The sequence below is a fragment of the Manis javanica genome, chromosome 11 (genome assembly GCF_040802235.1).
Source record: "Manis javanica isolate MJ-LG chromosome 11, MJ_LKY, whole genome shotgun sequence".
In the NCBI taxonomy this organism is placed as follows: domain Eukaryota; kingdom Metazoa; phylum Chordata; class Mammalia; order Pholidota; family Manidae; genus Manis; species Manis javanica.
Window position 1 is genome coordinate 111,212,269 of NC_133166.1, and position 105,738 is coordinate 111,318,006.

The following is a 105,738-nucleotide window of genomic DNA, read 5'->3' on the forward strand; positions in this document are numbered from 1 at the left end:
GAGGGAGACGGCTTCCTGCAGAAAAGCTGACAAACCACTGTTCAGAGTCTAGACCTGTGCTGTCCACTGCCGCAGCCCCCAGCCACACCGGGCTCTTTAAACTGACACCTAAATGCATTCAAACTCAGTTCCTCGGTTCCACTAAGCGGCATTCCAAGTGCCTGGCAGCCCTGAGTGGCCAGTGGCTCCCACGCTGGGCTGCATAGCTTATCGGAGCTCCTTCATTTCAGAAAGGTCAGTTAAGTGGTGCAGTCCTAGACATTTTTTAAGCTGCAAGAGGCCCAAAGTGAAAATGTAAAAATCCCAAATCTGAATGGGCTGAGATTCTTTTCACAAAATAGGGCCTCAAATAGAAACCAAGGCAATTAGGGTCAGTTGTTGCAAGGCAGAGTTACGGTTCTGTGGGCCAGAGGGTGTGGGCCTGGAGGAACACTGGTGTCCATTAGGAAGCGGGGAGGGCGAGGGCGTGGCTCGGGCACCCAGGCAGGGCCTCTCTGGAGTCCACCTCCCGCCCCTAGTAGATCAAGGCAGACTGGAACGTGGGCCCCAGCCCAGCCCTGCGTGCAGCCAGGGCAGGAGACCCAGGCCCCGCTCTCCCTGGTAAAAGCCATCCTCCACGGGCCCCCCCGTGGTCCTTCTGCCCTCAGCAAGTGACTGAGTGAGGACCCCCTTTTCCTCCAGTGGCTGTCCCCTGCCCCTCTGACACTGAGCCTCCCATGATCCCCAGGTGCAGCATATGCCCCTTCCTCTTTGGGCAGCAGTACAGGGTGTGAGCTGCAGAGCCCGGCTCCGCCGGCCGGGCCCAGGGCACTCCTGCCCCCAGGCACTCAGGAGAACGAGGACTGGGTGGAGCCTGCTGGTGGGGCCTGGGCTGCGCACACACACGCGGGCGCCTGGGAACAACACCCCAGCCCCAGCCAGGAGCTGCGTCTGAGGGACTGCGCCAACACCTGCCAGACTCCTCTGGGCGGGCCAGCCCGGGGGCCCTCAGCCCAGGGCGAGGCTGTGGCCATTTCCAGCCAGGCTCTCTCTCCAGCTTCCAGGTATGATTTGCAGAGACTCAGAGAATGTCCAGTGTCCGTGCCTGGCCAGCCCCTGTCCTGCCCTCCAGGGTCCCTGGGACAGTCCCTCTCAGCCTGTGGCACCAACAGGCACCTTGTCCCCAGCAGCCCAGTGGGGCTGCCCCTGGCTCTGGCTAATGACCACTGTCTATGGGCCCTACCCCACATCTACGAGCCAAGCCTTCAGTGGCTCAGGTGCCCCAGCCCAGCCCTGGCGACAGGACCCATGTGTGGGGAAGGGCAGGGGTTACCGTGCCCACACTGGGCATCTCTGGGGCTTTGCCACTTGTCCCTGCAGGCCTGCCCAGATGCATTTACTTACTTTCAAGCTGTTGCTCACCACTTATGTCTTTTTCATTGTTGCGCTGATATGCTTTTTGAGGTGTAATTATATTCTGTAAAGGTCACCCCTTCGGGGTTTGGTATGAGTTTGACTCATGTATACAGTTGTGTACCACCTCCAAGTTGAAATAAGACACAGTTCTAACACCTCCAGGATCTCCTGGGGTCTCCTTGTTGTCTGCCCCTGACCCTGGCCCCTTTTTCCTACCCCTCCACTTTAGCTTTTTCCAGAACATCCTATAACTCACATAGTTTGTGTCTGGCTCCTTCTACCAAGTATTTGAGATTCTCCCACATTGTCCAGTGTATCTGTAGTTTGTTCCTTTGATTAATGCATAGTTTTCCACTCACTGGCTGAACCATTTTGCATCCCTGCCTCCAGCCATCTGAGAGGGTTCTGTGGCTGCACCAGCTCTGGCATTTACTGGGGGTCGTCGTGCCTGCACTGGTGGTCATTGGCCATCCCAGTGGGTACGTCACTGTGGTTTCCCTCTGCCACATCCTAATGACCGGTGATGTCGGGCATCTATCCATGGGCTCATTTGCCACAGCCATATCTTCTTTGGTCAAATGATTGCTCAGATCTTTTGCCCATTTCTTATACAGTTGTTTTATTTCTTATTATTGAGTTTTGAGAATTCTTTATGTATTCTGGACACCAGTCCTATATCAGACATGTGTTTTGCCAACATGTTCTCCCAATCTGCAGCTTACCTTTTATTCTCTTAACAGCATCTTTGAAAGAGAAGTGTTAAATTTTGATGAAGTCCAATTTATCATTTTTTTTTCTGGAATGAACTATGCTTTCTGTATTATATCCAGGACACCACTGCCTAACCCAAAGTCAGAAAGATTTTTCTCCTGTTTTTTCTAGAAGTTTTATAGTTTTCACATTTTCCATCGAGGTCTATGATCCACTTTGAGTTCATTTTTGTTTAGGGTACAAGGTATGGTCAAGACTTAGATGTTTATTTATGTGTGTGTAGGTCTGTTTTTTTGCACGTAGACACCCAATTGTTCCAACACCGTTTGTGGAAAAGATTTGCCCTTGCACCTGTGTCAAAGATAATCGGCCACAAAGGTGTGGGTCTATTTCCGTACTCTGTTCTGTCCCACTGGTCACTGTGTCTGTTCTCCTGCCAATGCCACACGATCTTGAGTTCTGAAACTTTAATGTAAATCTGAAAATCAAGTAGTATGAATCTTCTGATTTTATTCTTTTTCAAAATCGCTTTTGCTGTTCTAGTTACTTTGTCTTTCCATATAAATTTTAGAATCAGCTTATCAATTTTTATACCAAAGAAATCCTGCTAGGATTTTGATTGAGATTGCACTGAACCTATTAATCAGTTTGGGGCAAATTAACATCTTAACAATATTGAATGCTCCCATTATGAGCCAATTCAAATGGTGTGTTTCTTCACTTATTTTGGTCTTATTTATTTCATTGGTGTTTTATATTTTCAGCAAACAGGCTTTTTGCATATTTTTTATATTAAATTTGAGTATGCTATGTATTTTGCTGTTATTTTAATAGCATAATAGTCCTGGGTTTTTATTTATTTTATTTCCAAGTGTTCATTGCTAATACATAGAAATATAATTCATCTTTGTATGTTGACCTGGTAACTTCATACCTTTTTCAAGTCACTTGCTAGTAGCTTTTTTATCTGTTCTTTGACATTTTCTACACATGAATGTGTCTTTTGAAAAAAAAAATTATTTCTTCCTCCCCAGGCTGTATACCTTTCATTTCCTTTTGTTATCTTCTTGAACTGGCTGGGATCAGAAAGTTGTTGAAAAGGAGTGGAGAGAGTGACACATTTTTGCCTTGTTCCCAATCTGAGGAAGGAAACATCTAGTTTTACAAGTGGATTAAGTATGATGGTAGCTGTGGGTTTTTCATAGGTGCCCTTTAATACTAACTTTGCAAGAGCTGTTACCATGAATGCACATTAGATTGTGTCAGCTACTTTTCCTGCATCCATCGAGATGGCTTTTCTTATCTGGTCTGTCACTATGGCAAATTACACTGATGGATTAGCAAATGTGGAACCAGCCTTGCGTGCATTCCTGTGATAAACCCCACTTGGTCATGATATATCATCCTGTTGATCTGTATCTGGGTTTGACTGGCTAATAGTTTGTCGAGGATCGTCACATCTACGTGCGTGAGAGCTCACAGTCTTGTTCACCTCTGAAGCACCTACCCTGATCAAGGCACCAGGAGACCTGCCTGAGGGCAGGTGGACTCTGACCTCAAGGAGCTCACGTCTGACCTCAAAGGTCACAAGTATTGTCTCACCACATTGAAGAAGATAAGTTGGTTCAAACAGGAAAGTGTGTTCCCCATCTACTACCTCACCGGAGTCTCGGTACTCCTACAAGATGTGATGTGGCCAGGCACTGGGCCAGCACATTGTGACTCACCTGCCCCAGATGGGTGTCATATCAGCGCCTGCTCCACGTGAGTTGAAGGATTAAGATAACATTGACAGGCACCCAGCCCAGTCCCTGGGGCTTGCTGGCTGTGTAGTAATAGACACAATTTCCACTAGTGATATTTCCAACTAACAAATAGGGACTAAGCAGAGTGAGCGACTTACCAAGGCCAGAGAGAAGAGGATGGAGCCGAGCAGGCTGGTGTTCAGGCAGCTCTGCCAGGTGGCTTTTAACGTTAGAAGCCTGAGTCTCCTCACCTGTACATATGGGTAATAATACCCCGCAGGGTCCTATGGCGATTGGAGAAGACAACTGTAAAGCACCTCGCACAGTGCCTGGTACACGGTCTGTGCTCAGCCAAGAGAGATGGTGCTGGCGGTGAGACTGGTGGAGCTGGCGGCAGTGATTGCAATGGGGGTGGGGTGGGGGCAGAGGAGGGGGTGAGGTCAGCAAAGCCTAGATTCGCACCCTTGCCTAATTCCAAAGCCCAGGTTCTTTCCAGAACACCGCACTGGAGTCTTTTTGCTCCACATCCAGCATTCTTCAAACCTCTTCGTCTCAGGAGCTTCTCTATTTAAAACAAAGAACCTTATTGGGGGCCACAAAGAATATTTATTTCTGTAGATTAACTTATCAGTATTTAAGTTTTTAAAAAGTATTTAATTATGCATTAAAAAATAACAGTGCAAAACCATTACATTGTTAACACAAATAACACATTATTGAAGAAAATCACTGTATTTTCCAAAATGAAAGTACTTAGTGAAAAAGAGTGGCATTGTTTTACATTTTTCAGAGTCTTTTTAATGCCTGGCTTAACAGAAGCCAGCTGAATTCTCACATTTGCTTCAACATTTAATCTATTGCAATATCACACGTATTTCCCCAAAAAACTCCACTGAAAATTGTAAGGGAATAAAGGTGAAAGAGGCTAACAGCATCCCAGGATTAGGAGAACAATAGCTTTCACAGCTTGGACCCCTGAAATAGTCTCAGGGCCCCCAGGAGGGTTTCAGGTTTATGCTCGGACAGCCCCTGCTCTGGTTGCTTCAAAGTGAGCATAGACATCCTAGCTGTGGGGTGCCCTGGTGTTCCTGCAGAGTGACAGAAGTGCCCCACAGTCCACACACGCTCCAGTGCCAACCTGCTGTGACCCACGTGACCTTCCCTCCCCAAGTTCTCCACTCCCTTTGCGGGATTGCTGGGCTTCCCTGTCACCTGTCGGGCGCGAGGTACACCTGCTAACCAAACCCAGGCCCACCGCGTCAGCCTCCTGGAGAGCCCCCCGGGGGTCTTGCTCTATAAACAGCACCTTGCCCTCTAAACAGTCCCCCCAGGTAAAATAAGTACTGTTACCAGATAGGTGGGAAATTGCACGTCCTTATTATCACCTGGCATTTGCCTGAACCAGGGGGTTAGATGTGTCTTTCTGGAGGATGTGGGAGTGCGCGCGCGTGTGTGTGGTATTAGCAAGACAGATAGCGGGGCACAGAAAGAGGGGGGCCATCCAGGCAGCAGGACCGACCAGCATGGTGGGAGGGTCACCCAGGATTCCCAAGGAGGTTCTACAGCTGAATTTCAGTTTCCGCTGAGAGAGAACAGCCAGCCACTGCTCGGACCCCACACCTGGCTGTGCAATTCAGTCCACAGGGATGTCACCACACAGCATCTCCCTGGGGAGAGAAGGAGGGCCGTGTCTGGGGACATGGTGCTGCCCTGCCTCCCTCACCCCCACCTCCCGCACCACAGTGGGAGCCGAGGCCTCAGGGCTGAGCTGGAGGACAGGCTCTTTCCATCATGCCCAGTCCCAGGGGGCACGGGGGGGGGCGGTTCAGCCCCGGCCGGCCAGGTGGGCAGGCCTGCGGCCTGGTCCTGCCTCGACCGCTCCCCAGCCGCCCAGCCTGGAGCTGGTCACTTGCCCTCACTGCTCTGAGCAGAACGTTGACCCCGCCTCTGGATGGAGGAGGGGATGCAGTCGGGTCACACGTAGGAAGTGGGGGATACGGTGCCGGGCACATGGCCAGCAGTTGTTTCAGGACTGGCTCTTGTGTTCTGGAGACCATGTCAAGGCTTCAGACGTCACCGACCCCGCGTGGGTTATCTCAGCCCCACTGCACGGGCAGGGAAACTGAGTGGGGGGCCAAGGGTCTCGCAGTGAAGACGGTTCTGACTTGCCCCTGAGTGGCGAATTCTTCAGGCCGCCCCCTGGGATGGATCTGCCTTGGGGCAGAGGGGAGGGGCCAAACCGCTGGGTCAGACCACTGCGGCCCAGGGAGCAGGACCGCCGCCCAGCGAGGGGTTGGGGGTCAGCCGCACCCTGACAGCCTCCTCACTTGGGAAGTGGGGAGAAACAGCTACTGCTGGCTTGGCAAGGCCTGACATAATAGGTATGTGAGCATGTGGCACCCTGCCCGATGATGCTGGCCCTGCCCCTGCGGCGGCCAGAGCCCCTGGCGGCCCGTCCCTGGCAGTACCCTCTCTCAAATGGGCCCAGGCAGCTTCCAAAGTGTCCTGGCCTCCCCGGCCCTTTACAGGGAGGCAGCCTGGTGTAGCGAAAGGTCCAGGGCTTGGGAGGGCTCCTGGCAGTCTGTGGTTCTTCATGAGCAAGGCTCGGGGCCCAGCTCCAGAGCAGACAGCAGGGCGGTGAGTCTCTGCTCCCTGTGAGAGTTTGGCGACTTTCTCCCCTGCTCTGTACCTTGGTTTCCATCTGTGAAATGGAGCCAGACATGACAGTACCTACCTCACAGGGTTGCTGGGAAGATTGACTGCATCCATGTGTCTGGAGCCCTCAGCAGAGGACCGGGGACAGGGTGCGGCTCTGTCAACAGCAGGCCTTGGGCGCTGCGGCAATCCCCGCGGACAAACCGCCCAGCATTGAGAGATTCCAACAGTTATAAGTGTATTCCCTGTGGAGCAGGGCTTCTCAGCCTCGGCACTATTGACCTTTGGGCCACTTGTGACAAGTGACAACACAGGATGTCTCCAGACACCTCCCGGGAGGCGAGATGGCCCCCAGCTGAGAACCGCCGCTCTGAGACATGGACAGAGGCTTCCTCTTAAACTGCTCTGCTGGCTTGAGGGGGAAGCCCTCCACATCTGCAAAGTGCTTTAAAAAATCTTCCTGCTCACAGGCAGATCCACCCGCATTAGCATAAATCCAGAAAAGTAATTTGCTGTGGCTGCTTCCAGCGCCGAGGGGAGCCGTTTCCTGCCCTGGGCTCACCTGGGAAGCCCTGGCTCACCGGCCTCAACAGCAGCCTCGGGCAGCACCACGTTCCCCACACCGCCGCCCACAGGCACACACCTGTCTCCCTTTGACAGGTGGGTAAGCTGAGGCCCAGAGGCACGAGTCACAAGCCTGGGTGGGAACTAAGTGCTTTCTGGCAGCAGTGTCTCTCCATCAAGGGGGTGGGGGGCTTTCTGGAAGAATCCAGTGCTGGCCGGGCAGCGGGACGGGGCACCTGACAGCCAGGCTGTGTCCAGCAGGCGGTGTGTTACTCGCTTCCCAAGTGGCTGTCTGGTGACCCACCGTGTGAGCAGACCAATCCTTGTCCATACCCCACATCCCATCTCCCACCCTCTGCCGCCCTTTGGGTCCTGCCCACCACATCCCTAGACTCCGGCCAGGTGTCCCTTTGACCTCTTCCCGCAGCAGGTCATGCTTCAGAAAGCCGGCATCACCAGTGACTGGGACTTTCCCTAGTCTGGCCCCTGAGACCTCCGCCCCAGGGGACGGAGGCTTTGTTTTCTTCCCTGCCTCCTGGGATGGGCCCCAGCAACCAGCAGGTAGCCAGGCTCCTGGCAGCCACACCCCAGCTTTGGGCAGAAGCTTCAAAGATGTCTCATCTGGTCTCAACCCCCCTGCACAGCACAGCCCCTCTCCTGAAGAGGCGGCAGCCACCTGCCCTGGGCCTCGCAACGCAGCGTCCCACCACTGCCCTGAGGATCTTGTCTGAGCAGCTCTGCACCCAAAGACCTCACAAGGTGACTATGGCTCAGGCTGCTCTGAGGCAGCACACCCCTCCTCTGACTGACAGGAGGGCCCCCAGGGGAAGCCGGCACCTGGCCCAACAGGTGGACGTGATGCTGAAGGTGGCAGGGAAGGGCACTGGTTTGAGGCCACCCGCTGGACAGTTGAGCACACGCCACTCCCTTGAACACCTGCTCCAACTCAGGGCTGGAAGGGGTCCACTGGGCAGCCAGATATCCCAGGCTTGCCCCCACTGCCCAGCGTAGTAGCCCCGCTGCCTCCCCCTGCTGAGAGGTGCTGGAGGCTCTCTCCACCCAACATAAGGTGAAAATGGGGAAATGTGGGGGCATAGGCCACCAGCTTGGGTCTTGGGAAGGAGGCCCCCCTCTGTTGTGGGTCAGTCCCATCCCATGGAAGGGAGCCACTCAGATCCATTTGGAAAAGGCTCCGTGACCCTGCCCTCGGTGTTCTACCTGGACTGGGGGTGCTGGGAGATGGGCCCAGCCCCAGCTGGTCTGGCCTCTGGGGGACGGAGCCAGTGGAAGGCCCTGGCAGGGTCTGAAGACCAAGGTCACGGAGCACCTCAGGCCGGGGACTGGGGGCTGGGGGCTGGGGGCTAGCGAGGCCTGGGGCCCGTGAGAGCTTACCCCACGTTAGGGCCTATAGGTGAGAGGCCGGGCGGGGCCCCTCAGCGCCTACCTGGGATAGCTTAGAAGAGTTAGTGTCTTTTCTCTATGAGAGGGCATCGGGGTCTAAAAAGGTCTCTGAGGGCAGAAGAGAAGGGGGCTCTTATGAAGAAATCCACAGGGGGTGGGCTCCAGCAACAGACTCCTGAGAAAGAGGTGCTGTTAGAGCTGTGGGGTGCACGCAGGGGTCCTTTTTAACACACGAGGACAAAGGAACCTAGACACCTGGGGTTCCTCGGGTGTTCCCGGGGCTTCTGAGATTGCAGGAAATGGTGACAGTTCCTTGGCTCAGAAAGAGAGAGGAGGGACCCCTCACTCCGGCCAGGGTGGGCTGGAGGCGCACCGTCTGGGACCGCGGCATCTCCCCCACCCCTAAATTCAGAAACCCTTCCAGCCTGACCCCACTTGCCCCCACCCGTCCCAGCCTCCGGCCCACGTGGGGAGGAGCGGCCCGCCCCTGGCCGCCCACTCCTGTCTGGGGCAGGGAGCCAGGGTCCGCCGGTGGGGGGTGGGCGTGCGCGGCCAGGCAGGGGCCGGGGTCCTCGAGGCCCCACTCCCGCGCGCGGATCCCGCCCGGGTTTTGCGGCCGCCGCGCCGCCCCTCCCTCCCCTCCCCTCCCCCCTCCCGCCGCTCCCTCCTGCCCTCGCCGCGCGGTTGGATCAGTCTTCTGGCATTTCCTGCAGCCTAGCCGGGCCGCCCGCGGAGCCCCCGCGCGCCCGGCCCCGGCGCACCCGGCCCGTCGTACGGTAAGGGCGCGGCGGGCGGGGAGGCCGGGGGAGCCGGGAGGGACCCGCCGGGAGGCCGGGGAGGACCCGGGGAGGGGTCCCGACGGACCGCGGCGGGAGGCCCGGGAGCGTCCTGCAGGCCACCGCGGCCGGTGCGGGGGTGGGGGAGCCCCGCGCCGCCGCCCCCCATCCCCGGGCACGGGCGCGGCCCGCGGCCCCCGACAGCGGCGGACGCTGGGGAGCGGCTCCCCGCCTGTCGCAGCGGGAGCCCGGGTGGCGCGGGGCCGGCCCCGCGCGGGTGGGGCCTGGGCGTGGGGAGCCGCCCGCGCAGCCGGGCGCCCCACTGGACGCGGCTTGAAGGAGCGGGGACGGGAGGCACGGCGTCTGGGTGCGTCCGCCCGCGGAGCCGGGTTCGGGCAGCCAGCGCAGCCCGGCCCGGGGGTCCGAGACGAGAGGGGCGGGTGTGCGCGGCGCGGGTGCCGGGTCTGGCCTCCGAGCTCTGGCCTTGGCTCCGAGGGTCCCTGCCTGTGCCCACAGAGTGGGGGGCTGCCTGGCCGAGAGGAGGGTGGGACGTTCGTGGGGGGGGGGGTGTCAGCAGCCCCTGGGGACCCTTCCGCCCACCTGGGCTCCAGGCCCCGCCCCACCCCGCCCCTTCAGCTGGGCTGTCTGCTGTCAGAAGCCAGCTGGAGTTAGGGTTTGGAGTGGCTCCTGGGGGCGGGGACAGGTCCCTCCCAGGGCGAGGTGGGCTTCTCAGACCCCACCCATTCTTGGGCTGAGGCAGGCCTGGCCTCGCTGGAGCATCTGGCTGGATTTCTGCTCATTTGCCATCTTGGGGTCTTACTAACTCACTGCTCTGTCTGCACAAGAAATGATTGATATGTGTGATTGCCTGTCTGCCTGAGCCTGTTCAAGGTGCCTTTTACCGGCGACCTCTGTGATCTTCTCCCTGGGTACAGCCCCCAGGCCAGGGGCGGTGACAGTCACAGCTGGGACACGGGCACAGCCCTTGGGTCAGATGGGTACAGCCTTGTGTCTGTGCCCCAGGTGGATTCCGGTCCCAGACGGCAAATACCCTGCCCCCAACCATAGTGGGCTGAGGGATCTGTCCACTGCGCTTTTAGCCACTTCCTTGACTGTGTGGGGCCTTGTGGCTCCTTGAACTTGGCAGGCTTTGCAGGCAGCAGGCAGTCCAGGGGCTGCTGACGTTTCCTCTTCAGGCTTCAAGCTCCAGATCTGCGGTTCCTATTGTCTGCTGCACGTGTGTGCGGCAGGGCACAGGGTGCCAGGGAGGCAGGCCCTGAGTGTTGGCCTCGTCTGCCGTGCCAGGCTGTGTTTAGCAAGGGTGACAAAGTAGATGGGCCAGGCCTGGGCCTGGGACCCCGGTCCAGGTGTGTAGGTGTGGAACCTGGCTGTGCCTCCTGGATGCCACGTGGCAGCTCCTCCCTCCTGGGCAGGGCACCGGCCAGCCCGAGCTGGCCATGAATTCAGAGGTCTCCTTACGGAATGCCTAATGCGGTCCCACCCCCTGAGGATTGTATTTTCTATGCTTTGAATGTCTGAGACCAGTTCCTCTCCTGAGATCTCTCTTCCTGGAAGCGCCCGAGCTGGGATAGTTATCTGACATGCTGGGCTTGAGAGAAGAAAAAAAAACTCCATGACAAGCCAGCGGCTTGGAGACTGTTGGTGTGTCTGGCAGCTGTGTTTTTGGGACGTGGGCTTTCTGCTGATGCTGAGGTTAAGCCGGTTTGGGCTCGCAGGCACACTTACAGACGGAGGGGAGCTCACCCGAGGCTGTGACACGCTTGTTGCAGGCCCCTTCCGCGTTCATGCAACAGGTGTGCAGCCGCCCTGAACTGTCCAGACCCAGCTCACCGTTATGCTGGGATATATGGGGCCTGAACCCAGGACGCGAGACTCAGGGGGGCCAAGCACTGGGGTGCACGGGGCATGGCAAGAGGATCCCAGTCATTCTGATATAAAGGGAGCTGTCAGATGCAGTTCCCACCCTGTGGCCCACAGATCACGTGGGGCAACTGCCGGGCTGCTGGCAGGAGTGGCAGGGACCCAGGTGACACTGGCCTATGTTGGGTGGTGAGGCACAGTGCTGTGACCTAACAGCTGCCAGGCGTGCAGCCTGGGAGGTGCAAAGGAGCAGGTATTTTTTTTGCTGCCAGATCCACCCCAGACCTACCAAACCTGCAGGTTGAGGAAACAGGACTTAGAACCAGAGGCTGAGCTCTCTGAGGACGTGCAGCTGGCCCTAGCTGGCTGGGCAACCTTCGCCCCACTGCCTGCTCATTCGGGGAGAAATGTGAGCAGGTAGTGGAACCTCCCCAGGGCTTGGTGGTGGCAGCTGAGTAGAAATTTGGATTTTGGATGACATTTTCTCTTAGTGTTACTGTGGTTCCAAGCCAGGGCCCCGGGGAGCGTGTGCACGCACGTGTCAAGTTGGCTCATGCTGGCATCTGTGCTTAGGAGAGTGGGCACCAGCTGGGTGGGCAGGACCTGCCCCAGTGAAAGCCAGGGCTTGTTGTGTGGCTCGGGACTGGGACACAATGACTCCAGCTCAGAGTTCTTTGTCCAGCAAGGTAGCGGGAATAAGCCATCCAAGGTAAGGAATGTCACAGGACTGAGGGGTGGGGCAGCCTGGGAATGCTTCAGGAATCCCCAAGTTGGGGATCACAGATCCCTGGGATGTGGGGACAAGGTGCTCAGTGACCACTGGGAGGGGCCTGGGAACCACCTGGCCAGGCCCCTGCTGGAGGAACAGGGTCATCAGAGAATTGCCCAGCTTACCTAGGTCATGGAGCCTGTGACAGATGAGCCCGTGAGCAGCGGCCTGGTAGGCCAGCTCTGAGGGCCTGGGAGACCCACAGGGCTTTCGTTGCAAATGTCAGGCCAGGGCTCCCCTGAGCCTCCCAAGCGGGCCTTGTATCCCCTCTTCTGTCCAGGCCTTGCCCCTGTGTACCTCCAGCCCCCGGCTCCGGCCTGGGGACCACTCTAGCATCCAGTAGGATGCCATAATTGCCTCACCTAGCCCTTCTGCCACAGTGATAGCCAGTGTGATATTTAAGATATAAAATCACGTAACTTGCCCTCTTTGAGTCCTTAGTGATTCAGGCTGATCTCAGAGTAGTTCCAGATTCCTTTCTGTGCCCCTCTGGCCCTGCCTGCCCTTGTCAGCTGCCCCACCCCCACCTTCCTGCTCCCCGGGCCTGAGCCCCAGGCTGGCCTTTGTTACTCCTGGGCTATGCCCTTGACATCCCCTCTGCCGGGGTTAACACTTAACACCCCAACTCAGATGTCCCCCATTCCTGACCAAAGTGTCTGTCCTAAGGCAGCTGTGTCCTGTTTTTCTAGCAATATTGACCCCTATCTGAAATTATCTATGTTTTATATTTGTTTAATTGAATCGGGGAAAGCAGCTGAACCAGAGCCAGACACACCGCGGGCGCTGTCAGCACATGTGGGCTCTCATTGCCTGAGCGGGTGCTTACGGCTCTATTCCCAGAGCCTGGCACACAGTAGGTGCTCTGTGCTCGCGTGAAGCCGTAAATTGATTTTGCCCAAGAAAGCCAGTGGATTGAGACCAGGTGCCCCAGCCTGCATCCCACCCCAGTGCCTGGCTTCACCCGCACTGGCAGGTGGGACGCCCCTCCAGCTCATTCTCTGCTGTCCCAGGATGGTGAGGACTCAGCTGACCGCTCTTCCCAGGAGCCCTGTCATTCCTGACGTAGAAGCAGTGTGCACAGTACCTTATTTTATTTGGGGTAATGAAGTGGACTAGACTGCCCCGCCCCTCTGACCCTAGTCGAAACGAAGGACGGAAGGGGAAGTTGAGGCCCCATATCTGAACAGTGTCCAGACCAATGATACAGATTTTTACAAGGTTTAATGAGAACAGGAGGGCATCGGGGTTACCCACTCCACAGGCCGCTGGTCAGGCTGCTCCTTGTGAGCATGGGCGGCGGGGGGCACGCTCCCTTGTCCCAGCGCAGGGGAGTTCGGAAACCTGGGGTAGGGCACGCCTCCACTGCGGCAGGCCCCAGGAAGGAGGGGGGCGCCGGAAGGGAGCAAAGCCCGCGGGTGCGCGCGGCCAGAGGCAGGGGCGCGCCTCTGTCCCTTCCCTGCAGCCTGCCGCAGCCACCAGCGTCCTCGGCCGCTTCCCCGCGAGAAGGGCGGTCCTGCGGCGGGGTGCGGCATCGGTGTGCCCGCCTATCGGGGTGAATACGGCGCGGGAGGTCGCTTTACGGGCCCGGGCAGCTCGGCAGCAGCGGGGTGGGGCGGCGCGGCGGCACTGCCCGCCTATTGGGGTGCGTGCGGCAGAGTCCATCAGAGGGCCGGAGGCTGCGCGTCCCATCCCGGCCGCGTTGTGCCCGCCTATTGGGGTAAATGCGGTGCCGTCACTTACGGGGCCGGCGCAGAGGGGAGAGCCCCTTCCCGGCAGGCCCGAGGGAGGGGCGCCCCGCCCGCAGGACGGAGCCCGCCCACCCCACCGCGGCCCCCCAGAGCCTGAGGTGGTGGGCGCCGGCCGGCGGGTGCATGCCAGGTTAGCGAGCCCCGGAGGAGCCGCACGCCCTGGTTCCTTGCGCGTTTTTGTACCTTTTCTGCGTTGCGAGAAGCACCGGGTGCTATGATCTCAGTGGACAGCGGCGGTCAGCTTCTCATGCTCATCTCGTTTGCTGCCAGTTCTCAGCCACCCCGATGTGGGGAGGCCGTTACACGCCCAGGGGACCATTGGGGGTGGGCCTCTGGGGTGCGGGTCAGGAGATAACGCGGCCGGGGATGACTCAGGGGGCCAGTTCCCACAACTCTGCCACGGGCCCTTGAGCTAAGCTCTCAGGTCTCGGGGCCGGACTCGGCAGGTCCCTCCCGCCAAGCCCTGCTCGCAGAGGGGAGCCTTGGGTCCCGCCAGCCTCCTCTGCAGGGCCCGGGCTGCGCCCTGCGGTCAGGCGGTGGCTCAGCCTGGGCTTGGAGCCACGCACACGCCCGGCTGGCCCAAGCCCCAGCGCCCTGGTACAAACCCCAGGGCTTCCAGACTAGGAGAGGCTGGGTGGAGGTCTGAAGGCTTGATGGGGTCAGGTATCACGATGGACTGGGGGTCCTGGCAGAGGAGGACGGCTCAGGGGTTCCCCACCCCAGCGCTGGGGCCATTGGTTACGTCACCGCCTAAAACTCCATTTCCCCATCTAAATCCGAGCCCACGGCAGTCCAGTGAGGGGTCAGGAGATGGCCTTATACCTGCGCATCGGATACACACAGGCCGCCTGTGGGTGACTGGCATAGCTCCTGGTGGGTAGGAACAAGACCTCCTTGTCAGCCCAAGGCAAGGCGCACAGTAGGGCCTTAGGCATGCTGGGAGTGAGCTGGGGGTAGCTGGGACTTCTCATTAGAGCCCTAAATGAGCCAGAAGTCTAGTGAGAGTCACTGCCACACCCCGGACTGCACCCCCCCAGCCCCCAGCTGGCCTTAGATGGCGCCCATCTCCTGGGTGAAAGCTCACCCAGAGGAGGGAAGGGCCAGTAGGGCCTTGCTTGGGGTTCATTCTCTGGGTTCAGAGTCTGTCCCCCAAGCCCTCCCCACACTCAGGCTGAGGGTGGTCAGCCCAGGGCTTCACAGGGACTGCCCAGCTCCCACTGGAGAGGGGAGGGGACTGGGGCCCCAGCAAGGTGGGGTCATTGTGCTGCATCCCTGGGCCTTTTCCCACCTGTAGGCTCCCCCTGAGGCTCCCGGACCCCTGACGTCCTGGGGTCCACACGCCCACTCCCAGTGGTTGGGCCGGGGCTCCCGTGCACCGGGGCTGCTGGGCCAGGAGCTAAGAAACACTCTGCCTGAGGCCAGAGGTCAGCAGAGGGCTCGGGTCCAGCCCATCCAGCTGGTTTATATCCTCAAGTTCGTCGAGCTTTATACAGAGTAAAGTTTCCACTAACTGTTCAGAGACAGAATGGTTGGGGGTCTCTCTCCCCCTTACCCCCCAACTCAGGCACCCACGTGCGGCCCTGAGAACCTTCCTACGTGTCATTGGGTCCAGCCTGCTGCTGGAGGGAATGGCCATTTCCTTCTCTCCCCCCACTGCCTTCCTGGAGGAGGACAGGCAGATGGCTCTCCGACCCGAAAGCAGGCTGTTGACGTGGACAGTCCAACAAAACCCTCTGTGCCATACAGAACCACATGCCACCCTGTGGCCTCCTGGAGCAGAGCCAGAAAGCAGCCCGCTCTGGAGGGGGCCCTTGTCCCTCTGGCCCACCCACACTGGACAGCTCTGAGGCCTCAGTGCTGGCTCTGAACCGCAGCCACCCACCAGAAGGGCAGGTCCCTGCAGGGCAGGCCAGGGCTGCCTGGAAGAGAGCTGGCACTTGGTCCCACAGGGCTGGGAGGGTTTGGGATATATGAGAAGATGCCACCTTGCCCCAGAAATATAAACGTTTAGCCCGAACAAGCAATCCCGAGAGTGAGACTGCCGGGCTGCAGGGCCTGTGGCTGGTCCATCCAAGTGGCCATCGGGTCATCATTGCTGGCCCGGCTGGCTAGCTCACGGAGGCTCCCAGGAGAGGGAACAGAGGTGGTCTCCTCTGAGGGGCAGTTTCAGTGTGCAACCTGGGTGTGTGGTGGAAAGGAGCTGCTAGGAGCATGTGCTCTAGGCTTGAGGCTGTGCACCCCAGGTCCCACCCCACCACCGTGCCCTGTGTGCCAATGTGCTGCCCTCTTTCCAGTGCACAGCCTCCCTGCTGATGGGAGGGGAGTGAGTTTCTCAAGCCTGGGCAAGGCCGCCTCTGCTCTGCTCTGTCAGGCGCTGTCCGGTGGTGGAAAGGAGGGGAGGCTGCCTGCACCTCTCTGCCTCAGCACCTCCCTGCCTCAGTGCATGTTGTTCCCTTGCCTGGAAAGCCCTTCCTTGGGCTCCATCCGGTGCGCTGACTCAGCACCCAGGCCAGCCAATACCAGATGCTGGGCAGCCCCGCTGCTGCCCGGCCGCTTCTCTGTGGAGCCTGGGGTCTCCGGGTGACCCTGCATGAGCTCGCGTCAGCCCTGTCTGGCCTTGCTCTTTGTCACATGGGGCGGGTCTCCCTGTGCTGGCTCTGGCTTCTCCAGCCCCAAGCCCCGGCTCCTCTCCCCTCACTGTGGAGACATCACTTGTGGGGGGGGGCCAGTGAGCAGCTGCTTCTGTTTGCTTGGTTTCAGTGTTTTGTTCTGCACAGAGGCAGCCGGTCGGTTGCAGGAGCTCAGTAAGCTGTATACCCTGGTCTGTAAACATTGCCCCTGTGAAAGCTGCTCCTGGCTTCGGGTGGTGGGGGGAGTCTGTGGCATGGTGGTTAGAATGTGGGTCTGCAGACTGAGTTCGAATCCCCCGCACACCCTGACACTTCACTAGCCGAAGGGCCTGGGTAAGTCCCTCAATTTTCTCCTCTGTGTGATGGACCCTCACAGCTGGGCCTCCCAGGCCAGAGGACAGGTTTGAAGGGCGATCTTCCCGCAGCGAGGGCTGGGTCCCCCCAGTCTGTTGCTTTAGGCTCTGCCAAGCCACTCAGCTCTGGGAGAGAGGGGGACCATCTCCTTATCAGATGAAACTTTGATTAATGATTAATGATTGTGAAACATTTAAACACAGGAACCACACAAAGGAATAAAACCTGTCCCCACGTTAGCAAGCTCGGAACATCTGAAGCTCTGTTTGCCTCAGGTTTAAGAGCTGACGGACCCAGTACAGCGCGGGGTCCTGGTCACCCTCCCTGCGCCCCCACATCCAGCCTGGAGGGCCTCCAGGCTGACATCCCGGCGCTGTTTTTATGCTCTCACTCTGAATGGTTGACTCCACAAACAGATGCAAGCTCCTCTGGCTTTATGGCAAAAGTTATATGCCTGCTAATGTACCCTCTGTGGCCTTCCCTTATTATAATTTTAGATTTACAGAGAAATTGCAAAAATACAGAGACGCAGCCTTTTGCAACTTCTTTGAGCTGTACAGTTACGAGTGACCGCCCCTTGTCCATTTTCCTTGCTTTCTATAAATAAGTCACAGTTTATTTCCATCCTCTGGTCAGGGGACATTCGGGTTGTTTCCATTTTATCCCTGGAGTGATTTTGTGTTTGCGTCTCTTGGCCTCATAGGCTGGAGCTCCTCGGGGGTGGGCCTGGTCAGGGCTGCCCTTGACGCCCCAGCGATGCAGGGGTTGGGGGAGTCGGCCTTTCTGCTTGAGCAGATGGAGCGAAGGACACATGGCTGCACTGTGGGTTACTGAGCTTAAGTCACAGAGCTCGTACACTGAGCACCCTCCCAGGACCCGGGCCAGGGTGGTGGGCAGGGGCTGTGTCTCCTGGCAGGTTGAGGTCCAGCCACACTGTCTGGGGTCCAGACAACTTTCTTAGCAGGTCTGTTGACTGTCCTGGCCTTGGGGGCCCCAGCCATCTCCCTCCGACCGGAAGGATCTCAGGCTCTCATGTCCCACTGCAGGGGAGGTCTTGCCCCCGCCCTGCCATCAGCCCGGAGCTGCAGGCCAAGCCCCGGCTCCCAAGGGCACACAGTGCAGAGATGTACACGGGCTTCTCAGTGACCAGCATGTCCTATCAGTTGCAAACAAGAAACGTAAATAACATGGTGACTATAGAGGATCACAAACACTGTGTCGTATAATTGAAATATGCTGAGAGTGACATAAGTGTTCTTACCAAGATAAAAGATAAATGTGTGAGGTGATGGCCGCGTCAACTACAAAGGGCGGGAAGGGGACCTCCCATACCGTGTAGGTGCATCAAACCGTCCTGACGTGTACACTTTAATGTCTTACCATTTCATTTGCCAAATACACCTCAGCAAAGCTGGAAAGTAAAGTGGGCTGGAACTGGCCTGGCAGGGAGGGCGGGCCCTGCTGAGGGGCCTGCAGGCTCTGCTCAGAGCCAGTTACAGCACAGAGGGCCCCGGGTGAAAACGCACTGCTGCCGGGCCAGAGATGGGGCATGGGGGTGGGGGGAGAGGGGGGCGGGCGATGGCCCAGGCCCTGACTGCGGTGTGCCACATGGCTGTGCCTGGAAGCAGAACTCCAGGCAGGAGGGGCCACCCCGGCATGGGTCTGTGGGGCACAGATACAGAGCACCATGGAGGACGCTGGCACACCAGCTGTCTGCATGCCAGGGACAGCCTGGGAGCGTCCACAGTTGCCAGCTAGGCACTGGCCCAGGCAGGATTTGGGCCCCTGTGCCAGGCATCCGTCCTGGGAGAGAAGCTCCATCTCCCCCACCCCCAAGATGTGGCCAGGAAGATGCCCCTTCTCCCACAGGTGCTTGGTGCTGACCGGCCATCGCAGGGACCCCTGGCTGCATGGGTGTGTGGTCAGCTGGGGCTGCTAGTCCTGGGGACAGGGGCTCACACTGCAGTAATGTACCGGCTCTCGGGCCTGGGGCTGGAGGCCCAGACCCGGGGTGGGCAGGGCCGGCTCCCCGGAGCCTCTCCTGGGCGTGCGGACGCCGTCCCCTCCCTGGGTCCTCACGTGGCCGTCCCTCTGCACGTGTCTGTGTCCTGACCACCTCTTCTTCTTTTTCTTTTCTTTCTTTTATTTTATTAAGGTGTCATTGATACACACTCTTATGAAGGTTTCACATGAAAAACACTGTGGTTACTACATGCACCCATATTATCGCGCCCCCTGCATACCCCACTGCAGTCACTGCCCATCAGTGCAGTGAGATGCCAGAGTCCCTGCTTGTCTTCTCTGAGCTGCACTGTCTTCCCCGTGACCCCACACACACCATGTGCACCAATCATGACACCCCTGCATCCCCTTCTCCCTCCCTCCCCACCCACCCTCCCCACCCCTCCCCTTTGGTAACCGCTAGTCCCTTCTTGGAGTCTGTGATTCTGCTGCTGTTTGGTTCCTTCAGTTTTGCTTCATTGTTATGCTCCACAGATGAGGGAAATCATTTGGTACTTGTCTCTCTCCGCCTGGCTTATTTCACTGAGCATAATGCCCTCCAGCTCCACCCATGTTGTCCTGATCTCCTCTTCTTATAAGGACCCCAGTCCTATGGGATCAGGGCCACCCTGTGACCTCATTCACCTTAATCACCTTTGTAAAGAGCCCACCAGCCCACCTCCAAGTGCACTCACACTCTAAAGTGCTGGGGGTCAGGACTCCAGCAGAGGAACTTGGGGAACACAGGTCAGCCATCACAGAGGCTAGTGGGAGGCCCTAGCCCCCAGCGTGGCGGGAAGGCCCATCTGGGGAGCCCCAGGCTGCCATTCTGCGTTGTTCCCGTTGCACGCCTGCAGGAGCAGAATTCCGGGGTGGTCAGAACCCTTCCTGCTCGTCAATGTGTGGAAATGTTTTCCGCTTCCCTCTCTTGAGTCTTAGCTGTTTTATATCTGCCCGGGTGCCCTGGCCCAGCCAGCATTTCTGCGCCCTCACCTGGGCTGGAGCTGGAGGCCTGCACCCTGCACGGGCGTCAGCCACACAGCAGCCGTCACTTCCCTGGGTCTGAGCTCCTGCTGTGGGTGGGAGGTGCCACCAGGCAAGCTGCCCAGTGCTTGTGGGGCCAGCACAGCCCTGCCATTGGGCCCTGCCGCCCCGCTGGCCCTCCTCTCTGGGTGCTGGCACCCCAGGCCCAGACCCGCCTCCCGGTCTCTACTGCACAGGGGTCTGCTCAAGCAAACAACCCCCACAGTGGCCCTTTGAAAGCCAAATGTGGGCTTTCCTTCAGGCTGGGTGGAGAAGGGGTCTGTTGCCCTTTCTGTGCTGGCAACGAGTGCCAAGCCTTCAGAACCTGCCAGGGTCTGCCCTGCCCTGCCCTCTACAGTGTTGGCTGGGGGTCCTCCCCAGAATCCGCAGCCCCGCCAGAGGCTGTTAAAGCAGCCTGCAGTGTGTGGGAGGAAGAGGAGGGGACCCCAGGGAGGGCTGGCCTCCTGTGGCCTCCAGGTCTGGAGCCTCCGCTCTCCGAGCGCTGCCCTGCCGAGAACTCCAAGCACAGTGAAAAGGGAAAGGAACTCTTTTTGTCTGTCTGTCACTCTTGGAGCCACTGGGGGCCACCACTGGCCCTACTGGGGGGACTCCGCCAGCTCCTGCCCCCTCTGTCCACCAGGGCAGCAGCCTGGCTGGCAGTCGGTTTTTAAACCGTGGTTTTACAAATGGGAAGGGGAAGACACATTGGCAAATGGCTGTCTTCCTGCCCTGCTCATTATTTTTAAACTGGTCTGCTTTTCAGTTTATTTTTAAATCTCGAAAGCACAAGGGACATGCTGTTTATCTCCAGCTCCCTGTTCCCCCTACATGGCCATTCACCTCCCAGGCCCAGGCCTGGAGTGTCATGCCTCTGGCTGCAGTAGAAATAGCCTCGGGGAATGCTTGGCCTCCGGGACCCACTCCTTCAGGCCACAGGGGTCTTTCCCTGAGGGGGGGCGGCTTACCTTGCTAAGCACCAGACCTCTAAAAACATTACATATCCGGTGGAAATCTTTCCAGTATGCATTTAACATACCATGCTTTACAATCTTAAGTTATAAATAAGAAACAATTTAACCCTTTTCATGGCAACTTGGGTCATAACAATGATGAACTTTAATAACGATTAGCATTTTGTTGAAGGCTTTTAAAATGACATCTTTAAGCCTTAAGACAACTACGTAGAAAGGTCTGCTATACCCATTTTACAGATGGGGACACTGAGGCTCAGAGAGGGGAAGACACCTGCCCATAGTCACCCACCAGTCTGAGACAGGCCTAGGGTTGGAACCAGCTCACGACAGGGTCTCCTGCCCGAGATGTTGGCGTGACACCTGCTGCCCTGGAGCCACAGTGCCCTCCCCAGGCTGATTTGTCCCTGTACTAAATGGCCCCCGACTCCTTTCCTTAAACTTGTTGGAGGGGTCTCAATTATTTCCTTTTTTAAAAAACTTGTTTCTGCTTCTAGTCCATTCATCTAGGAAACCAGATGCGTAGGGTTGTTAGAAATGCGTGCAATGCGACAGTAAGTCAGCGCTGAAGGAGGGCCTGAAATGTGTCAGCGAGTCCTGAGCAGGCTGGCAAATGGAGACATTGTCTGATGCTGAACCTGGATGCTTGGAGGCTTTTTTCTTTCTGTGTGCTTGACTGTGTTCTGCATTCAAGTTCAAAATCCCAGGGGGACGCTCATGGTTATAAGCAACTGCCAACAGGTTGCACCCACCGGAACCTAGACCCTCAGCATGCGATACAGACATCTGTTCTGTTCAAGTCAGGACAAGCTGCCAGCCACCGGGCAGCACTGTCTCCGGGCGTGGAAGCGGGCTCCGAGACGGTCCACGCCTTGCTGCCCAGCCAGTGGCACAGCCCCAGCTAGTCCAGAAGCCCCTCGTGGGGCAGACACTGGTGTTTCAGATGCACGGGAAGGGAGAGCGGGGAGGGAACGCAGGTCAGGGACTTACAGGTAGATGTGTGCAAGTGGGCAACACACTCAGGTCGGACCCCAGGTGAAATCATGAAGAAGGAATTAGGATCAGGCTCATGTGGGCGGGCTGCGGGGCAGTGACCAGGGCTCCCCCCGGACAGGCTTCTGGGTGGCCGGGCCACTCGGGTGTTGGACCTGGGCGCTGTCATAGAGTGTTTGTCTAGAAAAGCTCAAAGCCAAGCATCTCTGTGGTTTTGTGTATTTACATTGTATTTTATAGTCAAAAGAGGTTTTTGAAAAAAGCTGCTCTGGGTGGGATCCTGGGATGAGGAGCCCATGACAGCCAAGGCCGGGTCCCAGTCCGCTCTTAGCTGAAGGGAGCCCAGGGCCTGCTGGCCAGGATGGGGCCCCACACTGGCAGCTTCCACCTTTTCCAGACCGCCTTTGCTGTGTGGCTGTGCCCTTTGCCGCCAATACTATTATTTTAACACGTGGCTTTTTAAATCCACTGATTTATTTTTACTTAAGTAAATTTCTACCTAGAAGAAACTTTAAGTCATTGCTGCAGTGAGAAAATCGTACCACTTGTAATACCCAGCAGGAGCTGTAAGAAGGGGGGATGAGCACACATGGGTTTCATTTACTACTTCGTAGCTCTCGGGCGCTCTGCCTGAGGAGTTCATTTTGTCCCCGGCCGCTTTGCTGGGAGGCAGCCCTACCCTGGGAACAGAGAGATTAGGGGTGACGGAACTGCGCTGAAGACCCGGACTCTCCCCCCTTGACGTAGGCAGGAGGCTAAAAGAGGATGTAAACGAGAGAGGCTGTCTCCCGGAGGCCGGTGATGACTGACACCACGCTGAACCTCTGCGTTTCAGGAAACACAGGTGATGCACACAGTCCGAGTCTGCTCCGGAGGCCGCCCCGGGGGGCTGGAGAGCCAGGCCCCCGCTAGGGTGGGGAATGGGATAGGGGGCCTGCTGCTGGGACCCTGGAGACCCCTCCCGGGGGCCAGGCTGGCAGGTGCTGAGTCCTGGTGGTTCTGGAGGAGGGGCTGCAGTGCCCGTCTGGGGCTTCTCCTCAGCCCCACTTCTCGTGGGGAGCAGGGCAGAGGGCTGGTCTGTGTGCGCCTGGGTGGGGAACGGGCGGGACGGTCCACGTGTTTGCGAGGGCCAGCCAGGTCAGCCTCATGCGGGGCCACCATCCCTGTCCTCCCAGGCACAGGCCGAGGCAGAGGGTCCTCAGCCCCATCCTTGGGGGCAGAGGGAGGGAGCAGCCACTCACCTTTGTTCAGCCCAGTCTGCTCTCAGCTTTGAGACCGGGGTGGGTGTCCTAGGGTGGCTGTGACCAAGGAACACACACAGGGCAGCTTAAAATGGAAACTGATCCTGTCCCAGTTCTGTGGGCCAGAGTCCAAAATGAGGGGTGGGCAGGGCCGGCCTGCAGGCTCCAGGGGAGGGTCCTTCCTGCCTGTCAGCCTCTGGGCTCTCCGGTGTCTTGGGCTTGTGGCTGTGCCCTCCAGCCTCTGCCTCCATTGTCACCGGGCGTCTCCTGTGTCTCTGTGTGTCCTGCTCTCTTCCTATAAGGACATGTCATCAGCCCTTCTCCAGTGTGGCCTCATCTTCACTCGGTTACATCAACAGAGGCCCTATTTCCAAAGAAGGTCACATCCACAAGTCCCGGGGCTTTGGATGTAGACATAAATTTGGGGGGCCCCCCTCCATCCAGTGCACCCGGGGAGGGGGCCACAGAGGGCAATGGCTGGGAGCTGGATGCTACTTCCAAAAAGGACACCGTTAAGAGCTGGGTGATGGGAGGGGATGCAGTTCTGGGAACATGGGGTGACATCACAGACCAGTCACATCCTCTTTCCAGCAGTCTTGGGTGTGGGGTGGGGGGCTGCCTTATTTTGCAGACAAGGTTGTTGAGGCTTCCAGACAGACAAGGTGCCCAGGCAGTCGGGGCTGAGATGGTAGCGAATGCTGGGTGCAACCACTGGGGAAGCCCACTCCACAGGGGAGGGGGGTGTCCTGCTCCGCCCAGCACCAGTGATTGTCCAGTGAGCTTTCACAGTGCCGCACCTGCTGGGCACACACCACTGGCCCTGGTGTCCAGGAGTCCAGAGACGGCAATCTTGGCCTCCTAGCCCCTGACCTGTCCCTGAGACAAGAGCCCCTCCTGGCCCATGCACCCTCCTAAGGCTTTAGCCACACCTGGGCATTGGGCATGCCCACTCTGGGCTGATCATCACAGTGCCTCTGAGGACCTCTGGTTCTTCCCCAGCTGGGGCTGCAGGGCTCTCAGCTCATCCCTGGCCCTGCAGAGGGAACCTGGGGAGGGAGCAGCTTTGATTGCATCATGTGTGTTTACCTAGAAACCAAAAACATTCCTTAAAAAGAGCTGTCTTTAAAAAGCACAGGGGAAATGGCCCCGTATCCTTCCCAAGGGCCGTGGGATTCTGGTTCCCGAGGGCAAGGCCTTGCTGCCCTCTCAGGGGGGCTGCCTGGGCACACTGTTCCGTAGCAATGGAGCCCCTTCTGCCCAGATCCCAGGGCACTGACGCCCGGCCAGCAGGGCCCTCAGAGGACCCTGGGGCAATGCTACTGGGAAATGGCAGCTGATTGGGTTCAGATGCCGGGATCACCCCTAATTTGCTGTGTGTGCACATATGTGTCTGCGTGTGTGTGTGTGTGTGTGTGTGTGTACGCATCTGTGTGTGCTGAGGAAGGAGGGATGAATACTCAGGGTGGAAAGGGATGTGCAAAGACCTAAAGCTGTGTGTGCCAGCACCTGGCACTTAGCTCACTGGGCGATGACCAGGCTGGCTTGTGCCCCCAGCTGCCTGGCACCTGGCCAGGGCAGCAACCACCTCTTGACAGGTCAGCGAGGAGTGGGTCGTTTTGAGGATCAAAGAGGAACAAAGGGAGTGGGAGGCTGCCCTCACCTTGGGGGGCTACTGACATGGGGGCTGGAGCCGAGCCAGGGGCTCTGGTGACCCTAGGTGGACAGCTCTGGGCAGCACCCCGCCTCTCCTCCTGTTGGTGGGGTCACAGAGGATGTAAAACGGAGTCTGGGTGAGGCTGCCATGTGCACCTGGCAAATGTGCGTAAGAGCACCGCCCCCCACGGCCTGCAGGGCTCTGAGCCGGGACGCCAGGCTGCAGCTCAGTGGGCGGGCGAGGGCCGAGGGGCAGAGTTCTGGCAGTAGTGATGGTGGGGAGCATAGGGAGAGGCTGTGTTACCCAGGCCCTGCCGTCACTGAGCCTGGCGTCACTGAGCCCGCCATCACGCCTCCTCCAGGCTGCCCGGCGGGGCAGGACGCTTGGAAGAGGAGGTCTTGGAGAGGGTGACCGCCCCCGGCCCACACCTGTGGGAACTGGGCACAGCACCCTGGGCTGGCACTGTTGACCTGCAGGGGCTGCTGTGAGCCGCACAGCCTGCTCGGCTGGGAGGGCCAGCTCACCATGCCGGAGCAGCTGACGCAGGCCAGGAGAGTCCCCAGGCGGCTCTGCCGTGTGCAGGGCGCCAGGCTGGGCTGAGCCAGGGTCCACACCTTGTGGAGGCTGCAGCCCACTCTGGGGCGGGCCTGGCCCCTGGCTGCTCTGCCTGCTTGCCCCCAGCTGGCTGAGTCTTAGGCACCTCCTGCCCTTGACCTTCCCTACCTCAGGGAGGGGTGAGGGTCCTTTGGCTTCTGCCCTGGGGGAGCCTCGGATCCCTCCAGTTGCCACCCTGTCCATCTCCTCAGGGGCGCCTGGCTTGTTCTCAGCCTTAAACTCTGAGCCTTATTTGGGGGGCCGGATCTCTAATGTCGTTCTCATTTCTTCTCTCATTTTAAGGCTTTTACGAAATCTTCCCTTTAATCCCGCCAAAGCTTTGAGCCTCTCCTTTTCACCCTGTGTGATGGCAATGTCACCTCACAACAGCAGAGAGGACCCTGTAGGTGAGGCCCCTTGGGCAGACGCAGCTGCCTCTCACCTACCTGAATGCGGATCCAAAATAGACCCTCGGGGCCCCACTCCCCTCCACCCCATTTCTTCCTTTGTCACCTGCCTTTATAACTGCCGGGGAGACACCCACACAGCAGAGCTGTGTCACCGGCAGGTCAGGGCTCCCCCTGAGCCCTCCAGGTCTGTGCAGGGTTCCCAGGACTGGCCCCGTGGTCTTCCACATGCAGGGCCCCACTGCCAGCCTTGGACAGCAGCAGGCAATGGGGAGGGTTCTGGAGGTGACGCCTGGGACACCCATCGTGACCTTGAGGAGCTCCTGGTGGGGTGGAGCCCACCCTTCCAAAAGACCCTGGGGGGAATCCGGGCACTGTTTCCTCCCTGCCTGGCAGTGTCCCCGTGGGCCTGTGGGCCACAGACTCCCCCACTCCGCTCTTGGCCCAGGGAACAACTCTGAAGGTGAAAGTCCACTAGTTGGTCAGCCCGGTCCCGTCCCATCACTGAGCGCCTGATGAATGCACACCTAGCCAGTCGGACTTCCCAGGAAGCATCACTGGCACTCACCAGGGGCTGGCAGAACTGGGGCCCGGGGAAGGCAGGACCCCCTGCCTCCCCCCACTCCATGCCCTCGGGCCACCTACCCCTTGCAAGGCCCAGCAGGGCCTCCTTTCAGTCCCCTGGGGCTCAGCATCTCCGACTTCTTATGTTCAGCCTGGTGACGGCTCTGCTGGCTCATAGCAATGCCGACTCACAGTGGAGGCCCAGATGATCCCTGGGGCAGAGCTGGGGCCCAAACCCTTCCCGGCCACCGGCCTCCCCCAGCCTCAGCCAGGCACCCTATCCCCTCTCCAGGGAGTGCCCAGTGTTGGGGATGGGGGCACTGTAAGCACCAAGGCTCCTCCACCCTCACAAAACCAGCCAGGTGTGGCAGGACTGGGCGTGGGGGCACAGGAGTAAGGAGAGACGGCAGGTCCCCCAGGGAAGGGGGCTCCACGCCACCTGATGCCCAGTCTGTGCCCCGTGCTAGAACAGGCTCTACAGGCCAGTAGCGCTCTCCCAAGCCCTGGAGGTGCCCCCAGGGCACCCCCCTCCCAGAGAGAAGCCTCCCCGTCACCCAGGGCACACGCCGGGGCATGCTGGCAGCTCAGCAATGCTGCAGCAGAAACCCAGTGCCAGGCAGGGCAGCCAGAACCAACCCAGGTGCCGGGCCCGCGGCCATGCCTGTGGGGGCGTCCCAGCCTCCTCTCAGGCTGGACCTCCAATAGCATTCTCTCTTACCCTCACTTCTCAAGGATCCCCCAGATCCTTAGAGGGACCCACTGAAAAGACCCCTTTCCACCCTCCGGAGAGAGCACACCTGCTCATCCCACTGACCCATGAGCTCTGGGTGACCATCAGGGGTTTCCCTCCATGGAGGCAGCAGAGAGACCAGAGGGTTGGCCCTCTGCCCTGGGGTAGAGGCTGCTGGGGCTGGCGTGGCACACATGGAAGGCGCGTGGCCCCGATTCACAGGAAGGGCTGCCCCTGGGGACTGGGCCCCAGGTATCCCCCAGCCCACCTGCCCCATGGGGGGAGTGGTGTGACCGTCCTCCAATGACAAAGTGTGTGATGGTCGGCAGTTCCAGCAGGTTGGCGGGCCCTGGGACTCTGCCCGGCCTGGCCTCAGGCTCTGCAAAGGGTGCACGTGCTGTAAGCAGCACTCCGCCCCTGCTGGTTCCAGGCCTGAGGGCTCCAGTCTGTGATGTCTCCTCCATACCCCCAGCGCAGCGCCCTGGGACGGTGGATGTCCTGGGCCGTGGCCGGGTGGGCTTCCTGTGGACAGAGGGGAGGTCTATGAACCTTCCTGTGGATGGCAGCAATGTGGCAGCCCGCACCCCCGCCTCAAGGTCCCTGTTGGGCTGGGCGCTCCAGAACCCTGCAGTGAGTTGAATGGCAGCCCCCAAAGAGGTGTGCCTGAGGCCTAGCCCCAGAACGCGTGCGTGTGGCCTTCCTGGGAATTAGGGCTTTGACATGCCTGCAGTGGAGGTCTTGGTCTGGTCAACCCTAGACTCAGGGACTGTACGGGGAAGGAGAGGGAGGTCTGAGACGCGGACACAGGAGGAGCCATGCAAAGATGAGGCTGAGGCTGGCCACGGCCCAGGAGCGCTGGCAGCCCCAAGCCCTGGGGGCAGGAAGGACCCTGCCGGAGCCTCCGGAGGGAGCCAGCAGTGCCCACGCCTTGATTCTGCTCTTCTGGCCTCCAGGCTGAAAAAATACATGTCTATTTCAATAGCCACCGTGCGGTTGCCCAGGCCCCTCATACGCCCCCTCTTGGGGGAAACGTGTTAGCTCTCTTCAAGGGGCCTCAGGACCTCAGGACCCCGTGAAGCCCCTACCCCACTGCTGCCTCTGCTGGTGATGTGGGGCCCCGAGGTTCCTGCGTCACTTCTCGCCTCTGGGGGAGGAAGCAGCCGAGCCTTCTGCCCTCCCCGGGGCCAGGGGAAGCCCGCCAGCCTTCAGTCCCCTCTGACTGACCTCTGTCGGCTCTTAGGGGTGGGGTGTCAGACCTCCTGTCCCAGCCTGAGAGGACAGCCTGGAGTGGGTGGCTGTGTGGGCTCAGGACTGCGCCCCTCGCACGGGCAGGCTGATACAGGGTCTGACCCCACGAGGGGCTGGGAAGCCACTGGGGTGGGCTGTCCCTTGAAACCAAAGGGAGGCTTTTGGGGACCATTAAGGAAGTGGGGGCGAGGGAGCCCTGACTGGCAAGCTGGGTCCTCTGATACATTCCCGAGGGCAGGGGTAGGGGAAGGGGCGGGGGGCTGTCAGGACCTGACCTGGAGGGCATCAAGCCCATGCCAAGCACAGGGACCTGTGACCCAGGACAGCCCCAAGCAGTCGCTCCATCCCCCGTCACTCTCGGCCTCGTTTCCAGCTGTCACCTGCTGCTCACGAGGTGCCGGGTAGTGCTTCGTGCCTTGGAACTTGTCATTTCGCAGTGTGACTGTGTGTCAGGGAACAGACCAAATTTAGGTCTCAGAACTTCCAGGACAAGCCCTGTCTTCTCACCTCTTCCTGGGGGTAGTTTCTTAGCTCTGGTGTCTCGGGGACACCTGGCCTTGGGGGCCCAGAGCCACTGGGGGTCTCTGCACCCCTCCCCACTTTTCAGTGACTCCACTGGGCAATCCGCATGTGGCAGGATTTGGGTCTGAGCAGCCCCTGCTTTGGGATCTGTAAAACGGGGTCCAGAGAGCTGACCATGTTCCTAGTGAGAGCGTCCAGGGTCAGTGCCACAGACCTCGGGACTAGCCAGGGTCTGCTGGGGGCACTGGCCCCCGTAAAGGTGATCTATGGAAATTTGATGACATGAAAATTTGAGCTTTTCTAAAGAAAGTGTCCATTACCCAAAGTCACCACTGCTGGCACTTCATTCCTGGTGATGGCACATTCCAATGCTTCATTCCTTTTATTGGCTGCATAGTATTCCGTGGTGCGGATGGATGCCAATCTGCCTATCTGCTCACCAGCTGGTGGGTGTCTGGGCTGCTTCTCTCCTTGTCACGCACATGCAACCAAGTATGTGGACGTGTTTTTGTTTCTCCCTCCTTTGTCCTTTGATCTCTTTGGGGGCCCTCAGTGGGGTCCCCCGTGTCTCAGGGGCCGGGCCGATGTCACACTGATGCTTCCTCACCAGGAGTTTGCTCGGGGCCAGGATGGTGGGCTTGAAGGTACAGTGAGCAAAGAGGGCTGGTGGCAGGGCCTGGGGGCCTGCAGGCTGGGTCACCACATCCACATCCACGAGGTGTCTGGCCACCGTCCTGGACTGTCCCCACCGTGGCAGGACGCAGCGGGTGCTCAGCCCTGTGCCAGCCTGTTCCCGCCTGACTGGCAAGATCACTTTCCCTGCCAGACACATGACTTCTGACACAACCAGTTTCCCCATAAACCACCGGGGCGGGGCAGGTGGAGGCCGTGACTTGGGGTTACCAGGGTCGTCCCAGAAGGGAGCAGAAGGCTAGGCTCCCCCACCCCAGCAGCTGCCCTCAGTGGGTCAGAGGGTAAGTAAGATGGAGGCTGAAGGGAGGGGCCCAGAGCCAGGCAAGAGTCTGGTGGCTTCGGCCGGGAAAAATGCAGGCAGCCCCTTGCCCACGTCGGAAAACCTGTGGGGTCAGGCTGCAGAACAGCACAGAGTAGGTGCTCAATGATCAGGTCACAGGAGTCAGCCACAGCTGGTTCTTGCAGCCCATGCTGGCCCACTGTGTGCAGGACCTGGGGGTGGGGACAAGAGGGCAGCGCGTCAGACTGAGGGGGACCTGGGCTCCTGAAGGCAGCAGGCCCAGGAAGGGGGGTCTGGCAAGGAGGTGGAGGGTTTCCCAGCTCTGAGAACAGAAGGTGTGGGCAGCCCCCTCAGCCTCCAGATGAAGCCCACTCACCAGCCGCATGGCCCTGGACAGTAACCGAGGCTCTAGGGGCCTCGGCTGCTGCATCTGTGGAATGGACAGAAGGCAGGGAACAGAGCATTTGAACTCCTGGGGTCTGTTTTGCTTCCAAGACTTAAGATCTCCCAGCCCCCGAACAGGGCAGGAGGCAGGCCAGGGGTGGGGGGTGCTCTTCAGGGAGAGCGGCTTCTAAGTGAGAATGAGGAGCTGGCCAGCAGGCGGGGGGTCTGCGGTTTATCGGAGGATCCACCTTCCACGCGGGTGAAGCCAGGCCCTCTGTGCAACTCCAATTGTGGCGGAAGCCCCAGAGCCCGTCTCCTGGGAGCCTGGTGAGCCTTCCGCCTCCCTGCCGTGTAGGAGCCAGCCCAGCCCTCTGGAAGCCCCACGCTGGGGGACCGAGAGGGCCCGTGCGGCCAGACCCGCATGCAGTCTGCCTTCTCCCTCCTCCGGGGTGCCTGTTCCCCTCTTCATGAGTCCTCAGCGGCTTCTGGTAGTGGGGCCCCCCAGATCTGGGCGCTGGGGAGGAAGCCGGGACTGCTCACCGACGCTGGGCACGCAGAACGGGGTTAAGGCTGCGGGAGCCGGGAGGGCCCTGAGAGGCGCTGCCTGGCCAGGAGCGGAGGGCGGCTCCGGGGCCCACGCCCCAAGTCCGGGAGCCTCACTCCCTGCAGGAGAGACTCCAGCGGGGTTAGGAACGGCGGCTTCACCCTGCCCCCCGGGACAGGCCGGGAGCAGGTTGTGGGGTCCAAAGCCCGTTGGGTATTAAGGAGGAGCAGTAGAATTGTACATTGTATGGTGGCCCTTGGACCGTGCCTTCCAGATTTTGTATTTGAGAGAGCTGGTTCTTGGCTGAAGTTCAGTTATTTTGACCCAGACTTGTGATCACACTTCTCTCTAGCTGAGCCCAAATGAAAGGCACGCCCAGGAAGAGGCAGTGGGCGCTGGGCAGTGGGCACTGGGCAGTGGGCGCTGGGGAGGGGAGTCTTTCTGCAAGTCCCGGGGGGACATCCGGCCGGGCCTGTGCCCGAGGCCGGTTCTGGGATGGTGCCGCAGGGCTTCCGCCAGCCCAGAGCCCCCTGGGGCCACGCAGCAAACAAGCTGAGCCTCCGCGCCCTCCGTGCTGCGGGTGGGTGACAGCACCCCCTGCTGAGGAGCGTGATGACCGGAGTGCAGGTGGAGGCGGAGGGCCTGAAACGGCCGGACGGAGACGCCAGTGGTGGGCGCTGCGGTCCCCACGTTCACGTCAGAGATCCCCATCTGCAGGCCTCTCTGCACAGGCATTGGGCTGAACCCCCAAGTCGATGCCCCAGCCTCCCAGTGCCAGTCAGCGTCTTCCGCCACACTTTGTGACCCCTGGCCCTTGGCAGGTGGAGCTGGGGAGGGTGGCTCTGGGGCGTTTGTCTCCAGTGGCCTCCTGCCCCTGGGGCCCTCTGGCAGGGACCGCGTTCTGTAGCCCCCACACGCCATGCGCCAGCCTAGAGGGGATGGGCAAAAGTTGGGCCAGCCTGGCTTTGCTGCCTCAGCCTCTGGACAGGAGGACCTGCCTGGGGCACCCCCAGACTCCAGGGAAGGGCAGGGTCGGGAAGTGTGGGCAGCAGGCACCTGGTTGTGATCTCCTTGGTCCTGGGCTGGTGGGTGCCATGCAAAAACCGTGCTCCAGTTGGGCCCAGCATTGGCTTCAGGGGCAGTCCAGGTGGAACATGCCTGGTGGGACCCCTGGGAAAGCTGGGTGCTGGATTTCCGCAGACCTCACATGCCCAGGGGTAAGCACGGGGTTGGGTTGTTGAAAGTGGGTCCAGCGGGATCAGGGCCTCGTCTCCCCCATGCATGTCAGGTGTGCCCCTCCCCAGCACCAAGCAACCAGAGCCACACTGGCTGGCATATAAGATGATGCATGCCAGCAAGTCACATGGAGGTGACACATGTGTGAGCGTGCCTTTTCTTGGAGGGAGGACTGGTTTGCCAGCAGACGGGGCTGGGGTGCGCGGAGGACCCCCGGACTGTCCCTCCTAGTCGGCCTGAGACTCTGGTTGTTCATGGGGCTCCTAAGCAGATTTTGCAGCCCCCCTCCCACACCTACATCAGTGCCCTCGGTCAGCAAGTGGGGCAGGACCCACCTCCCTGCAGGGTCCACAGTGACACCAGCTCAGGTGTGGCCTCGGTGCCAGGTTCCTGGTCCTGGCCATGTTTGACCCATTTCCAGCTCATCTGGGGCTTTGGCCCAGGGGCCCTGCAGGGCTGGGGCATGGGTAGGGGGCATGCAGACAGGAAAACGGGGAGCCCTTTGTGGCAACCACACCCCTGGACCCCACAACTGTGACCTCTATGAGAGACCTAAGCCTTTGGGGGCCCCGGGTCGTGGGAGCACCACATTGCCCAGTCTCCTTGGTGGGCACGCCCTCCCCCTCAGCCCTGCCAGCTAAGCCAATGGTCCACAGAAGGGCTTGCTGCCCCCTCCTGGCTGCGGGCGCCACACCTCCACTTCCCCAGATGGTGGCTATCTCAGGCCCTGCCGTGAGCCCTGCCGCCCCGTGCTCACGCCATCCATCACCTGAAGGACGTGGGACAGCTCAGCTGTTGGCCCTTCCGCGGGTACCCGTCCCCCATGGCGCCGTCCTGGCTTTCCCCAGAGAGAGCTGCTGTAGGCCGCCCATTTATGCTTAGAGCAGAACCCAGCGGTCTGACCAGGGAGCGTTCACTGGAACCATCCCCTCCCTCCTTCTAGGGGCTCAACCTCCGTTAATATAGTCTAAGATGGTGCCTGCTATGCAGGGAGCCTGGGCCAGATTCTCCTTTGCAGGGAGGCCCTCAGCAGAGATGCTATGAGGTGTGTTCTGTCTACACCCGCTCCCGCACTGCATGGCTGAGAGCCGATGTCCCCAGGGCCCCCAGCAGGCTTTGACCCCAGCCCCCTGGCTCCACCCGCCTGGCAGCGGCCCTCCTGGACTTGGTTCCTTCTGTTTGCTGGCCGACTGCTCCTCCAGGGCAGGTGCACTTACCTGCCTGGTTTTTGGGCCCACTCAGCATCAGCCTTGGGTCAACCACCCAAGCCCACCCAGAGTCCCCTGAGCAGCTGCCGAAGGTCCCATGGAGGTGCCATGGTGGTGGGCAGTGGGAGAGACTGAGACTCAAGGGACTTGGAGGAGTGGGCAGCTTTGCTGGAGTCCTGAGGCCCCCTCGGGGTCAGCAGTGACCTGCCAGCCCCTGACCCCCACTGCAGGGGCCCCGCCTCCTGGAGCCGCAGGGTCCCACCCCTGCTGGGAGGGGCCGAGGCCAACGTCAGCTGCGGCCCACAGCTGGGCTCCAGATGGGTGGTGTGCCCCGCTTTGGCTGAGTGCCTCCCTGCATCAGGTGCCCGACTGCCCATCTGTCAGCCCCAAATCGGAGCAGGCGACCTGCGGGGCCATCCCTGGCAGTGGCACACTGAGCAGGAGTCATGTGAGGGGGTGGCCTGTAACATCAGCACCCCTGGGAGCATGAGGACTTTAAGGCAGGCCAGCCGTGCAGCATGGGTGTGAGCATGCTGGAAGAGGGGGTGAGATCCCTCTGGGAGCCCAGACCCGCCTCCCTGTCTCTGATGTGGACACTGAGGTCCGGTGCTGATCTGAGAGTGGGCAGGGCCCCTGACCCCCCAGGGGGCCCATCTCCTGGCTGGGCTCCTGATGCCCCTCTTGCCGTAGTCCTCCCCTGCATCCCTGCCGGGTCACACAGCCCCCGAGAGTGCTGCCACCAGGCTGCAGTTATCCAAAAGCGAAAGTCTCCTTTGAGCTGGGCCGGAGTGGACAGGGTTTGGGTGGCACAGGTAGGGCAAGCCTGCAGCTGCAACCACATCTGACTGGCCACTGGCCACCATGGCTGGGGCTCCCTGGAACTGGGGGACTGGAGCTGCCGAGGAGGAACAAATGGGCGGTGGCTGGGCCAGCTGACCCTGGCGCTGAGCATGCAGGTGGCCCGCTGTTGGTCAGGAGGCCGGGTGGGCGGGTGCCAGGCACTGGCCCTTAACCCGCAGCCACATGACCCAGCTGAGTCAGCGGAGAACACCCAGGCATGGCTGACGCCTGAGCAGGGCAAGCACTTCCTGCCTCTGCCCAGGACTCAGGGCTCCCCCGCGGAGACATTTCCCAGATGTGGCCACTGGGATGTGTCTGTCTGAGGGAGGCCTGGTCCCCACACGCTCTCCCAGGAGCCTGGCCCCTCCCTTCCTTTCCGGCCCTGCTCTCAGCCATCTCCAAGTGCCAAGGGGACACAGGGCTTGGAGCTGTGCCTCCAGAGAGGGCCCAGCCTGGTCATTTCCCCTCAACCCAGGGGATTGTGGTCCCCCCCGCATCCCCGGCGGGCCAACTGGGGAAATGATGGTTTGGCCTGGGTCCATGGAGGAGGCCAGAGTGCCTTCCTGCCAGGTTCCAGGCCTACAAACCTCTCTGAGCCTCGGCCAGGGCTGGCAGGGCAAGGCCGGGCCACGTCCACGCACTGACCCCATCCTGTCCCTCCCCAGCCAATGCCCCTTCTCCTGCCTCCAGTGGGAGCCTTCCTCAGGGGCTGGGGTCTCTGGGCTGGGTGCCCCCTCTTGCAGACACATGTCACCTTTTGGACTACCACCTGAGGCTCTCGCATGCAGATGTCACCTCGACATTGTGCCAGGGACAGTCTCACGCTGTGGGGCACCCGGGGCCCCTTCTTCCAGCCCCAGAGCGTCCCTCGGACACGTGGGCCTTACAATAATCAGGACCAGGACAGCCACCCCTGCACGTGGGAGCGGCTCATTTAAGGAAGGGTTTGGGCTGCTGCAAACCAAGGGCTGTGTGCAGATGAGCATCATCCCAGTCCCTGGGGGCACCTGGGAAGCAGATGTGACTGGCACGGGGGCCACAGGCCAGTCCCATGGGGGTCAGGGAGGCCTGTGAAGGTAGGACACATGTTGGTGGCCAGGCAGGTGGAACCCAGGACCCTAAACTGGGCCCAGACAAGACGCATCCTGAGCCTTTGGGCGACCCCCCAACAACCTGGGCCCCCTCTCTGAGGATCCTCCTGGGACCGCAGATAAGGGGGAAGGACGCAGGCGGGGGCATTGCTCCACCACCTTGCTCACCCACGGGCCTTTGGGTACTGAGCTCCCGGGCAGGGCGACAGCAGAGCCCCTGCTGCCCGTCCCTGCCCACCTCCACAGGGGAGCCACGGTGGGAGGACAAATGCATCTCCTCCCCCAGAACTTGCATCCTGTGGGGGAAGAGTTAGCAAAGATGAAAGGAATGCAAAAGAGAGGCTCCAAGAACACGGATGTGCTGGGAATTCATGCTGTGTGAGCCAAGGAGCGACAACCCTAGGGAAGGCAACATTTAAGCAGCTGTGGGAAGGACCCAGGCCTGCCCAGATGTGGGTGAGAGTGCCCCAGGACATTCTGGGGGGAGCTCCAGAGCAGAGGCCCCACGTGAATGGGCTCAGCATTTTCCAGGAACAGAAAGGGACCCGTGTGGCCGGGCCAGAGTGGGTGGGGCCAGAGACTGGAAAACAGGGACGAGGACATGGTGTCTGCTTCTAAATGCGGTGCACAGCCTGTGGGGAGAGGTGATCGGGACTGACCTTCGCAGTGGACACAGCGGTGTCCCCCTGTCTTGATGCCAGCTGGTAGAACCTCTGGCTGGGCTGGGCATGGGAAGGCCAAGGGAGGTGTGTCCGCAGAAGGCCCCAAAGCCCTACTGCCCGGGCAGGTCAAAGGCAGATAAGAGGTTATATGGGAGAACAGGGGGCAGGTGGGAAGATGGATGGAAGGATGGACAGATGGGGGATGGCTGGCTGGCTGGGTGGCTGGATGGACGGACAGATGAAAGGGAGTGGGGGAGGAAGGTGCAGATGAGTGGGTGGTGGAGCCACACACCGAGTCCCAGGGCCTTGCGGTGCCAGAGAAGGCATGTGACGGGGTCTGGGAGGTCAGGCGGCCAGTGGCCTCCCTGCCCTTGCCCCCTGCCCTGGGGCAGCCAGGCTGGGCTGTGTGCAGCCTCCAGCTGTGCGGCCCCTCTGCCCCTCTACCTGCCCCCAGTCTGTAAGACAGCCCCAAGAAGAGTGAGGCTCCAGCTGAGGGGACATCCTGTGCTGTGGTCCCTCTGCACACTCCTGGGGACCCCTGGGCAGCGTCAGGTCCGACTCCCTTGGCTGCCAGCCTGGGTGCCCGGAAGTCCCGTCTGGGTGGCTGGGTAGGCTGGCCTCCTCCTGGAAGCTGGCTGCTGGGCCTGAGGCACGCTGAGGCAGACGTGTCCACGGAACTCCGATAAGCAGTGGCTGGCTGTCCAGGGGCCCCCACTCTGCCCCCAACAGTGGGTCTGTGGAAGTCAGGCTGAAACCAGAAAGGGCGGAGCCAGGAACCGGGTTTGAGAATCGGCCCAACTTGGCCCAAACACAGGCACTTATGAGGATTAGCTGTGTGACTGTGCCAAAACCCCAACTTCTCTGAAGCCAGTCTCCCCATCTGTGGAATGGCTCAGCCTGGTGACAAGATAGTGGGCAGGATGGCAGGAGCTTCGGGGGCAGGCCAGGCCCAGCCCAGAGGAAATTCTGGGGCCACTGGAGCCCTGGGCCACCCTGCCGGCTCCCGAGGCCCCGCCTGTCCCACCTTGCCCCACAGCAGGGAAGGCTCCATGAGTCCGCTGATCCCATACAGGAGGGAGGCATCATCCTGCGCTGGGTGGGGAGCCCCAGGGGCACCCAGGGAGGCAGCAGGTGGTGGCCACAGGCCTGGAGGAGAGTGGCCCATGGGCCTTTGTGGTGCACGCCCTCAGACTGCGCACAGAGCGCAGGATCAGGAGATGGAACCCGGCCCTGCCAGCCCTTCTCCGTCTGCAGCTGCGGGCAAGGCTCTTGGCTCTTGGAGCCGCGATTTTCTCACCTATAAAATGGGCTAACATCGGTGGGGACGTGCCATGGCTGCCGTTGCTTCCCCAGCCCTCCAGGCAGGACTGTGAGGCGGCAGGAGATGGGGAGCTGCTGCTTTACTCCATGTTGTGGGGGAGGCGCAGCCCCACCTGTGAACCGGAGCCAGGCCCCCTTGGCCAGGGTCCCCCGGAGGCCGCTGAGCGAGGGCCTGGGATGCAGGCCCTCAGAGAGCTGTGGGCCCACCTGCCCGGCCGGCGCTTCCCGAGGGCCGGTCCCGGCCCGGCTCCCCGCTGCAGACCCACTACAGACCCACTAGCGCCTCCTCGTCTGGCTCCCGAGTCGCACCGCGGTGGGGACCCCCGTGTAAGGCCGAGCGACCCTGCCTCTCGCCCCTGACTTTCTGCGGTGTCTCTCTTGCCTTTCGGGTGGGTGGGAAGCCGCCGGCCTCCGTGTGGACAGGAGGAGTGACCGCAGTCTCCCCCTCCCTTCCAGAAGCCCCCCAGCGCCCAGGCCATGAAGGAGGAGGCCTTTCTCCGGCGCCGCCTCTCACTGTGTCCGCCTTCCTCTACCCCTCAGAAAATCGAGCCCTGGAAACTCACTCGGAACCTGCTCTTCGGAGGAGACAATGAGCCCTGCCCGGTCAGCCCAGGTCAGTGCGGCAGGGGAGCCGGGCCCGCAGGGGGCACGGCCTTGGGCAAGGCTGTGTGCCCTCAGGTAGCTCGCCTCCCCTCTCTGTGCCATCTGGTTGTGAGGGCAACAGCCAGCCTTGCTCTGCTCACCTACCCCTGCTGCTGGTGCTGGGAAAATGGGCAAAAGGCTTGCAAGGCAGTAAAGCGCCATCACCTGTGAGCCAGGTGGAGGTCAGCAGAGGGCTCCCTACCCCTGGCTCCAGGGGCAGCCCATTGCCCTGGGAGAAGCGGTGTGGTGCTGGGATTCCAGACACCGCCTCTGAGGATGGGTCTCCTGGGTCCTGGCCCCAGCCCTCTGGCCCCTAGGCAGCTATGGGACTCAGTTCTCACCTGCAAAACGAGCTGCCGGCAGTACCTCCCGCTAGTGACCGAGGAGGCCTGTGTTGCAGAGGGCAGGGCCCCCAGTTCTGTGCAGACAGGGCGGAGCACCCAGAACACAGGTCACCACGCCCACAGCTGCTTCCATCACCCATTTCCGCACACGCCCCCCAGCCAAGGATGCTGGGCTGTTCACCGTGTCTAGCTGCTCCCCCAGATACCCTGGCCCTTCCTTCCCGGTGCTCCTGTGCAAGTGGGGGTGCCTCCACCCTGCTTTGGGAGTAAAGAGACACCCCAACTTTCCTGGCCAGTGTCCACCCTGTCCCTGGAGGAGGCCGGGAGAGCATCAGGCCGACTGTCCACTGTCTGGACTTGAGGGGCTTCTGGGGGCTGCCCATCCAAAGTCTCATCAAGCAGATGGGGACACTGAGGCCACATGGGGAGGGCCATGTGGAAGTCACAGAGCAGGCTCCTGGCACAGGTGGGCTGCCAGATGCCCGGGGCAGCAAACCAGACCTCTGTTCTCCACTGCCTCCGCTGCAGGGGAGGAGGGGTAGGGGAGCCAGACAGCTCTGGACAGGAGTGGGGGGTCTCAGAGGGATTTGGTCCTGGAGCAGCTGGCCCAGGCAGTGCAGGTCTGGGCGAGGTGAGGGGAGTGGGCAGGGCTGGGGGGCAAAGACAAGAGGGGGTGTGGACAGGTTGTGAGCAGAACCAGTGCCCAGCCCCCGACTTCCAGGGAGCCTGCACCCGACTCCCTTGGGTGCTGTGGGGCCCCAGTCCTCCAGGCACCAAAGACAGAACCTGCATGGGGGGCCACCTCTGACAGCTGCAGGCCCAGGTCCCCAAAACTGCACCGAAATGAGAGGGCCTTTGGTATTGGAAGCCTCCCACTCACCACCCAGCCCGGCCTTGGCTCAGGGGTGTGGGCACTTTGGGGACGGGAAGTAGAGGCAGCCAGGCCACCCTGGCCAAGGGCAGCTGTATGACCCTGAGCAGAGCGGTTGCGGGGCCTCTCCTGCCCCGGGGGAACCCGGGGTCCCAGCAGTCACCTCCCCAGGTCCCCTTGCCGGCTCGTCTGCCCAGCAGGGAGCTCGGGCCCCGCCCCCCAGCCCCCAGCCCCTTCCCAGTGCCCTGGAGAAGTGGGTCCGCAGAGCGCCCGGGGCTGCTGCACCCCCATGCCCCAGGACAGCCCTCTATCCCAGCAGTCACCCCTCCCCTGAGTCCTGGCCCAGGGACCCGGCAGTAAACATGTCAGGCCACAGGAAGTGGGCGGCACGGTCATGACCAGCTGGCCCGAGGCCCCAGAGAAGATGTCCCTCTTCCTCCTGCCCTTAGCCCCGAGCTTTAGAAATGGAAACCTGCTTCAGCTCAGAGGGGAAGGGCAGCCATGTCCCCAGGGCTGAATGTAGACACCTCCCGCTTCCCACATTCTAGGTTGTGCTGGAGAGGGGACAGGGTGCCGCCACCTCCTCGGAGAACCCAGCTCTCAGAGGGTTTGGGACATGGGAGCAGGCCGGGCATGGTCCCCGCGCGCTGAGCCCTCTGTGTGCCTGAGCCTGGACACCACATCCTTTGTCAGAATTCTGGGGGCCCTGGCCTTGCCACCCCCAAGGACATGCCACACCAGTGCCTGTGGCACCCAGGGTTCCCTCCAGCAGGTCGTGGAGGCAGGGGCTGGAGGTCCCGGGCCCTCCCAGCAGAGACACTCAGATGCTGGCTGATCAGACCTCCTGGGGCAGCGTCCATCTGGCCGCCGCAGCCTCAGGCTGGCTTCCTGCCCCACCCAGACGGCCTGTGCCCACCCCTTGCCTGCCACACGCAGGGCAGCCAGCCAGAGGAGCCGCCCGGCCCACCGTGCCCAGTACTCACTCCAGACACTCTCTTACAGGGAAGGATATGGAGCCCACCAGCCCGGCGCTGCCGAGGGATGAAGGGCCGCCGACCCCAGGCTCTGCCACGAAGGTGCCACCGGTAAGAGGACCTGGGGCAGGGAGCCTGCCAAGGGTCAGTGGGAAGTGGCTCAAGGAGGGGAGAGCAGGGGCACCGCCAAGCCTGCTATTCCCGTGCGTTTGTGTTGGGGGCAGCTAAATCCTGGACTGCAAACCCAGAGAGCGCAGGATGGCGCGCTGGGATGGGGTGGAGGCCCAGAGCCCCTGCGTTGTGGGTGAACCCCCGGGAGCGAGCCTTCGTCCTCCTGCCTCTGTCTGCGCTGTCCCCCACCCGGACGCCCTCTCCAGGGGGCGTGCACGCAGGCCCACCCTGGCATCCCCGAGCCTGCCCTGCCGGGCAGAGCCTTCCTGGGCTGCGGGTGAGGCCCCAGGCACCATACCAGGCCTGTTTAGGTTCACCCGGAGGGTCTCCGGCCAGGGGCCTCAGCCCCAGACACTGACCGAGGGTGGTGTCTCCGGGTTCTGCGGGCCCTGGGGAGCGGTGCACACGGACCCTGGGGTCTCCCCCTGCCCCCTGTCTGTGACCCTCTGTGACCCGGCTTCTCTGGGAGCCCGTGTCCTCGTCTGCCAAGTGAGGGTCAGTGGCGGCTCTGCAGGCCTGTCCCCAAGTCTGCCGCAGGTGAGGAAGGAGCCTAACCTTTGGTGGGGACCCCACCCAGGGCCTGCATTTCCCTCTCTGGGCCCCCAGGGCTGTCCGCTGCTGGAGGAGGTCAGAGCATATTTATTTATTTATTTTTAATTGCAGTAAATACACATAACCCAGACTTACCGCTCTGTTTCCAAGTGCACACTCAGCGGCATTAAATACATCCATACTGTTGTGCAAAATCCCTACCATCATCTCCAGAACTTTCCATCTCCCCAAACTGAAGTTCTGTCCCCATTAATCACTAACCTCCCACTTCCCCAGCCTGGGGGCCCTCCACCCACAGACCTGACAACTCCAGGCCCTCCTGAGAGGGGGTCACGCAGCGTCTGTCCCTCTGTGTCTGGCTCCTTTCACCCAGTGCAGTGTCCTCAGGACCACCACATTGAGCCTCGGCCAGGATTTCCTTCTTTAAGGCTCAGTAATATTCCATTGAGTGGATAGACTGCATTTTGTTGGTCCATTTGTCCTCCAATGGACACTTGAGTTGTGCATTTTTTTAAGATACAAGTTGATTGCATAAAAACATCAGAAACATAATTGTGTCCCTCTGCAACCCAATAAAACATACAAATGTTATCAGAGATGCTTGACTTGGTTCAAATTTCAGATTTCATTCATTCAGGCTGTGGGTGCTGGGGATGGAAGCATGGGTAAACCAAGTCCCGCTCTCCTGGCCCGTCTTCCAGCAGGGAAGACAGGGGCCAATCAGAGCAGGCAAACATATGGTCAGAGGCTGTGCTGGGGGTGGGGGGAACCACTGTACACCTCCCACCCACCGATTCTTAAGAGCAACATGGGCTGCTTTGCAGACACAGCGTGGGAAAAGATACAAGCTCTAATGTATATTTCTATGTATATTTTTTTAATGAAGTAGAATTCAAGTGACATAAAATTCACCCTTTTAAGTGCACAATTCAGTGGCATTTAGTGCATTCACAATATTGTGCAGCCACCGCCTCCATCTAGTTCCAGAACATTCTCATACCCATAAACCGAAACCCCATTGGAGACACTCCCCATTGCCACTTGGCCAGCCCTGGGCAGCCTTACCCCACCTCCTGTCTCCATGGATTTGCCCGTTCTGGACACTTCGTGTAAACAGGCACGTACGGTGCGTGGTGCTCATGGCGGGCTTCTGCACAGCGCCATGTTTTCGGGATTCACCTGTCATGTGGCCTCTCTCGGTGCCTCGTCCCTAGGGGCTGATATTTCCGTGCGTTGGGAAACACAGTTGGCCTGTCCATCCATCTGCTGATGGACGTGGGTCACTTTGCCCTCCTCACCCACCATGAGTAGCACCGCTGTGAACACACATATTCGTGTGCTCATTACTGTCCCTGCCGGCAGTCCTTTGGGGCACATACCTAAGAGGCAACTGCTGGGCCATGAGCTAATCCTGTGGTAATACAGAATTCTAGAACATGCTGTGTTTGCCTTCTTGAGGAACTGCCAACCCGCTCTCCACAGCGGCTGCACCACTTTACAGTCGCTCCGGTGATAAGCAGGGTCCGCATTTATCACATCCTCACCAGCTCCTGCATTTTCTGGCTTTTTATTAACCGCGACAGCAACCCCATAGGTGTGAAGTGGCATCTCCTTGTGATTTCGGTTTTCATTTTCCTAATTAATGGCCAGTGACGTGGAGCGTCTTTTCATGGGCTTGTTGTCCATTAGAATGTCTTCTTCGGAGAGGTGCCTAAGTCCTTTGCCCATCTCTGAATTAGATCTTCACCTTTTAGTTGTGGCATGGAAGCATTCTTTGTATTTTCTGAGCACCAGACACCTGTCAGATATATGATGGCAGACTTCCTCCAATTGTGCAGGTCATTCTAAATTACTTTTTTAAAGTAACTTATAGGGTGCACATTTGGGGTCAGGCTCTCAAGCCCATAGTTCTGAGCAGCATTTCTCATTTCTAAGGGGGCTTGGTTACTACACTGAGCCTTGCTATGAAGGGGCATGTGGAAGGGCCCTGGGGGCCCGGATGGGGTCTTCAGCAAGGCCCTAAGGAAAGCAGGGCCAGCGGGCACCGCCTGCAGCCCTGAGCAGGTTGACGAGCAGAGGGATGCAGGATGGGGATGCCCCCTCGTGCACCCCCAGCCAGGCCTAAAACCCAGATGGTGCCTTCCCTCTTCCTAAGAGAAACATGGCTCTGTCCAGGCACTTCAGTTGGTAGCTGAGCAGCGGGGAATTGGCAGGGGGTCCGTGCAGCCAGGCTTTCATCCACTGTGCTCACTGAGCTGCCAGTGCTGGGGTGTTGGGAGGCGAGCTTCCCCAGCAGGAGCGCTAGACAATAAGCAGAAATGTCTGTGTCACCCATAATTGCAAAAGGTGCTGGGCAGGCCAAGGGCAGGGCTGTGTCATCAAGGTCTGATGCCAGCAGGAGGTCAGAGGTGTCTTCCTCCTGGGGAAGTGGCTCAGTGGGTCTGCTGAAGGAGCAGGGGCTTCCTGGCAACAGGGAGAAGCATTCCAGGCTGAGGGAACAGCATGTGCTGAGGGAGTGGAGGGCACCAGGCATAAGAACCCCAGCTCCCCAGAAAGGCAACGGGGACCATCTTGTGGGTCAGCCCTGGCCTCTGAGGCCTGCCACCTGGGCAAGGCCAGGCATACACGTTGCCACTGGGCTGCCTCATCACTACGGCTTCAGCCTAAAGACGGGCTTCTAGAGAAAAGCCCTAGGTACCCCACCCTATGTCCCTGCCTCGTAGGATCTGGAATATTTTAACTCGGCTCAGAGAGTGCAGTCTGGGTTGAGACTCTGAGTTCAGTCCCAGCTCAGCCCTTCACGAGCTGTGTGACCTTGGGCAAGTTCCAAGCCTCTCTGGGCTGCAGCCTCCGCATCTCAGGGTGTGGATGATAACAGCAGTGCAGTGACCTGCGCTGTGGCAGTTCACGTGTGCACGCATGCTCGCCACCCCGGCCCTTACAGCCCCTGTCTCTAGTGGACGGCCTTGACTCCCTCTTCTACAGTGGGGACGACAACTGGGCCACCCCACGGGTGGCTGCGGGGATGAGGGGAGGGGATGCCGGCAGAGCACCCACAGCCCCCGGTACCTCCAGGCGACGACCGTGCGGGCCGGCACTGCTCTCAGCTGCGTCAGTCACCTGTCACCCTCAGCAGGCTGGCAGCCGGGACCACCAGGCTTTCCTCCCCAGCCAAGAGGCTTGGAGGCGCGGCGTTGGGCAGAACCCCCAGACGGGGCCAGGAGAGAGCGGGGTGGGTGGACAGCCTCCCCTGGGAAGCCCAAGTGAGTGCGCCTTGCAGGCCTCTGGCCCTGTCGCCAGGGCGGGACCCTAATGTTGGAGTGGACACAGCCATGTCATGGTTGTCATGCCTCACAAAATATTATTCTTTTATTTCTTTTTCCCCACCACTTAAAAACATAAAGCCGTTCTGAGCTTGCAGGCCTGAAACAGGTGGGGGCAGGATTCTGGCCATGGTTTGTTCTTTTTATATGTATTGTATAAATTATTGCAGCCTTTAGTATATTATATTATGGCCTTTAGTCCTGGTCCTTCCTTCTGACTGCCCTAACACGCCAGGGCCTCAGTTTCCCTGTCTGTTAAAGGACCACAGCCCCTTGCAGCTCCCAGATCCCCGGATGTGGCTCTGCCCACACAGCCCGTCCCGCGGCCCTGCAGGCTGTGCGTCCTCCATGGCTCCGGCCCTCCTGCCTTCCCACAGCCATCTGCAGTCCCGGGAGAGAGCCCAGGCTTGGTGCCCAGCACAGGGCCTCCCAGGGCACCCAAGATGGGAGTCCCCACTGCATGGGCACCCCCTACCACTCCCAGAACGCCGGGGAACTGAACAGAGGGTGCTGGGCAGCAGGGAGTGGGGGAGCGCCTTTCCCTGACACCCCTGCTTCATACTCCAGGCCCCGCCCTGCCCAGCCCCCTGCAGCACTGGGCCGCATGCAGTGCCCCTTCGCCCCCAACCTCAGTCTCTCTCCTGCAGGCAGAGTACAGGCTGTGCAATGGGTCCGACAAGGAATGTGTGTCCCCCACAGCCAAGGTCACCAAGAAGGAAACTCTCAAGGTGGGCATGGGCCTGCAGAGGGGTCACCAGTGTGTGGCTTGTTGGATGAATGGGCACAAGGGCCACCCCCAAGCCTGCCCCCTCCATGCCACGCTTCCTCTCCTATCCTCTCCCTGCCCCTGTCCTGGTGCCTGAGGCTGGACAGTGGAGACCCAGGGGTGGCCTGGGGGAAGGTGCCAGCCTGGGGTCTTCTCCCCTGATGCGCCCACTGGCTGCCTTGGGTGCAGGCACAGAAGCAGAACTACCGGCAGGCGAAGAAGCGCGCCACGAAGCAGCTGTTCAGCGCCCTGACAGACCCCAGCGCGGTCATCATGGCCGACAGCCTGAAGGTAGGCCGGCAGGCAGGCCTGTTGTCACAGCCTCAGCCACGGCTCCGCCAGGAGGCCTCCCCGAGGGACGGTGCAAAGTCTCCGGCCACTTGGGAGACAGGGGGCCCCTGGCGTGCTGGTGGAGCCTGGGCTGGGGTCTGACGCCTGTGTGCAGACCTCACGTCCCCCCAACGTGGTGGAGGTAAAGCCGCCAAATCCCAGGCTCCCCCTGAAGAGCAAGCAAGATGGACGTGCCAGGACGTGGTGGTCTGCAGGGCCCCGCGCCCAAGCGAGCTCCTTTTATATTCCCCACAAAATCATGAATGAAAACCTAGATACAAAAGTGAGTATTTATTTAGAAAGAGGGAAGAAATGGCAACAAGTTTCTCCCTCCCAGGACCTGGGAGGCCCTGAACGTCACCCGTTAGGCCGCGCCTGGCTGCAGAGTATTTCTTGGGAGGCACTGTAATTTGTGAGCTGCTTTTAAAAAGTACAAGAGAACTCTGCCCGCAGCCCGAGCCCCATCTCCTCCGCCCGCTGGGGCCCTTCCGAGGCCTTGACAGCGGCGCCCCTGCCCACAGATCCGGGGGACTCTGAAGAGCTGGACCAAACTGTGGTGTGTGCTGAAGCCAGGGGTGCTGCTCATCTACAAGACCCCCGCGGTGGGCCAGTGGGTGGGCACCGTCCTGCTGCACTGCTGTGAGCTCATCGAGCGGCCCTCCAAGAAGGACGGCTTCTGCTTCAAGCTCTTCCACCCTCTGGACCAGTCCGTGTGGGCCGTGAAGGTACTGCTGGGCGAGCCCCGGGGCCCGGGGGCCAGGCGGGCAGGGCCCCTGGGTGGCCCAGAGGGCTCCAGAAATGGGCGGCCAGGTCCAGATGCGCCCATCGCCACCCACTGCTGGGGGTCCTGGGTTCAGTCCCTCGATGGCAGGGGCTCAGATGTGGTCCCTGGCCCTCCAGGCGGAGCACACAGTGGGGCCCAGGGCCTGGCGACATGAAGGGATCATGATCCGCCGGGAGGCCGGGCGGAGGCTGAGGAATGGACCCATGTGGGCGGCTACCCCAGCCCTCACCCCTCCTGAGAAATGTCAAGTAGTTTTTAGTGTGACTGCTGTCCAAATATTGCATGGAATATACTGAGACTTTTAAAGAGGTGTTTATTACTTTTCTGAGATTCACGTTTACCCGGGCACCCTGGATTTGCATATGCTGGTTCTGGCCACCTTAAGTTGGGGAGCTCAGAGCTAGAAAGCTCAGGGCCAGCAGCAGGAAGGGGGGCAGAGAGGTTCCCCACCCCTTCTCCCCTCTTGCTGCTGCTGTGTCTGCACGGCTGGGGTCCTGGGGTCCTGGCAGCATCCGTGTGGGTCTGAGAGTGAGACTGCCTAGCTGTGGGGGACCTGTGTCCCCACCTGCGGGTGATGCTGGGCTTCTGCCTCCCCAGGGCCCCAAAGGCGAGAGCGTGGGCTCCATCACGCAGCCCCTCCCCAGCAGCTACCTGATTTTCAGGGCCGCATCCGAGTCAGACGGTGAGTCCCCGCCGGCAGCGGGCCCCCCCGGCAGGGTGCAGGCTAGGTACACAGGGCGCCTTCTGCCCCCCCCCACCAAGACGGCCGGATGTCCCAGGACAAGCATGGGCTCGGGCCAAGCAGGCCTGCCACTCACCGGTACTGCTCCGGGCCTCAGTGTCCCCATGTGCAAAATGTGAGCAGTGACATCTGTCTCCCTGGTCCCCGTGAGAATCCAGTGGCCTCATACAAAGCGACCAGGTCCCCATCACTGAGGGCCAACCGTGTGCCAGGCACCACTGAATCAATAGGTTCTACTGTTATTATTCACAGTTGACAGGTGGGACGGGAGGCACGCTCACACTGCCGGCCGGAATGTGCCGGAGCCTGGGCAGCAGCCCAGAGTGCCCCTCTGCCCAAACCCATTGCACGTGGTTGGAGTGCCCTCCAGTGGCCACTCTGAGTAAACGTGGCTGCCCTGTCCCCCAGTCCCTCTGGAGGCCACCTCCCAAGGGTGGAGGTGAAGGGCTCCCGTCTCACCAGTGGTCCAGACTGGGCAGGGCTTTGCCTACAGCTGCGGCCCTCCTGGCCTGGTGTGTGGAGGGCCCCATGCCGGTGCCACACACCCCCTCACCGTGGTCAGATGCTGCCTCCACACTCCCCACAGTGCTGTTCTGGGTCCCAAGAATTCCACCGTTTCCTGAGCCCCCCACTCTGCCGCCTCACATGGGCCCCGGAATGGACAGGGCAGCCCATGCTCTTGGGGGGCCTGCGCTCTTGGGGAGAACAGCTGTGGAACAGGAGTGACTGGGCTGAACACTAGCCAAGTCCCTGGTGGACTGATCCGGGCCCATGATCGGGGAGGAAGGGCGTCTACAGCCCCTGGGGGTATCAGGGTGGGCTTCCTGGAGGGGGAGGGGGAGAAGGAGGCCTTGGGACGGGTTTCAGAGGAGGCATGACATTCAGAGACATTCAGGATGTCTGGTCCTTTACAACTAGAAATGAACACATTCAGGGACCCTGGCCTGACTCAGGAGTTAGGGGTTTCCCAGGACCCCCCTGCAGGGGCTGCCACACTGCACCCACCCCCGCCACTTTGCCCCTCATGAATGTTCAGCCTGGGCTGGGTCTCTCGGGCTCCAACCAAGCCCACAGGGAAACCTGGCAGGACCCCAGGTGTCCTGAGAAGCAGGAGCAGGCTTCCCGCCAGCCCCTCCCGAGGCCTGGCCCCAGGGACCCTCCGCAGGAGCAGGTTCTGTGGTTTCCAGAGAGGGAAAGGAGCTCAGTGGTTCTGGCAGGTTCACACTTCAAAGGCTCAGGGAGGTGACGAGTCTCCCATCCGTAACTCAATGCCCCGCACGCACAGACCCCCGAGCCCCCTGAGCGACACTCAGCAGTGCGGCCCATCGTCTTCTAGGAGGGAAGGGCCTCTGTGAGCAGCCGCACGAGGTCATCGGGGCGCACCAGACTGGACTCGTGTCCCTAAGCTGTTAACACCCCCACACACTCTGGTGGCGCTAATCTGACCCACCGGCTGCCTCCACCAGGAAGGCAGCAGAGGACAGAGGGATAAGAGCTGGGGACTGGAGACGGCTGGCTCTGCCCATGGCCACGCTGCCACCCCACCTGCCCGCCCTCCTGCCCTCCCGGCCTCCACGGCCCATCCACCCCTTCTCCCCACCCGAAGCTGCTCCTCACTGAGGCCCGGCCAGCACCCCCTGGGGTGCCCCTTGGCCTCAACGGGCTGCCTGCCATGTTGCACAGCCCCCTCCCCAGCCTGCTGCCCACCCCCCTGCCCTGTGCTCCAGGCCATCAGGAGCCCCCTGCACCCTGGCAGGCAGCTCCCAGCAGGGGCTCTCTCCCCACCCTACATGCTGGGACCTGTTGCAGTGGGATCTGGGCTCTGAGTCTTGCTAGGGTGTGACCTTGAAGGGGTCACTGAACTGTCCTGGGCCTCAGCGCTGTGTCTGTAACATGGCACAGGATAAGAGCTGCGAGCACCCTTTAGGCCACTCTGAAGGGCCTCTCTCCCTCTTCAGGGCCTCTGGCTAAGCCCTTGTCCGTGGGACTCTTGGGGTTGGGGCTGCTCCTGGGGGCAGGGAAATGGGGTGGGCTCCCCTGTGGAGGTGGGGGGGATTCCTTGGTGAGGAAGTGGGGAGCAGGATGCCCTGCTTCCTGGCAGAGGGCGGGGGCGCCTGGCATTCACTGGGCACCTCCTGGCTCACCCACACCCGCCCACCCAGGCCGCTGCTGGCTGGATGCCCTGGAGCTGGCACTCTGCTGCTCCAGCCTCCTGCGACTCAGTGCGTGCAAGCAGGACCGTGCCGGGGAGCCCGGGTCCTCACCCGATGCATCGCCCCCGTCGCTCTGCGGGCTGCCCATCATGGCCACCAACCCCGACCAGGACCTGTGCCCGTGAGCAGGGTGTGGGGGGAGGGGCCGGGCCTCCCACCTGCTGGGGTCCCTGGCTGTCACACTACTAACACGCCAGGTCCTCTTGTGCCTGGGGAGGCTGGGGGCTGGGGGGCAAAGGCCGTAGAGGTCGGGCACCGGGCCTCAGCAGGAGGCGGGCCTCTTCACCGCAGTGCGCCAGGGGCCTCGGCTTCTTCATGTGTAAGCTGGGCAAGAGTGGCAAATGCCAGCTGCTGAGGCCATTAAACCCAGGGAGCATGAGGGGCGCCCGGGGCGGGGTCCCAGGTCTCCCCTGTTCCGGGGGCCCACCGCACCACCTGCCTCCAGACTGAATGGGTGCTCCCTGGAGAACGACGCTTTCTCTGACAAGTCGGAGAGAGAGAACGCCGACGAGTCTGATAGTGAGGCCCAGGACCTCGGCCAGAAGACCGCGGAGAGTGGGGGTGACCCGCCGGAGCCCCTGGGGCAGCCGGGGCACAGAGGGACCACATACGTGCAGCAGTGCCTGGAGGAGCTGGGGGAGGTGAGGGTCCCCGCCGCCTGGAGCCCCGGCTGTCGCCTGCCCCCACCCCTTCCCAGGGCAGAGGCGGCACCTCCTGGACATGGGCGGGCTGAGGGTGTTGGGGAAGCCATGGGGGATTGTGGGTTAGGATCAGGTGAGGCTTTGGGGCAGCCCAGGGGCAGAGGCAGAAGCCGGGACCCTCTAGGGAGGAGCCGCTGTCCGGAGGAAGCCAAAGGCACCTGGTACCCAAGTAGAGATAGACCAGGGAGAAGTGGGGGTTCAGGACGCTTCCAGAGGTGGGCAGGCTGGTTCCAGCCAGACCTCGGGGCCAGGACAAGATGGGCATGCTGGGAGAGGGGGCGGGCGGCTGGGAGTTTGCACATCCAGGGGAGACGCTGCTGCCCCAGAGCAGCTGGACCTTAGGGCAGGGGGCACGCAGCCCCGCCTTCAGAGGCCGCGCACAAACGCAGAGGAGCCCAGGGAGGCGAGGCAGGAGCAGGGAGCCCAGAGCGCAGAGGTGGTGGGGGCAGCTGCGCTGAGAGGTGCAGCGGGAGTGAGAGGGCGGCCTCTGCGTCAGGAGCGGGGACGGTGGTGACATCTGTGAAGGTGCTCGGTGGGGAGGAGGGGGCAGGGCTTCCGGCCATGGCAGCTGCCTGGGTGAGCCCTGAGGCTGCCTTGGAAATTGAGGCCCAGGGCTCTGCAGGCTGCTCACTGGCCAGGACCCTCACGGGAGCCAGGAGTGGCTCCTCCTCCAGGGATGCCAATCCCCTGGGTGCCCAGGAGTACTGTCCAGGAAGGTACCACTAGGCCTCAGGCCAGCTGTGCATGCACAGAGAGGCACACGGCTTGTCTAAGACAGCCCAGCAGGCTGGGCTGGCTGCTGGCACCCAATTCTGCTGTTTCCCTGGGGCATCTGCCATCCTGCACAAGAACATACACAGTCTTGAGTTCAGATCCTGCCCCACTTCACACCAGTGTGACCTTGGGCAAGGCCTTGTCCCCTCTGTAAATCAGGGCCACCACAGTGTGAGTGCCCTGGGCTGCTGCCAGGAGGTGGTCCAGGGAGAAGGAAGGGGCGCACCTGCAGCCTCAGGCCCTCCACCCAAGTGCAGCTTAGGGCTTCTGCAGGGGCTCAGAGGCAGGCATGTGGGGGGGATCCCCAGCCAAGTCCAGGTACACCCCAGGCCCAAAGCGCCCAGCAGTGATAGCAGGAAGATGGTGGGGTCCCCAGGGAGGGGAGGTGGGCTTGGCGTCCACCCAGGCTATGCAGTTTATGGGACTTCCCGCTAGACAGCCCTGTCCTGTGAGCACCCTGAGGAGCTGGCCACACCTCTGTGACCTTTTCTGAGGTCATTCTGCCTGCCTAAGGGTGTATTGGTCGGTGTACAGCAGGGCATGGGGCCTCCCCACCCCACTGCCCAGACCCAAAGAGGCAAAGCCCACAGTCCCGAGGCTCAGTCTGTCCGTGGCAGGTGTTTGGTGAGAGAAGACGTCTCAGGAGAGGCAGGAGGGGTGTCCAGGTCAGCCCCCAGCATGTGACCCTGGGCAAGTGAGGGCCGCTTGCTAAAGGAGGTGCAGCCCCAAATCCCTGGCACCCCTCCTGCTGTGTGGTGAAGATTGAATGGGCTGGGAGGGTCTCCCACTCTTGGGGTGCCTCCTGGCACAGCACAGTCATGCAGAGTCCACAGATGGGTTTCCGCATTCAGGCCAAGGGAGGCTGCGCCCTGGACTCCCGGAGTGGGGCTCTGCGCAGATGGAGGGGAGGGCCCAGGCTGGCCAGGAATGGAAGCATGTGTGAGCTGGCCTGGGCCAGTGGCTGCCCCTCGGGCTGGGGCAGGGCCATGTGCAGGGAAGGGCAGGGGTCAGATAGGGCCAAGACAGGCACTGCTGACCAGGTCAGGGAGGGGGCATGCAGCCAGAACCAGCTGCCCTGTCCTGCCCCCCGCGACCCCAGTTCCCCGGGGCAGCACGGAGCTGGGGTCTGTCTGACCACTGCCCTCTGCTGGCAGCTGGGCCAGGCATCCCAGGTGGAGACGGTGTCCGAGGAGAACAAGAGCCTGATGTGGGTGCTGCTGAAGCAGCTGCGGCCCGGCATGGACCTGTCCCGCGTGGTGCTGCCCACCTTCGTCCTGGAGCCCCGCTCCTTCCTCGACAAGCTCTCCGACTACTATTACCACGCCGACCTGCTCTCCAGGTGAGTGGGCTGGGGGAGCCCCACACACCTGCGTGCGCCCCTCCTCCCTCAGCCCCTGCACACCCCACCGCGATTTCCAGAGGGTCCACTGTCCCTGCAGCTCAGCCTCTCAGGCGTCCCAGTCTCCAAGGTCAGGGCTGGGGCCATGAAGGTCAAGGTTGAGCATGGGTCAGCCTAAAGCACCCTCTGTGGTCCGAGTCCTGTGCCCTGGCATTGTGCACTGAAGCTGACCGCAGCAGGCCAGGAAGGGGCCACGCGGAGGGAGAGGTGAGGGGCCTGTGGAGGCTGGGCACCACGCTAGCCTCCAGCCAGCAGTGTCGGGACCCCTGGGGTTCTCTGGCTAGGCGGAGGACCCCTTCCTGGGGGAAGCGGGGAACGCCCTCCACTTCAGGCCTGGGCAGCGTGGAGGAGCAGAGCGTTTCCACATGAGTGTGTGATGCTTGGGTGGGAAGGAGGGAGGGGCAGAGAGAGGGAGGGGGCGGCAGGGCCGGCCGGGAGTGAGGGCCGTCTCCCCGTCGCAGGGCAGTGCTGGAGGACGACGCCTACAGCCGCATGAAGCTCGTGCTGCGGTGGTACCTGTCCGGCTTCTATAAGAAGCCCAAGGTGAGATCCGCAGGGGCCACCCCCCAGGCCCAGGGCCATCCCCTACCCCACACGGCCTTGAAGGGCCCTGACCATCCCCACCGTGGCCCCCAGGTCCTCAGAGATGGGGCCTGGGGCTCTGACTTCCCACCCAGGGACCCCCTGGGCAGGCCTGAAGGGCCCGAGCTGGACCCCTCCACACCTCAGAGGAATAGTTGCTTCACACAATAGGGCCCGGAAAGGGGCTTTCAGCCCCAGACCTCAAGGAGCTTTTGGTACCCTTTTGAGAACTCAAAACCCGGGTTCAGATGAGCACAGGGCTGCTCTGGTTATAGTGACAGGAGAGCATGCCGCTCCCTGACCCCATCTTAGGGCCCTGGCATTTTGGTTCCACCTCTTGTGCAGGTGGGGAAACTGAGGCCCAGGAAGGGGAAGGGACAGCCTCAGGGTCCCACAGCAGGTTGGGAGTGAGTCAGGTCTCCTGAATTCACCTGGTTCCCCTGGCACTCTGGGAGGACTTCTCAGAGGAGGAGGCTCCACCCAGAAGGCCATCCAAGACAGCACAGTGGTGCACCACAGGGTCAGCTCAGACACGGGTCTGGGCAGCTTGGCAGAGGGGCTGACGGGGCTGCTGTCTCTGAAAGGCTGGGGCAGGCGCTGCACAAGGCCACTCCATGGGCACACATTGCCCAAGGAGCCCATAGCCTCCAGCGCAGGGCCGACACGCACAGACATCCAGATGTGACCCGGATCCGGGGGTGGCGTGAAGGGGGTGGCCCGGGGCTACTACAGACCAACTGGGGGTCTGCACTGGACCACATGGAGACCCAGAAGGAGGGCTCCCCAGATGGAGAGCTCACTCCCCCTGCACTAGGGACAAGTACGAGCTGTTTGGGGGAGCAGAAAGCTGGCAGGTGTGGCTGAAGCAGAGTGGGGCCGCTGGAAGCCGCTAGGGGGTTCAGCGGTTTGTGCATTGTCTGCATTCAGCATCCAAGGAGACTGTGACCTGGCTGGGGCCTGGGGCACCCCCAGAGCCTAGATGCAGACAAGACACCTCAGGCTGCCCCGCAGAATATATAGGCCACAGGCAAAGTATGGTCTTCCCAAAGCAGAAGTGGGGTGCCATTCCCCGACGCTGGCAGCACACCAGGCTGTCCCTTCTAGAGACCTCCTCCCGGCGGTGCCCAGGGCTGTGGGCAGCGGGCAGCCCCCCAAGCCGTCCTCGGTCCACATGCACCCTGCCCCGTCCCTCACCCAAGGCTCCCCATTCATTGCCTGCAGGGGATCAAGAAGCCGTACAACCCCATCTTGGGGGAGACCTTCCGCTGCTGCTGGGCCCACCCTCAGACCAACAGCCGCACCTTCTACATTGCAGAGCAGGCAAGGGCCCCCTGCCCCGCCCAGAACGGACCTGGGCTCTGCGGGCGGCAGGGGGCAGTGGGCAAGGGTGGGTCTGGCCGCAGGGCATGTTTCTCGGTGGCCCCTGGCCTCACTGCTGCCGGCTGGGATTCCCCCAGGATTCAGCCTTAGTGTTTCCTTAAGGATGGGGTCACGCATCCTGTTTTCCTGGGGGCACTCTGCGGTGACGCAGGGATCCCTGTCTGCCCCCAGGCCCCGTGACTCAGGCCTAGCCGCCTGAGCATGGGAGTGAGAGCCTGGAACGTCCCCACGGCCAGTCTTGGATTTGGAAGGACAGGCCGGGTTCTCTCTGGGAGGTCAGGTTCTTGACTCTGCGAGGCTGCTGGGAATGCTGGGGCCATTCTGGGAGCCGCCTCTTTGCCCGCAGGTGTCCCACCACCCGCCTGTGTCTGCCTTCCACGTCAGCAACCGGAAGGACGGCTTCTGCATCAGTGGCAGCGTCACTGCCAAGTCCCGGTTTTACGGTGAGAGGGACTCTCCTCTCCCCAGGGCCTGGGAGATGGGGGAGGACTGGGCTCCTGGATTCAGTGCTCCCCAGACCTTACCAGGTGGCCGTGTGTATGCCCCTCCCCACCTCTCCTGGTCAGGGGCCACGGGGTGGTAAAGGGCTCAGATCCGTCAGTCAGGCAGAGCCCCTCCCACGCCCGGCTTCCCCAGCGGTAGAGTGGGCACCGTCCGCGGGAGTGCAGCGAGGATCATGGGAAGGGAGCTGCATAAAAAGCTGTGTCCAGAGCTGAGCTGTCCAACTCTACCACTAGCCACATGGGGTGCTTTAAATTGATCAAAATAAAATAAAACTTAAAATGCAGCCCCTCGGTTGTACTAGCCACACCGCAACTGCTCAGTAGCCACATGTGGCTGGTGGCCACCGTGTCAACACAGGGCAGAACATTTCTGTTACCCAGGCAAGTTCTGCCGGGCAGCACCACTTAGCACCCAGCACGGTGGGTGCTCCCAAAGTGGGTTTCCATTTCTCCATCAGGTACAGCTTTTTTATCCTTTTCCTCGGCGGGCAGGGCCATGTGCCCACCCGTCTACAAAGGGCGTACAGGTTCGGCCCACCTTTCCCACCCCTAGGCACCCACCACTGGCTGTGGCTGGGACTCTCAGCCCGGGATGGGCTGTACCCTCCGCTACAGGGGTGTTTAAAATCAGAGCAGGGACTCAGGCGAGTCTGAGGAGGTTTGCAGCCTCCAGTTAAGTACCTCCTTGGCCAGTTTCCACCTGCTGGAAGGGGGCCCAGACCCTGTGACATAGCGGGTGGGCCCCTGGGTTCCAAGGGCCGTGTCCACTAACTGGTCTCACTGTCCCAACTCTGCAGGGAACTCACTGTCAGCTCTGCTGGACGGCAAGGCCACACTCACATTCCTGAACTGGGCAGAGGATTACACCCTCACCATGCCCTATGCCCACTGCAAAGGTGAGAGGTCATGCTACCCCCACCCCAAGGGCAGAGCCCAGGCTGGCTCCCCAATGGAAACCTCTGGTCCTTGTTTGTTCATTAATGACTTTTTAATGACTTTCTAACTGGGTGTGGAGTTCCAGGCAGGTTGTTATTCTTCTGTCCTCTTTGAAGACATTTTATCACCTTCTGGCTGGTGATTAATCATCTGTCAGCGCCTGTTTGTTACACAATCCACTTTTCTGTGTAGCTGCTTCCAAGATCTTGTTCTGCAATCTTACTATAGTATGTCAAGGTTTGGATTTTTTCTTTCTTTTTTTAATTTTTAAATTAATAGGCCTTATTTTTTACAGGGGTTTTAGGTTTACCCAAAAATTGAGCAGAAAGTACAGAGTTCCCATGCGCTTCCCTCTCCCCCAACATGCAAACACAGATCCCCCGACGCCGACGATCAACCTTTCACACTGGTGTCACCCATTTGTTACAATCAATGAGCCAATAGTGATGCATTATTATTAACTAAAGTCCAGAGTTTACATTAGGGTTCACTATTTGCGCTATATATTCTGTGGGTTTGGACAAATGCATAATGTTGTTTTTCTGCCATTACAGTTACATGCAGAGTAGTTTGGCCGCCCTGAAAGTCTCTTATGGTTAGATGTCAATGGATGAATTCACCCCTCTATCCCTTCCCCTCTTCCCAAGCCCTGGTAACCGCGGATCTTCACTGTCTCCATCATTTTGCCTTTTCCAGAATGTCCCAGTGTTGGGATCACACAGTATGTGGCCTGTTCCAACGGGCTTCTTTCACTTAGCAGTATGCATTTAAGATTCCTCCATACTTTTTTTATTTTTGCTGTTTGAGGGGTTTTGTTTGTTTGCACGTTTAAAATCTGAGCTTTCATGGCTTTGATCAAGTCTGAACACTTTTAAGCAATTATTTTGTTAATCCTGCTTCACCCTAATTTCTTCATTTTTTTCCCTAGAATCCCAACAAGATACAGGTTAAGCCATCACATTCTATTCATGTCATATCTGCATCTCTTTGCTTTCTAGATCATTTATTTCGACCTACTTTCAACTCTGATTAACTGATATTAACTCATCCACTGAGTTCTATTTCAGTGTTTCAGATTTTTTTTTTCCTGAGAGTTCTACTTAGGTCCATTTCATACCTGCCTGTTCTTTTATACTTGTACCTGTTCCCTGACCGTGTTTGCAATTCCTTCTTATAAATCTGTAATCACTGTATGCAAAATTGTTTCATATTCTCTGGTAATTCTAATGTTCTCACCAGTTTGCTGTATGTCTCCCTTGCCCAGAGCCTTAGCCGATGCCCAATAAATATTTGTTCAGTGGAGGACTGTATATATTAAGACTTTGGGATTCTAATTCCGCTGGGGGATTTCCTGCCACTCCTGTATAACAGATCGTTTCTGGGCCAACCAGGAAATGTCGATTTGAATTCCAGACTCCCCTTACAAATCCATGGGGAGGGGATTTTAATTTGTATCCCCTAGAGTCCTGCCTGATTCAAATGTCTCCTTGACCCTCCCTTTGCTGGGGGTGTAGCTCTGTGAATCCTGGCTTTGTGGGAATATCTCAGAACACACTTGCCTGTTGCTGTGGCCCCAGCCCCTCTCTCCTGCTCCCCACGGGAACCTTGGAGACCAGGGTCTCATGCCAACAAAAGCCCTGTCTGCTCAGCGGGGCAGCTGTGCCCCTTGTCCTTCCCCCTCCCCCTCATCCTTCCTCCTTCTTGTTTGGTCTTTCTCTAGGGGATTTATCTTATTTTCTTGCATAGTCATCTGTGCATCAATGCCTTAGAACAGCATTTGTTTCAAGGTTTTATTCTGGAAAACTCCAAACATATGAAAGCACGATGGGCCCCCTGCACCCACAGCACAGCACACCACCAGTCTTCTCCCTCTGAATGCTGCACACTCTGCCAGCTGATGGGTACCAGCGACTTTCAGCCATCATGTCGTCTGTGTGATTCATTGTTTATCACTAAAGATAAAGATTCCTCTTCTTAACCATAATCACGATACTATCAGACCAAAAAAAAAAAATCAAGGCTCTTTCCTTAACATCAGCAGATATGTCAGTTTTGAAAGTTCCCTGACCGTCACATGTGCATGTATGTTTTTCTGCCTACATACACACATGTGGTGCAACTCATCTGTTTGAGCAGGAGTCCAAATAAGGTTCATACTTTGGTTATTATACGTCTTAGATCTTCTTTACGTCTCTGCTACCTTTTCTTTTTTCCTGGCAATGAGTTTGTTGAAAAATCGAGGCCATTTCCTTGTAGCATTTCCCCCAGGCTGCATTTATCAGCTTGTTCTGTGGAGTAATTGGATGCATTCCTCTGTCCCGGGTGTTTCCTGTAAACTGGAAGCTGACCTCCTCTCTCTAGAGGTGTGACCACTTTCAGGCAGGGTTTCAACAAGACGCTTGAAGGGTGGCTTCATGTCTTTCTGTCACCGCGCACACAATGTTGGACTGTCTCTGTATTTATGATGTTAGTGGGCACCGCTTCTCAGTGCCTGGATCTGCTGATTGGTCCGGCATTGCGAGGTGGTGAAGCCCCTCTGCATTTAACCAGCAGAGAGCTTCTGTAAAGAAAACTTCCCCCCACTACATGGTCACCCAGTGGGTTCAGTACATATTGGATAAATGCCAGATTTTTTTTCTCTTTTCAAAATAGTGAGTTTTTCCCCTGGTGTCCTCCGAAGGTGATTCTTGGTGAGGCTGTGGCTGCTTTAAGTGCCACTTGATCAGAACACATACGATTGTCCCAGAACTTCTCAGTCGGTGCCCCACGGGCACTCGTGTCCTCGCTGGCCAGCGGAGCCATCCGATGGGCCCCAGGGTCCCTTCCACAGACCCCTAGTATCTGCTTCCTTCTGGGTTGACTCCACGGAACCTTGACATCTCCTGCCCTAGATCCCAAACTGGCCATTTTCCCAGGAAATCCCAGGTTCGTTTCAGTGGGAAGCGGTATTTAGTCCCCACAGTCTGCAGGCCAGTGTTTCTTACAAGTCGGTTCGGTCATTCTTTCTAGGGTTTCCGAGTAAGGTAAACCTAGATGTGTTTGTTTTTTTTAAGATTAAAATAGATCGACTTAATGCTGATGCTTCCAATCCAGATTCCAGATGGTGGGTTTGTGCTGAACCTACTGACCTGACATGTGAAAGGCCCTTCCCCCACGTGCCAAAAAGCCCCTTTTCCAGTGACTTAGGATGTTCGTGATGACTTTTGTCCTGCCCCACACGCGTCCTGCAGTCACACCTCTGGCCGACGCCACCAGCGGCCTGGTGGGGACGGAGGGCAGTGGCTTCGTGTTTGGCCATTGTTCCTTCGTGATCATACCTCCCTGGGATGCAAAAGTCGCGGGATAGTTCCCCTCTGAGACTAGGCCACTCCGAGGGTCCCCGTGCCATCTTCTGTTTCATTTTCTTGTTGATTTTAAGGAACTGCTTTTCTAATTTCATTTTCTGAGAACTGTGTAAAAGAAAGATTTACCCGATTCCAAGGCAAAACTATAAAACCTGGTGTCATCAGAGGCCTCGGGTCCCTCTCGGAGCCCCAAGCCTGGGGAGAGCGCCGGGGCCCCTGCCCACTCGCCCTGCGGCCGCTTTCCTCCCTTGATGAGGGGGGGAGCCCTGGGTGCCCCCAGAGCAGCCCCCACCCCCCACAGAGCTCTCCCGTCGGGTGTGCGGGAGGGATTTGGGGGTGTTCTCAGCCTTCTTGGTATTTCGATTGGCTCGTCTTTTTTTTTTCATTTACATTTTTGAAAGACATTTTATCTCACATTTCTAAGTGTTTTAGGGTGGGAATAGTTTTTCTCTTCAGTGAGCATAAGTCCGTATGGCTAGAAATGAAGACTCATTCATTCATTCATTCATTCATAAAAACATGTATGTGTTAATTTTTAAACATATGCTGGGCCTGTCCAGGGGAGACAGGAGTCGGGACAGCCAGTGACAGACCGTGATGAGTGTCAGGGGGCAGTGACTCCTGGACCCCGGAGCAGGGCAGTCCTGGAGGCGGTCACCCAGAGAAGACAGGGTATCTCCTGAGCAGAGCAGCCGGCAGGGGCCAAGGCCCAGGGGCAGAGAGTCGCTGAGAATCAGGCCGGCCAGGGATCCCCTCCCCGGACGAGCCCCTCTGCCCGGCCTCACACCTCCTTTCTCACTCCCCTCCGCGCTCTCCCAGGGCCTGACACAGGCCTCTTGGGGGCCGCTGTCGCTGGGTGCAGCAGGGGCCCGGCAGCCTGGCAGCCCCTGGGCCAACACTGCTGTGTTTCAGGAATCCTCTATGGCACCATGACCATGGAGCTGGGTGGCAGAGTGACCGTCGAGTGTGAGAAGAACAACTTACAGGCTGAGCTGGAATTCAAGCTCAAGGTAGTGCTGGCCGCAGCCCCCTCGGCCCACCTGAGGGCCCTGGAGGGACGGGGGGGAGCGGGCCTCGGGGGACCCTCCCACCCTCTTCACTCCCCAGGGATGGTTTCTTGGGCAGGTGCACATTGGGAGAGCAGCTCTTGGCAGTCTGTGGTACAGCCAGAGCCCAGAGAGGGGCAGGGGCCACACAGCAGAGTCAGGACAGGCCCAGGCCCCTTCCCCACCAGGGGGCACGGGGTGGGACTGGTGGGAACCCTGCATCCTTGGGCTCGGACTGAGACATCAGGTGGGCGTGGCCACTGGAAGCTTCGGGGACTGTCCTGCCAGCCTCCCGGGCACTGGGGACTGGGAGCTGCACCCCCACGAGGAAGGAGCCTCCTCCTCCTCCCTTGCTCACTAGGGGTGCCAGGGTCCATGGAGCAGCTGCCAGCCCTCACAGCAACCCTCTTGGGTGTGTCCCCACAGCCTTTCTTTGGGGGCACCATGAACATCAACCAGGTCTCGGGGAAGATTGCATCAGGAGAGGAGGTCCTGGCACGTCTCACTGGACACTGGGTGAGAGGCTGCCCTTGGAAGTGCAGGCTGTCCCCTGGTCGGGGGGTGGCCGTGGGCCTGGCACCTCTGACCCCGCCTGGGCCATCCGGGGCAGGACAGGGAGGTGTTTATCAAGGAGGAGGGCAGAGGAAGCACCGAGCTCTTCTGGAACCCGAGTGGGGAGGTCCGCGGGCAGAGGCTGAAGCGGCACACGGTGCTGTTCAAGGAGCAGACAGAGCTGGAGTCAGAGAGGTGAGCCCACCTGGCACCCACCAGACCCTCCTGAGCCACCTGGGTGTGGCCGGATGGGCAGCTGCTTCACAGGTTGGCACAGTTACGCTGCTCTGAGCATGTCCTCAGGGTGTCCCTGGCAGGGAGGGTGGATGCCTCTTGGTAGATGAGTCCTGCTGGGGCCTGGGGAGGAGCAGGCTCCGGGGCCTGTCACCACCAGCAGGTGACCGGCAGCTCCCTGCTGGCGGGCAGTGTGAGCTCAGCATGGGAAACCGTCTCATGGTGAACAAACAGCACCTCGAGGGGCAGTGAGCTCCCTGTCACTGGAAGCAATCAAGTGGAGGTTGCACCAAGCCTCCCCTCTAGTGCCAAGGGGGCAGGCTGCCCGGGTCCCCAGCTCAGAGCAGATGCCCTGCTCACAGGCTCTGGCAGCATGTCACCAGGGCCATCGCCGAGGGGGACCAGCACAAGGCCACGCAGGAGAAGTTCTCACTGGAGGATGCACAGAGGCAGCAGACCCGGGAGCGCCAGCAGAGCCTCACCCCCTGGAAGCCACGGCTGTTCCACCTGGACCCTGCCACCCAGGAGTGGCACTACCGATATGAGAAGTGAGCGCTGGTGGACATCGGCCCAGGCCTGTGGTGGACTGGACCAGCAGACTGCCCCAACCATCCGGGCCCAAGAAGAGAAAAGGGGCTCCTGTTCCCAGGAGAGAATGATGGGGTGGGAGGGTGATCTGGGGCTCCGCTACCAGCCTTTCCCATGGGCCCTACACCCGGGTGCGGGACACAGGCACTCCTGGGGGGCTCTGGCCACCGCCGGGAGGCCAAGGGCTGGGCAGGATGGGGCCCCCTCCCCCCAAAGGCCACTGCCCTGCTGACAGATGTCCTCTGGACCCTCCAGCCGCAGCCCCTGGGATCCCCTGAAGGACATCGTCCAGTTTGAGAAAGACGGGGTCCTGCACACCCTGCAGCGAGAGACCATGGCCCCCCAGACCTCCTTCCTGGGCAGCCCAGAGCCCAGACACCAGGTCAGCTCCCCAAGGCCCTACTGGAGTCATCCTCAGTGGCGGGAGGGAGCAGTCAGGATGCAGGTGTGACCAACACCCCACCCTCACTCCCGCCGCCTGGCCCCTCTTCTCTGCCCCCCGCCTTATTGCACTCTCGGCAGCCCTCAGCAGGAGGCCCTGCCCCCTCGTCTCCTGCCCTGCCCAGCATGAGACCCACAATGCCCGGATTTGCAGGAGCTCAGTTTGAGCAAGGGGCACCCCAATGTGCAGGGCGCTGTGCCTGGGTCTACTGGGTCCTAGTCTGCTGCTCCCCAAAGCTGCCCTCCGCAGTCTTAGTAGCACATTATTCCACTCTACATATGGGGAACCTGAGGCTCAGCACACCTGGGGGTGTGCTCAGGTAGAAGGGGCCAACATTACACAGAAACCAGCCTCAGCCCTCCCCAGAGGGCCAGAGGGAAGGCGTGAGGGGCGGTGGGGAAGGAGGCCTCCTGAGACAAATGCCAGGGTCTGGCTTGCAAGGGGAGCCTGGAGTGTCCCCTGGCACGGTGCCACATGGGCAGCAGCCAAGGGTGACACCCCACCCACGTGCTGCAGGTTCCACATGCTGACCAGCACCTGCCCCCTGTGCTCATGGCCGGAAGCACAGTGCTCAGGGACAGGGCAGGGCTGCCCAGCTGCAGGGACCGCAGTATCTGACCCCCACATGGGGCCCACCCCTCCCCTTCCCCATGTGCCACAGCCCTTGAGCCCTGACTCAGGCCTGATGGTCCCAGTCCCGTCCAGGTGCCCACCTGACGCCCCTCTGCACCGGGCCCCTCAGCTCTCGGCTCATGTCAGGAACTGTCCACAGCCCCATCCCGGGACAAATAGGCAGGAGCCCGCAGCAGCCACAAGGCAGGCCTCTGCATGGGCTTGCCCTGCCACAGAAGGGCCCAGCAGTCTGTCACCACTGCTGCAGTACATGCCAGGGCCAGGGGTCAAGCCTCCCCTGTGCACCCCAGAGGCCATCAGTTCCTCCCCTGGCATCAATGTGCCACCAGGTCCCCAAGGCCAGCAGAACCCCCGGCAGCTCCCTGTAGGCCAAGCTGGAGCACAAGGCCAGCTGAGGGGGCGGCGGGCATGGGTGGGCTCCGGGCCACTGAGGCCCCTTCCCTCTCCAGGGGCCTGGCCCAGATCGGCGGCTCCGCAAGGCCAGCGACCAGCCCTCCGGCCACAGCCAGACCACCGAGAGCAGTGGCTCCACGCCCGAGTCCTGTCCAGAGCTCTCAGATGAGGAGGAGGACAGGGATGGGGACTTCATTCCTGGTGAACCCTCCTGGGCCCGGCCCCAAGCAGGGTGGGGGGGCCAGAGGAGCAGGTGGCAGAGTCCCAGGAAGCTCCTGCACCTCTGGGCAGGAGGGGGGTCCCGGGCGGGCGTCCCTAGGCCCATGGAGCTCCCCGACCCTGCACTCTGAGGACAAGGGCCCCTCCTTTGGCTGGCAGGCCCTCAGGTTCTGCTTCTGTTTCTGCCCACTGCCCTCATGGGCATAGGTGCCCACAGGACTTTGTCCCCACCTTGCAGCACGGGAGCCCCACCTGGGCCATTGCCATCTCCCAGGGCTTATTAGAGGCCAGCCACCCCCGAGGGTTCCCTCCCGGCACTTCCCTTGGCACCTCTCATCGCTTCCTCCCTGCCCTCTGCGGGCTGTTCCAGGCATTGAGAGCCCTTGCCCTCGGTGTGGGAAGGAGGTGCAGTGGCTGCAGGCTGTGCACGAGGCGGTCCTGTCCATCCGGGAGGCCCAGCAGGAGCTCCACAGGTAGGCCAGGCCCTGGGCCCTGGCTAGGGGCTCATGTCGGAGAGCTCAGGAGAGCCAAGAGCCAGGTGGGAGGGAGCCCAGGAGGACCACGTCTCGAACGTCACTCGGAGCTAGAACCCTCGCGTCTTGGAAAGGGTCTAGCTGTACAGTGGACAGGAAAAGGCCTGCGTTCTGGCCTCTGTGAGGGGTGGGCCAGGCGGGAGTTCTGTTTGAGTGGGCAAGTTAGCGACACTTAGTGAACACTGAACTGGACCAGGTGTGGGCCTGTAAGAGCCCCCAGTGAGCCAGAGCAGCACACGACCCAGTGGTGACGGTGGCACGGAGCCAGGTGCGGTGGAGGGATGCTGCCAGCGGCATCCTGTGGGTGTCTCCAGGCACACGGCTGTGCCCCCAGCCCCATGCACCGTGGACCCTCAGGACGGGCTGGAGGCAAGCCAGTGACCAGGGAGAGCTGGGAGCCGTGCTCTGTGGCCCCCAGCAGGTGCAGGCCGCTAGGCCTCCTGGGCCCTTCCATCAGCAGACACGCCAGGGTGAGCAGAGCCCTTTCCAGCTCTGCTCCAAAGCCAGCTTCTGAGCTACAAGCCACAGCAGTGGGACTCTGGTTGTCCAGGCCTCAGTCTCCCCCTCTAAAATGGGGTGGCAACACCCCTGGACCAGGATAAAGATGGCACAGAGGGCTGAGCTCTGTGCCTGGCACCCAGAGAGCGTTTGGTACCTAGTGTGCCAGCAATGAGGCTGGTCTTCCGCTGGCCCCGGCCCTGCCCTGTGACTTGACACACAGATTTTTCACATTGTGTTAATAACCTGCTCCTGTGTGAGGTGGTGTGGGGCCGAGCAAAAGGGAGGCTGGCCCCTGGAAGACTGGGAAAAGAATACCTCCTGCATGGTCAGGGAGGGCTTCCTAGAGGAGGAGGTAGGTGGGCAGGGAGGGGAAAGCATAGATTGGTACTGAGAGCCATGGGTGCCGCAGGAGGGCTGCTGCTGGGAGAAGGGGCACTTTGAGATGAGGACGCCCAAGGTGGCAGCGGTGATGCCGGGGGCCCAGGGGCCAGGGGGGTGGGAGCAGCTGCCTGGCACCACGGTAAAGCCTGCTGTGGGGCAGGTGGCTGGGAGAGCACCCGAAGCTTCTGCAGCAGTCCAGACATGAATAATGTGAGAGTCCAGGGCAGGCAGGGGTGCTTCCTGGGGCTGCCAAACACAGGAAGGCCCCACAGAGCTGGGGGCTTAAACCACAGACATTTCCTCTCTCCCAGGCCTGGGGCTAGAGGCTGAGATCCAGGGGCGGGCAGGGCCGGCCCCCTGAGCCTCTCCTGGGCATGTGGACACCGTCCTCTCCGTGTCCTTACCTGGTCACCCCTCTGTGTGTCTGTGTCCTGACCTCCTCTTCTCATGAGGACAGTCACAGGATCAGGGCCACCCTGTGACCTCATTTTACCTTAATCATTTCTGCAAGGATCCCACCTCCGAAAAGTCACATTCTGAGGTGTGGGGGGTCGGGACTCCAACATATGACTGTGGGGATGGGGACGGGGGGACACAACTCAGGCCATCACGGCAGAGGTGGGAGGGTGGAGAGGCTCGCACAGCCCTAAAACCCCCTCCCTGAGAAGTGTCCCCAAGAAGCCTAATGTAGCTTCTGTGCCCTGGGCCCCCTTCAGTGAGCACCCCCGTTCGCACCCACGCCCCTGGAGGGCAGGATATGCCGTCCTGTCCAGGCTGGCCCCGGCTCAGCCACCCTGCTGCGTCTTTGCAGGCACCTCTCGGCCATGCGGAGCTCCGCGGCGCGAGCCAGGCGGGCACCTGCCCCAGGCCTCCTGCAGAGCCCCCGGTCCTGGTTCCTGCTCTGCGTGTTCCTGGCATCTCAGCTGCTCATTAACTATATCCTCAAATAGGAGCCCTTTGCAGGCAGCGTGGGCATCGCTTGCAGAAAGTGGCCAGCTGCAGCCCTCTCTCCCAGGCACCCAGCACTTTAAGCCAGCCCCAGGGAGGCAGGGAGACCCAGCGAGCATGACCACTGTGGACAGGGGGACCCACAGAGGCAGAACGGCAGGAGGGCCCCGGGAGCTGCACAGGCTCCTCTTGGGGAGGCGCTGGCCTTTCCTGCAGCCCTTGCCCAGTGCCAGCCTTAACGCTAAAGCCAAATGCAGCTCTTATCCTGGTCATCTTGCCCAACCCCCAGTACAACTTCCACTTGCCCCAAGGGGCTGACGGAGGCAGGGGTGGAGGCCCTGTGTGGCTTTGAAGGGTCACTCCCCAGCAGGCCCCCTTGGCCTGATGCACCGAACTTCCCTTCCTGAGTCCCTGCCCACGTGGCAGGGGCTGCCCTGGAGGGGCCTTGGGTGGACTCCGGGGAGACCTTGTGAGTTTTATTCTGCCCTTGTGCTATTTAGACAGGAGCCCAGTCCACACACCTGTGGGGCCCGCCAAGGAGGAGCAGGCCCACGTGAACGCGGGTACATGGGAGGGCAATGGTGCTGGGGGCAGGGGCTCAGCTTGCCCCAGCACCCCGGGCCAGGGTCCCAAGTTGCCACTTGTGCACGGTCTTCCCGTTTTACACTTTTTTAATAAATGTAACTGCAATATTTTAGGCAGGCTGTGAGTAGCGTCTGGCGTCTGGCCTCCATTCCTGTGTCAAGTATGCCATGTGAGCGTGTGAGTGTGAGCGAGCATTTGCACATAGAGGTACACACAGGGCCTTAAACTATGTTGAGGCAGTGCCATCTCATTTTCCAGTTTTTGTATCCATGTTTCTGTCCCCTCCTGTAATGTGGGGACAGGTCTGTGCTCCCACCTTCAAAATAAAAACAGACACACACGGTTTCCTGTTGTGTCTTTGGGGGACTTCCAGAAATGTGGGGGTGGGGAGGTCTTTCTAGAGAGAGACTCAGTGCCAGCAGGGGTCTGTCTGGGGCTATGAGAACGGAGAGGAGGGGTCCAAGGTAGGACAGGGCTGCAGTCTGCTGTGAGCTGTGGGAAGCGGGCACCCCCTGTGGAGCACGTGCCAGGAGGCAGGGGTCCCACCAACCATCCAATGAGCCAGCTGAGGACGTGGGCGGGACTGTCCCCTCTGGGGAGCTGCCGAGACTGGGGGTGGCTCCAAGGCCCATTTGGCCTGATACTCCCCCCACTGATGGTCCTCTGCCTGCGGCTCCAGATGGGCCCTTGCCTTGGTTCCCCTGAGTCCGTGGCTCTCAGGCCTTATGACCTCCAGGGCCGGAGTGGGTGGGTCTACTTTGCTGGGACAGCCCAGGATAACTTGAAGGGGAGGACAGCTGACCATGCACCCACACCACACAGCAAAGTGTAACATGGCCCACCCCTAGCAGGATGCGCATGAAGGATACAGGATGACAGAGGAAGGGATGGGTAGGTGGTGTCCCTAAAAGGGGGCTCAGGAGAGCACCCTGGGTCCCTGTCCTTGGGGATCCCTCTACCTCGACCCCCAAAGCCTCAGGACAGGATGGAGCTCGGGCCAGGGCCGAGGAAGGGGCAGGCAGGTGCCGCCATTCCAGCCCTCATGCCTGCCACAGGCAGCCTGGACTCCCAGCACTGGACTTACCCCAGAGGGCAGTGTCCCCAGAGTAGCTCTGGGCGCCCACAGAGAATGGGTGCCCTGGAGGTGATAGTTTCCTGCATCTCAATGCCAGGGTAGGCTGCTCTGGACAGGAAGCCCTGGGCCACCGAGTCTTGCACCCCACACCCTGGGTCCTTTCCCAGCAGGACTGGCCTTCCCCAGTACTGACTGACTCATCAGCTGTCACCCTCTCCTCTGCAGCCTCAGAGGTGCCTCCAAAATGTTCTTTATGTCCTTGGCATGCCAAGAACTATTCTAAATCAACAAGGAAAGGGAAGCTGGGTAGTACAATCCCATAGGCACAGGGGGCTTGTCCACATCTTGGAAGTAGCAAAAATCTGGACATGATTTCTGAGTATACAAACACCAGATGATGCGGAGTCCAGAGCTGTGCCCTCACCCCCAGCCCTGCCCAGTATTCCCATTCTGGCTCCCTTGACAGTGTGCCTATGTGGCTCTTGGGGCATCTGGGAGGGGAGGAGGTATGGCTGTCCTCAACTGAGCTGTGAGGATGCCAGCCCCAGAGACTGTGTGGCCATCTTGCCCCCACGGCAGCAGTTAGTCTGGCTTTCTAAGAGAAACTGCGTCACCTCCCCACCTCTGGTTACCAGAAACTTCCGGTAAAAATAAAGGCTGGGCAAGGGGGTGGCTGCGCTGTGGATCGACGGGAGGACAGCTTCCCGGGGCCAAAGGAAGCAGCAGCCTGGCCCCTCCTAGGGATGAGCGGGCTTCGGACGAGGTCCCAGAGACCGCTGGGGTGGAGCCCGCAGGAGCGGTGCCGGGGCTGCGTCCTGCCCAGCCCCGCGAAGGACGGGTCCCCTCCCCCTGGCTCCCTCCTCTGGCCGCCCAGCCCGCACCCCAACACTGCGCGCTGCTCTCCGGGCCCCGGCTGAACCGCAGCGTCCGTCGGGCAGCGTTGTCGCGGGGCAGAGGGTTGGGGGTCCGGCTGGTGGCAACGCTGGCCCTGGCGGTGCGGGGCGCGGGCCCGGCGGGAAGCTCACTTCGTGCGCGCGGGGCTGGGCTGGAGACCGACTCTCGGCCGCGCGCGAAGAGCGAAGGGGACGCGGGGCAGGTGACAGCTCGCAGCGCGCAGTGGTCGAGACGCGCCTACGTGACGGGGAGGGACGGGCCGCGGGCACAGGACCGAGCTGGGTGGGGCGAAGGCGGAACGCCCTCCCCGCGCTTGTTCTCGCCGGTTGCAGCGGCCTCCTCGCATCTTCTGCCCAGAAACGCTTCCGCTTTTGGGCCCCGCCGGCAGGCCGGTCACCATGGCTCGGAGGACGGTCACCACGACTCCAAGATCGGCTGGCGGGCAGGTCACCGCGGCCCCCGCGGCCCCGAGGACGGTCCCCACGGCCGTCTCTCTGCTGCTGGAGCCCGCGTTGGCACTGCTGTTGCAGGCGCAGGGGGGCGTGCGCGCGGGCCGGGGCGCGCGTCCCGAGCGGGGCTGGACGGGCCGGAGGGCCTGAGCCCTGGAATCGCGCCCGCTCGCCAGCGGGCCAGGGTGCGGGGTGGCCTAGAGGGCTCTCCGCCTGGCCGGCAGGGCGTCACCCGGCACTGCCGAGAAGAGGGCTCGGGGTGGGGGTGGGGCAGGTGGGGGCTGGGCTTGGAGGGGGAGTGGGGGGCCCGGGGGGTGGGGGGGGCGACCTTCTTCCTCCCAGTTTCCACGCTGCCCGGAAGCGGCAGCGTAGTAATGTTGGGGGCGCGTTGTGCACTTTCCTCGGTCCTTGTCCCCGCTGCAACAAAGAACCGAAGGGCAGAGGTGCAGTAGTAAAGCAGAGTAAAAGTCTTATTTAAAGTTACTTAAAGAGAGAAAAAGTTCAGCAGGCGACCTCAGGCAGGAGATGCGCCTTGAAAGGTCTAAGTTTTATTGAAAGAGAGAGAGTCTACCTGCCAAGTGCGGGCGACCTTAGAGAAACGCATCGAAAGGTTGGGGGTTCCCCCTTCTAAGGATTTTTCAGGAATGTGACTAAGGGCTGGGGGGTGCAGACTTGTTAAGTGTTCTCTGAATATTTAAAAGCAACTTAACGCAAGGAATTTACTGCTCTGATTTCTCCTGGGAAACCTGCGTCTTTGCCCTGGGAGCAGATCAAAAAAAGACTTCCTGCCCAGCCTGCAAGGGGGGCTGAGTGATTTATTGTCTGATTGCTGAGGAGTAAGTTAAGAATCTTCTTAAAACAAAGAAGAAAAAAAAAGAATCTTAACTTCCTGGGTATTAAAATGCAATCTTTAAGATGAAATCCTTTCTGCCTTTTATTATGTTGTTTACAGCTGGGCCTGCTTGTTAAATTAGTTGCCCAGGTTGCAAATTACTTGATTAGGGATGAAGGAAGGCAAAAAACACGATATAGGTAAAGTTAAAAAATAAGCTGTTCTTGCACGATTAATACAACAAAGACATGGGCTATGCCGAAGTAGCCTCCTTTATCTGGGGAATGTATGAACATTCTAGGCCAAGTTACTCCTGGCTTTTTGAGCTTTGATTAACTCATTAACTCTGGGTCTTTTTAGTGGGCTTTGCTGGCCTTACTCTCTTTCCACCCCACTCATATCTATTTTCCTGCCTAACAGTAAGGGACCGTTTCATTCATTTATTTTTTTAATATGGAGGATATTTTTTAACAGCTTTATTGCGGCATAATTGATATACAATCACTTGCACATGTTTAAAGTGTGCAGTTTGCTAGTTTGGTGTTCTGACGTATGTGTGCTCATGAAAACATTATCATCAGGAGAAAGGTCGCATCGTCACCACAAAGTGCCCCCCTTGTGATCCCTCCCTCACCCTCACACCCAGGCAGCCGTGAGCTGAGTCCCTTGAGATTGTTTGCGAAGCTTTGGAAAAGTTAAATGTGTTATGGAATAAGATACCCATTTGTTAGGAAAGAGTATAAAACCTAAATGTGATTTATTCCCACTAGGATGTTTAAACATTTTAATAGTAAGGTATTAAAGGGCCACGTGGTGGAAGCTGCTCGGGCTGAGAGTGGGGGTGGGGGAATTGATAAGGGCCTGGCGATGCCTGTTTGAGTTTTTTTAACCTACCAATAAAATTAAGACAATTGTAAAGGAAAGATATAACTGGCTTAGGCGACGTCCTGGGAAGAGAGTGAACCCTGTAGTGCTCAGCCAATGAGGAACCAGGGGAGGGACTCACGTACTAGGAGATAAATTACTGGCGCCAAACTCCCCACGTGTGCCTGCCCACCAGACACCCGATCGTACAGGACCGTCGTTAAAGCCTCGCTCTGCTGTACTCTTTCTCTCCGTGTCCACTTATTGAATTTGGACCAGTGAGTGTGTTTCTCACGCATTGATTCTTAAGTGTTCATCTGTACTAAGACTTTAAAACAGTTTTATTAAATCTGAACATTTGCCCAAAAGTGGTAATTACTTGCCTATAAATATGGTTTGGAAAGAAATCAATCTCCTTTAAACCTTTTTCAACATCGTTTTTCTTTGCTTTCGAATGATACTAATTTAACATTGAATTTGGACATAAAATATTTGGCCTCTAGCTACTTCACAATGAAATGACTTGTGAAAGGGTAATTTTGTGAAGCGCTGCAAAGAGAATTTACTAAAGCTGCTTCAACATGGCTTTTGATGTCATCAGAAATCCTGAAATAGAGAAAATATCTGGTACCTTTACAGTTTTATATTGAGCTGACCTTAAATTTCAATGCCATTTAAAAAAACCACAAAGTCAGGTAGAAAAGACCTCCGCAATAAGGCACCTTCTCCCCCAACCTGACGGTAGCACTGCTCTGCAGAGTAAGCGACTTCAAGCCGTTTCTGATCAGCAGTGGTTTCAGTTTCAGCAGGACCCCTAATAAAATCTTCCAGTTCTTTTTACTGCCGGACTTGTGGTTCTTGGAAAACTGCCCAAGTGCCTGCTGCGTGAGGTGTATGTACTTCGTAAGGAAGTCTGTTGCCAACCCGCGCACATTTTCTGTCTCAGTCTTTCTAATTACATCCATTTGTAGATGCATATGCTAGCATAGGGTTTTCCCAGCTAGAATACAGCAGTCACACTGTGTGTATACACAGATTGGGTAAATTAAAGCTATGGACTCCAGATAGTCTCCTTCACGGGAATGTTCAGACAGACATAAACGGTAATGCGTTGAATCCTTCAGAATTCCCATCAGCAAATCTTAGTTCTGTGCTTATGTTAGCCAAAATTACTGATAGAATCCGGACCTTTCGAATAAGCCCACCCACCATCTCAGAGAGAGCTAGGTTTCATCTTACCTAGGCTACAAGCATCCTCCAGAGGACACGTCAGCAAGCCCCAAGCCCCAAGCCCACCTTTCCCCTGATCCTCCCCTCAAAAAGCCTGCCAAAAACCCTGGCCATAAAAAGCCCCTTGACCTGTTAGAGGCCCCTTTCCTTTGTTCTGCTGGCCTGGACAGAGGGTGCCCTCTCAGGATCAGCAATAAACCTGCTTGGACTGTTGAGTTCACATCCCCTCTTATTTCTTTCATCTATCCTTTTTTTTTTCTTTCAATTACAATTTCACTTTTTGTATGTATTTACAATTGCACACAGTTTCTGCTGTCCGCTAGTCACTCTTTCCAAAGTCTGAAAAGCTTCTCCAGAGACAGGCAGTGCTGGTCCTTGTCGAGTTTGATGCTTAGGGTCCACCCTGCATGTCAGTATGCACCGCAGTCCTTTAATCTGTCATAAATCTTCAACTGCAGTTCACAGGGCAATCAGTGAGACGTCTTCCCCTACCATGCCAAATACTTCAGTGTTTATGTGGCCTCCTCCACGTGCCTTTTTCAGAGTTGGGCTTGTTGCCACATATGACATTTTTGACCAACATCTGAAGACCGTGCAGTGGGTATCCATTTGAATCTCTGGGCATTCTGGGAATCTAACCTGCATAATGTGTAGCATGATTGCTTGTCCTCCAACTGGGGTAAAACAAAAGAATCCTAATCCTTACCCCAGGAATCTGAAAGTTGACTACATGATCCAGTCACAAGTTTCTCACGTGTGTTAGGTGCTTCCAGAAATCTGTATTTACCATGTCTTGCTCTGGCAAAGGTACCTTTGGTATCAGAGTGCTGCTGGCCTCCCAAGATGAGTTAGGACTTCTTGCCTTTTCAGTATTTTGGGAAGAGTTTAAGAAGGATTGATACAAGTTCTTCTTTAAATGTTTGATACAATTTACCAGTAAAGCCATGTAAACCAGGGCTTCTCTTGGGAGATGTTTTGGTGACGGACTCAGTCTCCTTACAGGTAGTTAGAGGGGCATTTAGATGTTCTCTCTCTTCCTGATTCAGGCCTGGGAGGTTCTGGTTTCTAGGAATTTGTCCTTTCTAGGTTACCCAATCTGTTGACATGTAATTGTTCATGGTGCTCTCTTATGATCTTTCCCATTTCTGTAGAATCAGTAGTAATTCCCCCACTTTCCCCACTTTTTTGTAGCCTAATAGATGGCCTATCCTGGAGATATCCTATGTCCATTTGAGAAAAATATTTCTTCTGCTGCTGGGTGGAGTGTTCTGTCTGCGTCTGTTCAGTCTAGTTGGGCAATTGTGTTTATGTCCTTATTTCCTTATTTGTCATTGTGTGGTTGGTCTGTCCGTTATTGAAAGTGGAGTATTGAAGTCTTCAACTATTTCTATAGAATTCCCTTCAATTCTGTCAATTTTGCTTCCATGTTTTGAGGGTTATTAGAAGCATAAATGTTTATAATTGTTATATTTCCTATCTCAACCCTTTTATCAGTATATAATGTCTTTCTATGTCTCTTAAAGCAGTTTTTTGCTTAAACTCTATTTTGACTGATACTTGTAGAGCCATTCTAGCTGTCTTTGGTTACTATGTGCATCGCTATCTTTCCCCATCCTGTCATTTTCAACCTATTTATGTATTTGGATCTAACGTGAGTCTTGTAGACAGCATTTAGTTGGATCATTTAAAAAAAATCCATTCCTCACTCTCTTTTGATTAAAGAGTTTAATACATTCACATTTAAAGTAATTACTATGAAGGAGGGACTTCTGCCAGTTTGCTATTTGTTTTCTGTGTAATTTACAGCTTTTTTTAAATTTATTTATTTTGTTGTCATTAATCTACAATTACATGAAGAATATTATGTTTACTAGGGTCCCCCTTCACCAAATCCCCCCCACAAACCCCATTACAGTCACTGTCCATCAGCGTAGTAAGATGCTGTAGAATCACTACTTGTCTTCTCTGTGTTGCACAGCCCTCCCCGTGCCCCCCCACATTATACATGCTAATCGTTATGCCCCCTTTCTTTTTCCCCCCCTTATCCCTCCCTTCCCTCCCTTTCTCCCCAGTCCCTTTCCCTTTGGTAACTGGTAGTCCATTCTTAGGATCTATGATTCTGCTGCTGTTTTGTTCCTTCAGTCTTTCTTTGTTCCTATAGTCTTTGGGTTTGAGGTGAGTCTCTTGTAAGCAGCATAGAGATGGGTCTTGCTTTTTTATCCATTCTGTTACTCTGTGTCTTTTGATTGTTGCATTCAGTCCATTTACATTTAGGGTGACTATTGAAAGATATGTACTTATTGCCATTGCAGGCTTTAGATTCGTGGTTGCCAAAGGTTCAAGGTCAGCTTCTTTGGTGTCTTACTGTCTAACTTAACTCACTTATTGAGCTATTTTAGACACTGTCTGGTCATTCTTTATTTTTCTCCCTTCTTATTCCTCCTCCTCCGTTCTTTATATGTTGGTTGTTTTATTCTGTGCTCTTTTGTGCTTCCTTTAACTGCTTTTGTGGGTAGTTGATGTTATTTTTTGCCTTTAGTTAGTATTTGGTTGGTCTGCTTTCTTTGCTGTGATTTTATTTTCTCTGGTGACATCTGTTTAGCCTTAGGGGTGCTCCCTTCTAGAGCAGTCCCTCTAAAATACCCTGTGAGGTGGTTTGTGGGAGGCAAATTCCCTCAACTTTTGCTTGTTTGGGAATTGTTTAATCCCTTCTTCATATTTAAATGATAGTTGTGCTGGATACAGTATCCTTGGTTCAAGGCCCTTCTGTTTCATTGCATTAAATATATCCTGCCATTCTCTTCTGGCCTGTAAGGTTTCTGTTGAGAAGGCTGATGATAGCCTGATGGGTTTTCCTTTGTAGGTGACCTTTTTCCTCTCTCTCGCTGCCTTTAAAACTCTGTCCTTGTCCTTGACCTTTCCCATTTTAATTATTATGTGTCTTGGTGGTGTCCTCCTTGGGTCCTTTCTGTTGGGAGTTCTGTACACTTCCATGGTCTGATTGATTATTTCCTCCCCCAGCTTGGGGAAGTTTTCAGCAATTACTTCTTCAAAGACACTTTCTATCCCTTTCTCTCTCTCTTTTTCTTCTGGTACCCCTATAATGCGGATATTGTTCCTTTTGGATTGGTCACACAGTTCTCTTAATATTGTTTCACTCCTGGAGATCCTTTTATCTCTCTCTGCGTCAGCTTCTATGCGTTCCTGTTCTCTGGTTTCGATTCTATCAATGGCCTGTTGCATCTTATCCATTCTGTTTATAAATCCTTCCAGAGATTGTTTCACTTCTGTGATCTCCCTCCAGATGTCTGTAATCTCCCTCTGGACTTCATCCCGTAGCTCTTGCATATTTCTCTGCAGCTCCATCAGCATGCTTATGAGCTTTATTTTTAATTCTTTTTCAGGAAAACTGGTTAGGTCTATCTCCTTCTCAGGGTTTGCCTCTGTGATCTTGGTCTGTATCAATTTCTTCTGCCTTTTCATGGCGATAGATATATTTGTGGGGAGCTGGTGTGTGTGTTGGGTAAGAGAAAGTCCCTTCTTGCCAGTTTGTGGCCTTCCTCTCCTGGGAGAACAGCGGCCTCTAGTGGCTTGTGCTGGGCAGCTGCATGCAGACGCGGCTTCTGATCTTGCCCGGCCGCTATGGAGTTTAGTGCTGCAGTTGCTGTGGGCGTGACCTGCCTTGGGCTGCTTCTCCAATATGGTGGAGCCCCGTTGGAGGGGGAACGACCAGGAGGCTGTTTATCACGGTGAAGGGGGTTCAGACGCCCAGAGTTCCCTGGGATTCCCAGCTGCTGGGCTAAGTGTCCAGGGCACTTCTGTCCAGCTGTGGGGTCCCTGTCCCTTTAAGACTTTCAAAAAGCACTCGCTTTTCTTTGTCCCCGGGGCTCTGGCTGCAGGGGCCCACTCACAGGTCTTACTGCCCTGTTTCCCTAGTATCCAGGACCCCACGCACGCACTGTGTCTGTGCTCTGGTGCGGATGGCTGGGGCTGGGTGTTCAGCACTCCTGGGCTCCCTCTCCCGCCCCACTCCGACTCCTCTCCTCCCGCCAGGAGCTGGGGGGAGGGGCGCTCGGGTCCCGCTGGGCCGGGGCTTGTATCTTACCCCCTTCGTGAGGCGCTGGGTTCTCGCTGGTGTGGATGTAGCCTGGCTGTTGTCCTGTGTCTTCTGGTCTCTCTTTTAGGAATAGTTGTATTTGTTGTATTTTCAAAAATATATATGGTTTTGGGAGGAGATTTCCACTGCTCTACTCATGCTGCCATCTTGGTTCTCTCATTGGTATAATTCAATTTACAGCTTTTTTTTGGCCCTCATTTTCTGCTTTACTATCTTCTTTTGTATTTATTTTTTTGGTAGTGAAAGTTTTAAATCGCTTCTCATTTCTTTTCAGGTGTCATTATCTTAGAGATTACATCTAACATCCTAAAATTATAACATCTAATTAATGCCAATTCATACCGCCAATAGTGTACGAGAACTCTCCTAGGTAGCTCCATCCCCATCCCCTCTATTGTTAATGTCACAGTATCACATCTTTATTGTGTGTCCCAAAACATTACTAATTGTTTTCTATGCATTTGTCTCTTAAATACATAGAAGATAAAAAGTGAAGTTATAAACCAAAATTATAATAATGCTTGTCTTTACAATGTCTTCATATTTACTTTTATCGGAGATCTTTATTTCTTCATACGGCCTTCAATTACTTTGTGGTATCCTTTCAAGAGGAAAGGATTTCAGCAGGACTCACTTGAGCATTTCTTACAAGGCAGGGCTAATGGTAACAAACTCCCTCAGCTTTTGTTTATCTGGAAATGTCTTGACTTCTCTTCATTTTTGAAGGACAGTTTTGCTGGATAAGAGTTGTAGGGTGACAGTTTTTTCCTTTGAGCATCTTGACCATATCAGCCCATGGCCTTCTGAATTCCAAGGTTTCTGATGGGGAATCTGCTGATGGTCTCATAGAGGAATCCTGCATGTGAGGAGTCATTTCTGTCTTGCTGCTTTAAAGATTCTGTGTCCTTCTTTAGACAGTTTGATCATGTGTCTCTGCGAGTCTCTTTGAGTTCGTCCCACTTGGAGTTGGATTCGCTTCTTGGATTTATAGATTCATATCTTGTATCACAATCAGGACGCTTTAGGCCATTATTTCAAAAAATCCCTGCCCTTTGCTGTCTCTCTTCTTCTGGGACTCCCAGAGTGCATATGGTGGCCCGTTTGACAGTGTCCTGCAGGTCCCTTAAGTGCTGTTCACTTTTCTTTCATCTTTTTTTTTCTTTTCCTCAGACTCCATAATTTCAGTTGTCCTACCTTCATGTTCTCTGATTCTTTCTTCTGCCTGCTCAAATATTCTTTTGAATCTCTCTTGTGAATTTTCTATTTCAGTTGTGTATTTTTCAACTCCAGAATTATTTAGTTCTCTTTTAAGTTCTCTTTCTCTTTATTGATATTTTTGTTTTGTTCATATATCATGTTCCTGATTTTGTCCATTACCTTCCTTAGCTTTTCAAGCATCCTTAAGCCTGTAGTTTTATAATTTTGTCCAGTAGGTCTGTCCTCTGGTCTTCCTCAGGAACAGTTTATGTCATTTTGCCTTTTTCCTGAGAATAAATAGGCCATAGTGCCCCGATTCTTTGTATGCCTTGTGATTTTTGTTATTGAAAACTGGACATCTGAATCTTACAGTAACTCTGGAAACCGTATTTTCCCCTTTCCCCAACTTAGTTTGGTTGGTAGGGTGTCTGTGCTGGGGGTCAGCCTCAGATATGAATTCAGGTTCTTTTGAGTCCTTTCTGGGCCTGCATCTTTTCCTGGGCATGCACAGTGACTTTTTAAATCCCCCTTGAAAGGAAAAGAAGGGGTGCAAACTCAACAGTCTGAGCAGGTTTATTGCTCAACCTGAGAGGGACTCCTCTGTCCTGGCCAGCAGAACAAAGAAGGCGTCTCTTACAGGCTAAGAGGCTCTTTATGGCCAGGTTCTTTTGGCAGGAGGGGTCAGGGGAAAGGTGGGCCTGCGGCTTGCGGACGTGTCCTCTGGAGAATGCTTGTAGCCCAGGTAAGATGACACCTAGGTCTTTCTGAGAGAGTGGGTGGGCTTATTCAAAAAGGCAGCACTCCTGTCCAGGCTTGTCACCCCCATACCTTAATTCCTCATTATCTACAGAGGATACATTCCATGACCCCTAGTGGGTGCCTAAAACCCTATATATATACTATTTTTCATATATATATACATATATGATAGGTTTATTTTGTAAATGAGGCACGATAAGAAATGAGCAACAATAACTAATAAAATAGAATATTTTTAAATAATACACTGTATAAAAGTGATGTGAATGTGGTCTTTCCCTCAAAGTATCTTATTATACTAGACACAGTTTTTCTTGTGCTGATGCAAGATGGGGAAATGCTTATGCAGTGATATAAAATGGGGTGAGTAATGGAGGTGTGGCACAGCGTGGGGTACTACTGACCTTCCGATGCTAGGTCAGGAGGAGGATCATTTTCTTCCAGACACAGATGACCACGGGTAACTGAAACCACAGAAAGTGAAACCACAGATAAGGGGTGGGGGGCTACTGCTCCGGCTCTTTAAGTCCCTCAGAAGCTGCTTCAGCCAGGGAGGGCTGTAACAATGTCTGCCTAGCTCTGTTGTCCACACCTCTGCAGTCAGAAGCAGCCCCCCGTGATCAGGGCACAGATGCCCCATGTTAGGGGGCAGGGTCCTTATTTCCCACCCTGGCTCCGTGAGCTGCTCCCGGAACAGGTGCCCAGGGCCTCCCCTCAGGATGGGAAGGGGGTGGGAAGGGGGTGGGTGGGCCACGGCTATTATGCTAAGAGCTGAAATTAACCCAGATTCATTGAGATCTACCTGCCAAGCTTTCCCCTAGGAGCTGTAAGCCAGGGAGGGACAGGCCCTGCCAGTGCACCTGTGTAGGTGAGGGGGTGGATTCCTGGTGCCCCCCTGACATCACTCGGGGACATCTCAGAACAACATTATTTTTTTTAAAGCAATTTAATGGGAAGATGAGCTGCTTTTCTTCTATCAGAGGGCCTAAAGATTACTGGATTTTGGAGAAGCAATTACCCAGAGGGCCTTCGATGTTCCCAGCAGTGTACTACTGTTAGGCAGAAAAATAGATAAGAGCTCGTGGAGGGAGAATAAGGCCAGTAAAGCCCATTAGAAGGGACTCAAAAGTTAACTGGGTAAAACTAGAGGGCCAGAAGACTCACTGAGTGAATGACTTCAATCAGTTGAAACTCCAAAGGTCAGGAAGGAGTGACTTAGAATGTCCAGGATATTCCCCAGATAAAGGAAAGTATTGGAGCACAGCACATGTCTTCATTGTATCAATTAGATGGTGTCATTCATTGTAAAATTTGCTTTAGCCTGCTGAAAGGCCCAGCTTATTCTTTAATTTAACCTATATGCTGTCTCTTCCTCTTGCTCCAGCCCCTAGTCAAATAACTTTGTAACCAGGGCAGGAGACAGACCTCAGAAGTGTAAATAAACCTGTGTGGACAAAGAATGCTGAGTCACCTGTCCACGTCGTGCCTTACGCTGACCCTACCCCAAAGAAACCCCATAAATGCCCGACTCAGCACCCTCAGGCACACCTCCCCTCTGAGGTTGCCCACACTCCCCTTTCTTCAAGTGTGTTACTCTCTCTGTCCTACTCGGGATAAGTAGGGAAGGGCTGCTGAGAGCTCTGATTTGGGCCTGCAAGTTCCCACTGCCGGGGTGACCGGACGGGACCGCAGCTGTACTGTCACGCTCCTTAGCCTGCCCCAAAAGTCTCCATTCTCTTTGCCTTCGGAAGTTCTCAGGACATCATCTCACTCCACCCAGTGCCCTGCAGCTCCCCCAGATCGTGGGTTGGTCGGGCTGAGTTTCCACGCTGTGCAGATCCAAGGGGACGCTGGGTGCCCGGGGACGCGGCTTCAGGAGTTGGCGAGGGATTAAGCCCTTACGCCAAGCAGCTGTTCAATGCCCTTCCCCTCCTCCCTCTGTTTTCCCCTCCTCTCTGCTTTATTCAGGTACACCTGCCTTTGTCTGTCTTGACGCTGGCCCCCTCCTCGTCTGGAGTGTATTCAAGTTGCCCACACTCCCCTCTGCTCCACTACTGTGTCTCTGCCCTTCAGCTCTTTGTTGTGGCGGGGACAAAAACCGAGGAGAATAAACTCCACATCCCCCAATACTATATCTGTGATCCCATGGGTGTTTGGAAACGTATTTACTAATTTATTAGGTAAAAGTTTCAGAGAGGTGAGGGAAGCTTCTGAGCTTTTTGAAAAGACTTGGTTGGAGATGCAGAGTCTGGGCAGAGTCTCAGGAAGGAGACAAGCCCACATGCCTGCTGTGCTGCCGCTCGAGGATCTGACGGGCAGCTGAGCCCACGGTCCAGCCGCATTAGCCTTCCGATGGGACCACTTTACTCTGTTGCCTGAATATTAATGCTCGTTAAGTGCTTCAACACCCCTCTATTTATTCCTTGTGTTAATTGCACCATGCTCCCTAAGATCATCTCGGGAGGCTGCCAACTTTGGAGTCCAGGTGCCCATGGCCACCCTCCATCCCTGTCACTTTCTCTCCTAAGATCAAACCAAAGATGACTCACCACACAAATGCTGCCCCCCTCCCCGCCTGGCAATATTGTCACAGCCTGGAAGATGCTCAGGCTGCCACCCCAGCCTTTCAGAAGCCCCCTTCCCCAGCCCCCAGGCTGTTTCTCTGGGGAATGCCAGGGCTGAGACCCTCTGAAGGGGCCCCCTCTGAAAACGCAGCACAGTTCTGTCTGGGCTTCTTTCTGCCACGTCTGGCCCAGCCCCTCCTCCTCCAGGAGGCTGCTGCCCCTCTGTGCTTCCAGGCTTGATGGGGTGACAGCTGCCTCACTTTCTGTGCTCCCCCAGTCCACATAGCTCTTTGCCATTTTAATGTCACTGAATTCTTGTTACCTGTGAGCCCTGTGCATGATAGCACCGCCAAACGCAGGAGTCGGAGTGTGAGATGGCCCATTCTCTGGTCCCACATGCCCTTTGCTCGTGCCCTTCCCATGCCCCGGGCCCTAAGGGAATGGGCTGCAGGGCTGTGCTCTTTGCAGGCTGGGGTGTGTATGGTGAGGAGCCCTAGCTGTCTAGGAAGACCCTCCAGGGTGGCATGCTAACTCACCTCCAAGCAGCCAGGACCTTGGGCAGGTCACCGGACCACTCACAAAATCGGGATTGCAGAAACACCTACTGCAGGGGTGACGTCAGGAATAATTAAGCAATGACTTGTGCACAGCTTGTCCCAGGGGTTTATTAGTAAAACGTTTCTTGTCTCTTCCAGCTGATGGTGACCACCGCCACCAACTCTGACTTGGTTTTCGAGCAGAAGCAGGTGGCCCCTGCCCCCGAGTCCTGCAGGCCCCATGAGTACTGGTCTTCTGGCCACTGCTGCATATTGTGCCCAGCTGGTGAGTCCCGGAGAGGGCTTCCATGCCTGGCAGGCCTCCCACCCACAGCCCCAGCCCACCCAGTCTGGCCAAGGAGAGTTTGTGTGTCTGTCTGTCCCGAGTGGGAGGGGTGGCCAAGCAGCCCCTCCCAGTCTAAGCTCTCCCACCCACCTCTAGTACCAGGAGTGAGCCTGGGCCCCACCCCAGAGGGGGTCCAGGAGGACTGGTGTGGCCCTGCAGCCTGTGGGATCCAGGGCCGCCTCTGGCAGGGAGGGAAGCCGGACCCAGGCAGTTAGGTAGCTTCTCAAGGTCACACCATTTGTGAGTGGCTTTGCCCAGGCTGATCCACCCTAGTCCCGGCATGCTTAGCCACAGAGAACACATGTTTCTGGATTGGGGGTCCCCAAGGCCAATGAGTGTCTAGAAGGTCTCCTAGCATCCAGAAAAGCTGCTATTTTCACAGTCAGCGTTCTTTACAGCCGCTTAGCCTCCAGCCTCTCCGTAGGTCAAGCTGGTAGAGTGTGGCCCAGGGCCTCAGGTGAACGAAATAGGTGTTTGCCATAAATCATAGTGCTAGCAAAGACAATCTGCTGTCGTAAACAGTGACACTCTTTCAGACCCCAGGCAGGACAGTCTGAGGGCTCAGAGGCCGCCTCCCAGGAGCCAGCCGAGGGCCAGTCCCAAAGATCTGGGGGACAGCCAAACCCGCCAAGCTAACCCTTTACTGTGCAGCCCCGGGGGTGGAGGCCACACCTCCTGGCTCCCCACACCCCAGCTCTGTCCCCCTGGGACAGTCACGGAGATGCCCGGGGTCTGAGGGTCTATCACAGTGCAGCCAGTTCCCGTGGGGCTGGGCTTGGGCGGACGAGGGAGGAGGTTCTACTGCTGATGTCCTGATGGGTGGGCTCGTCTGCGCTCTGAGGTTTGGGAAGTTACACCATCACTGTGTGTATTAATTTTTTCTGGATGTGCAGTAGAATAAATACTTGTCTGCTAATGTGAAAGGCATTCTCCAGGGCCACTTAAATTCCTCTAATGTGGCAGCAATGGGGGCTGGCGGAGGCAGATGAGATGCAAAAGGCCCCGGAGGAAACTTCCAGAAGGAAGAACTGGCTGGAGCTTAGCAAACATGCAAAGGGGACCCATGCCAGCCAGGCAAGGTGCTTAGAATGGGACATGGGACATGTGTCAGATCTCAGACACCTTCAGAGGGGACCCAGGTAGCCCTCCTGGGAGAGGCCGATGACCCAGAGCATCCACGTAGCCATCCCCTGCTCTCGTTTCCGACTGGGGCAGTGGGCGGTGGGGGGGGCCCTTCTGGGAGCCCTTCCCCTGAGCCTGGACAGGATGCTTGCTCCCGGTAGGCCTCAGTAACTGATGGGCAGAAGGTGGCGAGGTCACCAGCAGTTTGGCACTTCGTCGTGTTGGAGAAGTCCTAACATTTCAGGGATTATTTTGATCCCAAACTCCAAGACTTAAGTCTTAAGTATTTATGTTTCCTCATCGGAGAGGCAAGCTCCCAGGGACCGGACGGGAGGCAGCACACCGTGAGGCCCCAGGTGTGCCCTGGCAACAGGCCTGACCGCCGCACCTGGCCCTGTGCACAGGTACGTATGTCGACGAGCCCTGCGGGAGCCCCCACAGCACCGGAGTGTGTGTGAAGTGTGACACAGGGACATTCACGTCGTTCCCTAATGGCCTTGATTCCTGTTTCCTGTGCGACCTGTGCTCCAGTGGTGAGTCTGTGGCTGCAGGCGCCTTCCTTGACCTGGAAATCTGAGGCCCCTGGACCTGGTGGTCTCCAGGCTAGGAATGTGCCCTCAAAAAGTCTTTCATGTTAAGTCTAAGTATTCAGCCCAAGGACGTTCACTGTTTATCTGGGAAATTTTGGGGAAAGCCAAATGCCTGCTAACTCAGCACTTGGGTAAAGAAGAGATGTGCGGCCACAGAACTCCATGCTCCCTGCCCTGGTGGTGGCCGTGCACAGTGTCCCACCCCTGGTAACATGAGACTGCGGTTCCAAGGGGCACCCGCAGGCCCTCTGAGCCAGCCGGAGGTTCTAGGAGACACGTGGTGAGGTCGCGGTGAGGCTCCCCCAGCAGTGCTCAGTACCCCCCGGGCCGCCGCAATGCGTGTGCTGTGGCTGGCGGAGTTCCGCACCACGGCCACACTGTTCCGAGTTCTCACGGGGGTCCAGGAACACACACGAGGATGGGCGGGCCCTCAGACTGACCAGTCTTCCCCAAATTGCAGATGAAGAGATGGTGGTGGACTGCACGTCAACCAGCAACCGCGTGTGCCGCTGCCAAACCGGTCATTTCTACCGCCACAAAGACTTTTTTGAGTTTTGCAGCCCTTGTAGCACGTAGGTAACACTCGCAAAGGTGCCTTTGGCGGGGATGGGAGGGCGCCCAGGACCTGGCTTGTGTGGGGTTGTTCTTTCGGGGCTGAGAGCCGGTAGGACGTGTGACTTCCGACAGGTGAGTTTAGTCAGCATCGGCCCCGGGGCCACTCACGCACCAGCCACTGAGGTTCTTGTTTCTGTGCCGTAACATTGCGCTGATTTCCAGGTTATTTCCTGTTTGGGTAAATTCCATTTTACACCCTTCTTTCTTGTTCCTGATTCCTTTCCCAGTTTTGACGCATTGTTTGCCTTTTTTGCGCCTTACTTTTTCTCAGCTTTCCATCCCCCTGTCTGCCTGTCACCTGTCATGGAGCCTGTGGCCCTTGGTCCCCTGCTGGACTAACCTCTTCAAGGTCTGCTGCGGCTGTCGGTGCGCAACCCCCGTTGCTGCCCGCCTGGCTTCTGCCCCCCGCCTCCACCTCTCTCCATGTGCCTCTCTGCTTTGCTGACGGGCATCCTCACATCACAGCCTAGGAAAGGATGCTGGACGTAGACTCGGGGTGTTGCCTTTCAGAAAGGCCTTTATTCTACCTCACATCTACTGACCAGCTCTGCGTTGAATTCTGGTTGGGAAAGTACCCCCGTCTGGAATCTGGGGTCCTCATACCCGTGTTCCCTGGCACCTAAGATGCTGACAAGCCGCCCGAGGTCTCACCCCAGAGGCACTGGGGTGTAGGGCCTCTCTGGCCTAGAGGACGCAGGACCTGCATGCCCACCTTCTCCAGAGCTGGATGGCAAAGTGACAGGTGGACCGCATTCTCAGTGCCTTAAAGGGTATCTGACCTGAGACTTCTGCGGCATTTTTTTGCTTTATGATTCTGGAATCAAACTCTTTCATGCCTGGAGGAAGGTAGGGGACCTGGGTATGCAGGAGAGCATGGGCTGGTGAAGTGACACACAGCGATCCACAGCTGTCAGCCTCCAGGGCAGTGCAGAGGGCTGTGAGAGCTGTGAGCTCTGTTAGCAAGTCAGTAAGTCATCCTGGATCTGAACAAATCTACCTGCCACTTCAAAACTACTGAAATGAGAATGAATTGTAAGTGTGCACCTTGCAGCAGTTAGGAAGAACCCTGTATATTCCTGGGCCTTTGTGAAAAAAGTAATGCAAATGCCTTTTTCTCCAGACTATGTGCCTGCAAACAAGGCCATCAGCATTCATGGAGGAGGAAAATGCATAGATTTTCCTCCTCTTAGCGAGAATGCTGGTGAGGATGGCCAAGCTGCTGGTGCAGGGTGAGCATGCTCCCAGGGCCCTTCCTGGGGTCTCTGGCCACGGCGTGCAGGGGGATGCACGCTGCTTCATGACAACCCCTTCCGGGCACCTCCTGTGGCTGATGCCAGGGCTCCGCGTGCTGGTGAGCCTGGGCAGACATGGCAGGAGCAACACTGAGGGCGTCTCTCTCCCCGCAGGTGTCCCAGAGGGAGTGTTGCCCTCCAGAAATGCAATGCTACAGCAGACACGGTGTGCAGCTTGCCTGACCCACGTAAGAGATCTGGGTGCTTTTTCTTTTTCCCAAATGTGTATATTTTTTAATGAAATTCACACAATATAAAATTAACCATTTTAAAGTGAACAATTGAATGGCGCTTAGTACCACCACCTCTGTCTAGTTTCAAAACATTTGGGTCATCCGCAGAAGGCATCTCTGTACCCAGTAAAAGCTGACTCCCCACTCTCTCCTTCCCTCATCCCTTGTAAACACTATAACCTGCTTTCTGTAGACATACATTTTTAAAATGGGGCATTGATGAGTTGCGATATTTTTTTATATATTATTCCCTGATTAGATACATGATTTGCAAGTATTTCCTCCCATCCTGTGGGCTGCCTTTCTGTCTGTCAATTGGGCATTCTTTGATGCATAGGAGTTTTTTATTTTCCTTATGAATTTTAGAACTATTGGCTGTAGTTCATTGAAGAGTGCTATTGGTATTTTTTTAAGGATTGCATTGAATTTGTATATTGCTTTGGGCAGGATGGCCATTTTGACAATATTAATTGTTCCTATCCACAAGCATGGGATAGATTTACATTTCTTGGTGTCCTCTTTAATTTATCTCATGAGTATCTTATAGTTTTCAGAGTACAAGTCTTTCACCTCCTGGGTTAGGTTTATTCTTAGGTATTTTATTCTTTTAGATGCAATTGTAAATGGAGTTGTTTTCCTGATTTCTCTTTGTGCTTGTTCATTATTAGTATATAGGAATGCAACAGATTTCTGTGTATTCATTTTGTATCCTGCAACTTTGCTGAATGTAGTTATTCTACTAGTTTTGCGGTGGATTGTTCAGGGTTTTTTATGTACAATATCATGTCATCTGCAAACAGTGACAGTTTAACTTCTTCCTTGCCAATCTGGATGCGTTTTATTTCTTTGTGTTGTCTGATTGCCGTGGCCAGGACCTCCAGTACTATGCTGAATAAACGTGGGGAGAGTGGGCATCCCTGTCTTGTTCCTGATCTTAGGGGAAAAGCTTTCAGCTTCTCACTGTTCAGTATCATGTTGGCTGCGGGTTTGTCGTATATGGCCTTTATTATGTTGAGGTACTTGCCCTCTATACCCATTTTGTTGAGAGTTTATCATGAATGGATGTTGAATTTTGTCAAATGCTTTTTCTGTTTATGTGTGTACTCCTTCTTTCTTGATAAGTCTGGCTAGGGGTTTATCTATTTTGTTGATTTTCTCAAAGAACCAGCTCCTGGTTCCATTGATTCTTTCTATTGTTTTATTCTTCTTGATTTTATTTATGTCTTCTACTGGCTTTGGGCTCATTTGTTCTTTTTCTAGTTTCATTAATTGTGAGTTTAGACCGTTTGCCTTAATGTTTTTAAAGTGTCAGGGTACAAGTATCAAGTTTGTGCAGGTTGGAATGTGGTTTTTTTTTCACCTGTTAAAGTTTTACATGTTAAAAAGAGCTTCCTCTTACTCCAATGGGTACTCGACCTTGGGCATGATGTCCTTGGGAGGTGATGTCATGCACAGGGGAAGACTAGGACCCCAAGGATGTGATTTGTGGGAGGAGGGGCTCTGGGATGGGGATCAGGGGCCAGAGAAGCCGCTCCTCCCCTGGGTTTATATTCCCTGGGGTCTTTGTCCCTGGGAATGACAGTGCTGTCCACCCATTGCTCAGCTCAGAATGGGAGCCCCACCCTTCCCGCCTCACTCGGAACATCACCAGGCCTTGGAAATAGTCACACATCCATCAGTCCACTTATTTCCATCCAGTGCCAGGTATCTTCAGCTGCCTGTTTATCATTAAAGTAAGTCCCACAGGTTTTGGGCTGTTGTATTTGGTTTTCATTTGTCTCCAGGTATTGCCTGGTCTCTGTTTTAACTTGTTCATTGATGCATTGATAATTTAGAAGCATGTTGTTTAGCCTCCTCCATGTCTTTGTGGACTTTTTTTGTTCGCTTCGTGTGATTTATTTCTAGTTTCATACCATTGTGGTCTGGGTGCTTGATGGAATTTCAATCTCTGAATTTATTGGGGCTCTTCTTGTGGCCTAGTAGGTGATCTCTTCTTGAAAACGTTCCATGTGCACTTGAGAAGAATGTGTATCCTGCTTTTGGGTGTAGAGTTTTGTAGATGTCTGTTAGGTCCAGCTGTTCTATATTGTTCAGGGCCTCTGTCTCCTTATTTTCTGTCTGGCTGATGTGTCCTTTGGAGTGAGTGGTGTGTTGAAGTCTCCTAAAACGAATGCGTTGCAATCTATTTCCTCCTTTAATTCTGTTAGTACCTGTTTTACATATTTAGGTGCTCCTGTGGTGGATACAAAGATACTTATAATGGTTATGTTATATCCTCTTGTTGGACTGAGCCCTTTATCATTACGTAATGTCCTTGTCTCTTGTTACTTTCTTTGTTTTGAAATCAATTTTGCCTGATACAAGTACTATAAGTCCTGCTTTTTTCCCCCTATTGTCTGCATGGCATCCCTTCTTCCATCCCTTCACTTTTTAGGCTGTGTATGTCTTTGGGTCTGAAATGAGGAGCGTTTTATTTTCATTGCCTCATTTGTCTGTTTTTGCTTTTGTTTCCTGTGCAGCCAGTGCAGAAATCACTGCCAAATTCAGTATCATGAAGCTTTTCCTCTGTTTTCTTCTAAGGGTTTTATAGTTTTAGCTCTTATACTGAGGTCTTTGATTTTAAGTTAAATTTTGCTATAGTGTCAAGTAAAGGTCCGGGTTCATTCTTTGCATGTGGATACCCAATTTTCCCAACACTATTTATTGAACAAGCTACCTTTTCCACAGAATGGTCTTGGCTCCAGGATTTATTTCTTTAAAAAATTTTTTCAAATCCATTAGCAGATGAATAAGTAATAAATGCAGGGTATTCCAACATACATACACACATGTCTGAACATTATTAAGCCATAAAATGGAATGAAGTACTGACACACACTGTATCCATGGACCTCGGCGCGACAGAGTTTGAATGAAGCCACAGTAAAGGTCACATGTCATGATTCCATTAGTATGGAATGCACTGGACGGCAAGTTTGTAGTCAAAGAAACAGACCTGTACACTTAAAATGGTTAAGGTGGTCGATTCTATGTATGTGTAATTTGCATTTAAAAATTATTTTAAATAACTTTTAACACAATTTAAAAATAAGGAAATAACCTCTTGAGGAAAAGTGGCGCCTCCCCATCCCTACTGGAGGCCTGAAACCATGGAAAGCCAGTGTGTCATGTGAGCCCCCCCAAGTTAAGGGTTCAGTCCCACAAGACTGCCCCCCTTCAGATGCCAATCAAAGTAATGGGTCCCTGGGTTCCCCACGACTTCTGTCCGACTTGGCTACAAATCAGAGGAATGAATCAGAGGGCATAGCATCGCCTCTGCCTGGATTCAGTCATTTGCTGAAACAGCTCACGGAAGTCAGGGGAACACTTTCTTCCATTTACTGGTTTATGGACTTGGGGCGTGGTACCCACCTGGCACTAGGTTAGTTCGCCAGCTCGGAAGCTCTCCGAACCCCATACTTTGGGGATTTTTATGGAGGCTTCGTCACGTAGGTGTGGTCGATTATTAATCATTTCCAGCCTTCCTTCCCTCCCCAGAAGATGGGAGTGGGGCTGAGAGTCCACCTGCTAGCCCTGGCTTGGCCTGCCTGTGACCAGCCCCCACCCGGGAGCTCTCCTGAGCTGCGCCACCAGGACGTCCCCTCAGGGTAGGCATCAGAGCACCATTTCCTCAAATAGCTGTGAGGCTGAACAACTCCTTCGGGACCTGTCTGAGCCCTGCTACCAGCGTGCCACCCTGGGAGAGAGGTCAGGCCTACTTGCCCTCAGGTATGCCAGCCTGGGGCAGCCTCCCCTCTCCCAACACACACCTCCAGGAGAGGCAGGCCAGCCGGAAGAGGCCTGCGCACTGGGCCTCTTCCCGTGTCCACCGAGCCAGCTAGCAGAGATGTTTGTTTATTTGCTCTTTCTCCCCCAGTTTTATTGAGACGCAATTGATGTACAGCACCAGATAAGTTTAAGGTGTATGGCACAGTGATCTGACTTGCATATACTTTGAAATGATGACCACATCAGGTTTAGCTAACATCTGTCATCTCGTGTGGGTACCAAAAAGAAAACAGATTCTTTTTCTCGCAGTGGGAACTATTAAAATCTACTCTCTTAGCAATTTTCAAATATACCAAACAGCAGCATTAACCACAGTCATGTGCCATACGTGACACCCCAGGACTTAGTTATCATACTGGAGCTTTGTGCCTTTGACCCTCTTCATCCAGTTCCCCCATCCCCCACCCCAGGCTTCTGGTAACCATCAATCTGGTTTCTTTGGGTTTTTTTGTTTTGTTTTGTTTGTTTTTTTAGATTCCACATCTAAGTAAGGTCATACCGAATTTCTCTTTCTCTGTATGACTTATTTCACTTGGCATAATGCCCTCTAGGATCATCTAGTTGTCGCAAAAGGCGGGATTTCCTCCTTTTTTATGGCTGAGTAATATTCTACTGTGCATACGCACCACATCTTCTCTGTCTGTTCATCCTTCAGCGGACACCAGGCTGTCCCCGCCTCTTGGCTGTTGTGAGTATCACTGCCATGAGCAAGGGCTGCAGGTGTCCCCCTTGCCTTCGGGTAACTTCCCAGAAGTGGGATTGCTGGACCTGTTTGTGTTCTTTATCCTGTAGCTGCTCAGGAAGCAGCCAGTATCGGACCTCATTGTGACGTCTCTGGTTTCCTCCCCTTGCAGTGAGCAGACACCGGTGGTTTTTGATCGGGAGCTTTCTTTTTCTCCTGGTTATTTTGGTCCTCGCCTTTGTCTACGCCGCAAAACCAGAAGACGGCATCTCGGCCGGGTGCCGTTGTTGCCCCGAGGGTATGAAGCATCCCATCAGACCGCTGGACGGGAGAAAGTGACAAGCTGGGCTGTGGGGCAGGTCCTGGGGGGGCCTGAGTTATGACAGGGCCTGACCTTTGCTGGCCACCATCTGGCTCCCGTGTGCTGAGGCCCCTCCTAACCCTGGGGAGGACGTGCCTCTGAAAGTCGTCGCAATGCTGGGGGTAGCGAGCATGGTCAGTGGAGTCCCAGGGCAATCTCAGCGGCAGGGTAGGTCCGGGCAGGCTCAGCGGGAAGGAGGAGGTTGGCTGCCGGCAAAATGGTGCGGAGAGCTGCAGTTCTCTGGGAAGTTCCAGGAACTGTGGAACTAGATGACGCAGTCAGCGAGGCCTGGCCAGGCTCATTCCTGCAGCCTCCCTGGGGAAGCCCTGGCGGTGAGGAGGGCCTCAGCCACCCCCCACGCCGGGGGTCACAGGGCGGGCTCCCTGCCGTCTGTTAACCACAAGCCTGCTGTCTGTGTTCACAGGAGTCAGCAGTGGAAGCGAGGAGATGGTAAGTGCAGCCCGGGGCGAGCTGTGCTCCTCCCGCCAAGGCTCGGCCAGCCCCGGGGTTGAGAGGTGGCCATGCCAGCTCCTAGACACCTTCCAATGCCCGGGGATTAAGGCTGCTAGTGGTTCCGTGGCCAAACAGGAGCCAAGGGCCCTGAGCTGGAGAGCCTTAGACTCTGGCAGAGTCCACCCACAGTGGGGAAACTGAGGCACCAAAAAGGCCCCAAGGTGCCTTGGCTGAAGCCAGCCAGGCCAGTGGCCAGGCAGAGCTGGGACCATGCTGGCCCCGCAAGTCCTGCTGTGCCTGCTCCAGAGCCTGCCACCTCAGGGTCCCTGGGCCCCGACCTCCTCAGGGCACGTGTGGCTCATCACGCATCTCAAAACATCTTGTTTTTTAGTTGACTGATAAGTCAGCGTGCAGCACGCCGTGCATCCAGATCCATCATGCAGGGCCTCCGTTCCTCACGGTGGAAAACCGGGGCCTGTCTGCAGACAATTTACATATGGTGTCGGAGGCCCCGACCCTCACTAGCACCTGGGGGAGCCCGGAGGATGTCGATGGCCTGCAGGCCGCAGCAAGTGAAGGAGGCCAGTCCCAGAGCAGTCGCCCGCCACCTGACCCTTCCGTGTCCTTCTGGACCTGTGGGTCAAGGTCCTGATATATCTGAAACAGGTAGTGAAGGACCCCCACTAGTAAGATGGCAAACTTCCAGCTTCTCTTCCGGGTCCTCGGTTCCCGCCGGCGCCACCTGAAGCCCAATCACCTCTCTCCCCCCTCCCACTCCCAGCACCTGGCCAACAGCCACCAGCCCCATAGAAGTGACACCTCAATCAGCTCATGCTCCTTCCTATATAACCCAGCAGCTTTCCCTAATAAAGCGGAATTCTCCCGTGAATTGCTGCTGTGGGTAGCTCCTTTCCTTTCAGGTGGGAAGACAGCTGTGAGCAAGTCTGAAGTAGCAGCAATGACAGAGTCTTTCCCAGCCAGGCTGCCCCAAGCCTCTCCCAGAGCAGCCCCTTAGGGCTCCATTAACCCCAGTACCGCTGAGGACCCCGAGGACAGTGAGGTCACCTTGCTGGCCCCCACCCCTGCTGGTGAGCAGCAGAGCTGGGCTGGAAGCCGGGCATGCCCGTGACCTCCTCCCAAGGCAGAGCACCCGTGGCCAGTGCTCAGCCAGCTCTCCTGCAGCTGTTCCTCTGTCGGGGGGATGGGCAGGGTGACAGAGGGAGGCTGTTAGTTTCCTGTGGCCACTGGCAAAAACTGCTACAAAGTGTATGACCTAAAACCACAGAAGTTCATTCTCTCACAGTCCGGAAGGCAGAGGGCCAAGATCAAGGTGGCACAGGGCTGGGCTCCCTCCAGAGGCCCCAGAGAGACCTTCCCCTCCTCTTGATGCCTCTGACAGTGTCTGGCAGTCCCTGGCTTGTGGCTGCATCACTGCAGTCCCTGCCTCTGTTGTCGTGTGGCCGCCTCCTGCACGTGTGTGCCTCTCTCCCCGCTCATGGGCACCGCCCTCCTTGACGGTGCCCTCCCCTCGGCTGGATCACATCTGCAGAGGCCCTGTGCCAAGCACACCCACGTTCTGAGGTTCCCGAGGATGTGAGGCTGAGGACAACGCTGTCTGTCCCAGGACGGAGTCCTTGCAGTGCCAGGGAACGTGGAGCCAGGGTCTCACCGAGAAAGGAAATGATAGGCCAGTTGGATAATCTTGTCGAAATAAAGCAAAGCCAGCTCCGTACTTCATACCTTACAGAAAAACAAATTCCATGTGCATTCAGAACTTAAAGAATGAAAACCAAAACCGTACACTTTTGGGATGTATTGGAAGTATTGGAAAGTACATCTATCAATTCAGGTGAGGGAGGATTTCTTAAATGAGACATAAAAGGAAGAGACAGGATAAATTCAGGTATGTTAAAATCGAAAACTTTTGAATATCAAGAAAAAGACCATGTTCAAAGTTAAAAGGACCAGTGATGGAGGGGAGTACTATTGTCAGTGTGTTCTTCAAGTCACCCATTCTTTACGGGGTTATCTACAGAAATCGCTGCATAAAGACACGCACATATATTTTTCCCATGTTTGCTTCTTTTGAATCATCTGATCTGATAGGAATCTCTTGTCATTTTAGATGGTGCACCAGATCTCTTCCGTGTCACTCTTATCATATCTTTCTGTGAAGAAAAGTCTTGCTCTTGATAGCATTAAGCCCACCAGTTTTTTGCTTTACCTGTTGTGGTTTTTGAGTCTTGTTTACGAAGCCCCTCCCACATTTCAGCCACAAATATGTTGTCCTGCGTCTTTTTATTCAGCTTTACAACTTTATGTTTTCCAATTGCTATTTAATCCACATGGACTTCTTCTCTGTGTACGACGTGAGGTAGGGATTCAGTATACGCTGGGTGTTTGGGCTTCCATGGGGCCACAGCCAGTTTTCCAGAGGGCTCCAGACACCTTCTGCTCGGCATTAAGAGCAGTAGAGTGAGAGAGAGCCTCATTTAGATTAAAGTCTTATTATAATTTTAAAAAGAATGTTTGCCTCTATTCTATGATAACACTCATTTCTGTAAGGAAGGAAATTATGTGTTTGGTTTTGATAAGGTAGGTGATAAATGTGGCCAGACAGAGGCTTGGTAGGCAAACATTATGATGCCTATGGTCAATATTATGTTCACTGCGCATTAAGCCGATCCTCTAATCTCTCAGCCTCAACCCTTAGTGGTAAGTATTCTCATCTTCATTTTACAAATGATGAGACCAGAGTGCAGAAGTTTAAGTCACTGGACCAAGTTTATCAGGCAGAGTAGATGAAAGTGTATTGTGGTGACATGAACTCAGAAATCTAGTGGGCTAATGTTCTAGGATTCCTCTGCTCTGTGGAGGGACCTCAGGGACCCCAGCACACAAGGATACAGAGTCTGGGCACCCAACCCCACTCCCAAGGACTTCGGACCAGAATTGGCATATATCATGTCTGCTCCACCTGCTGATCAGCGCCAGGGCCTCAGCCCACAGTGGCCGGGGAGTGGGTGGCAGGCAGACTGGCCAGGGAGGATTGCTGAGGCTACCGTCTCTGCCGCCGGAGTTAGATCCAGACTGGGGGACTTGGTCTTACTTCATTTCTAGTCCCTTGCAAGGCATGCAAATGGCTCCTCTCATCTTCTTTTCCAGCCACCTGGAGAGGTCGCTGCCTGTTTGTGTGCTGAGTTCCGGAAAGCCAAAGGAGCAGACCTCTGAATTCACCTGCCTAATAAATGTATTGGAAGAACATTAAATCATGCTGAGCAGATGGTGGGCTGGATGAGGAAAAGGAGCAACAATTTTTTTTTTTTGAGCAGGCATCTCATATTTATTGATCAAATGGTTGTTAACAACAATAAAATTCTGTATAGGGAACTCAATTGTTGGGAGCCGGGGCTATGTCCCTTCCCCCATGTCTGAACGCAGCGTGGGAAAGCACAAGCTTGAGAACAGCCCGTGCCGTCCTTGGAAGTTATCTGCCCACAAAAGCATATCTTGTCCTCGAAGAAGAGCCAAGACTCCTCACTCTGAAAATAGGGAGACCTTGAAGATGTGTGGAAACACCGCCCCTGCTTCTGGCTATGCCCTTCCCCCACTTGCTGATGTGGTGGGAATGGAGAACAAAGAACATCCTGGTCACGCATTCCATGAGCAACTAACGGAACTCTGCTGAGCCTACCTCTGCCCGGTTACCGCTGACGTCAACACTGTGCTTGATTGTCTATTGGACAATGCTATGTCCTGGAGTCATGTAACCCCACTGCATTATATAAACCCTGGACCTTCAATAAAGTCTTGCTGGCGACGCGAAGGAGCGTCAGCCCTCCCCACCTCTCTTGTGTCCTTTATTCTGGTCTCACGTCCTTCAGTAGCTCTGTTCGACTGTTGCGGCTGGACCGCGACAAGTGGTGCCCGAACAGGGACCTGAAGGAAGGAGGGGGAGACAGCCGCGCCTGATCAGTGTAAGTCTTTCGAAAGCACGCTTGCCGACAGAATGGGCAGCGGCAAAAGAAATATCCGCAGAACAGGCTGCGGGTAAGTAAATTTTCTGAGCGGTAAGTAATTTTTCAGGGAGTCCATTATGGGGCATGCAAATAGTAAACAGTTGTATGTCTCAGGGTTAGAAAGACTTTTGGCTAATAGGGGAATTAAAGTAGGAAAAGCCCAACTTGACAGGTTTTTAGATTTTGTGGCTGAAGTGTGTCCCTGGTTCCCTGAAGAAGGGACTGTAGATGTTGAATTGTGGGATGTTGTAGGAAAAAGGTTACAATCCCATTATACTGCCCACGGACCAAAGAAAATTCCAGTTGATATTTCCAGCCCCCTGGACTGGGGCTGTCTAAACCTTAACCCAGTAATGTAAACTGCTTGCCCTTAAGAATGTATTCTTGAAAACTGAAGTACTTTTAATCAAATAAACTAAGAAGAAAGAAGACCATTGAATATTATAAACTCAAATCTTTATGTCAGTTTGTGTATGTTTTTATATGAAAAGTTGCTAACTGTAGTCATTATGTCTCGGTCTGTATGTTTGTGTGTCTAAATTTTTTCTACCTCCGGAGGGTATTAATAAAATTGATTTAAAAACAAGCGCTTGTGAAAATTGGGCGTTCTAAAACTTCAAGAAAATCTAATAAAAAAATATTATGCATTAATGCTAATTTAAGCTTAACTGATATGGACATGTCCTTATAGTTAACAGCTGCCATAGTTTACTTAAGGTCATTTAAGTTGATGTTACCTGTTAAATATTCCAAGAAAATACTTAAAGAAAAGCTTGACTTCGTCTAATGTTTGGTAAAAGTTTTGTAAGTAATTTAGCATGGTTGCTAAAAATAAGTAAACAAGTGTAGCAAATAAACTTTTTAATAATAATACTGTATTAATGTATAACTGTATATATCTGCAAACAGCCTGAGAATTTTTGTGGTAACCAAAATTCTTAAAGTTTGCTAAGTTATATAGACATATTTTATGTTTGATGAGAAATTGTGCTGTAAGGCACATTTCCAAAAATGATAAAATATGTTCATAGATGTATCAATCTGAAGAATGCTGGTGTAACAGTTTACAGTGGCCTGTTTGTTTTTCAGTGTTCACTGAAGGTTAAGGTACCAAATGGTTTTAAGTTCTAGTGAAAACTACTTCATATAATAAGGAAAATATTTCTGTATGCTAAAGATGTATGTTTTAATAAGAGAAAGTATAAAGAATAGAAATTCATTTTGTTGAGAGTAAAAGAAAGTTAATAATTGTTCTAAAGTACAGCTATTTATTTAAAGGGAGACGGAGAGACAGAGACAGAGAGAGCAGTGTGGTGCAGCAGCGTGGTGCCTTTTGTTGTGGCGGATCCGCTCAGCCTGTTGCTTTGGGGGAGGGTCAGGATGTTTAGAGATAAGGCAGGATAAACCCAGTCAAGCCCCAGGCAAGCCCAGACATAATTCTCACCGATTATGTGCTTGGGACCATGGGGCAAATGAAGAATAAATTACTATATTCTTACAGATATAATCATGCTGTGTGAAATTCAAGCAAGTGAGTCTTAATATCGAGTACACAGCAAAATTGGAGTTTTGTTTTCAGTTGGAAAGACAAAGTATTCTTTAACTGTTAGTCTGCTCTTAATATTGAAAGATTGCAAAGGGTGCTCTAATTGTTTTATTCAAACAGTTTCTTATGCTTAAAGTCTTAAAGAATTGTCTGAGTATTTAAGAAAATAAGATCTTAATATTAAAAAGACTAAGCTAAGTGTTAACAGCTATGTAACCTGCATTTGCTTTTAAACTTTATTATCATTCTAGTTAAATAATAAGTGTTATTTAATAACTATAATTCTATTTAGGCAAGTGCCTTAAAAACTTTTGACAGCTTCCCAAAACCAAAATTTAAAAAGGTATTTTTACCTCTCAATTAACTCTGATATTTTCCAGAGGGCCCCTGGAACATATCAGTAGAATTTCCTCTCCTTATCAAAGAAAATATTTGACTAATTTGGCTTATTTACCTGATATATACTTACCTAAAAAGTGCTGTCAAAAGGAATAATGCTCGATTTTATTATTGAGTGTTTTATGTGTAAGAATAGAAATAGGTTAGTATAAGCATAGCCATCTTAAAGGCCTAGAAGCTATTTTCTGAGTATGTGACTTAGAAAGGAAAACTGGAACTGGGTAAGGCCTTGAAAAACAAGTTAATCATGAGCACTGGGTGGTGGGCAGCTGTGACTCTTGGTCAGTTAATCTTACATACTAAGCTTATCGTGCAGAACCTCTCTAACCATTGAAGAGTAGTTTTATCCTGCCCTTGCTTAACCTCAAGATGTATGTCTTGCAAAAATAATGTATAGTTGTAGAAAATTACTACGAGTTAAGTACTTTAAAAATGCTATATAAACTCTTAGCTCTGAGTGCTTGGAGTCCTTGTTGAGACTCGCTGCGACGGGCTGACATTAGACCCCAGCTAGCTAGCTGAATAAAGACTTTGCTTGAATTTACATCTCTATGCCTGTGTAGTTTGTTCTCTAGAGAAGCCTCGGAAGCCCGGACCCTAACATTTGGGGGCTTGTCCGGGATACGAGCGGCTTCCCTGAGAACAAAGGACAGCTGAAAGCAAAGTCTAATTGTCCGGACGGGGCAGTGTAATTCGAGGGTCGCCCCCTCGTGTCTGCATAAATCCATTATAAAGCGGGAGTCGCCATCCCGTGTATGGTCTCGGGTTAGTGGTCCCGAGTGAGGAAGTCCGGGCTGGTAGTCCCGGCCCCCAGGTTAGCGACCCTGGGTAAAAGCCCAGGTAACCAATCCTGGCCCTAGGGTCCGAGTGACTCGGCCTTAGGAAGGCAAATCTGATCAGCAGAAAACTGGCGCCCGAGGAGGAAAAGATCGAGCTCGTCACCCTGCGGCAGTCCGAGTGGACGCCCTTCGAGAGAATTACGAGAGTTTCTGAGGACCCTGAAAGTGGTGAGTGTGGTGCACACCAGAGTGAGAGAAAGACCGGTCCGAACGAGTGCGATCAGATGTGGTGTGTGTGCTTAGTGTTATCATTGACTGTTTTACTGTGTTTTAGTTTCAGTTTATAGTTTTTTGCGCTTCTCATTTTAAGTTTCCTTGTTCTAAGGTTCTCCTGCTCTCGCCGTTCCTCCTTTCTGCCACTACATCATTCCCCGCGGGCACGGGTCGGGCAATTAAGAGCCATTAGGGCGCCCGCCGCTAGAAGACTCCCGTGACAGGATAAGGGGGTCACAGCCGCGAATCCCAGATAAATTCGCGTCCCCCGTGGAAGGAAAACTGTGCAACGACAGGCACTCGTTCACAAGCACGTACAACAGTCATCTTGTTTGAAGGGGCATCTTCGTCCTTCGCCTTTGTCTCCCTCATATTCTTTTTCCTTCTTCTTTCTCACCATGGGACAGACTCAGACGACCCCCTAAGTGTGTAAATGAATATATCTTTCTACCTCCGGATAGTATTAATGAAATTGATTTAAAGACAAGCGCTTGTGAAAATTAAGTATTCTAAAACTTCCAGAAAACCTGATAAAAAGTGTTAAGCGTTAATGCTAATTTGAGTTTGCCTGAGGCGGGCATGTCCTTGTGGTTATCAGCTGCCTAAATTTACCTGAGGTCATTTAAGTCATGTTATCTGCTAAATCTTTTAAGAATAGAATGCTCAGAAGCTTGGCTTTGTCTAGTGTTCAGTGGGGGTCTTGTGAGTAGGCTAGCGTAGTTGTTGCAGGTAGGTGAGCTGGATAAGTGTGGCAAGTGAACACCTTTTTAATTGTGTGTTGCAGTGTGTATGCCTACCTGCAGCCTGAGAATCTTTGTAGTAACTTAAAGCCTTAGAGTTTTGTTAAGTTGAGAAGATGTGCTGTGTTTGCTGGGAGATTGTGCTGTGAAGCTCGTGGTTGCAGAAATTGTAGAATGTGTTCGTGAGTTTGTCGGTCTAGAGAATGTTAGTTTGACAGTTTGCAGTGTCCTGCTTCTCATTGTTCACTGGAAGTTAAAGTTTCTAATGGTTTTAAGTTCTAATTAAAACTACTTAAAGTAATAAAGAAAACATTTCTCTATGCTAAAAGATGTATGTTTTAATAAGAAAAAGTATAAAGAATGAAAAGTCTTCTGCATGCTAAAGAATGTGTTTTGTGATAAAAAAAAAAAGTAACTTTGTTCTAAAGTACAGCTATTTATTTAAAGAGAGAAAACAGCGTGGTGCCTTTTGTTGTGAAGATCCGCTCAGCCTGTTGCTTTGGGGAGAGAGTCAAGATGTTTAGAGATAAAGTGAGATAAACCCAGTCAAGCCGCAGGCAAGCCCAGGCATAATTCTCACCGGCTTATGTGTTTAAGACCATGGGGCAAATAAAGAATAAATTACTAATTTCTTACAGATATAGTCGTGCCTAGTGAAATTAAAGCAAGTGAGTCTTGATATCAAGTGCACAACAAAATTAAAATCTCGTTTCCAGTTAAACAGTTTTCTTTAACTGTTAGTCTGCTCTTAATGTTAAAAGATCAAAGCAGTTTCTCATGCTTAAAGTCTCAGTGAGTTGCCAGAATAAAAAAAAAAATGAAATCGTATTAAAAAGACTAAAAGCTAAAGTTTGTTAACAACTGTATAACCTTTATTTGCCTTTGAAATATTTTGTTATTGAAAATAATTGCATGGCCTGAGAAATTGAATTATTTATTCCATATATTTTTATAAGTAAAAAAATCTCTAACCAACAAATAATTAAAGTTGTTCCTGATTATTTGTTTTCTTAATTTATCCTAGAATAATAGTAGAATAGTAACAGAATAGTAACAAAGCTTTTCTCAGCTGATTAAATGCACTTAGTTAACAAACCAAAATTTATTCTTAAAAATCAAACTGTAGAATCTAGACAAGATTATGTTTCTCCCAGAAAAGTTTCCTGTAAAAGTTTAAATGAACAAACGTGTGACCACTTTTGAAAAAAGTTGTAATAGATTTTTTTTTGACAACCACCAAATCTTCTTGTTTAATTTATATGCTGTATGTTTTAAAAACATGGGGGACTCTCCATATTTTTTAATGTAAATGATCTTAGAGCTTTTAATAGAATTTGCATAGCAGCTTATATCTACTATTAAATAGTAAAACATTCTTGAAGCTTTCAGGGGAGACCTGTGGACTTAAGCACTTTCTCTGCTTTTTTTGTATCTGGTCTTAGACACTTATGCTAAGTTCAAAAAGTGTTTTTACCTCTAGTTAACTCTGATATTTTCCAGAGGGCCCCTAAAACATGTCAGAAGAGTTTTTTCTCATTAGAGAAAGTATTTGACTAATTTGGCTTATTTATCTGATACATATATATTTATTTACCAAGAAAGCACTGTCAAAGAGAATGATGCTAAACTTTGTTACTGAATGTTTTGTATTACAGAAATATCAGAATTTCCTTATGTCAACTGTCTTACAGTAAGCTCTCATCAGATCTTTAACCATTGTCATTTGTAAGTCTTTTGTCATTTATAGTATTATCCCTAAACTGGTAAAGAACTAAATTTCAGCAGAACAAGTATTAGTTACATAAAATTACATAAACTAAAGAAAATGATTTTGTGTCTTTTTGTTTCAAATGTTGCTGATAAAGTGTTTTAACCTTGTTCTCTTAAACTGACAACAGTTTAGTAAATGACTATCTTTATGAGCAGAATTGAAACATCCTTCTCTCTACCTGATCCCTCCAGAGTTTGAAAACTTTCAGTGACTGTTTTTGTATTCCATGGCAGTATGTTTATTTGCACAAGTTCAATAAGAATCTGCTTTCCTTGTGAGAAGACTACTTAAGAACACTAGTTATACTGCCAGGGCTTTGACTAGAATGTCATACCTGAGAGACATGTGCATGGACTCAGATGTGAACAACTTTAAGAAACTAAGCTTGACTTTATAAAGCCAACAAAGCCCCTTAGAAGAATTAGCCTAGTACCTTGCTTACAGAGTTCCCAGCAGCCTTACCAAGTGAGTAAAGAAAGTCACTTCCTAGGAGGTGCAGAGACCTCGAGAAGAGAAGAATTCATCCAAATCTACAGGTACTGCAGGCAAAGCCTGATGGCAAGTCTAGCTTGGCTGTCTGGCCTCAAGAAGCCTTTAAAAGTTCAATCTGAAATTCCTTACAAAAAGTTCCAGCAAAGCATATTTAAAAGAGCCTGTGTAATCAATTGCTCTTCTTGCTGCACTTGTGCAAATGATCAAGCCAGCTGTTAATTATTTTCTTAACCTAGTTACTTCTAATAAAAATGAGAGTGATTTTAGAGAAAAGTATTGTTTCAATAACGGCAACCTCCTTCCAGAATAGAAAATCCAACTCCAGATGTTGCTACATAACCTAGTAACACAATTTGTTTTATCTTGCCTAGAAGCCACAAAACTGCAAATAGTAATAGAAATGAAACCAGAATAGAAGCGCCAGCCTTCTGAGGCCCTCTCAACTGACCAGTGATGGAGACCTAGCTGCACCCTTTACTGCGCCCCCTTCCCAGCACGAAGCAGCCAGAGTGGTCATCGCCCCTTTTCCCTAGCAGCAGCTAGAGTCCCTATCTGTAACAAAGAGAGAATGAGACAAAGACCAAGACTCACTTTATCCTCTGTAAGTAAGCAAAGAACCTGCATTGAGAGAGTTCCTAAAACTTACACCTCCCTCTGCAACAGGACAGAAGTAATCAGCACCACCCCAGCTTATTCTAACAAGTAGTAGGCCCGCCAAACCAGAGTCACTCCATGTGTTACCTTTATCAAAGAACGCATTAGCACCATGCAAATCAGAGTGTTGAGACAGAACTATCAGAGTGTTAACCAAATAGATGACCCCTAATTTCATGATTGAAATAGATACAAGAAGAAGAGGGGAATGTAAGAATAGAAATAGGTTAGCATAAGCATAGCCATCTTAAAGGCCTAGAAGCCATTTTCTGAGTATGTGACTTAGAAAGAAAAACTGGAACTGGGTAAGGCCTTGAAAAACAAGTTAATCATGAGCACGGAGTGGTGGGCAGCTGTGACCCTTGGTCAGTTAATCTTACATACCAAGCTTATCTTGCAGAACCTCCCTAACCATTGAAGAGTAGTCTTATCCTGCCCTTGCTTAACCCCAAGATGTATGTCTTGCAAAAATAATGTATAGTTGTAGAAAATTACTATGAGTTAAGTGCTTTAAAAATGCTATATAAACCCTTAGCTCTGAGTGCTCGGGGTCCTTGTTGAGACCCGCTGCGATGGGCTGACATTAGACCCCAGCTAGCTAGCTGAATAAAGACTTTGCTTGAATTTACATCTCTATGCCTGTGTAGTTTGTTCTCTGGAGAAGCCTCGGAAGCCCGGACCCTAACATATGTTACAGAAATATCCAAACTTCCATATATCAACTGTCTTACAGTAAGTTCTCATCAAATCTTTAACCATTGTCATTTGTAAATCTTTTCTTGTTTATAATCACTGTTTAATTACTACTAAACTAGTAAAGAACTAGATTTCAGCAAATTGAGTACTAGTTACTTAAAATTAAGTAAACTAAAGAAAAATGATTTTGTAGCTTCTTGTTTGAAGTGTTGCTGATAAAATGTTTTAAGCTTTATCTCTTAAGCTGACTGACAACGCTCCAGTTTACCTCTCCTCTGTGTTACATACATTTTTTCAGCTATATAACATCACGCATAACACAGGCATTTCAGACAAGTCTACAAGTCAAGCTCTCATTGAATGTTGTCATCTTATTCTTAAACATTATTTATTGATACAAAGAGGGGGGATTACTCCCCCATGTAATAAAATGACTTGCAAGTTACTTGGTGCATGCTTTACATATCCTTAATTTTGATCTTCTGGAGGGTGATAGACGGTCAGTGGTAGAGGTACATTTTTCTGATAAAATTTCCTTTTCTGAAACAACAACAGTTCCTGTGTAGTAGTCACCAATGGGTTCTTCACTATGGCATAAAGATCTTATCAAGGTGTGGGGCAAGGGGTTTGCTTGTGTTTTTATAGAGGATCAATGCTTGATCTGGCCGCCCAGAAAATGAATTCAGATACAATATGAAGGAGAACTTCCAACATCAACATCCTCTGGAGGAGTCATTCCAGAAGGTGACCATCAAAAAACCTCAACAAAAGTCTGCATGTCAAACACGGAAAACTGAAGCCCACTAAATAATATTGCAACAACTCATGAGCCAAAAGTTGCACAAGTCATCTTTTTGTGTAGCAAAGATTCCCCTATCAGTGAACTGTTGAAGAAGAATTTCATAGGCATAAGACTTTCTCTTACGGTGTTTACTAATATCTCAGGCATAAACATCACTCTTCCCCCTAAAGTGCTTGCTCCTGACGCCCGATTAAATTTACCTGTTAATACTACTATAATTACTGATTGTGTATGTATTAATTATACTCATGTACCCTCTTATTGTAATTCTTCAATCATTGTAAAATAGTCTTCTAGATATAGACTTCCAAATGGTTGGGTATTTTTGTGTAATAACAAAACATATCAAGCCCTTTCTTCACACTATCAAGGTGTTTGTGAGGTGGGACGCATTCTTCCTGCTCTAATAGACCACCTGAATATAAGCACAAGAAACTTCTCCGAGCTCTGCCATCTGATTGTCATGAAAACTTGAAACTTTGAGATCCTGCCACTGTCGCAGTTGCAGCTGTGTTCCTCCTGCCAGTTCCTAGACTTGTCATTGGAATGCAGAAAGACATATCTACGCTGGCCTGTGCATATAGCGAAACAACGAATTTGACTGCTTCTGTATTATCTGAACTCAACCAAGAACTAAGAGAAGTGCGAGCTGCAGTGCTTCAGAATTGTGCTACTATATAGAGTATCTGCTGTTAAAAGAACATGTAGGATGTAAACGATTTCCAAGAATGTGCTGTTTCAATTTGTCTGATTTTTCTCAAACTACCCAAAATCAATTAGATGATATCCATCATATTGTCAATAAGCTTTTACAAATGCTTGAGCTATCTAGTTTTCTTAATTTCATTAGCTATAACTAGTAATTGTAAGTCTGCCTTTGTTATGTATCTGTATTCCTATTCTGTTAATGTGTGTATGCAATTTAACTAGTAGTTTGTTAAAACCTATATATATATATATATATATATATATATATTCAAGTTATGTCTGTCTTTCGACATGTTCGATCTCAGCTATGTAATGCATATTTCCCACAAAACTGGGATACCATATAATCCACAAGGCCAAGGCATTGTAGAACATACCCATGGCATCCTTTAAGCTCAACTGGAAAAAACAAAAAAGGGGGAGTTATATCCCCGGTCACCACAGAACCATTTAAATCATATCTTATTTGCAGCCAAAACTGCATCTGATGTATTGAATCACATAAAAGACATGTTCAAAGAACCCCTGAATAGTGTCTGGCACACTGTCACACCTCTCTTAACCCTAACCATTTTATGTCTTTTACTGCTGTTACTAGGGTCTTGTATCCTTCGCAGCATGTGGAAACTCATTCAACAAGCCTTAAGAGACCTGCATCATTTGAAATTGCAGGCGGCTCCCCCCCAGTTGTAAATCATAAGATCTAAAGTCAAGTATGGTAGCCAATGACTGGTAAGATATGGTTGAATTGTAAATATCAACCTAAGACGGAGTGGTCAAAAGAGGACTATAGCCCCATGACGGGTAAGGATTTACTTCAACCATACAACCTAAGACAGGCACATACCTTGACCCAGTCTGAATTAGGCTGGTTGTTTTATTAAAGAAAAAAGGGGGAGATGTTGGGAGCCGGGGCTATGTCCCTTCCCCCATGTCTGAACGCAGCGTGGGAAAGCACCAGCTTGAGAACAGCCGGTGCCGTCCTTGGAAGTCATCTGCCCACAAAAGCATATCTTGTCCTCGAAGACGAGCCAAGACTCCTCACTCTGAAAATAGGGAGACCTTGAAGATGTGTGGAAACACCGCCCCTGCTTCTGGCTATGCCCTTCCCACACTTGCTGATGTGGCGGGAATGGAGAACAAAGAACATCCTGGTCACGCATTCCATGAGCAACTAACGGAACTCTGCTGAGCCTACCTTTGCCCGGTTACCGCTGACGTCAACACTGCTTGATTGTCTATTGGACAATGCTATGTCCTGGAGTCATGTAACCCCACTGCATTATATAAACCCTGGACCTTCAATAAAGTTTTGCTGGGGACGCGAAGGAGCGTCAGCCCTCCCCACCTCTCTTGTGTCCTTTATTCTGGCCTCCTCACGTCCTTCAGTAGCTCTGTTCGACTGTTGCGGCTGGACCGCAACACTCAATGCACAATCATTAATCAACCCCAAGCCTAATTCTCGTCAGTCTCCAATCTTCTGAAGCATAACGAACAAGTTCTTACATGGTGAACAAGTTCTTACATAGTTAATAAGTTCTTACATGGTGAACAGTACAAGGGCAGTCATCACAGAAACTTTCAGTTTTGATCACGCATCATGAACTATAAACAATCAGGTCAGATATGATTATTCATTTGAGTTTTATACTTGATTTATATGTGAATCCCACATTTCTCCCTTTTTTAAAAAAATAAAATGCTGAAATGGTAGGTAGATGCAAGATAAAGGTAGAAAACATAATTTAGTGCTGTAAGAGGGCAAATGTAGATGATCAGGTGTGTGCCTGTAGACTAAGTATTAATCCAAGCGAGACGAGGGCAACAAAACATCCACGGATGCAGAAGATTTCTCTCAAAACAGGGGGGGTGAGGTTCTGAGCCTCACCTCTGTTGATCCCCAATTTCTCACCTGATGGCCCCCCTGCGACTGTGCCTGTCTTAGGTTGTTCCTCCCTTGAGGAATCTTACCCGTCTCTGGCTAACCAGTCATCTTCCAGGGCCATACAGGGAATTGTAAAGTTGGTAAGTGAGAGAGAGGCAATACTGTTTGAAAAGGTTAGCTTTTTACTTCTTTGCAGATTTATGCCCTGTGGCTTCTTTGCCCAGCATTTGTCTTGAGGTATCTTTACCACTTGGAAGAATTATGATACTCGGTAATTTTCGATATGAGGCACGAATTCTACCAAAGGGCTGTAATTATGAAGGAAGAAGAAAAGCTATAGAAGTAGCAGATGGAAGAAAACATGGGAAGATTGATTATTTCTTTGACATAACTTCTTGTAGAGTAACATAAGCATGTATAGGTTTTAACAAACTACTAATTAAATTGTGTACACACATTAACAGAATAGGAATACAGATACATAACAAAAGCAGACCTACAATTACCAGCCATATCCAGTGAAACCAAGAAAACCAGTTAGGTACCCTAGGCATTGGTGAAAACTTATCAATAATATGATGGATATTGAACTGAATTTGAATAGTTTGAGAAAAATCAGACAAAACAACACATTCCTGGGAACTGTTCACATCCCGTATGTTCTTTTAACAGTAGATAGTCTGTAGTCACACAATTTTGGAGCACTGCAACTTGCACTTCTCCTAATTCTTGCTTGAGTTCCGACAGTATAGATCCAGTCAAATTTGTTTTACTGTATGCACAGGCCAGCTTAGATAATTCCTTCTTCATTCCAATGGCAAGTCCAGGAACTGGCGGGATGGATGCAGCTACAACTGCAACAGCGCCAGGATCTTTGTTGAAGTTTTTTTTAAAATTTTTTTTATTTTGGTATCATTAATCTACAATTACATGAAGAAAATTATGTTTACTAGGATCCCCCCTTCACCAAATCCCCCCCACATACCCCACTACAGTCACTGTCCATCAGTGTAGTAAGATGCTGTAAAATCACTACTTGTCTGCTCTGTGTTGCACAGCCCTCCCTGTGCCCCCCACACACTATACATGCTAATGGTAATGCCCCTTTACTTTTTCTCCACCCTTGTCCCTCCCTTCCCACCCATCCTCCCCAGTCCCTTTCCCTTTGGTAACTATTAGTCCATTCGTGGGTTCTGTGATTCTGCTGCTGTTTTGTTCCTTCAGTTTTCCTTTATTCTTATACTCCACAGATGAGTGAAATCATTTGGTACTTGTCTTTCTCCGCCCGGCTTATTTCACTGAGCATAATGCCCTCTACCTCCATCCATGTTGTTGCAAATGGTAGGATCTGTTTTTTTCTTATGGCTGAATAATATTCCATTGTGTATATGTACCACATCTTCTTTATCCATTCATCTACTGATGGACACTTAGGTTGCTTCCATATCTTAGCTATTGTAAATAGTGCAGCGATAAACATAGGGGTGCATCTCTCTTTTTCAAACTGGAGTGCTGCATTCTTAGGGTAAATTCCTAGAAGTGGAATTCCTGGGTCAAATGGTAAGTCTATTTTGAGCATTTTGAGGAACCTCCGTACTGCTTTCCACAATGGTTGAACTAATTTACATTCCCACCAGCAGTGTAGGAGGGTTCCCCTTTCTCCACAGCCTCACCAGCATTTGTTGTTCTTTGTCTTTTGGATGGTAGCCATCCT

General features: G+C 54.9%; 2 protein-coding genes and 1 pseudogene across 9 annotated transcripts; 2 read left to right on the forward strand and 1 right to left on the reverse strand.

The window, feature by feature from the left end:
• Positions 1-9,136: 9,136 nt before the first annotated feature.
• On the forward strand, positions 9,137-65,566 carry OSBPL5 (oxysterol binding protein like 5). Of its 6 annotated transcripts, none has more exons than XM_037011453.2 (22): positions 9,137-9,247; positions 37,292-37,448; positions 39,695-39,777; positions 44,360-44,440; positions 44,668-44,769; positions 45,330-45,533; positions 46,190-46,274; positions 48,497-48,668; positions 48,993-49,188; positions 51,177-51,361; positions 51,883-51,964; positions 53,225-53,323; positions 53,730-53,826; positions 54,684-54,782; positions 59,079-59,176; positions 59,639-59,728; positions 59,823-59,959; positions 60,361-60,546; positions 60,842-60,968; positions 62,111-62,255; positions 62,644-62,746; positions 64,500-65,566. In XM_037011453.2, the coding sequence occupies exons 2-22, from the start codon at positions 37,313-37,315 to the stop codon at positions 64,636-64,638; spliced, it is 2,646 nt and encodes an 881-aa protein (XP_036867348.1). In that variant the 5' UTR covers positions 9,137-9,247; positions 37,292-37,312; the 3' UTR covers positions 64,639-65,566. The 6 variants fall into 6 exon arrangements, with proteins under 6 accessions (XP_036867348.1, XP_036867347.1, XP_073073410.1 ...); XM_037011452.2 differs by having other exon boundaries at positions 9,187-9,247; positions 37,376-37,448; XM_073217309.1 differs by lacking the exon at positions 9,137-9,247 and adding an exon at positions 13,081-13,449 and having other exon boundaries at positions 37,376-37,448.
• Positions 65,567-65,705: 139 nt separating this feature from the next.
• LOC108386167 (uncharacterized) lies at positions 65,706-102,399 on the forward strand. 3 transcript variants are annotated; one of them, XM_073217314.1, is made up of 13 exons: positions 67,401-67,636; positions 79,898-80,024; positions 81,611-81,739; positions 82,257-82,368; positions 83,818-83,891; positions 88,619-88,744; positions 89,232-89,257; positions 89,652-89,926; positions 92,426-93,310; positions 96,125-96,231; positions 98,672-99,880; positions 100,581-100,665; positions 101,253-102,399. In XM_073217314.1, exons 1-8 carry the CDS (start codon positions 67,589-67,591, stop codon positions 89,910-89,912), a joined length of 903 nt encoding a protein of 300 aa, XP_073073415.1. In that variant the 5' UTR covers positions 67,401-67,588; the 3' UTR covers positions 89,913-89,926; positions 92,426-93,310; positions 96,125-96,231; positions 98,672-99,880; positions 100,581-100,665; positions 101,253-102,399. The 3 variants fall into 3 exon arrangements, with proteins under 3 accessions (XP_073073416.1, XP_073073415.1, XP_073073414.1); XM_073217315.1 differs by lacking the exon at positions 67,401-67,636 and adding an exon at positions 65,706-67,392 and having other exon boundaries at positions 98,672-102,399; XM_073217313.1 differs by lacking the exon at positions 96,125-96,231 and having other exon boundaries at positions 98,672-102,399.
• Positions 67,983-71,683, reverse strand: LOC140844323 (twinfilin-1 pseudogene; annotated as a pseudogene).
• Positions 102,400-105,738: the final 3,339 nt, after the last annotated feature.

Coding starts and splice junctions, on each gene's coding strand:
- OSBPL5 (XM_073217309.1), top strand. CDS start 13,096: ATGATACAGATTTTTACAAGGTTTAATGAGAACAGGAGGGCATCGGGG. Junction 37,449..39,694: donor GCCCTGCCCGGTCAGCCCAG/GTCAGTGCGGCA, acceptor ACTCTCTTACAG/GGAAGGATATGGAGCCCACC. Junction 59,729..59,822: donor CACGTCTCACTGGACACTGG/GTGAGAGGCTGC, acceptor CATCCGGGGCAG/GACAGGGAGGTGTTTATCAA.
- LOC108386167 (XM_073217314.1), top strand. CDS start 67,589: ATGGCTCGGAGGACGGTCACCACGACTCCAAGATCGGCTGGCGGGCAG. Junction 81,740..82,256: donor GTGCGACCTGTGCTCCAGTG/GTGAGTCTGTGG, acceptor CCCAAATTGCAG/ATGAAGAGATGGTGGTGGAC. Junction 88,745..89,231: donor GTGCCGTTGTTGCCCCGAGG/GTATGAAGCATC, acceptor CTGTGTTCACAG/GAGTCAGCAGTGGAAGCGAG.